Source organism: Leptodactylus fuscus, chromosome 5, assembly GCF_031893055.1.
Source record: "Leptodactylus fuscus isolate aLepFus1 chromosome 5, aLepFus1.hap2, whole genome shotgun sequence".
NCBI lineage: Eukaryota > Metazoa > Chordata > Amphibia > Anura > Leptodactylidae > Leptodactylus > Leptodactylus fuscus.
Window position 1 is genome coordinate 29,741,288 of NC_134269.1, and position 144,179 is coordinate 29,885,466.

At 44.3% G+C, this 144,179-nt stretch overlaps 4 protein-coding genes across 4 annotated transcripts; 3 read left to right on the forward strand and 1 right to left on the reverse strand.

Annotated features, from left to right (window-relative positions):
• Positions 1–12,782: 12,782 nt before the first annotated feature.
• Positions 12,783–15,136, forward strand: LOC142204794 (protein phosphatase 1 regulatory subunit 3C-like). Its single transcript, XM_075276118.1, has 2 exons — positions 12,783–12,888; positions 14,169–15,136. The coding sequence occupies exon 2, from the start codon at positions 14,192–14,194 to the stop codon at positions 14,861–14,863; it is 672 nt and encodes a 223-aa protein (XP_075132219.1). The 5' UTR covers positions 12,783–12,888; positions 14,169–14,191; the 3' UTR covers positions 14,864–15,136.
• Positions 15,137–27,164: 12,028 nt separating this feature from the next.
• GPAT4 (glycerol-3-phosphate acyltransferase 4) lies at positions 27,165–46,691 on the forward strand. Its single transcript, XM_075272707.1, has 13 exons — positions 27,165–27,237; positions 30,243–30,991; positions 31,659–31,728; positions 33,891–34,182; positions 34,269–34,343; positions 35,990–36,079; positions 36,159–36,252; positions 36,335–36,450; positions 39,378–39,433; positions 40,391–40,476; positions 40,560–40,688; positions 45,584–45,663; positions 45,749–46,691. The coding sequence occupies exons 2-13, from the start codon at positions 30,827–30,829 to the stop codon at positions 45,855–45,857; spliced, it is 1,362 nt and encodes a 453-aa protein (XP_075128808.1). The 5' UTR covers positions 27,165–27,237; positions 30,243–30,826; the 3' UTR covers positions 45,858–46,691.
• A 5,754-nt stretch (positions 46,692–52,445) lies between these two features.
• On the forward strand, positions 52,446–91,167 carry LOC142202555 (inositol polyphosphate-5-phosphatase A-like). Its single transcript, XM_075272724.1, has 16 exons — positions 52,446–53,300; positions 63,181–63,222; positions 64,464–64,564; positions 67,783–67,870; positions 81,420–81,483; positions 83,059–83,162; positions 84,640–84,692; positions 88,528–88,647; positions 88,831–88,909; positions 88,992–89,063; positions 89,614–89,688; positions 90,079–90,152; positions 90,236–90,347; positions 90,426–90,494; positions 90,575–90,631; positions 91,103–91,167. Exons 1-15 carry the CDS (start codon positions 53,244–53,246, stop codon positions 90,626–90,628), a joined length of 1,164 nt encoding a protein of 387 aa, XP_075128825.1. The 5' UTR covers positions 52,446–53,243; the 3' UTR covers positions 90,629–90,631; positions 91,103–91,167.
• A 3,832-nt stretch (positions 91,168–94,999) lies between these two features.
• Positions 95,000–98,978, reverse strand: NKX6-3 (NK6 homeobox 3). The gene is made up of 3 exons (XM_075276119.1): positions 98,606–98,978; positions 97,276–97,445; positions 95,000–95,230 (listed from the first exon to the last, which is right to left on the reverse strand). Exons 1-3 carry the CDS (start codon positions 98,976–98,978, stop codon positions 95,000–95,002), a joined length of 774 nt encoding a protein of 257 aa, XP_075132220.1.
• Between the last annotated feature and the right edge of the window lie 45,201 nt (positions 98,979–144,179).

Sequence of the window (144,179 nt, forward strand, 5' to 3'; positions counted from 1 at the left end):
GTTGCATCAGATCCGTCTCTCAGCACTTGGCACATGTTCACACCGGTGTTCTATATGAGGATTTTGCTTTTCTTTTTTGCCCTATTTTCTCTTGTTCTTGCAATAACCACATTTGGATTCCTGATACTAAGCTGGACGATGCACCAGGCACAGACCCGCGTACCGATGAAGGTGCTTTTTTTTAGGGTCCATTCACACGGAGGCAAATGGTGAGGAATTTGGTGTGGAATGCTAGCAGAAAAAGGCTTTTTTTTCAGCACTGAAATTACCAAATTCCTCACCATATTCCTCCATGTGAATGGACTCAGGCTGAGTTCACACAGGGTATATAGGTCAGGATTTTGAGGTGGAATCTGCCTCAAAATCCTGACCCCAAAAAAGGGCTCCTATTAAAATCAATGGGGGCCAGTTGGTTCTTTTTCCGGGAGTGGTCTGTTCCAGCGCGATGCTCATTCTTCAGGCGGACTCGCCTTGCAACATCTGCCTGAGGACACTCCCTCCTGACTAGGCCCATTCATTTGGGCCTAATCCGGAGCAGAGTGCGAGATTGGATGCCACCAGCATCCAGGTGCAGCTACCGTTTTTCGGTCCGGAATCTGAGGCGGCCTCCATTTGGTAGATATTGGCAGTAAGTCATCTCATTGAATTTATAATCACGTCTGTGAACCAGAAAACTTTCTGAGGGAATATCCAATTTTTACATCTGAAGTCTCCCTAGATTTTATAAATAGCGCCCTCTTGTCCATGAGCTATGTCTGGTATTTTGCACCCTTTGCACTCAGGGCTATACTTTCCTCTTAGGTCATCCCATTACTCACCCAAGGTCCAGAAAGTTACTAATCTACATCAGCCATTTATAGCAGGGTCACAGGTCTAGAAGCTCGTAGGCACCCTCTGTGCGCGGGGTTCTCCTCCCCTACCGAGGAACTTGTCCCATTTTATGGAAGCCTGAAAGTGAAACGCTCTATTCATAATTTTTCTGGTTAAAGCCAATGACACTCCATGAAATGGACCAAAACCCTACAGTGTCAGTGTCATGGTCCATCTGATGTCATATTACAGGCGAATATGGAGCTACCACTAGCGGTTTTTCCCAATTCCACACCCAATCTGCAACGTGAAGGAAGCTTTTTCCCACTAGTGGAAAAGTAAAGCGAGCGGACCCCATAGAACTCTATGGGGAAGCTTTTTTCCACGTGGATTCTGATGCGGATTCACCATCAAAATCAGCACCCAAAAACTCTATGTGAATGGACCCTTACAGAATATCTATGGCTCCTTATTAGGGAACAATATGAGCTCAATGTCTCAGGGTCTATTCACACAACATTGATGTGTCCCAGTGTATACAGGTCCTCCCAAACTGGAAAACAATACACAGACATAATCCTCTACCGTCTGCTGCCTCCATTACCTCCCGCTGACTCCCTGTTTGCTGCCATAGTCATTGTCTCCCAGTTATGTACAATACAAACAAGCTTAGGGCAGAGGCTTTTAGGCCATTTGCAAATAAGCTGCAGAAACATCCTTGAAAAACTGATACTGCAGACATGCTAGAGCTTTGTGTCCTCTGTATCCCACCGCTACGATACTAAATACCCCCTAAGGGTGCATTCAGACTACGTAACGCCGGGCGTGTATGAGAGCCGTACACGCCGGCATTACGGCAGACTGCCGAACACTTCCCATTCACTTCAATGGGAGCGCTCGTAACAGCGGCGTTTACGAGCGCTCCCATTGAAGTGAATGGGAAGTGTTCGGCAGTCTGCCGTAATGCCGGCGTGTACGGCTCTCATACACGCCCGGCGTTATGTAGTCTGAATGCACCCTTAGGCTGAAATGTAGGGTTTTGTTTTGCAGATTTTTGCTGCAGTTTTTGAGCCAAAGTCAAGACTGACTTGAAACGGAATGGAAAATATAAAAAAAAAACTCTAAGATTTTTCCCATCTGTTAAATTCACTCCTGGATCAAAAAAGCGCAGCAAAATCTGCAACCAAAAATGTTGTGTTTCTGCAACGTGGGTCCTTAGCCTTGAGGTGCAGGACAATACTACTAAACCCCCATGCTGAAACAATGGCATCTGCTGCTTTCTTCCCACAGACAAAGGGTGCATTCACACTGAGTAAACGCTAGCTTATTTTGTAGAGTAAAATTACACTTGTAAATTTTGCTATCCCATTGACTTCAATGACATTTTACAGGCGTATTTTTTACAGGCGTATTTTTACACTTGTAAAAAAATATCATTGAAGTCAATGGGATAGCAAAATTTACAAGTGTAATTTTACTCTACAAAATAAGCTCGCGTTTACTCAGTGTGAATGCACCCAAAGAGACCATAACCTTCGGGTCTGGTCCCCCGTCTTCTTTGTTTTCAAGCAGCACCCTTGGTCATGGCGGATATGACCAATCTGAGCTGAGCCCTCTTGATGCCTCTGTATGTGAGTCCTTCTCCCCTGTCTTGGGTCTTCAGGCTTCTCAATGATGTCTTCATGATCACCACTCTTGCATCCATCTTGACTTCTTTAGCTCCTCCACCCAAACTTGTTCAATGCAATGGAAATTCACATAACATGACCACAATAACAAGGCAGTTGCATGTTCTCCTCCGTTCCTGGCCAATCTTGAAGCCATACAAATGGTTTCCCAGGGTGTAGAGTAATTATTTGGCTGGTAGGAATTGATCTTGTCACCATGTCATTCTCCACCCTATAGAGAAAGCCCCCTATTTCCCACCCCTACCATAATTCACTGCTCAGTGGTCTATATGTGACAATGGCCTGTGTTGTCAGCTGTCCTGGGAAGCCTGAGGAGCAATGGATCTAGCACATGTATATGTAGGCAGGCGGAGGATCAGACCTACTAACATGGTGCCAAGTCTACTGTAGTAAGCAGGAAAGTCTACTTTGTTATTGCTTCATGTGTTTAGAGATTTGCATAGTGTTTATAAAGCTTTTCAGCCTTGACCATTAGCATTTGGGCCTACAAATGAAGACGGGTCTTTGCTTTGTTGTGACCTATGACCAATACCATGGTGCATTGAACATGAATGGCCGCCCATATGGACCATTTCCCTAATAGTCAGTGATCCCTGTTAATCACTATTGTGTCAGAGTCTTGGCTACAAGCTGAATAAAGCCCTGGAAAAGTGCGTAGATACCGGGACACCATAGCTTACATGACTTTAGCTCTGTATTGTCTCAGTGGATTCCTGCTGCTCGGTACACTGCGACAACTACAATTTTCTTCTTGGAAACCAAGAACGACTCTGAAACTATATAATTAGCCTTTGTGTTAAGTCTCGAGACGCTCAGCCGTTTCCTTAGTCTCTGTTTCCATAAGTGCCTAAGGAAGATAGTCGCCATAGTCAACTCGTTCATTGAGTATAGGTCAGGTTAGAGGATGAGGAACCGACCTAGTGGTGCTGAGATCAGTGGCGGATCCAGGCTTTGCGGGGCCCTGGGCAATTGACTTTGGCGGGGCCCTACTTACCGGGGGGTCTGGGAGTCCCCCCCAGGATTTTTTTTAAAACATTAGCCCAAAAAATGCATTTTTGAGGCGTTTTTTTAACTAGTTAGCTGTGCTTGCACACCTTATAAAACTGACCTTATTTGTGTACTATTAGCTGCATTGGGAGCGTGCACGCAAGGCCAGTGGCATAGAAGCACCACCAAGCCTCGTGTAACCCATACCTCCCTTTTGAAGATAAGAAAGAGGGAGAAAATGTGCGGCGTGCTGTGCGCGCTGCAGCAAACTTGGCTCCGCCCACTTTTATGTTGACTCCGCCCATTCTCATTCATTTTTCATGTGCTCCCACACAGTATAATCCTCCTACAGTCACCCGTAAATGCCATGCCGTTCTCCCCCTTCATCTGCCCCAGTGTCATGCTGTTCTCCCCCCTTCATCTGCCCCAGTGTCATGCCATTCTCCCTCCCCCTCATTTGCCCCAGTGTCATACCGTTCTCTATCCCTTCATCTGCCCCAGTGTCATGCTGTTCTCTCCCCCTTCATCTGCCCCAGTGTCATGCCGTTCTCTCTCCCTTCATCTGCCCCAGTGTCATGCCGTTCTCTCTCCCTTCATCTGCCCCAGTGTCATGCTGTTCTCCCCCCCTTCATCTGCGCCAATGTCATGCTGTTCTCTCCCCCTTCATCTGCCCCAGTGTCATGCCGTTCTCCCCCTCCCCCTTCATCTGCCCCCAGTTTCATGGGCCCCCTATATTATGTTCCATTTTAATGTTTAACACAAAAAAAAAACACACTCTCCTTCCCTCGCTCCCCCGCCGCTCTCTCCGCAGTCTCACTCATACACATATTGTAGGCGAGATGTGACGTCATCACATCGCGGCTACAAATGCCGGAGCGCAGCATTAAAGCAGGAGTTGAACTTTGACAGCTCCTGCTTTAAACGCTTATGTATTCAGCTCATCGCCAATGAGTTAAAATCGGGACATACCTCCCGCCAACCAGGACCATTTTGTTAGGTCCGGGCCGCGCCAAATGCCTGACATTAATAGGCAAAGTAAGTGTAACCCCCCTCCAGCCTGTACCTGTGTGTTCCTTCTTTACTTTCAGTTTGCTGAAGCTTCCTCTTCTCCCTCTCAGGTGTGCAGGATGGCAGGGATCTTCTGTAGAGCGATAAGCTCCGCCTCCTGGGCTCTCCTCACCCTCTCATTGGTTGACAGAGGGCAGCCAGAGAAGGGGGGGTGAGGAGGAGCGTCCTGACAGCGCTGAGTGGAGCTTCCTGGATGAATAGCTGCAGCTCCCTGCGCTGGCTGCTCTACTCTGTTAGCCGCTGCTGCAGTGCTGGGGCCCTCGGCAATTGCCCTGCCGACCGACCCAACCTGCATTTTATTAGGTGCGGGCACTGCCGCCGGGCCCCGCTAGGTGCGGGCCCCCGGGCGGTTGCCCGGCTCGCCCCAGCCCTGGATCCGCCCCTGGCTGAGATATTGGGGCAAAACCTGAATAAGTTCAGCATTCAGGTGTCTGGGCATTTGGGTTCTGTCTATGGGGAGAAACCACGGAGATGCGACATTAAAATCTTCAGAAAACAAAGTTTACTTGGTGAAGATGCCAAAATGCCTGCACCAGCTATATCACATGTCGTACCCATTCCACTATGATACATAGTCAAAAGTGTAGACAGAAGGGTTACCAGACCCTCCTGGGCCCCCCTTACAATATGATATCAATATACTGGTATCTTTGGGCCCTCTCAGACTTTAGGACCCAGGAGCACTTACTAATGCTGCACCCGGGGTCCCTACCTGCCTTGTAGTAGTATGTGGCAGAGGGGCCTTTGTGACCCTCTCATTATGCAGAACATGGTAGTGACTGCTACTACTGCACCCCTTATAGCTATGGCCCTGGCCCCTGGGTGGACCGACTATCCCCTGACTGTAGACGATGGAAGAAAGAATGATTGGGTAGTTGCCCATCAACATACCCGATTCTTTGTTCTCAAGAAATCAGCTTGACAGCCTGCTCCCCTCTGTCTAGAACAAATGGCCAAGCATGCATGTGTATAGTGGGGATGGGAGGAATAGCTGTCAGACCAAGGTGAGGACATTACTCACCAGCATCTGCCCATCATCTCCATTCTCAGGACCATAGAAACGGGGACCCCAGAATAACTGTCTAGTCTACAAGGGAACATGTCATTTACCAAGGGGTGCACTAACTTTTACATATTTTACATTTACACTGAAGAGATCGCTGTGGAAATATGTCTGTGAGGAACATGAAGGATGTTCAGACCATAGACTCACTAAATCCCTCCACTAAGCAATGCAGATGAATTGATCTTCCTATAGATTGTAAGCTCCTGTGTTACAGGGAACGTAATGTTGGCCATATTGTTACCGAGTCACAGACCAAGAAACCTGTGACCATTCTGAAGGGTTTGTACACGGACTGTATACTTATGTCTGTCCACCCTGGTGCCGTCTTGGATGCTAGGACAGCTGCCAGGACCTGACTCTTGTGACGGGTCATCCTATAGAACAATGGGCGACCAGTGCTGACCCTTCCACTGCACTCTGGCGTTATTTACTGACACTTCTATTATGTACACCATTTAGTATTTTTGCGGCAATTACCTTTTATAGCTTTGGTGTAGATGAGCCCCGCTGTGCCTGTAGGACTTGTAGGATCAGGGCTACAGCATTGTTGTGCGGGTGTGCAGCAGAGGATTACATATACACTATGTGATTAAAAGTATCCAGACACCCCCAAAACATATGTTTTTCATATTAGGTGCATTGTGCTGCCCCCTACTGCCAGGTACTCCATATCAGCGACCTTGGTAGACAGACATCGTGAGAGAGCAGAATGGGGCGCTCCGCGGAACTCACGGACTTCAAACGTGGTCAGGTGATTGGGTGCCGCACATCACGCAGGTCAATACCAAACGACGCCTCGCTTGGTGTAAGGAGCGTAAACATTGGACGATTGAACAGTGGAAAAACGTTGTGTGGAGTGACGAATCACGGTACACAATGTGGCGAATCGATGGCAGGGTGTGGGTACGGCGAATGCCCGGTGAACGTCATCTGCCAGCGTGTGTAGTGCCAACAGTAAAATTTGGAGGGGGTGGTGTTATGGTGTGGTCGTGTTTTTCATGGAGGGGGCTTGCACCCCTTGTTGTTTTGCGTGGCACTTTCACAGCACAAGCCCACATAGCTTCCCACTGTTGAAGAGCAATTCGGGGATGGCGATTGCATCTTACAACACGATGGAGCACCTGTTCATACTGCACGGCCTTTGGCGGAGTGGTGACACGACAATAACATCTCTGTAATGGACTGGCCTGCACACAGTCCTGACTTGAATCCTATAGACCACCTTTGGGATATTTTGGAACGCCGACTTCGTGCCAGGCCTCACCGACCTACATCAATACCTCTCCGCAGTGCAGCACTCCGTGAAGAATGGGCTGCCATTCTCCAAGAAACCTTCCAGCTAAAGATGAGCGAGTACTGTTCGGATCAGCTGATCCGAACAGCACGCACACATTGAAATGAATGGAAGCACCTGGTACTTCCGCTTTGACGCCGGCCGGCCGCTTAACCCGCCGCGTGCCGGCTACGTCCATTCATTTCAATGCGCGCGTGCTGTTCGGATCGGCTGATCCGAACAGTACTCGCTCATCTCTACTTCCAGCACCTGATTGAACATATGCCTGTGAGAATGGAAGCCATCATCAAGGGTAAGGGTGGACCAACACCATATTGAATTCCAGCATTACCGATGGAGGGCGCCACCAACTTGTAAGTCATTTTCAGCCAGGTGTCCGAATACTTTTGATCACATAGTGTATGTGTAGTGTAGTCTTATCAGTATGGATGCAAACCCTAAACCGCCACAAGTATGGTAATATATCACTCAGCGCAGCATCCCATTACCCAATTTCCACATGGAATATACTCTCTTTTCCATGTACAGAAGATGTCAAACTTTGGTTTTGCTATAATTCCCAACTTTTAGATAATAGAAAGAGGGAAGAAACCTGCAAATCTAGGAATGATAAGCCATGTCTTTGACCCATCTACTCCCTTTGTGCCCCCGCACAGCACACACATGGTATAATGGCTGAACAACGGAAAAGGTGTTGCTAGTGTGAACATAGCGTAATGGATGTCCATCTGCTTATTGGGACACTTTATGGGGTCACTGTAATCTTGTTGTTAGGGACATTGGGGAAACTTATAAACCCACCAATATCAGCTTACTAGAATAAGTAGGTATTTATGTGGAGTACATTGGACGCACAGATTTTTCTTGCCCCAAAAATGCGAATGAGGCGATGGTTTGGCTGGACATGTTATAGCTCACCCCAGTTTGGCGCAGACGCCATAGGAATTGAAACCAGTCAGGACTTGGCGTGGATTCTCATGAAGGCACAGGGGCGTCGCGTGCACCTAATTTAGTAAGAGGTCAGAGCCTCTAGGAGGGGGGGGGGGGGCAATACTTGACCACAGAGCTTACTATCAAATATATATTTAATGTGAGGCTCTCTGAAGTTTGCATCCCTATTATAGCACAATCTGAGGTGACACATTGGTCCTGCAGGATATCTGAGGTGACACATTGGGGTCCTGCAGGATATCTGAGGTGACACATTGGTCCTGCAGGATATCTGAGGTGACACATTGGTCCTGCAGGATATCTGAGGTGACACATTGGTCCTGCAGGATATCTGAGGTGACACATTGGTCCTGCAGGATATCTGAGGTGACACATTGGTCCTGCAGGATATCTGAGGTGACACATTGGTCCTGCAGGATATCTGAGGTGACACATTGGTCCTGCAGGATATCTGAGGTGACACATTGGGGTCCTGCAGGATATCTGAGGTGACACATTGGTCCTGCAGGATATCTGAGGTGACACATTGGGGTCCTGCAGGATATCTGAGGTGACACATTGGGGTCCTGCAGGATATCTGAGGTGACACATTGGTCCTGCAGGATATCTGAGGTGACACATTGGTCCTGCAGGATATCTGAGGTGACACATTGGGGTCCTGCAGGATATCTGAGGTGACACATTGGTCCTGCAGGATATCTGAGGTGACACATTGGTCCTGAAGGATATCTGAGGTGACACATTGGGGTCCTGCAGGATATCTGAGGTGACACATTGGTCCTGCAGGATATCTGAGGTGACACATTGGTCCTGCAGGATATCTGAGGTGACACATTGGTCCTGCAGGATATCTGAGGTGACACATTGGTCCTGCAGGATATCTGAGGTGACACATTGGGGTCCTGCAGGATATCTGAGGTGACACATTGGTCCTGCAGGATATCTGAGGTGACACATGTTGCTCCTGCAGGATATCTGAGGTGACACATTGGTCCTGCAGGATATCTGAGGTGACACATTGAGCTCCTGCAGGATATCTGAGGTGACACATTGGGGTCCTGCAGGATATCTGAGGTGACACATTGGTCCTGCAGGATATCTGAGGTGACACATTGGGGTCCTGCAGGATATCTGAGGTGACACATTGGGGTCCTGCAGGATATCTGAGGTGACACATTGGTCCTGCAGGATATCTGAGGTGACACATTGGTCCTTCAGGATATCTGAGGTGACACATTGGGGTCCTGCAGGATATCTGAGGTGACACATTGGTCCTGCAGGATATCTGAGGTGACACATTGGTCCTGCAGGATATCTGAGGTGACACATTGGTCCTGCAGGATATCTGAGGTGACACATTGGTCCTGCAGGATATCTGAGGTGACACATTGGTGTCCTGCAGGATATCTGAGGTGACACATTGGGGTCCTGCAGGATATCTGAGGTGACACATTGGGGTCCTGCAGGATATCTGAGGTGACACATTGGTCCTGCAGGATATCTGAGGTGACACATTGGTCCTGCAGGATATCTGAGGTGACACATTGGGGTCCTGCAGGATATCTGAGGTGACACATTGGGGTCCTGCAGGATATCTGAGGTGACACATGTTGCTCCTGCAGGATATCTGAGGTGACACATTGGGGTCCTGCAGGATATCTGAGGTGACACATTGGGGTCCTGCAGGATATCTGAGGTGACACATTGGGGTCCTGCAGGATATCTGAGGTGACACATTGGGGTCCTGCAGGATATCTGAGGTGACACATTGGGGTCCTGCAGGATATCTGAGGTGACACATGTTGCTCCTGCAGGATATCTGAGGTGACACATTGGTCCTGCAGGATATCTGAGGTGACACATTGAGCTCCTGCAGGATATCTGAGGTGACACATTGGGGTCCTGCAGGATATCTGAGGTGACACATGTTGCTCCTGCAGGATATCTGAGGTGACACATTGGGGTCCTGCAGGATATCTGAGGTGACACATGTTGCTCCTGCAGGATATCTGAGGTGACACATTGGTCCTGCAGGATATCTGAGGTGACACATTGGGGTCCTGCAGGATATCTGAGGTGACACATTGGGGTCCTGCAGGATATCTGAGGTGACACATTGGGGTCCTGCAGGATATCTGAGGTGACACATTGGGGTCCTGCAGGATATCTGAGGTGACACATGTTGCTCCTGCAGGATATCTGAGGTGACACATTGGTCCTGCAGGATATCTGAGGTGACACATTGGGGTCCTGCAGGATATCTGAGGTGACACATTGGTCCTGCAGGATATCTGAGGTGACACATTGGGGTCCTGCAGGATATCTGAGGTGACACATTGGGGTCCTGCAGGATATCTGAGGTGACACATTGGTCCTGCAGGATATCTGAGGTGACACATTGGTCCTGCAGGATATCTGAGGTGACACATTGGTCCTGCAGGATATCTGAGGTGACACATTGGTCCTGCAGGATATCTGAGGTGACACATTGGGGTCCTGCAGGATATCTGAGGTGACACATTGGTCCTGCAGGATATCTGAGGTGACACATTGGGGTCCTGCAGGATATCTGAGGTGACACATTGGGGTCCTGCAGGATATCTGAGGTGACACATTGGTCCTGCAGGATATCTGAGGTGACACATTGGTCCTTCAGGATATCTGAGGTGACACATTGGGGTCCTGCAGGATATCTGAGGTGACACATTGGTCCTGCAGGATATCTGAGGTGACACATTGGGGTCCTGCAGGATATCTCAGGTGACACATTGGTCCTGCAGGATATCTGAGGTGACACATTGGTCCTGCAGGATATCTGAGGTGACACATTGGTCCTGCAGGATATCTGAGGTGACACATTGGTGTCCTGCAGGATATCTGAGGTGACACATTGGGGTCCTGCAGGATATCTGAGGTGACACATTGGGGTCCTGCAGGATATCTGAGGTGACACATTGGTCCTGCAGGATATCTGAGGTGACACATTGGTCCTGCAGGATATCTGAGGTGACACATTGGGGTCCTGCAGGATATCTGAGGTGACACATTGGGGTCCTGCAGGATATCTGAGGTGACACATGTTGCTCCTGCAGGATATCTGAGGTGACACATTGGGGTCCTGCAGGATATCTGAGGTGACACATTGGGGTCCTGCAGGATATCTGAGGTGACACATTGGGGTCCTGCAGGATATCTGAGGTGACACATTGGGGTCCTGCAGGATATCTGAGGTGACACATTGGGGTCCTGCAGGATATCTGAGGTGACACATGTTGCTCCTGCAGGATATCTGAGGTGACACATTGGTCCTGCAGGATATCTGAGGTGACACATTGAGCTCCTGCAGGATATCTGAGGTGACACATTGGGGTCCTGCAGGATATCTGAGGTGACACATGTTGCTCCTGCAGGATATCTGAGGTGACACATTGGGGTCCTGCAGGATATCTGAGGTGACACATGTTGCTCCTGCAGGATATCTGAGGTGACACATTGGTCCTGCAGGATATCTGAGGTGACACATTGGTCCTGCAGGATATCTGAGGTGACACATTGGGGTCCTGCAGGATATCTGAGGTGACACATTGGGGTCCTGCAGGATATCTGAGGTGACACATTGGGGTCCTGCAGGATATCTGAGGTGACACATTGGGGTCCTGCAGGATATCTGAGGTGACACATGTTGCTCCTGCAGGATATCTGAGGTGACACATTGGTCCTGCAGGATATCTGAGGTGACACATTGGGGTCCTGCAGGATATCTGAGGTGACACATTGGTCCTGCAGGATATCTGAGGTGACACATTGGGGTCCTGCAGGATATCTGAGGTGACACATTGGGGTCCTGCAGGATATCTGAGGTGACACATTGGGGTCCTGCAGGATATCTGAGGTGACACATAGGGGTCCTGCAGGATATCTGAGGTGACACATTGGTCCTGCAGGATATCTGAGGTGACACATTGGGGTCCTGCAGGATATCTGAGGTGACACATTGGGGTCCTGCAGGATATCTGAGGTGACACATTGGGGTCCTGCAGGATATCTGAGGTGACACATTGGGGTCCTGCAGGATATCTGAGGTGACACATGTTGCTCCTGCAGGATATCTGAGGTGACACATTGGGGTCCTGCAGGATATCTGAGGTGACACATTGGGGTCCTGCAGGATATCTGAGGTGACACATTGGGGTCCTGCAGGATATCTGAGGTGACACATTGGGGTCCTGCAGGATATCTGAGGTGACACATGTTGCTCCTGCAGGATATCTGAGGTGACACATTGGGGTCCTGCAGGATATCTGAGGTGACACATGTTGCTCCTGCAGGATATCTGAGGTGACACATTGGGGTCCTGCAGGATATCTGAGGTGACACATTGGTCCTGCAGGATATCTGAGGTGACACATTGGTCCTGCAGGATATCTGAGGTGACACATTGAGCTCCTGCAGGATATCTGAGGTGACACATTGAGCTCCTGCAGGATATCTGAGGTGACACATTGGGGTCCTGCAGGATATCTGAGGTGACACATTGGGGTCCTGCAGGATATCTGAGGTGACACATGTTGCTCCTGCAGGACTGCTGTCCCTTCCACCTGGTAGCTGAGATTACTGTCCATGCAGCATCACATCAGCCACACACGTGCAAGTCACACTGGTGACACAGGACCGCTGCCAGGGCCAGTAACCCCGCCCACACCGCTTCTCATTGGTTGCTTGAATTATAAGCGCGCTGTGATTGGTTGCAAGACTTTGGATCACATGACACTACACAGAGGGTTTAGCCGGCTCTCTGTAGTACTGGTGTCCAGTTGGCGCAGGGCGCCGGTGGGAGAACGAGGAGGTGTCGCTGATCGGCTCTTCCAAATTCTGGAAGTTCAGTTTTATTCCAAGGTGGCTAGTATTGTGCACCCCCTGCACATCCCTCCCTCCCCCGGCGTACCCCTGTCCACAGGAAGCTGCTCTTCACCGGCTCTGTACAACTCCTGTCCACAAAGACATTCCATCTCCTCCAGCAGTGGGTGAGTAGCCTGCCTGCCTGCATTGTGTCCTATGGTGTCCTTCTCTATTATTCACGTGCTGTCTCCTACATCTGTATCATTTACTGCTTATTGTGTTTAATGCATGTTCACATGTTCAGGTTTTGATCCGTTTTTTGGAGCCAAGAGCGAGACCTCTCCTGGCTTTATGTTTTCTGTCTGTCTCCTATTGTCCAGGCTTGGATTTGGCTTCAAAGACTATACTAGAAAAACCTGATCAGAACCTGTCTGTGTGTCTAACCCTATCCTTGCTGTTGGAGATCTGTACAAGGGTTAGCCTTGTTATCTTGCATTGGGGAAATTTTTGGGATGTCCTAGTTACTAGGACCTACTAGAATCTAAAAATATTGAGTCTATATTTGTGAAGATGGAAGTTGGCCAAAAACCCGTCCTTACATTTTTTTTTTTTTTTCCCCGTTGTATGAAAAGTTGCAGAAACCATGTATTACTTGTATTAGAGGTGGATTTATGTATAATTTCGGTGCAGATTTTTGCAATCTTTCCCCAGTCTTCAGCATGCGATCCCTGAAATATTTGGTTCCTGTCCCCATCTATCTGATGGCAGTATGCAAGTGACTAGCCGGCATGTAGCTTGGTGGATATTACTTATGCACCCCTTTCCCTAACTTAAAGGGGTTATGCTACAAATTTTTTTTTCTAAATTGTGTATTCCAAAAATGGGGGGTGTCTTATTCCCATGCAGAATGCTTCCCCCCCATTCCATGCATTACAATGCAGTGCTGGAAATGGGTGAAGGGCAACACTTTCCTTGAAATGAATGGGGAGGGGGGGGGGGGGTGTTCTGTGACTTCTGTTGCTTTCTCAATGGGAGTAAAACACCCCTGTTCTGTGGAAAAGGGGATTAATCATTTTTGTGGGATAACCCCTTTAAGCCACAAATAGATTGGATGTTTTGATCCACTAGGCAGTGACCCATATTTGCAGTCTGGTGCCTATACGTTGTGTGCTATGTATGGCGGTATTTTCCCTTAGGACAGTTGACTGCTTTTTGAGTACAGGTATGGCATTTATCTAACTTGGTCGGTCCCAGGGGGATTGAATGGAGAGATGGGATACATGCATGACCTCCAATCCATTTCCATTCTTGTAATTGTTGGGACCCCAGTGATCGGCCATGTATTGCCCATCCTGTGGATAGGTAATAAGTTATGGGACATCCTTGCTATCCGCTACAGCCTTGAGAACTTTAAAGTCTGTGTCCTACATGGGTCATTAACATGTCTGTTCATCTTTTGTCCTAGGTCTTCTCACCTCTCCTTTCACAATGCCTGGTGACTTCTCCGTCTGCTTGTGTCTCAGCCCCTCTCCTTCACACCACTTGCGTCTCCCTTCCACCAAGTCACTCCGTCCATGTCTCGTTCCAACACCCCGTCCTCCAGTCCCACGTAAAAAGGGTGTAGTGTTTGCCGATGCCCTTGGACTGGCCCTCACCACAGTACGTCACTTCACTCGTCCACTCTTCGATGAAGATCCGCTGGTGCTCGCCTTGGCTTCACTGAGGGCTCTGCGGCCACTTTCCAACCCCAAGTACACTTTAGACTTCCACCCTCCAACTCAGGACTATTCAAGTTTCCGAGCTAGACTCGCACAACAGCAGGTTTGCCTGGAGCAATGTGCTGTCCAAGGAGCGGCCGTAGCTGGCACGGTGCGCGTACGCAATATTGGGTACGAGAAACGTGTAACCCTTCGGGTCAGCTACGATGACTGGAAAAGTCACTATGACCTTCCATGCTCTTATCTTCGTGATCCCTATGGAGGAGGGGAGACTGACACTTTCTCTTTCCGACTCCCACTCCCGTCAGACACCCAGCAGGCTAAATTCTGTGTTTGCTTCTGGTGCCAAGGCACAGAATACTGGGATAATAATGGCGGGAAGAATTATGTATTGAACAAGGAGACAGAACAACGCAGCTATACACAAATCACCTACTGGTGAACCAAGTCTATTGGAATCCTAAATCTGTGAAGGTGCCGGCCACTGGATCAAAACCTACTGATACAGCCTTCCTTTTGTAGATCAAGAGGCTTCTGGGACGTTGACCAGATATGGTTGTAGAATAGATGCCGGCTACTACTATCACTTGTGTAATGTGGTTGCCAGGCAGTGTTGTACTATTTATATGCTTGTTATCTCCCTTGCTCGGGGGCTTTGGCAACGTCCAGGAATCCAACAAGCCTCTAAAGCAAGGAAGCCTCAACACGCCAGCTATTGCAACTCCCAGCATGTTCACAGAAGTGGATGGAGCATGCTGGGAGTTGTAGTTCTGCAACAGCTGTGGTGCCGAAGATTGCCGACCTCTTCTCTGAACTGATTCGGTACAGCCAGACCCCGATGAACATCCAAGCAAAGCATATATGGGACATTACGACAATGGTGGTGACCAATGCTCTGAAGGCCACATGCAGGCCGGAGTCCTTCACGACCATTGTATAGAATGTAAACGTCTCAATAATTTTGGGGTGTAATGGGTTCTTACCACCTTGTGTTCAATAGGTGGAAGATCTTAGATAGGTTCTAGGTCTTCCGACTTTCTGTAAGATCATGTACTCTGTAATACAAAATGTCTCAGGGTAAGAAGTGTCTTTAATGCTGGTTTTACTGCAGAATCAATAAAAATTTACAATTTTTACAAGTTTTGTTTTTTGCTACTTTTGTACCCATCAAGTTAACAAAGTTCTCATATTGTCCTCTAAAGACTTGAGATACTGGTGGCCTTGTGAATGCAGCTTTAGCAATATTTGACTATCGGTCTACAATGAAACCTTTGAGATTTAGCATGGTCATCTGTAACCTGATCTGAGCAAAGAAACCAACTGGATGGTTAAATCAGGTACTGTCCCAGGGAACGTCCCCTCCCCCACCCTGACATGGCAGTTTATAGGTCTGTGCTGGAATCCCACTAGTTTCTGTAGGCCTTAAGGCGGATGTGTATTCCCAGTTCTTGGGAAGGCTGTTTGCTTTTTTTTTCAGCTGCATACCTATAACCCCAGCCCCCCTTCCCTCTGGTCTACTGCATATGAATGACGGAAGATCCAAGACCGAAAAATGGCCAAACCTAATAAAATTGCTTTAACTTTTATTCCATGTCAGGTTTTGTATGTTAAGAAAAAAAAAGTGACTTGTGGGCCATATTCCCAGTGTGTGAGATAGATCTAGTATAATATATGTATAATATGTGTATAAAATTTTATTTTATTTTTTTCCTGCAGTGCATGGATCAGATTCTCTAAAATGGCAAGTGGTGTGTGCGTTCGGTAGTCCATTTGGGGGAGACCCATGCAGACTCCCCGAACGGATTACCAAACGCAGATGTGAACCGAGGAGAAGGGTTGTGTTCTGTCCTAGAAACCTGATCCGACAGAACACAATGAAACCCGATGGCTGTGTTTCCCATACTGACCACGGCTCATATGAACTGATCTCTTGGTATGGTGGGGTCTGATGCTGTGGGTTTTGTAGACTTGTAGTATTTCATGCACCCTTAGTATTATAAATGGCTATGATGCTGTGAGTTCAGATGAGCTATGGTTGGCCTAGGAAGTGCAGCCATTGTAAAGACGTTTTCAGACTGATCACACAATGGGCTTTAGGCTGAAAGTCTCGGTCCAGCTCTGGAATGAATTGTATCTCTGGGATCTATGGTGCGGTTATCTTGAGTCATATTATCTGAGGACAGGCTGCATTACACATATCTGAAGGAGGCCTAAAAAACAAAAGAGAAGGTGAGATCTTTATACACCAGGCGATCAGTGTGATCATAACTGCCTTGTCTCTAAACCTTACCGTCACTGTCACGTTCAGGACGTCTACAACAAGGAAGTCCTCAAAGAGAGCAGAAATATTAACACTTGTAACAGTAAGAAGATGCGGAAAACTCTAGAAGGACGAATATACATTATCTTGAATGATCTAGTAAGCAAACCACTGGTTGTGGCCGGACAGACCGGCCTCCTAACAATAGATATGGTTCATCAGGATATACGGCTGCGCCATGACCCATCTACCACTCACTGTTTACATACACGGTGCAAATGTTAAGGGGGACACCCATAGACAACCCATTGATATGAAGGGTCAGGGACATTGTGTAATACATAATTTTCCCTGTGGTGTTGCTGAAGGGAAATTGACCAACATACTGCCTTATTTCCCTACAGATTACAGCTGTCCAGGATCCATGCAGGGGGTATACTGTGACCTCTCCCACTCAGACAGCTGTGGGTTATATGGCTGACACCCCATATGCATGCAGGGATGGCAGAGAAGAGATGGCCACTGCAGTGTTATCTCCCTGCCAAATCCTTATCTCTCTTGGCAGTAGTCAGAGGAGAGATGGACTATTAGGCTCAGGGGTGAACCTTCCCCTTTCGCCGCACGAGGCGAACTACAGAAAGCCGCCCCGCCCCCCAGGAGGAGGGGGCGTGGTCGATCGGAGGGGGCGGGGCGGGGCTTAGAGCAGTTCGCAGGCAGAGAGCAGGCATGGAGATGACCTGCTCTCTGCCTGAGCGTGAGGAGAGGCTGCTGGAGCGGCGCTGCTCCAGTGGCCTCCCCAAACCACCGCTCGGTGTTAAGCCAGTCCAGGACAGCTTGTCCTGGACTGGCATAGGGAAGCAAAAATGCCGCCCTCCCTGGCGCCCTGACATAGCGCCGCCTGAAGCGCTTGCTTCAGGTCGCCTCATGGGAGGTGCGGCGCTGATTAGGCTGGTCTTACACGACCGTAATGTAAGTCCACAAATGGTCCACAATTGAGGGTTTTCAATTGCGGACCATTGGCGGACACATTATATTCAGTGCGGCCTCTTACACCACCGGATATTTTATCTGTGGTGTGTCGGGCCGCAACCGAGGTCCGCACTTTATAGAGCAGGTCCGCAAAGACCGTGAATTCACAACACTGCACGGACTCGCCCATAGAACACAGGCATCTGCTGATCAGCAACTTGCGGATCGTAGAATCAATACGGTCATGTAAGACCAGCCTTAATGTGTATGGGCAACAAGGAGCGACTAACTGTTATGTTCTCGTGTTTGGTGGGTTTCCTCTGGGTACTCCAGTTTCCTCACAAACTCCAATGACATACTGATGGGGAATGTAGATTATGGGACAGTGAGTGACAATGTCTGTAAGGCACAGGGCAACATGGTGGCTCAGTGGTTAGCACAGTAGCTTTTTCTGTGGTCCAGACACACAGGGCGGAATTTCTTAAGATTGATGTTTTCAATGCCAGTCGATCTTAAATGGATAATGCCAGTCCAGTTCTCCCATTGGTGCAATATATGCCAGAACTACCAGGAGGTGTTAACATCTTAATAGTTCTGCTGCATCATGGGGCGTTCCCCTGTATCAGTCTGGGCTGGTTAGCTGCTGTCAGGGTCTGGGGTTGCTAGGTTGGGTGGCATAGACACAAAAGTCCAGTTTCTTTAGTCCAAAACAAAGGTAAAGTTTATTTTCACTCAAAAAAGGTAGTGCAGCAAAAAAAAAAAAGGAAACAATACAAAATTAATTCCCTGCCCGGCTAGGCTCTAACTAAACATAGAATAGGTTACCTCACCTAGAATAACAGAGATCCAAAAAAGGCAGTAGAATCATTCAGGACACAGCTCCAAAAATAAGACCTCTCTGTTTGTTCTCCAGCCAAGCTCTGCCCACAGTCTGCTGCTGGAGATGGCTTCTTAAGCTCCCTTGATGAGCAGACTCTCTGCAGCTGAGTTGTTCCAGAACATCCCCAAAGTGTGGACTGGAGGGGGGTGGAATGACAGGTCCCACTACCAACCTACCTGCCATTCCTAAAAATCCAGCTCAATACTGAGCATTTACCAAAATGCTCAGCAGACGAAAGTTGTCTGCTGAGAACAAACATTCCTTCTGGAGTTTTCTCATCTCACCCACCTTAGTAGTCTGGGTGAGATGTACACTCCCTCCATTACCTGACCAGCCATCGGCTTACACTGCCTTGAAGCGTTGGAGTCCTGGGTTCGAATCCGAGCAAGGGCTACATCTGCAAAGAGTTTGTATGTGTTCCCTTGTGCATGGGCTTCCTCCCACATACCAAAAATCATGCAAAAATTACTATCTCACCTAATGATATATGGAAGGCAGTAATTCTATGGTTTGAGCCATTGCCTCCATTATTATCAATAGTAATGTTCCTTCCCTGCATAATGTATTGGTATATACAGATATAGTTCAATAAACCAGAACATTGAATACTTGAAAAATACTGCACAGGATTCTAAAGCTATATTTCTATATACCAATACATTAGGCATGGACAGAAAAAATAATATCAAAATTTGGTAAAGAGGAAAAAAAATTCCCATTGGAAATAATAGAGGCAATATGCTGTATTGAAATAGGATTACATACATACTTCCATATGTATACCGTGTAGTAAAGCTTTCTTTATGGGTGACATATGCTATTGTATGGTGTACAGATACCTACATGAGGACGCTGCATTTTCTATTATATATACTATATATATATATATACACTGTCTTACATAGCTATATGCACTCCACGTGCCGCCATAGGGTACTGTAATCTTTACTGGAAGATGTTTCTTGAGGAGACCCTTTCTGTAATTCAGCATGTACCCATGGGCCCATACAATAATATGGGTGCATTTTATGGACCTGTATGACAGCAGACAATATAGAATTACTAGTGATCAGGTTAACTACAGCTATTGGACATGACGCAGAACCGGTATGCTCAGATATGAACCATTTCTATTAACTTGTCATAGGATTAGATATTTGTCAGTTCCCATTAAAACTTTTTTTTACTCCATTTGTCATGCAAGACCTTCATGGCTTTGTACCTGGAGTCGGATTCTCAGAGGAAAATCTTACCTTCATTAAGGAAAATTGGATAATTTGGCTGAGCTACAAACAGATTTAATCTCATTTTCAGATGGGATGAAGTGTTACCTGGGATTAAGGAGCCAAAGGGCGGGAGCGGGATGAAGGAACGGAGGCCTGGGAATATAGTGGACTGTAGTGTTCACATCTGAGCGATTGTCTTAGGGAGCCTGCACACGGAGTTTACGCTCGCTCATTCTAAACGTAAAACACGTTCAGAGTGAGCGGCGCAAAAATCAGATCCCATTGACCTGAAAGGGATATGCGCGTATCACATTGAAAGCAATAGGGAAAAAAGTCTCCCATTGATTTCACTGGGGAGCGCGCGTATGCCGGCACCCATTCAAGTCAATGGGATCTGTTTTTTACGCCGCTCACTCTGAACGTGTTTTACGTTCAGAATGAGCGAGCGTGTATACTCCGTGTGCAGGCTCCCTTATTGGGTCATATCAGTGGCAAATTGGTCATTGGTTTAACATAAATAAGGATGAAGACACCCAGTGCTTAAATTGGGCTGAAATGTGCCGAAACTCAGTTCTGGTATAATTACAAACTGTCTTTCAGCGTTCTGGTATAAATAAATCAAAACCTCAATAATCAAATGTGTCTGAAGCGGAATGTGAAACATAAAAAACACTGTTACTTACCTCTCCTGAGCTCCAGAAGGCTTCAGGCCTAGTTGGTGAAGTCCCAGATGTCACGTGGGCTGGGGCTTCCGTCCTTATGTGTCGCGATGCAAGCCTCTGCTCACGTGACGTCCCGTACATCATTGAAGATGGCCGACATTTGCGAGGATTGTTCGGGAGCCAGGGAGAAATAAGTAACAGTGTTTTTTAAGCTTGTATTCTCCCTGGGTCTCCAATTATTGTTCATGGGTGTCCACGATGGGGCATAATACTGTGTGCAGGGGCCACTGTGAGGCATGATACTGTGTGCAGGGGCCACTATGGGGGATAATACTGTGTACAGGGGCTACTGTGGGGCATAATACTGTGTGCAGGGGCCACTATTGGGCATAATACTGTGTGCAGGGGCTACTGTGGGGCATAATACTATGTGCAGGGGCCACTATGGGGCATAATACTGTGTGCAGGGGCCACTATGGGGCATAATACTGTGTGCAGGGGCTACTGTGGGGCATAATTCTGTGTGCAGGGGCTACTGTGGGGCATAATACTGTGTGCAGGGACCACTATGGGGCATAATACTGTGTGCAGGGGGCACTATGGGGTATAATACTGTGTGCAGGGGCCACTATGGGACATAATACTGTGTGCAGGGGCCACTATGGGGTATAATACTGTGTGCAGGGGCCACTATGGGACATTATACTGTGTGCAGGGGCCACTATGGGACATTATACTGTGTGCAGGGGCCACTATGGGACATTATACTGTGTGCAGGGGCTTATTGCGCATAATACTGTGTGCAGGGGCCACTGTGGGGTATAATACTGTGTGCAGGGGCCACTATGGGGCATAATACTGTGTGCAGGAGCCACTATGGGGCATAATACTGTGTGCAGGGGCCACTATGGGGCATAATACTGTGTGCAGGGGCCACTATGGGACATAATACTGTGTGCAGGGGTCACTATGGGACATAATACTGTGCGCAGGGGCCACTATGGGGGCATAATACTGTGTGTGGGGGCCACTATGGGGCATAATACTGTGTGCAGGGGCCACTATGGGGACATAATACTGTGTTCAGGGGACAATATGGGGCATAATACTATGTGCAATAGTAGCTTATTACTACATGCACAGACAATATGAAACATTACAAAGTGACAAAGAAATAAACATATCAAACAGTAGGAGCAGGGCCGCCGATAGGGCAGTACTACTGGTACTGGCATCAGGGGCCCGGCCAAATTGAAAAAGGGGGGGCCCGGTTTTGGCCCGCCACCGTGTGCCGGCCCCCTGGCGCCCGTAGCAGTCATTGTGTATGTCCTATTTCAACTCAGATCTGCATCCAGAGGACGCAGATCTGAGTTGAAGACATACGCGGCTGAAGCAAGGAGCTGACACAGGTCAGCTCCTCGCTTCGCCGCTGCCGCCGCTGCTACTGGCTTGTAGACGCGATGTGATCACATCGCGTCTAAAAGCCAGTAGCCGGCGGCAGCGGTGAAGCGAGGAGCTGACACAGGTCAGCTCCTCGCTTCAGCCATCGCGTCTACAAGCCAGTAGCCGGCGGCGAAGCGAGGAGCTGACACAGGTCAGCTCCTTGCTTCGCCGCTGCGCGCCTCTCTCGCTGTCACATATGCGGCTGAAGCGAGGAGTTGACCTGTGTCAGCTCCTCGCTTCGCCGCCTCCGCTACTGGCTTGTAGACGCGATGTGATGACGTCACATCGCGTCTATAACTGTGCGCCAGTGAGAGAGAGGCGCGCAGAGAGCTGTGAGGGAACGAAGGAGAAGGTAAGTCAGTCAGTGTAATGTGGAATGTGAAACTGGGGGCAGAGAGAGGACGGCATGACACTGGGGGCAGAGATGGAGAGGACATGAATATGGGGGCAGAGATGGAGAGGACATGAATATGGGGGCAGAGATGGAGAGGACATGACAATGGGGGCAGAGATGGAGGGGACATGAATATGGGGGCAGAGATGGAGAGGACGACATGACAATGGGGGCAGAGATGGAGGGACATGAATATGGGGCAGAGATGGAGGGGACATGAATATGGGGGCAGAGATGGAGAGGACGGCATGACAATGGGGGCAGAGATGGAGGGACATGAATATGGGGGCAGAGATGGAGGGGACATGAATATGGGGGCAGAGATGGAGGAGACGTGAATATGGGGGCAGAGATGGAGGGGACATGAATATGGGGACAGAGATGGAGGGACATGAATATGGGGACAGAGATGGAGGGACATGAATATGGGGGCAGAGATGGAGGGCATGAATCTTGGGGTAGAGATGGAGGGGACATGAAACTGGGGGCAGAGATGGAGGGGGGGAACATGAAACTGGGGGCAGAAATGGATGGGCGGACATGAATCTGGGGGCAGAGATTGGGTGGGAGACATGAAACTGGGGGCAGATGAAGGGTATATATGAAGCTGGGGGAGAGATAGAGGGGGGACATATAATTTACGGGTGACTGTAGGAGGATTATACTGTCTGCGGGCACATGAAAAATGATTGAGAATGGGTGGAGTCAACATAACGGTGGGTGGGGCTAAATTTGCAGCGGTGCGCAAAGCGCGCCACACATTTTGTCCCTCTTTTGGTTCTTCAACAGTTGGGAGGTATGGGTACAGGGGGCAGTGGAAAGATGTTAGAAGGTGGACGGGGGGGGTTGGGGGAGGGGGATTGTTGGGACATCAGGTGTGCGGCACTGCAGGGAGGGAACTGGGGCAATAATATATAATATATAAGTTTTTAGCTGGAGAACTACAAAGCACACAAGACCTCCAAAGGTATGTGTGCTTTGTATTAATAATGATGTAGGCTGCTATGTTACTAGCATAGCAGCATGTTTGGGGGTGGGACTTTCACTTTAAAGGAGTGTTCACGTTGCGTTTTTGGCCTCCATTGCCGGGATACGTTGGTAACCAGTCACAATCAGCTCCCCACTTATCCCTGCATGGAGAACTGCAGGCCCCCCCTTTTTTTTTAATGGCCAGTTCTTCGTGCAGGGATAAGTTGACAGCTGATTCTGACTGGTTACCAACGTATCCCGGCAAGGGAGGCCAAAAACGCAATGTGAATAAGCCTTGAGAATTTATTAGGAGGGCTCTTACAGATGGTGTTGGCTCTCTATAGGCGCTGTCACACGTAGCAGATTATACCTGCAAATAGAATCTGATGAAGCCTTGTAATGCTGCTAAATAAAGGGAAATGTAATACAGAATTGGTATGTCGCAAAATAAAGTAGTTTTAAAATGGCGGCAGCCGGGGGGGGGGCAGACACTTAGGCTGTATGGGGCCCCAAAATTCCTGATGGCGGCCCTGAGTAGGAGTGTGGGCCTGGGCACAAGAGCTTACATTTTAGGAGGAGGTAAGGAGACAGGGGTCAGAGGGCTTGTTTGCTACTACGATCCAGCTACCTTTTAATGGAAAAGTATAGAGGTCTGAGTGGCAAGAGCAGTGCTCCAGAGAGATGAGTTCCCGCCCCCAGTGCACCAACTGCCTAATTTGCATAAGACTTCAAATTTGTTTTTCTCCAAATCTACAAAAGTGACCTATATAAGAGATGTATCAGTGTGATGTGGTGGTAGATTGCCTTTAATACCTACCAAATACCCCCTCTCAATTTAATGGGAGGATCTTTAGAACTCTACGATTTAGTAATAGGACGATGTGGATACTGTTTTGTACAATTCAGCAAAGCTTTGCACTCTCTGGGCACTATAGGAGGACTATATGGGTCTATATAGGCGTACTGAACATTGTATGAGCACTGTATGGCACTACGAAATCGTCTAGCTGCAGATCTGGGGAACAGCTGTAACTACAGCCGGAGCTCCTACAGAGAAGGCAGGGACGGTTTATGTCTTGGCAGTGTAGTGTGCGGAGGTGGAGAACAATAAGACTTTATCCTTCCTCCTCTGTTCCTCAGATCCTGCCCTCTCCATCTAGAAGTTTCCCTGCACTCCTTGCACTTAGTATCTGTTTATTCACAGATATCGGGCTCGCTCAGACAGCTTCAGTTACACAACCTTTTCCATTAAAAGATAGTATTTGGTAGGTATTAAAGGCAATCTACCACCACATCACACTGATACATCTCTTATATAGGTCACTTTTGTAGATTTGGAGAAAAACAAATTTGAAGTCTTATGCAAATTAGGCAGTTGGTGCACTGGGGGCGGGAACTCATCTCTCTGGAGCACTGCTCTTGCCACTCAGACCTCTATCCTTTCCTGACAGTGCTAACCTGTGGTATAAGGGAGCGTCCACACGACCGTTAGTGTCCAACAACTAGTGTCCGCTGCTAATGTCTGTTCCAAATATTGTGCGGACATTAGCATCGGACACTAGCTGTGTCCATGACATTTTGCATTGATTTAAATGGAGATTGGGTGCGTTCTTTTACTGTCCGTGGGTGTCCTTAACTGTCCGTTCCCAAAGATGTCCGACTTTTCAAACGGACAGCAAAACCCGAGCAGCAGATCCTGGAACCCACCTGCCGGATTATGATGCCAAATTTGTGAAGGGGGCTCTACTGCAGTCAGGGGTACATCTTGGGTTGCCCCACAATGGACGTTTATCACCTATCAACAGGTCAGGCGATGAATGTCAGATCTCTTGGTGTCCCCCTGCTGGTACAGGCTCCCCTCCAGTCTCTAGAAGAGGAGTTTGTATGAAGTCGGAGCATGCACCCTACTGCTCCCCTTCAAGTCTATGGGACTTATTGCCGAGCCCAGCACTAGGGCACTATATTCAGGTGAGCTCATGCCTTTCTGGGTCATATCCTGATATCAGATGGGGTCCTATTACTGACATATAGTCACATACAGTACCCTGTGTCCTCTGTTAGCGTCTAGCAGAGATGTGTATAGGACACTGGGGTCTGTAATCCCATAATGAATACAAGCCATTGATCCCATTATAGGGTTTCCTAGTTATGTAACCGCAGTTTCCGCATGTGGCAACGACAGATCCCTCTTTAATTAACGTCATTAACTACTTATTACGGCTTCATCCTCAGCACCGTTTCCTCTCACCCTGCTTTTTTTCCTTGACATCAATGATGTTTTATCTTGATTATTCTGGATCACACGTAGAAACTTCTTCAGAGGGATCGTGAAGACTAGTGGGAAAAGATTGGCTTTGAGATCAATAGGATCTGACATGACTCCTGTAAAATACAACAGCAGACAACACATATGATGTAAGAAAATGCACACCCGAATAAGGCTAAGTGCATTGGAGACTCCGTCACAATGTCTGCCTGAAATCGGCGGTCTGAAAAGTCCATCTGATGGTCTCCACGTGTAGCCACTCCACCAGTGCTCCAAAGGGCCTGGACAACAGATAGGCCGAGGCTAGTGTGAACCTAGTGGTATAAGACAGCAAGTCCAAAAATTACTTGTCCATAGAATAGATCATCAGTATGTGATTCGCCGGGGCCAAAAACCCGGGATCCCACATAGATCAGCTGTTCCAGTATCCTCCAGGTGACTGAAGCTGTTTTGGTGGACAGGGAGTTCCTATAATCTGCCATCATTCCCTGTAGGCAGGTGCAGAGGGTGCAGTCGCATCGGGGCCCTATAAGCTCTAACATAAGTGCTGCTTCCATCTTCCCCATAAGCCAAGGAAACCCACAGGTTACCATAATCACATTAAGGTTGAATAAACTCCTTAGCAACATAACCATCACTATCAAGAATTCACTGTAAGGGGCCCCAGACAAAAGATTGCACCCAGGCCCACAAGACTTTAATTAGGCCTGGCATCACAGTTCCAGGCTCAAACTACCTAGGTCATCAGTATCTGATCTGGGGGGATTGGAGCGGTGCGGCTCTTGCTGCCCATTTACTATCCGCTTCCAGCACCCAGAGGCTGCTGCAACAGCTGATCAGTGCAGGGTCTGGGTGTCAGACCCTGCAGACTGTTGACCAATCCTATTTGGCATCGGAAAACTCCTTTAGGTTAATTTCATAAAGAGGTTGTCACAGGCGGATTTATGAAGGAGACAGAAAATAACGCAAGTTTTTTTTTCTTTTTAAGCTAAAAAAAAAAAAAAACCTGGAAAAAAATAGCACTTTTTTTGCCTCCCATTTATTTCAATGAGGTTTGCAAGGCGGAATCTGCATGAAGATGGGTCATGACACCAGCAAAATCTGCTGTCACTTTCTAGCGAATCCCATTCACTCATTGCAGAAAAATACGTGCAGCGGAACAACTGCGATTTCTAAAACCTTTTTGTACTTGAAAAAGGGGATGTTATATCTCTGAAACGTGTTGTGTGTTGAGTTGAATACAATTACAATTGGAAAGCGCGGGTCTGCACCTCTCATTTTTTGAAGTACCTTCTTCATCCATTCCTAGGGTTGTAGAATTGCAGGCGGTATACATTGTCCCTCCTGGATTTGTCACTGCACCTCTGTGCTGTGTGAATGTGACCTAAAAGGACTTTATGGACTAACATGCAGTTTTGCAGTGGTTTTCCTCCAAGGCTTGTTCCTCTGTCCAGCACCACAACATATCAGGACATGCTGCAATGTATATTTTAATAAATCTTTTTGTCTCTTTAAAAACGCACCAAGAACTAGTGTGCACACTGCACAACAATTACCACTATGGTAACTCTGCTAGCATGTGATACCCTAATGTGGCCGCCAGATGGCGCCAATGCTCCGGTCACTGCTGCCTTCTCTATCGTTTGCAGGCCGTGCGCGCCCCCTGCCGGTACGTCATGACGTCAGTGGAGAGTCTGTGGAGTGAGGAGTGAGGGAGCGCGCAAGGAGCGAGAGCGGAGACAAGAGGGTGAGAAGCGGGCACCGGGTCCGGAGCTGTGGGGCAGTGTCATGTGGGTGAGACTGGCGGGTGTAGAGGAGGCGGCGGCGGGTGTGTGTCCGGCTCTGGCCGCTGCCCGTGGGGCGCTCTGACAGTGTGTGACGTCAGAGTTCGGCGGCTCTATAGATATCTGTGTTTATAGCCGTACGGCGTGTAGAGGAGTGACGTCACACGTGTTCGGTGTAGAGAGTGACGTAATATGTAGCCGGGTCTGGTCATTGTCAGTGCTGTGCCATGTGTGTCCGTCCTGATCAGACCACTCTCCCGGCAGCCAATAGGAGCGCTGCTCTCATCCTAATCAGCAGCCAGTGGCCTGGAAGTTGTACAGGGGGGCCCTAAGATAAACACTACTGGCACAAGCATGGGGGAGGGGGGCCCTAAGATAAACACTACTGGCACAAGCATGGGGGAGGGGGGCCCTAAGATAAACACTACTGGCACAAGCATGGGGGAGGGGGGCCCTAAGATAAACACTACTGGCACAAGCATGGGGGAGGGGGGCCCTAAGATAAACACTACTGGCACAAGCATGGGGGAGGGGGGCCCTAAGATAAACACTACTGGCACAAGCATGGGGGAGGGGGGCCCTAAGATAAACACTACTGGCACAAGCATGGGGGAGGGGGGCCCTAAGATAAACACTACTGGCACAAGCATGGGGGAGGGGGGCCCTAAGATAAACACTACTGGCACAAGCATGGGGGAGGGGGGCCCTAAGATAAACACTACTGGCACAAGCATGGGGGAGGGGGGCCCTAAGATAAACACTACTGGCACAAGCATGGGGGAGGGGGGCCCTAAGATAAACACTACTGGCACAAGCATGGGGGAGGGGGGCCCTAAGATAAACACTACTGGCGCAAGCATGGGGGAGGGGGGCCCTAAGATAAACACTACTGGCACAAGCATGGGGGAGGGGGGCCCTAAGATAAACACTACTGGCACAACCATGGGGGAGGGGGGCCCTTAGTCACCACCAATACTGTATATTAGATACCTAAGTGTCAGATTGCTGGGACCCCCCAATGAGCAGGAGAAAGGGGAACATATAGTCCCCATATACCCAATGCTTCCGAATTCTCATAGAAGTGTATGGAGAGCCGGGCATGCAGGTGCGTTCACACAAGGATTGGGGGGTGGACTTCGGTTCCCTGATCGCTGGTGGTCTTGCCATTTACCCCTATCCTGGAGATAGGTGTCTGCAGTGACATGGCCCCTTTAAGAGGCCCTATTCTATAGTATTGTGCAATGGCGGTCTGGCTGTTCTCAGCCGGTTAACCCTTTGAGCAGAAGGGGACTGCTCCTTTAATTGTGTCATTGAGTTTCCCAATGGCATGTCTGGGACCCCCCTAGGTAGTCGGCGTGGTGCTGACTGGGCCATGGATCAGGGCTTAAAGGGATTGTCCATCATCTGGGTTTCTATTATTTTGGACCTGTGGGTTCACACCCCAGGCAGTACGAGTGAAAACTACACCTGACCCCCGGGTTGCTCTGCCTGCTCCCGTCTCGCCCCTTTTCACATTTAGTTCCCTTTATATGGTCTGCCATAACTCGGGTAATGGAAGAGGAGGAAGCAGGCAGAGCGAGCCGGGTGTCTGGTGCTGGTCCGATCACGTGACTTGGTGTCAGAACAATCTGGAACCAGCATCAATACAAACCCCACAGAAAGTAAGTCAAATAAGACTCCATGGCCACCCCCTTTAAGGTAATATATGGGGGTCTCCTGACTTTTCCCTGGTGGCAGAAGATGGGGCAGAGAATTGGGCTGATGGATTTTAACATGCCCCAGTCCTCTCCCTATACAGAACATCTGCATGCTCTGCTGAGCCGAGTGTGTATGTTGTGGGAGAACTATCTGCCAGCTGACGGCTATCTATAGTATATGGCCGGCTTAAAGGGATTTTCCAGGTTAATAATAAATGATTCCGCAATGTGGGCACTGCAAGGAATTGGGATAAAACAGTAAAAACTCCCATACCCGCAAGTATAAAGGGTATTTGTGGTGTATTCACAGGGTGAATAGATAGATTTAACAGGGGGGGGGAAGGCCAAGAAAATTGCAGTAAAATCTCAATAGTGAACACTGTGCGTTTTTTTTTTTTTTTTCTGGGGGGGGGGGGGGTGTTGCAGTTTGCTATGAGGGGCCCCAAGTGGCATAAACACTGCGATTGTTCCACAGCGTTTTGCAGCAGCTGCACATTGCAGCGGGCGTGCAGTCCCTCATTGTCCTGAGCCCTCGGCCCCCTATGGATAGGGAATAACTTGCGTTACGACCAATGTAAATATCTCATTCTTAATGAATCCGTCCCTAAGTTCATTGTCTAGTGATGACCCCCATTGTATCCTGCGGCCAATGTAACCTCAGGGACCTCTGTATAATATAACAATTCGGAAACACTGCCTTATGTCGTTCCTCTGTTACTCCTCCTGGAAATTTATAAATAAATTGACAAGTTGGTGACAACTGGCAGACATGATTGCGCCTTTTCGGCATATACAAGGACCCCCTACACACACACTGATAACTCCCGTTTATTAATTTATTCATACGTTTCCAGTGGGAATAACTGAGGAACATCAGAACACAGAGCTTTAATAATGGATACCAAAATAGACACTGAGCAGGTCTACCTTAAAGGGGTTGGAATTATTCTATTCATGGCCTGTCTATAGGGTCAGTGATTAGCAAACAGCCGGCCCCTACACAGATCAGCTGTGACATGTGCTGCCGGGCTGACGTTACCTTGTATTAATGTTATGTGATTTACGTCTATTTAGACACAAACACGTGTGTGGATGGCACAACACATGACAGCGTGACCCTGGCCCGGTACATCCTTACTCATACTTTCCTGCTCCTGACTTTTCCACCCCACCCTCTCCTGCGTTTCTTTGCTTTTCCTCTTTTTCTCCTTTTGACCCTGAGTCTTGGCTGCCATCCTTTAGCCGGCTGTCTATGTCTGTCTCTCCTGCAGGCTGGCACTTGCATCGTACATTCCTGCCCAAGAGGAGGAGGTCAGGGGCACGGCCACCAGCGGCGTATGCCCGACGAGGGGAGGAGTTTGACGCCCCCTCAGAACCTAACCACCAAGAGATGCCTATGCCAGGACGGGCTCACTTAAGACTAGACTGGAGAGCAGACTCTGAATGTGGGCACCGCGGGTATAAGGACTGAACATGGTCGGCGGACATCACAGATGAGTGGACGGGGTATCGCTGTTACAACTGCTACACCAATACATGACCCGGCTGGGGCTAAAGAGGCAAAACGTCTACCTGTGAGCATCACCCGTATGAGAGCTGGAAGTGGGCACTGCCAGGGAAGGACGCTGGTCACCTGCCACCATTGAAAAAAGCCTTGGAGACCCAAACTACAAGCCATTTTTGTAACGTGTCACTGCTGCGACTGGGTATAAGCTGCTGCCCGCTGTTATGGCAGCTCACCATTGTGTTCTGCTGCGTTTTATAGAGAAGTAACAGAACCGTCGGTGCTAACGCGATTCTGGTCTTATCTGGCCGCCACTACCCATCACTGGTCACCTATTCCTGGGCACACACCATGATCTCCCTGCTCCCCTTTGACAGCCTGTTGTGTAACCTCCTGGGCCTCTCGGTTACTCTGTGGATCACCCTCCTGCTGGTCTTCATCATCGTACCAGCAATATTCGGGGTGTCATTTGGCATCCGCCGGCTTTACATGAAAACCTTGATTCGTATTTTCACGGTGAGTTGTGTATCAGGTTTGTAATCCAAATTATCATCATGTCCGCGTTCAGCTTATATATAAAGCTACAAAAGTAACTGTGTAAATACTTTGTATTACTTATCTTGTACTGATCCTTATACTCCAGAGCTGCATTCATAATTCTACTTATACATTGCATTACTTATCTTGTACCGATCCGTATACTCCAGAGCTGCATTCATAATTCTACTCATACATAGTATTACTTATCTTGTACCGATCCGTATACTCCAGAGCTGCATTCATAATTCTGCTTATACTTTACATTACTTATCTTGTACTGATCTTTATACTCCAGAGCTGCATTCATAATTCTCCTTATACATTGCATTACTGATCCTTATACTCCAGAGCTGCGTTCATAATTCTCCTTATAATTGCATTACTTATCTTGTACCGATCCGTATACTCCAGAGCTGCATTCATAATTCTGCTTATACATTACATTACTTATCCTGTACTGATCCGTATACTCCAGAGCTGCATTCATAATTCTGCTTATACATTACATTACTTATCCTGTACTGATCCGTATACTCCAGAGCTGCATTCATAATTCTGCTTATACATTGCATTACTTATTGTACCGATCCTTCCTTACTGTGATACTATGTGTTACTAATGTCGTGTTTGCGTCACATTGCAGTGGGCAACTCTGCGGATTGAGAGGGGAGTGAAGGAAAACAGTCACACGCTGTATAAACCTCTCACCAATGGTAAGTGGCGCTCATACATTGTTGGCATAGCTTTCCTCTGCTACGCTATGTTTCCATGTGCCGGTTCATCGCACCCTGTTTCCATGCACACTATTTCCAGTGACATTGGATCTCATTCTCCTAATTGTTGTCCCTCCTTATTTATACTCTGCTGTACATCTTGTATCTGCCCGTGTTCCTTCTCACCATTCTGAAGTTCTCACATCTGGGCTACTTCCCTTCTCTATGTTCCTAACTATTTTTAGTCTTCTGCGGTAAGTTCCCTTTTTTTATTTGCCAGTCATGCTCTGGTGATGCCAGGTGCCGGCCACGCTCTGATGATGTCAGGTGTCCGGCCACACTCTGGTGACGTCAGGTGTCCGGCCACGCTCTGGTGATGTCAGGTGTCCGGCCACGCTCTGATGATGTCAGGTGTCCGGCCACGCTCTGGTGATGTCAGGTGCCGGCCACGCTCTGGTGATGTCAGGTGCCGGCCACGCTCTGATGATGTCAGGTGTCCGGCCACGCTCTGGTGATGTCAGGTGCCGGCCACGCTCTGGTGATGTCAGGTGCCGGCCACGCTCTGGTGACGTCAGGTGTCCGGCCACGCTCTGGTGACGTCAGGTGTCCGGCCACGCTCTGGTGATGTCAGGTGTCCGGCCACGCTCTGGTGACGTCAGGTGTCCGGCCACGCTCTGGTGACGTCAGGTGTCCGGCCACGCTCTGGTGACGTCAGGTGTCCGGCCACGCTCTGGTGACGTCAGGTGTCCGGCCACGCTCTGGTGACGTCAGGTGTCCGGCCACGCTCTGGTGACGTCAGGTGTCCGGCCACGCTCTGGTGACGTCAGGTGTCCGGCCACGCTCTGATGACGTCAGGTGTCCGGCCACGCTCTGATGATGTCAGGTGTCCGGCCGCGCTCTGGTGATGTCAGGTGCCAGCTAACACCATTGATAAATATTGCAGTATACTGCCCACTAGTGGCCATATAGCCACTAGATTCAGTGTTGTACTGTGCCTAGTCAGCTTTTACAATGTGTATTTTTTTTTTAGCACTTTTGTTCTTATCCCTGGTGGCCTAGAGTAGCGTGTGGGGAAAGGTAAGAGGTGCAGGCCCTATAGAGGGGTTAGTATCTTAATCCCTAGCAAGGTTAGAACCTACATCACTGGTTGTTTAGGGCAAAGATGGAGTAAATATGTGCACAGTTGGTGGTTTGTAGAAGTGAGTGAAGTAATAGCACCTCGCAAATGCTAGGACTAAGGGACTTAGCGTCCCGAAACACGTCAGCGACTTTTAAAACACTGTTATGTCTGTTTTTCCAACTTCTTCACTTTTTGTGTGTATCTATCTATTTTAACTTCGTATGAATTAACAGTTATATTTTATTGAAGCTGGGACGTAGCTCGAATCCTTCCTCTAATCTTCAATGTTGGTATTGTGTGGTCAAAAGTCATAAAGGGGGCTTGTGTCCACCTTTTTGTGGTCTATGGTAGTGAGCGTGGGGAATTGGACTAAAGTTCCTTGATGTTTAGGATAGGGTTTCCCAGCTTTGTGAAATGTAACCTATTCTTAGGAGGGGTCATCAACATCAGATTATTGAGGGTCTTCCACCAAGCACCACTGCTGATCAGCTGTTATTAGCAGCCAGCAGAGCTGAAACCTTACAGTAGATGGGGTCAGAAACTGACGACTCTGTATAGTGGTCATGCCAGGTGATTCCAGGTCCCATTCAATTGAGTGATATGTGACGTGTAGTAATTTGGAACGACCACTACAATTGTACCGAGTCATCTGCTCTCAGCTCCATCCGTGGGTGTCAGTCCCCAGCAATCCGCGCAGTTCTCCCTGTAGCAGGGGGCCGCGCGGTTCTCCCTGTAGCAGGGGGCCGCGCGGTTCTCCCTGTAGCAGGGGGCCGCGCGGTTCTCCCTGTAGCAGGGGGCCGCGCGGTTCTCCCTGTAGCAGGGGGCCACGCGGTTCTCCCTGTAGCAGGGGGCCGCGCGGTTCTGCCTGTAGCAGGGGGCCGCGCGGTTCTCTCTGAGCCTCCAGATACATTCCTATGTGACTGAGGAGAGCCGCTCACCCCATAAGCTGTGGTCTTCACGTTTGCTGCTCCCGTTGCCTGTCCTGCTGGTTAATCACTATTGCATCTTCTCTTGTTTTCTTCTCCTTTTTCACGTCTTACAGGAATCATCGCTAAAGAGAGCACATCCCTGGAGGAGGGGATCTGGGAGCTGCGCGGCAGTGACCGGTCCCTTGACAAGCCGGAGTTCGAGCTGTCGGACATCTTTTATTTCTGTCGACAAGGCATGGAGAGCATCATGGACGATGAGGTGACCAAACGCTTCTCCGGAGAGGAGCTGGAGACTTGGAACCTCTTGACCAGAACCAACTACAATTTCCAGCATATTAGTTTGCGGTTAACCGTACTGTGGGGGCTGGGCATGCTGGTGCGGTATACCTTCCTGCTGCCGCTCAGGTGACTGTGTGATGGGTGCATTGTGGTAAAACAGAATAGTGGTGTGTGCACAGAGAAAGCTGACTGTATCCTGTATCTCCTTGTAGGATCGCTCTGGCTTTCACAGGGGTCGGCCTTTTAGTGTTTGGCACTACATTGGTGGGATACTTACCGAATGGCCAGTAAGTATAATACCGCACTGCTAGCTTACTATTCTACGTAGTCCTGACACATTGCAGTCAGCAGTACAACACACTGTGTAGGGCAGGTCCACATAACCTGGTTGAACATTATCCAGCAAGCAGGCATGAGTGAACCTGGCCTTACATGTCACTGGAATTATTACCCTTCTACCCAGCAGTCAAGAGGAGACTTCTCCTTAAAGGGATCCTATCATGGAATACCCTTTTATCCTGACTAATGCGTTAGGAATAGCTTTAAGGAAGGCTATTCTTCTCCTACCTTTAGATGTCTTCTCCGCGCCACCATTTGGTATAAATCCGGGTTTTCTTTGGTATGCAATGAGTTCTCTCGCAGCACTGGGGGCGGTCCCTAATACTGTGAGATAACTCTCCAGCGCCGCCTCCATCTACTTCTGGAACACCCTCTCCTTGTGTCTTCTTCCATCCTGGGTTTCAATCTTCTAGGCCTCGGGCAGAGCCGAGTGCGCACGTCTGGGCCACAAGAAAATTGCCGCTTGCACAGTAAGCTGGTGTAAGCGGTCATTTTCTTGTAGCCGCTTACACAGTAAGCTGGTATAAGCGGCCATTTTCTTGTGGCCCAGGCATGCACAGTCAGCTCTGTCCGAGGCCTAGAAGATTCAAACCCAAGACACAAGGAGAGGGCGTTCCAGAAGTAGATGGAGGCGGCGCTGGAGAGTTCTCTCACAGTGTTGGGGACCGCCCCCAGTGCTGCGAGAGAACTCATTTGCATACTGAAGAAAACCGGGATTTCTACCGAACGATGACGCGGAGAAGACCTCTAAAGAGAAGAATAGGCTATTCTTAATGCATTAGTCAGAAAAAAGGGTATCCAATGATAGGATCCCTATAATAGTTACCACCAAACCCCCCTTTTATTCTCCTAGTGTTTCTTACAGTCACCTTTAGTTATCATAGTAGACCTCTTTCCAGTAGGCAGAGCAAGCCCCATTCCATATCTTCTAAATTGGCAATGCATGCCCTTGACCGGTAGTTACAGGAGGCCGTCAGTAACACCAGGACTTCCAAAACAGAAATGGCATAGATAGGGGTGTCTTAGCAATTCTTATAGGGGGGGGGAGGCTCCTGCTGCAGCAGTAATATAAGACATACTGTAGATTTAAAGTAAAGGAGGACTTGAAGGTAGGAAGAAGTGCAGTAGACAGGGCTGCAGCTCCACTCCTATTACCCCCGTCCACTGCTATGGATTCCACGCCCAGAGGGAGCTGAATCAGTGGATCTGTGCAGGGTCCAGGTGTCGGACCCCCACAGATCAGATACTGATGACTGCATAGATCTATATACCTATTTTCCACATAGACATGATAAACCTTCACCTCCTGTTCATATCCAGGCCATAGACGGCAGACATTAGTAGTTGATCCTGCAGGGAGTTCATGTCAGTTCGCATTCTCCCGTGAGCTGCGGTCCTTGAAAAAAAAGCAGTCAAGGACGTCATGATAACAGAAGGTATATTGACAAATTGGAGCATGTGCTGAGCTCTTTTATCCGTAGTCCAGTTTAACCCCTCTAAGCCTAGATAAGACCATGCCGCACACTTCCCCGGCTTTCCTCAGTTTTTTAGCAGCGTATTATACTGTCTTTTATGATACATCTTATTCTTTTAGGTTCAAGGAGTTCCTGAGTAAACACGTGCACCTTATGTGTTATCGGATCTGTGTGCGAGCCCTCACTGCAATCATAACATATCATGGCAGGTAAGTCGGCCCCCTCCCTGTCCTGAGCCACTGGTGACCTGCATGACAGCATTGTAATATGTGCTAATCTTCCTCACAGCGAGAACCGGCCGAGGAAGGGGGGCATTTGTGTAGCCAATCACACCTCTCCGATCGATGTCATCATCCTGGCCAGCGATGGATACTACGCTATGGTGAATCTTTGGCTACGTTCGCGTTTGTTGGCTATGACCGTGGCCTTGCTACAGGCTTTATGTTTTCATTTTCTTTTTGTAGGTTGGACAAATTCATGGAGGGTTAATGGGAATCATACAAAGAGCGATGGTCAAGGCCTGTCCACATGTGTGGTTTGAACGTTCAGAAGTCAAAGATCGCCATCTCGTGGCGAAAAGGTGCGGTTTTTGAATAATACTTCCCTTTTTTTTTTTTCTTTTTGGCAAAACTTTCTTCCTTCAAAGTTATATTAAATGGGTTTTACATATTAAAAAAGTTATCCCCTATTGATAGGATAGGAGATCTGGTGGCGATTAACTGCTGGGACACCCACCGACAGGTCTCTGATTCTCTCAGTCTGATGGAGCATCAGATTGGGCGCCACTCAGCTTTCTCCAGTGCTGTGATAGAGAATGAATGGAGCGGCAGAGCACATGCATGGCCTGCCGCTCTTTCAGGATGGGGGAACTAGAGCCCCGTTCTTTGGATCATTTGGGGTCCTAGCGTTTGGACGCCTTCCAAAGCTGAAGTTATTCCCTGTCCCGTCAATACTTTGTACAACCTCTTCAAGCCATGATATTTAGTTACTGCAGATAATCACGCAAGTTGTTAGAATATAAAATCTGACTGTAGTCATGGTGAGTTAGGGTGAAGCAGTAGTCAAAAGCACCTCTGTACTGGCACTAAATAGAGCTGGCAGAGACATGTGACAGTAGTGTTATGTGTGCTCCCCCTAGTGGTGGCTGTAGACAGAGAATTGTTAGTAAATTCTGCTTGTGGATTTGGAGTATGAACGAAATCAAACTCCGATGGCTGAAGATATATCAATTGAACAGTGCAGAATATTTGTGATTTATGTTTTGATATCTGATAGCACAATATGATAGAGGGAGAGAAGCTCTTTTCTGTGATATATAGGTTTATATGAGAGAGGGAGAGAAGCTGAGCTGTGTGATATATAGGTTTATATGATAGAGATGAGAAGCTGAGCTCCGTGATAGGGTTATATGATAGAGGAGAGAAGCTGAGCTCTGTGATATATAGGGTTATATGATAGAGGAGAGAAGCTGAGCTCTGTGATATATAGGGTTATATGATAGAGGAGAGAAGCTGAGCTGTGTGATATATAAGGTTATATGATAGAAGAGAGAAGCTGAGCTCTGTGATATATAGGGTTATATGATAGAGGAGAGAAGCTGAGCTCTGTGATATATAGGGTTATATGATAGAGGAGAGAAGCTGAGCTCTGTGATATATAGGATTATATGATAGAGGAGAGAAGCTGAGCTCTGTGATATATAGGGTTATATGATAGAGGAGAGAAGCTGAGCTCTGTGATATATAGGGTTATATGATAGTGGAGAGAAGCTGAGCTCTGAGATATATAGGGTTATATGATAGAGGAGAGAAGCTGAGCTCTGTGATATATAGGATTATATGGTAGAGGGAGAGAAGCTGAGCTCTGTGATATATAGGATTATATGATAGAGGAGAGAAGCTGAGCTCTGTGATATATAGGGTTATATGATAGAGGAGAGAAGCTGAGCTCTGTGATATATAGGGTTATATGGTAGAGGGAGAGAAGCTGAGCTCTGTGATATATAGGATTATATGATAGAGGAGAGAAGCTGAGCTCTGTGATATATAGGGTTATATGGTAGAGGGAGAGAAGCTGAGCTCTGTGATATATAGGATTATATGATAGAGGAGAGAAGCTGAGCTCTGTGATATATAGGGTTATATGATAGAGGAGAGAAGCTGAGCTCTGTGATATATAGGGTTATAGGATGGAGGAGAGAAGCTGAGCTCTGTGATATATATATAGGGATATATGATAGAGGAGAGAAGCTGAGCTCTGTGATATATAGGGTTATATGATAGAGGAGAGAAGCTGAGCTCTGTGATATATAGGGTTATATGATAGAGGAGAGAAGCTGAGCTTTGTGATATATAGGGTTATATGATAGAGGGAGAGAAGCTGAGCTCTGTGATATATAGGGTTATATGATAGAGGAGAGAAGCTGAGCTCTGTGATATATAGGGTTATATGATAGAGAAGAGAAGCTGAGCTCTGTGATATATAGGGTTATATGATAGAGATGAGAAGCTTAGCTCCGTGATAGGGTTATATGATAGAGGAGAGAAGCTGAGCTCTGTGATATATAGGGTTATATGATAGAGGGAGAGAAGCTGCTCCCTGTGATATATAGGGTTATATGATAGAGGGGAGAAGCTGAGCTCTGTGATATATAGGGTTATATGGTAGAGGGAGAGAAGCTGAGCTGTGTGATATATAAGGTTATATGATAGAAGAGAGAAGCTGAGCTCTGTGATATATAGGGTTATATGATAGAGGAGAGAAGCTGAGCTCTGTGATATATAGGGTTATATGATAGAGGAGAGAAGCTGAGCTCTGTGATATATAGGATTATATGATAGAGGAGAGAAGCTGAGCTCTGTGATATATAGGGTTATATGATAGAGGAGAGAAGCTGAGCTCTGTGATATATAGGTTATATGACAGAGGGAGAGAAGCTGAGCTCTGTGATATATAGGGTTATATGATAGTGGAGAGAAGCTGAGCTCTGAGATATATAGGGTTATATGATAGAGGAGAGAAGCTGAGCTCTGTGATATATAGTGTTATATGATAGTGGAGAGAAGCTGAGCTTTGTGATATATAGGGTTATATGATAGAGGAGAGAAGCTGAGCTCGGTGATATATAGTGTTATATGATAGAGGAGAGAAGCTGAGCTCTGTGATATATAGTGTTATATGATAGTGGAGAGAAGCTGAGCTTTGTGATATATAGGGTTATATGATAGAGGGGAGAAGCTGCGCTCTGTGATATATAGGGTTATATGATAGAGGAGAGAAGCTGCGCTCTGTGATATATAGGGTTAGTCCTGCTTATATCTGTAATATTCCTATTACCCCTCCCACACAGGGCGATTCACTGTGAACGTTCTCCTCCGCTGCCTACCCTAGATGCCTGATAGTCCTTTATGTCCCCACACTGATATGGAGAGCGCTGTTGTTTGTCCCCTTTATATATAAATCTCTGATCTCCCCTTCATGTAGTAACAATCCTATTCCTCTCCTCAGGCTGACAGATCACGTACAGGACAAAAGTAAACTGCCCATCCTCATCTTTCCTGAAGGTAAGAGCGTCCATCTTTAATACTGGCATGTACTTCTTTACAAAGGTGTCCCTCTTCTCAGTACTTGAGTGGGTTGAATCTTCTTTACCCCCATTCTGGATTCTTCTGTTACCTGATATAACTGCACTGGTTAAATGCAACATTTTGGTGCCGGGTAAGACAACCATTAGGTAATGTGAAGTTAGACTAAAGTGTCTGAGTTAGGGCACACAATGAGGACTGCTGAGTATCTGAAGGGACGTTCTGCAACATTTTCCACTGATAAATGACCGTGGCAGAGACCAGCCGCAGTTTCTCTGCCATTCGCAGCGTTGCAATGGTTAAACTGCTGTAAATGCTGAAACTGCAAATCGCCGCCGGTCAGATCAGTGTGTACTCGGCCTAAAAATGTGCCAAATTTATCTTCCAGCGAGAGCCTTTGTTATAAAGCTGGCATGTCTTTAGGCTGCCGGGTGCAAGTTTCACAGTCAGGCGCCCCAATATGTTTGTAATAAATCTGTAAGGGTACGGTTGCTGTAAGTTACTGTGACCCCTTTGCTTTAGTGAATACGAGATTACATAACTCACAGAGGGACGAATATAACTATATGGTAATGGCCGTACAGCCTGGAGGAGATCCAGGAGCAGCAGCTGAATACACATGGTGGTGCAGGGTTGTCGCCCAGTGCGCTCTTGGATTGTTGCCAGGCACATTTTGCAAACTACTTGTTACTCAGAAACCTACTAGAGACAGCTGTGGCATCAGACATCGTGATTTCCGGAGTTTCCCTTTAATCGAAGACGACCCCTGTCATGAAGACAATCACTATCTGGATGAGGGTGTATACACATTGTAGAGTATGTGCGTGCATTACAAGCAGTCATTCCGTGTGGGGATTGTAGTGCCGAGTTTCAGGTCCTTGAAATGTTTGACGTCGCACATCCCCCGTCCTGTTCTGACCGTCTCCTTCCCATCAGGTACCTGCATCAACAACACATCGGTCATGATGTTCAAGAAGGGAAGCTTTGAGATAGGAGCCACCGTGTATCCAGTGGCCATAAAGGTGAGCGCAGGGTTCCTGGGGAAAGCTTTAGTTTATGCTGAGATTTGGGGTGTCCCTCACTTTAGTCTCCCTTTCTTGCACAGTATGACCCTCGCTTTGGCGACGCCTTCTGGAACAGCAGCAAATATGGGATGATCACCTACCTCCTGCGAATGATGACAAGCTGGGCCATAGTGTGCAGTGTCTGGTATCTACCTCCTATGACACGTCAGGTAATAACCTCAGCACGGAGCTACAACTCACAGCTGCCCCCTACAGGTTGCTCAGTCAATTACAGCCGGTGATGTAGAGGATTGTTCTTGGAAATGGAATTATGGAGAAATATCTGGGAATCCATTGAATGTGTGGCTTTCAATCTCCTGTGCATCAATGGATAGGGATAAAGAAGGAATATTAAAGGGATTATCCACCATTTTGATAATGACTAATGTGATATCTGCAAGGTCCTACAGCAAGGCTATTCTGGGACAGTGCCTGGCCTGGTATTGTGTACATGCCTCATTGCTCACTTGCCAGTGGAGGTTTAGATACTGCTGCAGTGTCCCATTGCAGTCTGAAGATAGGCCATCAATATTACAAAGGTGGATTTTTTTTTTCCTTCTAGCACCTAGGCGTGAATGGTACACTTGTATGTTCACTGATGGCTGTAGTATTCACTTTGCATCCTGTTGCAATGTCAGTATTAGAGATGATGTTTATATGGGTTGAGCAGAAGTAGAAACATGTGATTGTATTGTTCCAGGAATGGCACCGCTCATGTCCACAGGTTGTGTATGGGGCTACAACTCATCTCCATTGTGAAGTCTGTAAGGTTTGTTTAAACTAGCCATGCAAGGAGAGAGGTGTCACATGGGCGGCTCCATATTCACCGCAGCTTGATTGACAGGTCTATTGCAATTCGTGTAAAGGGAGAGGCCTGACAATCGTGTTTAGCCAGCATGGAAGCCGCCCTGCAGACACTTCTCCTCTTGACAACTGACAACCCCTGCAATTAGAAGAGCTTTTTTGACTTATATATTCATGTCCTACCCTAGTATAGGTCATCAGTGTGTGATGGATGGGGGGCTGACACCCAGGACCACCATAGATCAGCTTGCTGAAGACTGAGCATAGCACCATGCATATCATAAGGCTGGTCTTACACGACCGTAGTGGTTTTTGCAGTCCGCAATTTGCTGATCAGCAACACTAATTTCACTCTAAAAAGTCATTCCGCAGACGTCCGTGTCCATCCGCACGCGCCCCTGGAGTTCTATGAGACAGTCCGTGATGTCCATGACTTTGCGGTATTCAGTACGGACTCCGGTCACGGCACGACACACCACGGATAAAATATCCGGTGGTGTAAGAGGCCGCACTGAATACAATGTGTCCGCAATTGAGAACCCACATTTGTGGACTTAACTTACGTTCGTGTTTTGATGATCTGTCTTAGGGGGCGTTCACACTACCGTCAGTGTCCGACAGGTAGTGTCTGCTGCTAGTGTCTGTTCAAAATCTCTCACGGACATTAGCAGCGGACACCTACATGTCGGGTTTTGCTGTCCGCTTGAAAAGTCGGACATCTTTACAAACGGACAGCTAAGGACAGGCACGGAGCGTAAAAGAACGCACCTGATCGCCATTTAAATGAATGACAAGTGTCACGGACACAGCTAGTGTCCGCTCCAAATGTCCGTGCCAGATTTTGAACGGACACTAGCAGCGGACACTATCTGTTGGACACTGACGGTAGTGTGAACGCCCCCTTAAAGGGTTTGTACTACTATGGACTCCTATCCACGTGACAGGACATTGGTGTCCAAAAATCCCCCTAAAGCCTCTATGTGAATGGAGTGTCAGTGCCATTATGTAACTGGCGCTCCATGCACTTCTATGGGGCTGCAGGAATAGCTGTAGTTTACATTCATAGAACTGACTTGAGCTCCGGTCACACAAAGTGCACTAGCACTGCATTCACAAAGAGTCCTTAGGGGGACTTCTTTATCCTCCATCCCCCTGATCAGTGGGGAACCGAGCTATCAGACACTTACCCCCCTTCCTGCGGATAGTGGCACCACCCCTTTAAGGATAGAGCATCAGTATGTAAGCCCCAGAAAACTGCTTAGGCTGAGGCCCCACATTGCAAAAATGCAGGGGTTTTTTTTTGTTTTTTTTTTACATATTTTGCATCGTTTTTTTGAGCCAAAGCCAAGAATGACTACAGAAGGAATGAGAAATATATAGAAAGTTCTTATACTTCTACCTTCTGCTTTGGCACAAAAAAAGCAGCAGAATCTGCAACAAAATAAACTGCGATTCTGCAATGTAGGGCCTCGGCCTTGATGTCACAGCCCACAGTCTAGATATAGGCAGATGTCAGAGCAGGGACTATTCCCTACAGTCTATTTGTGAAGTATTCGTTCTGGCCATTGTCTTGGGATTCCCTTCAGATCTTCATTTCTTGAGCGCAGTCCGTGATGTCTTCTGTATCTGCGTATAGAACTAGTCTGGATCTGCTCTAATTCTCCGGCAGCCATTGTCTGGCTCTTACCTTGACGTATTGACAGGGTTAAACAGTTTCCTGCCAGTAGAAGGCCTTGCCACTGACCGCTGATGGCCTTTAGTGCTGTGTTACATCAGCTCCCCGTGTCTTACCCCCTGCTGGCCAGACATTCATATTTCCAGACATGGGTTGTTTACTCGGCTCTGGATCAATATGGAGCAGCCTGAGGATGGGTCGGCTGTTAGACCTCCACTTTATCCTGTAACCCTTTTGGCACGTGATTCAACTAAAGAGTTAATTTGTATATGTATGTATATATCTATCCGTATAGGCAGGATTTCTACACTTGCACAATAATATACGTTTTGCTGGAGCCAGAATCGGCAAGTCTGAGACATCTGGTTAGCGGCTCGTTGCAAAAGCCCATTGCAGACTGTACGGCTTTCATCATAGAGGTCAGCTCTTAGCTCAGCCCGATGGACTGCTCATATTCCTGGCATTGCACTCAGCCCACTTTATCTGCTGCCTATTACATCAGTCGGGTGACTGAGGCCCATGTAAAAGTGCTGACATGATGGTGACAGCCCCGGAGGCAGCATTGCTTACAGAAGGAGCTATTAATACATCAGGGTCACCGGCTGTGACTATTGTGGGCTGTCGTGTGAACTGCATTGTCTTGTGTCCATTAAAAGACTTGCTTTTTAGGGTATCTAAAGAAATAAAAAAAACAACAAAAATTTTCACCAAGCAAACGTTCTGCAAATAGAGATAATGGATATGGTGGTCTATGGCAGGGAGGGCTTTATGTGAATGTTCCTGGTGGTCTATTGAAGTGAAGGGTTAATATCATAATACCTGGTGGTCTAAGGCAGTGAAGGGTTTATGTCAGTAGTCTTGGTAGATAACCACACACCCACCAGGGTAGCACGACGTATGAAAGGACGAGGTCTTCAGTCCCTGTTATCCCCTCTCCTATCGGTCAGAGAACATACTGTACATTTGCTGTTTGATAGTCACATAGAGGAGTAATGTAATACCCCTCTTAACCTCATATGTAATACCCCTCTGAACATAACCAGGAAGTTATTGGTGTTTCCACCCAGATGTTTAACCATCGTCCAGGTCTCCGCTCCAAATGATGACTCTCACCAGTAATGATGGACCTCGGGAACTTAAGAGGTCGCATCCATAATATGTGAGCAATAAAGTGTTACACCAATCTGAAAACGGCCCTAGTCATCTCATTAGTTAGGTATAGAGATATAGCAAATTTTGCTTGTAATCTCTGCAGCAAAGTTGCATGAAGGTGGTTGTATATATGAAATATTAGTTGTGTTTTATATACGGTATGCTGTGCAATCTCAATAAAGTTAGATTTTGGTGTCACAGTTTGCTAGGTGCAGTATAGCTTTTTAACGTATTTGTGAATAACAGAAAAATCCTGCCGCTCTTCTGTATCAGTGTTTTTGGGAGTCTGAGCTCTTGTAGTAGTTGATGTTTGATGTTGATCTACTTGCATGACTCCTGCGGACACTGCGCGGAAAACACATGGACCCCATTATAGTCTATGGGGTCCATGTGCTTTCACTACTCATTTGTCAATGCGTTCGGTATTCCCATGCGGACTCCTCTAACGCATTACTGAACGCAGATGTGAACCAGGCATAATATAATACAGTGCCATTTTGACAATGCTGCAGGTGTCTACTTTCAGAAAATATATAGGTATGAGGGGTTAATATAATTTTCTAATTTCAAAACTGTGAACATTGCCCAGACCACCAGAGGTGCCAAATATCCAGAAACGCCTGGCAGCGAAAAGGTTACTGTCAATATTCCTGGTGGTTTATGACAATGAAGGGTTAATGTCAATAATCTTGGTGGTCTATGACAGTAAAGGGTTAATAGCAATGTTCTCAATGGCCTAGGGCAGCGAAGGGTAAAGTCAGAATCACCAATGGCAAAGAAAGAGTGTAAGTGTCCTCGATGTTCTCCGTACATAGTAAGACCCCACCTGGTTCTCACAATGTATAGCAGTGTGCACTTCCACCTCTTGCGCTGTGTTGGAGCACTGTCCTCACAGTCAGGTCTCTACATAGTGATCCTCTGCTTACTGCAGGGCAGCCAATAGAAGTCACTGTCTGTCCTGCTTGTCAGGAAGGAGCAGAATCTCAGTAGTACAATGCAGTCTAGTTGGGAAGACTTTGTTTCCAGGCAAAGTAAGGACTATTATCAGCTGCCAGAGGGAGAAGACGACTGACTTTACACAGAGTCTGCCAAAGGGACTGCAACTCTTGCTGGAAAACTTTGGATCCTACGATGCAGTAGCTAATTTAGGATTAGCCATGTGGTTGTATCTGGTACTGCAGCTTATACCACATTGCTCTGCTGGTCAGCGGGTACCTGGAATTTGGATCGATGGTCGGAGAGAGTGTGCACCTTTCTATTCATTTCAGTGGGAAGCTGGACCCTCACTGTTCTGCAAGTTATCTCCTATAAATGTTCTCTCATTAAAAACCCCTTTAATGACTTGAGATGAGGTTTTGGTTTTTTTTTTTTTGTTTTTTTTTTACAGATCCTATACTTCTCCCAGTCTCACTTCTGTTTTTGTTGCCCTCACAGGAAAACGAAGATGCGGTCCACTTTGCAAACCGGGTGAAATCTGCAATCGCCCGGCAGGGTGGACTTGTCGATCTACTTTGGTAAGCCTGGATTTTGGTTCTCATCACACGGATGGTCTCGGCTTCTTCATGACAAGTCACCGATCATCTTATTCCTTTCCTACAGGGACGGAGGGCTAAAACGGGAAAAAGTCAAAGACGCTTTCAAAGAGGAGCAACAAAAGCTGTACAGTCGTATCATCTCTGGAAACCAGGAGAACAGAAGTCGCTCGTAAGCCCCAGCATGGGGGAGCCGGCTCTGTTCTGAGCCACCCTGCTGCTCCACACCACAGGAAGAAGACCCTGAGCCGCAGGAATCCAAGCCATGAAGTTAGGGCGGAGGGAACACACAACATGGAGTCAGTCTGGATTCAATCGTCCATGAAGAACTGTTATTGGTAGGAGGAAAAAAAAGGGGCATTTGCTGCACCCACGGGATCAAATGCTCACGGGGCATTAAGAGGGTGGTGACCTCTGAACCACACATCTGTTTCTTGAGCTGTATGACTCTGTTCTATGACAGTTTTTGGCCTGAAGGCCTATTGAATGTTTCAGATCATCAGATGATTTCGTCTCACAAAACCCTTAAAACGAGGGTTATGTTTTCGGTGAGACTTTCCACTGTTACAGGCTGCCACATATACGGAACTGGCACTGCCAACAATGAACAAACCTGATTCATTAGAACTTGCCCAAGGTTACAGGACCTGATCACCTGCAGGAATCAAAGTCAAGCCGACCAGGCTCGGACCTCTTCTTACCACCATGGCTGATGTTTTCCAATACCCAGCTTCTCCTGAGAAAGATGAGCTGTTATTTATAAGTCCTTACCAAGCCTCATCTCTTCACTTTCATCCGAGAAGATGGACCGTGGCTCGCTCCAACAATCCTTTAAGCCAAAAAAAAGTCAGGGGTTAATGATACCAACGTGTATGAAACCCCCTCAGAATCCATAACGAATGAGACACGTGCCTCCCTTTTTATCTGTTACACCCCGTCCTGCATGGGCCCTGGGCCACGTTCCTTGTTTTGTTTTTATAAGGTCAATGAAATAAAATATCTTGGCAAAAAAAAAAAAAAAAATTGTCCCTTTAATGCCGTATCTGCTTCTTCTTCCCCCATAACTCTCTGGATAACCTGATCCCTTTAAAGGGGTTATCCAGAGAGTTCATTCCTCTGGGGGTTTCAGACTGGTTCTGACTCCGGGTCACATGATCAGAACCAGCACCCTGGATCTCTCTGCCGCCTTCCTCCTCTCACAGGTCATATGGGGCCTGGCATACTATAGCATAGGTAGGTAGTGGGTAGGGTAATCCCTGCAGACATATCCACTTGTTAAAGGGGTTTTCCAGCGCCAGGGTGATTTTTCTGCCGATGACCTATTCACAATATAGGTTATCAGTTTCCGATCGATGGGGGTCCAACACCTGACCCCACACCGATCAGCTGTTCCAGCAGAAGCTCTTGCACTGCACACTGGATGGCGCTAGAAGCAGCTTTGTTCCTATTCTAGTAATTGGCGCCCTGTCCACTGTATATTGGTAGTGCTGGGGTAGAGCAAATGTTGCACCTTTAACAGAAATAGGATCAGAGCAGCTTCCAGATCAGATGATTGATCATGTCGACCACCACCGATCAGATATCGATGGCCTATCCTGTCAATGAGTCATTCCGCGGCCAGAAAACACAGGAAGGGGGCATTAAAGAATCCCATATAATTGACGTGTTAAAGGGAATGTATCACCTCTGTAACCGGATATTACTTTTTTTGATATGTTCTTATTTTATGTAGATTTTTATGGCAGCGGCCATCTTGCCTGAGCTGCTGGTAACAACATATAGAGCTATATTTTACAACACCCAGATGGATCGTAGACCTAGTCTGTTCCTTGAGGTCTATGAGAGCGTTTCCTTGGCATGCCCAGTGACCTGTGCAGGGAAAGGGGAGTTCTAGGTGAGCTGTATCCATCTCCTATTGTGAATAGCGGCCCCTATGTCATCCATAGTTAGATGGTACCAGTTATTGTCATCCTGCCTGTGCTGAAAATGAGGTGACTGCTGCAAAGAAATTCCTATGGAACAAATATCAGCCTGATATTGGGTTTAGTGGTCAGAGTAAAAACTACAGATTCATTTTTATTTTTATTTTTTTAAACAATTTTTGACGGCAGGTTCACTTTAAAGAGATTTTTGAGAATTTGCAGCATACCTACAGCTTTGATCCTGAGAGAGGCAAAAACCCCATGTGTTGGATGCAATTACCCCACATTAGGGGCTACTAGAAGTCAGATCATACATGCTGAATAGGAGTAAGTGATGTAGATATAAAATGTAGACCATCTTAAGGTGAACATGGACATAGAACGACATTGTCCGCCATTATCTTATGGACTGGACTGTAAAGGGGTTGCTCATGAGTGAAAAAAAACATGTCTGCCTTTTTCAAGATTATTTCAATGTAGCTGAGCTGCAATACCAGACACAACCTATGAACAGTGGTGGCGCTGTTTCTCCTAAAACACATAAAACATGGACAATTTTATCTTCTGAGGACAGATGCCCAAAAGGGTCATCTTACAAACCTGTATAGACCGAAGCATGGGTTTGTACCGAGCCGTCATATGGCATCCATAGAGGTCAATGGGGCAGATATATTAAACGGTTACCCCTGACAGCCAATCATGTTGCGGCTTTCATTTTTCAAAAGTGCTATTAAAAAGAAAGCTCTGCTGTGATTGGATTTTTTTTTTTAATAGATTAGGTCCGTACTGTACTATTGAGTACAGTTGGTCATGTGGCCAAGTCTGTGCAGGGGATGTATTGGTAACTCCTAGAAGGGCCACATATGTCTGCAGTGATCTAGGACATAGTGGTGATGGACTGGCTATTGTATCCATGCCCAGCAATACGATGAGCGTTCATGTCACTGGCGCCACCTTCACGGCTTGTTTTTCGTTGTTCCCCAGTACGGCTCCAGCTTTTCCAGCCACTGGATTTGCATGTGTGACAAGCAGGAAAAGTATGTATGTGCCCGAAATATTCCTACCCTCCGGATATAGCTGCACGCACAAGTACACGCACGATTTACATGTCAAATATATCCCAACCAGACAAACTGCAGCCAGATATATCATTATATGTACACTTATATATGAGAGAGATTGGGATAGATAGATAGATAGATAGATAGATAGATAGATAGATAGATAGATAGATAGATAGATATGTATTAGATAGATATGAGATAAATATTAGATAGATCGATAGATAGGAAGGAGATAGATAGATAGATAGATAGATAGATAGATAGATAGATAGATAGATAGATAGATAGATAGGAGATAGGATACATAGTAGATAGATAGATAGGAGATAGATAATATATGAGATAGATAGATAATATATGAGATAGATAGGAGATATATATATAATATATGACCTAGATAATATATTAGATAGATAATATATGAGATAGATAGATAGGAGATAGATATGTGATTGATTGATTGATAATATATGAGATGGAGATAGAAGGATACATAGTAGATAGATAGATAGATAGATAGATAGATAGATAGATAGATAGATAGATAGATAGATATGAGATTGAGATAGATAGATGATAGGAGATAGATATGTGATTGATTGATAGATAGATAGATAGATAATATATGAGATAGATAGATAGGAGATAGATATGTGATTGATTGATTGATAATATATGAGATAGATAGATAGATAATATATGAGATAGATAGATAGATAATATATGAGATAGATAGATAGGAGATAGATATGTGATTGATTGATTGATTGATAATATATGAGATAGATAGATAGATAGATAGGAGATAGAAGGATACATAGTAGATAGATAGATAGATAGATATGAGATTGAGATAGATAGATGATAGGAGATAGATATGTGATTGATTGATAGATAGATAGATAGATAGATAGATAGATAGATAGATAGATAGATAATATATGAGATAGATAGATAGATAGATAGATAGATAGATAGGAGATAAATATTAGATAGATATGTGATAGATAGATATAGAGCTATAGATATGAGAGATAAATAGGTATATAAGATAGATAGATATGATATAGGATGATAAGAGATATTTTCCCCACCATATCATATATACACAGTCTATATAACACTATCTCCATATTGGAAGGACTCGTAAATACGGGTCTTGGACAGTTTGCCGCCCTGTATATTACTATAGTAAGGTGCTCCAGGGTCACCTTATACAGTTCGCCCCTGCCAAAAACATACCACACAGTATTCATCAACATACGTACTGTACTGCCATATAGTGGAATACATCTGGAAAGTCTTGAATGTTGTGTGTACACGGCCCAGTTTTCCCAGCCTGAGGAGTGCAGTGGGCCTTCAAGGGGTTAACTTCTTCCTGCTCCTTCAAGGACAGGAAATACAAGCTTACTGGTCTAAGTGAATCTCTGACTCAGAACTCCCCTCATCCTTCTCCAACACCTTTGTCACAAATATCAAAGAAAATGTAGAAAGACCAAGAAGTTTTGTATCTGCTCTTACAGTACATTACGGTACGTATATATACCTCTACGTGGGTGTGGGGGGCACTCATACATACATACATACATGAGAGGAATGTGAAGGTGTTAAATAGAAGTGGAGGCTGGGATGGCTGCCGGCAACTTACTTGTCACTAAGTCTGAAGGAATGTCCAAATTTAGCAATGTCAGCTGAATGTTCTTCCCCATGTCAGATCTGAGAGAGTTGCTTAAAGAGAAACTCCGCGTGTATATGGTTCAGATAATGTAACAAGTATTGTGATGGCACATCATCTAGTGAAGGTAAATACCCCAGTGCTTTTATAGGATATTCCCCACAACAGGATAGCTTCCCTTAGTGCCCCCCACACAGTACAATGCCCCCACACATAGTACAATGCCCCCAAAGAGTGCTCCCATTCTCCCTTCAGTATCCCCACACAGTACAATACCTCCACGAGGGCTCACACACACAGTACAATTCCCTTGTTCAGTGCTACCACACACATAGTATAATGCTCCCAACGAGTGCTCCCCCACACATAGTATAATGCCCCCTTCAGTGCTTCCACACACAGTACAATACCCCCACGAGGGCTCACACACACAGTACAATGCCCCCTTCAGTGCTGCCACACACAGTACAATGCCCCCAACGAGTGCTCACACACACATAGTATAATGCTCCCTTCAGTATCCCCACACAGTACAACACCCCCACGAGGGCTCACACACACAGTACAATGCCCCCTTCAGTGCTCCCACACATAGTACAATGCCCCATTCAGTGCTACCACACAGAGTACAATGCCCCCAACGAGTGCTCCCCCACACATAGTATAATACTCCTTTTAGTGCTCCCACACATAGTACAATGCCCCCTTCAGTGCTACCACACACAGTACAATGCCCCCAACGAGTGCTCCCCCACACATAGTATAATGCTCCTTTCAGTGCTCCCACACATAGTATAATACCCCCAACGAATACTCCCGCACATAGTACAATTCCCCCTTCAGTGTTCCCCACACACATAGTATAATACCCCCAACGAATACTCCCGCACATAGTACAATTCCCCCTTCAGTGTCCCCCACATAATATAATGCCCCTTCAGTGCTCCCACACACAGTACAATGCCCCCTTCTGTGCCCTCACACACAGTGTAATGCCATATGGACCTCAGGGGCACAGCTCTGCCATGGTTATGACATCTAAGAAGATCCATGTACTATATGTTATCATTGACATAATGAAGAAGGTGATAATACTATGTTGCCATTGTTTATTCTGTTACCAGACACTCGGATCTTCTACTTCTTCTACACCATGATCACCTTAAGGAGAATGAGTATTCCTGGTGTCTCAGGGGGTCCTCACTAGCTTCCATTTGAAATTCCATGGTTCTCGGAGCTCTTCTATGTCCAAGAAGAGTTTGAGGAACCTTAACCACCTTGGACCTGCAGCTTCGTCTCGGACTACAAGAAGAGACTCTGGTAGGTTCTCCGTCTGGGTGGAATTGTCCTTCCATGTTTTTGGTTCCTTTGTTGTCTCATCTGGAGTCTTACTTTTATCTTCTAGTCTTGTAGTCTCATGCGTGGTTGTAGGTTGCCATGTTTTCTGTTTTTTTGTTTTTTCCACTTGTGTCTTCTGTTTTTGTCTTGTACTCTTTCTTCTATTTCTTGGGTTCTTTCTGCTCTTGGCTTTCCTACCACTTGTAGTTGGTGATTCTGATCCTCTTGTAGAGCATGTGGTGGAGGTCCCAGGCTTGCTAGCTCTAGTCTGTATGTTTCTGGAGTCTTCTTCTGAAGTCCAGTTTTCTGTGTCTTCTTGAGGCTTCTCATGTGTGTCTGAATCTAGGTTGGTCTTCTTAGAAGGCGACGGGTTATCCAGTGGAAAGCTCACCCTTCTTTTTAGATATGGAACCTGGACTTTAGATGTTTCAGAATTACTTAAAGAATTCTCTTGGTGGCTTTTGTTTTGACTTCTTGTATAAGGTCTTTGTGGTTGAGGCTTTTGGTTTGTGGTGGGAGTCACCGTCATCGTTCGTTGGATGCTAAAGATGTATTTGGTGGTGGGCGTGGTAGACTGTGACACATCATCAGTGCCATCTTTTACAGCCATCTTCACACCAAGCTTTGTCTTACTTGTTCCTTATACAAGATCCAGGAGTGTCTTCAACCAAGGCTACAACAATTCCATCTCGTGATGACATCTCGCTCTTTGTGATGTCACTTGAGTGGGCTCCATTTCTTAGACAACCCAGTGATGATGTTTATAGACAGGTGGCAAGCTCTTGAGGAACTTAGACAGCAGCTGACAGGTTTTGCAATAGCTAAAAGGAAGAGGGTTCGCCGTTGCAAAAGACAGGATGGGTTTGACGAGCAGATGGCGCGCTGTCATACAGCTGGAAAGTGTGTGTCAGACCTGCTTAGTAGGCCTTTACGCTATTACATGGTGTAACCTGACACTGAGGTAACAACAAGGACTGACAAAAGAAGCCCTGGGAGGTTGAGGACGACACAGAGTAGACCGTGACTACATGAGACATGTATGGCGAGAGGGAGGGACAGGTATGTGAGCAGAGAGGCAGGGGCACCTGGACGGTGCGAGGGAGGGGCCCGCCTGACACACCTGAGCCAGGAAGGAGGGAGAAGCCGCACAGATATACACAATCCGATTCTGGGATTTCTGAACATCTGTAAAGCGGGCGGCTAAGTCTGGATTAACGGGATGTCCTGCCTGGGACAGTGACAAGTTAATACCATGCACAGCCAGTCCTGGGCCTCCCGTGCGCCACTTTGCATACTATTTACCTTTGCGCTGTTTTTATAAAGCTCATCCCTGCGCCTCTCCTGACACCTGCTTCTTCCTTTTAGTCTTTGCTCGTGAATCCTTGGTCCCTTGTCCCCTTCCTTCTTTGCCAGCATCTTCTCAGACTTTTCTTCTGGCCTCCTTGCAACCTCCTCGCCCTTATATTGCAGAATTTGGACTCAAAAATTTTAGTCTCACACCCCAAATCGTTTTTGTCCCTGTGCTTCACAGTCTTGGTTTTGCAGTCACTTGTGAGCACTACCATGGACGGTCTGGGAGTCCTGCTCATCACGGCCAATATCGGCTCTATGTGTGATGAGGTGAGTATGAACCATATACATGTATGTCTTACGATTTTCTCTGATTCTGACTCATTTTGCTGACAGACTCCCTGTTAATGAATGAATTTCTGTTTCTTACTATCACATATTTTTAGGTCCAAAGTTCTGTGTTGATAAATTTCATAATAGATCTATATTGCGGTCATATCGTTGTCTTACACAGCGCTCCAATTCCTTGGCATTGGCATAGACTTAAAGTTGTACCTCCAGCTATAAAACAACTTTTTGAAAATGTATAGTGCAAGTGAATGTAAGAAACTTTGTAATATATTTTATTAAAGAAAAATGCTTCTTTCTCCATTTATCATACTGCTTTCTTCCCTCTCCCTTCAGTTAGTCTGGTATGTCTGATAAAAATTGCATCCATTCTGAATGAAGACTGTCAAGTTTCAAGTGCTGGCATCTACTGAGAGGAGAGGGGGGATGTGAAGGCTATTGTACGGAACGAGGATGAGATGCACCCAGTCTACCAGATAGAAAGTGATTTATTGCCTCATGCTCTACAGCAAGAGACTTGTCTTACTAAACGTAGCAGAGCTTGTACAGTTATTTACTAAGGATAGTAGAGCTAGAAGAGTTACTAAATATAGTAGAGCTGGTATCCTGCGTGTGTGTAGGGGAGGGAGGTAAGCAACCTGATAAATGGGGAAAGAAGCATTTTTCTTTAACCTCTTCCAGACTGCCAATAGATTATTTATGTCCGGGCGTTCCCTTTCTTGTTCTGCAAGGACGTATCGGTATGTCCTTGCAGTTTGCACAAAACAATTACCTTCCCTACCATCCCCGATCGCTGTGTACACAGCGCTCAATGAGTGTTGTATATGTGGCTATTTGCACCGCCATGATGCGGCTGCCCTCTGACCCGGCAGTCACGTGTGTGATCCGCCAGGATCAGCGTGGATTAGATCTACCGGGTCCTACAGGATCCAGATCAGCTCTATAGTAACATGGCAGGAGACTGTATTCCTCCTGAAACTGGGGCTAAATGTACCAACCCCCGTTACAGGGGAAGTCAGCCTCCCCCATTAAAAAAAAAAAGTGATCAGATGTCCCCAAAGGTCTATTATGGCCTTATGGGGACATCATGTAAAAAAACAAAAAAAAAATAATATTAGAGTAAAAAAAATAATTTTTTTTTAAAACCCCCTAAAATAATATGCCAATAAAACACCTTTATTACCCGTTCTAGCCCCACCCCCGGACCATACTATAAAAAATAAAAATGACCATAACGGAGATAAAAAACTATTTTAGCGAGTTTTTTTTTTTAGCAGCTCTTAAATGAAAAAAAGGGAAAACCAGATACATTTTCCCTTCTCTTTTGTTTATATTTTTCCCGATATAAATTTTTTTTTCAAAAAACATGTAAAAATAAAAACAACACCGAAAAAAGACGCAGAAATTAGTGGAATAAACCAAATGATGAAATGTTACAGCCCTAAAAACGCATATACAAAAATACCCGAAGATGTGTCTGGTCCTGAACCAAAAATTGGCCTGGTACTGAAGTGGTTAGTAAGATTTATTACAAAGTGTTTTATTTTAACCTGTACTATTCATTCCTAAGAAATTGTTTAATCATTGGAGGAGCCTATAAAGGATATAATGCTGGTTACTGGCAGCCACCACTAGGGGGAGCTCATGATATACTGTCTTATCATTAGGTTTAATGTATAAAGCTCCCTCTAGTGGTGAATGCAGGCAGGCAGCATGTTTTCTCATGGTGGCGGCCAAGGAGACTTGACAGAAACACACATGGACATTGGACTTGGAATCATTATTGATTTACCCGAATGTTGTGACACTAGTCAAAGATTTTCTGGAGATCACAGCGAAACTCTGCAATGTAATTGATATTTGCATATAAATAGGCATGCTGGTGATTTTCCGTTCCATTATGCTAATTAGATGGCAGGTGCTCTGTGGGTGGTCCCATTACTGCCAAGTGCAGGGGGCTAGGCATACCAAATGGTACATGCCACTGTGCCCTCAAGTTGCAGTCCCCATATGGACTGCAGCAGGTTTTCACTTTTTATATTACATCCATTTTGCCCTTCGCCAACCTTCAAGTGAGTGGGACAAAGCTGTAATACCCGTCACATACACTATGTAGTGTATGGATCACTATGAGTCCTGGTGACTGGAGGGTCCTAAAGGCACACTAATATTATAAAGGACATATGGTCTGGCATAGTTCATCTGAATCATGCCGTATTAGAAGACTGGGTCTGCTTTTTTTCCTCTAGAAACAGTGCCACTCTTGTCTATGGGCATTTATTTCAATTGCAATAGATGCAGTACCAAGCACAGCCAATAGACAAAAGTGGTGCTCTTCCATGGATCGGGGAGAAGCAGATCCGTGTTACTTAAATACAGTCCCTTTAAGTATTCTTATTAATCTTACTCATATCGCAGTGATTTTACAGAAATATTACAAGAAAGATGATGCTACATGTTATTCCAGATGTAGAAATTTTACTGTATAATAGAGAGCCCAGACCCCGGCATATCACCCCAGCCCTACAGATAGATAGGTTACTGTCACCAGAACCAGCATATCACCCCAGCCATGCGGATAGATACGTTAGGGTCACCAGAACCAGCATATCACCCCAGCACTGCAGATAGATAGGTTAGTGTCACCAGACCCAGCATATCACCCCAGCCCTGCAGATAGATAGGTTACTGTCACCAGAACCAGCATATCACCCAGCCTTGCATATAGATAGGTTAGTGTCACCAGACCCAGCATATCACCCCAGCCCTGCAGATAGATAGGTTAGTGTCACCAGGACCAGCATATCACCTCAGCCCTGCAGATAGATAGGTTACTGTCACCAGAACCCAGCATATCACCCCAGCACTGCAGATAGATAGGTTAGTGTCACCAGAACCAGCATATCACCCCAGTCCTGCAGATAGATAGGTTACTGTCACCAGAACCCAGCATATCAACCCAGCACTGCAGATAGATAGGTTAGTGTCACCAGAACCAGCATATCACCCCAGCACTGCAGATAGATAGGTTAGTGTCACCAGAACCAGCATATCACCCCAGTCCTGCAGATAGATAGGTTACTGTCACCAGAACCCAGCATATCAACCCAGCACTGCAGATAGATAGGTTAGTGTCACCAGAACCAGCATATCACCCCAGCCCTGCAGATAGATAGGTTAGTGTCACCAGACCCAGTATATCACCCCAGTCCTGCAGATAGATAGGTTACTGTCACCAGAACCCAGCATATCACCCCAGCCCTGCATATAGATAGGTTAGTGTCACCAGAACCAGCATATCACCCCAGTCCTGCAGATAGATAGGTTACTGTCACCAGAACCCAGCATATCAACCCAGCACTGCAGATAGATAGGTTAGTGTCACCAGACCCAGCATATCACCCCAGTCCTGCAGATAGATAGGTTACTGTCACCAGAACCCAGCATATCAACCCAGCACTGCAGATAGATAGGTTAGTGTCACCAGAGCCAGCATATCACCCCAGCCCTGCAGATAGGTTAGTTTCATCGGAACCAGCATATCACCCCAGCCCTGCAGATAGATAGGTTACTGTCACCAGTACCAGCATATCACCCCAGCCCTGCAGATAGATAGGTTAGTGTCACCAGAGCCAGTATATCACCCCATCCCTGCAGATAGATATGTTAGGGTCACCAGAACCAGCATATCACCCCAGCCCTGCAGATAGATAGGTTAGTGTCACCAGAGCCAGTATATCACCCCATCCCTGCAGATAGATATGTTAGGGTCACCAGAACCAGCATATCACCCTAGCCCTGCAGATAGATAGGTTAGGGTCACCAGACCCAGCATATCACCCCAGCCCTGCAGATAGATAGGTTAGGGTCACCAGAACCAGCATATCACCCCAGCCCTGCAGATAGATAGGTTAGTGTCACCAGACCCCAGCATATCACCCCAGCCATGCGGATAGATAGGTTAGGGTCACCAGAACCAGCATATCACCCCAGCACTGCAGATAGATAGGTTAGTGTCACCAGACCCAGCATATCACCCCAGTCCTGCAGATAGATAGGTTACTGTCACCAGAACCCAGCATATCAACCCAGCACTGCAGATAGATAGGTTAGTGTCACCAGAGCCAGCATATCACCCCAGCCCTGCAGATAGATAGGTTAGTGTCACCAGAGCCAGCATATCACCCCAGCCCTGCAGATAGATAGGTTAGTGTCACCAGACCCAGCATATCACCCCAGTCCTGCAGATAGATAGGTTACTGTCACCAGAACCCAGCATATCACCCCAGCACTGCAGATAGATAGGTTAGTGTCACCAGACCCAGTATATCACCCCAGTCCTGCAGATAGATAGGTTACTGTCACCAGAACCCAGCATATCACCCCAGCACTGCAGATAGATAGGTTAGTGTCACCAGACCCAGCATATCACCCCAGTCCTGCAGATAGATAGGTTACTGTCACCAGAACCCAGCATATCACCCCAGCACTGCAGATAGATAGGTTAGTGTCACCAGACCCAGTATATCACCCCAGTCCTGCAGATAGATAGGTTACTGTCACCAGAACCCAGCATATCACCCCAGCACTGCAGATAGATAGGTTAGTGTCACCAGACCCAGCATATCACCCCAGTCCTGCAGATAGATAGGTTACTGTCACCAGAACCCAGCATATCAACCCAGCACTGCAGATAGATAGGTTAGTGTCACCAGAGCCAGCATATCACCCCAGCCCTGCAGATAGGTTAGTTTCATCGGAACCAGCATATCACCCCAGCCCTGCAGATAGATAGGTTACTGTCACCAGTACCAGCATATCACCCCAGCCCTGCAGATAGATAGGTTAGTGTCACCAGAGCCAGTATATCACCCCATCCCTGCAGATAGATATGTTAGGGTCACCAGAACCAGCATATCACCCCAGCCCTGCAGATAGATAGGTTAGTGTCACCAGAGCCAGCATATCACCCCAGCCCTGCAGATAGATATGTTAGGGTCACCAGAACCAGCATATCACCCTAGCCCTGCAGATAGATAGGTTAGGGTCACCAGACCCAGCATATCACCCCAGCCCTGCAGATAGATAGGTTAGGGTCACCAGAACCAGCATATCACCCCAGCCCTGCAGATAGATAGGTTAGTGTCACCAGACCCCAGCATATCACCCCAGCCATGCGGATAGATAGGTTAGGGTCACCAGAACCAGCATATCACCCCAGCACTGCAGATAGATAGGTTAGTGTCACCAGACCCAGCATATCACCCCAGTCCTGCAGATAGATAGGTTACTGTCACCAGAACCCAGCATATCAACCCAGCACTGCAGATAGATAGGTTAGTGTCACCAGAGCCAGCATATCACCCCAGCCCTGCAGATAGATAGGTTAGTGTCACCAGAGCCAGCATATCACCCCAGCCCTGCAGATAGATAGGTTAGTGTCACCAGACCCAGCATATCACCCCAGTCCTGCAGATAGATAGGTTACTGTCACCAGAACCCAGCATATCACCCCAGCACTGCAGATAGATAGGTTAGTGTCACCAGACCCAGCATATCACCCCAGTCCTGCAGATAGATAGGTTACTGTCACCAGAACCCAGCATATCAACCCAGCACTGCAGATAGATAGGTTACTGTCACCAGACCCAGTATATCACCCCAGCCCTGCAGATAGGTTAGTTTCATCGGAACCAGCATATCACCCCAGCCCTGCAGTTAGATAGGTTACTGTCACCAGTACCAGCATATCACCCCAGCCCTGCAGATAGATAGGTTAGTGTCACCAGAGCCAGTATATCACCCCATCCCTGCAGATAGATATGTTAGGGTCACCAGAACCAGCATATCACCCCAGCCCTGCAGATAGATAGGTTAGTGTCACCAGAGCCAGTATATCACCCCATCCCTGCAGATAGATATGTTAGGGTCACCAGAACCAGCATATCACCCCAGCCCTGCAGATAGATAGGTTAGGGTCACCAGAACCAGCATATCACCCCAGCCATGCGGATAGATAGGTTAGGGTCACCAGAACCAGCATATCACCCCAGCCCTGCAGATAGATAGGTTAGTGTCACCAGAGCCAGCATATCACCCCAGCCCTGCAGATAGATAGGTTAGGGTCACCAGACCCAGCATATCACCCCAGCCCTGCAGATAGATAGGTTAGGGTCACCAGAACCAGCATATCACCCCAGCCCTGCAGATAGATAGGTTAGTGTCACCAGACCCCAGCATATCACCCCAGCCATGTGGATAGATAGGTTAGGGTCACCAGAACCAGCATATCACCCCATCCCTGCAGATAGATAGGTTAGTGTCACCAGACCCCAGCATATCACCCCAGCCATGCGGATAGATAGGTTAGTGTCACCAGAACCAGCATATCACCCCAGCCCTGCAGATAGATAGGTTAGTGTCACCAGACCCCAGCATATCACCCCAGCCATGCGGATAGATAGGTTAGGGTCACCAGAACCAGCATATCACCCCAGCCCTGCAGATAGATAGGTTAGTGTCACCAGACCCCAGCATATCACCCCAGCCATGCGGATAGATAGGTTAGTGTCACCAGAACCAGCATATCACCCCAGCCCTGCAGATAGATAGGTTAGTGTCACCAGACCCCAGCATATCACCCCAGCCATGCGGATAGATAGGTTAGTGTCACCAGACCCCAGCATATCACCCCAGCCATGCGGATAGATAGGTTAGTGTCACCAGACCCCAGCATATCACCCCATCCATGCGGATAGATAGGTTAGTGTCACCAGAACCAGCATATCACCCCAGCCCTGCAGATAGATAGGTTAGTGTCACCAGACCCCAGCATATCACCCCAGCCATGCGGATAGATAGGTTAGGGTCACCAGAACCAGCATATCACCCCAGCCCTGCAGATAGATAGGTTAGTGTCACCAGACCCCAGCATATCACCCCAGCCATGCGGATAGATAGGTTAGTGTCACCAGAACCAGCATATCACCCCAGCCCTGCAGATAGATAGGTTAGTGTCACCAGACCCCAGCATATCACCCCAGCCATGCGGATAGATAGGTTAGTGTCACCAGACCCCAGCATATCACCCCAGCCATGCGGATAGATAGGTTAGGGTCACCAGAACCAGCATATCACCCCAGCCATGCAGATAGATAGGTTAGTGTCACCAGAGCCAGTATATCACCCCAGCCCTGCAGATAGATATGTTAGGGTCACCAGAACCAGCATATCACCCCAGCCCTGCAGATAGATAGGTTAGTTTCATCGGAACCAGCATATCACCCCAGTCCTGCAGATAGATAGGTTAGTGTGACAGAACCAGCATATCACCCCAGCCCCGCAGATAGATAGGTTATGGTCACCTGAATGTGTTTTCACCTTGTGTATCGTTGCGTATATTGCCAAGATATCACTGTTTTTGTCAATATGCCCAATGAGCTGTTTGTAGCAATGGTAAAACCCTTATTGTTCCAAAGAGCTCATTTGCATATTGAAAAAGGTTATTACTGCAACAGAGGCAGCAAATCATAAGGGGAACACCTAACAGGTGACAGTAACCTATCTATCTGCAGGGCTGGGGTGATATGCTGGTTCTGGTGACAGTAACCTATCTATCTGCAGGGCTGGGGTGATATGCTGGTTCTGGTGACAGTAACCTATCTATCTGCAGGGCTGGGGTGATATGCTGGTTCTGGTGACAGTAACCTATCTATCTGCAGGACTGGGGTGATATGCTGGTTCTGGTGACAGTAACCTATCTATCTGCAGGGCTAGGGTGATATGCTGGGTCTGGTGATAAGACTTGTTTCTGTACATTTTAGTCCCCACCCCCCTCCTTTCCCCAAAATTTGTCTATATAGGCATAAACAGACATGCAAATAACATGCAAACACGTCTGTCCTACTGTCTTGGCTGGAAAGTAAGGGATGTGCAATGTTTTGTCATAGGATTTATACATGTGAGTGAGACCAGGGGGCCAGGGCATATTAGGATGATGCCCCAGTAATTCGTTATTGATCCCCTCCTCTATTAGTGGCTCCCCCCCTGGTGGACTCGGCCCATCTATGTATCACATAACTTCCCCTGAAGATCACCGGGGATTTCTGAAACCAAATCTGTTTGTTGCTGTGCTGGATTAGTTGTCATGGTGAGATCTGAGGCGTCCTCCATCTTGCTTTGTGGGCCGGCCAGGCTCTATAAAGTCCCAGTAGAAATCATGATCAGACTATTGGACATATTGGATAGAAATAGAGGATTCTCCTGCCTGGCGCTCATCATTTCCTTCACCAAAACGTAGAAATTTACTGACTATTGTAAACGCCAAAATGGCCTCCTATAAGCACTGCCTGCTTCACAGTTGCATGACGGCGGTTGTATTTATTATTAGGTTGCCTTGTTATACACCATATGCTGCACACTCACAAGGCAGTGTCTGGCGGCATAGTAGTGCTTTGCACTATGTGCAGTTTATATGTTTAGCAGCTTTACATGACCTCTGCATGAGCATTATATGAGTACAGGCCCAACAATTGGTGGATCACGGTCTGAAGCCTGACCATGGCCCCCAGCTTTCTGGACCCCTGTCTGCTTGCTCCTGCATAATGACAGTGGTTGGCAAAAGACTGATCTCCTGGCCGCTTATGCTATTGCACTGTTGTATTATAGTACCCGCCGCAGTATTACTGTACTACATCACTAAGGAACAGAAGCCAAGACACCCATTGTCAGGAGCAAGGAGGGAACTTCCCAGAGCCCCTACATCTTCCACTGTGTGGGGAAGGAAGCTTAGTAGAAGCAGTGGTGCGGACCCAAACAGTCAAGACAGGGCTCGTTCACATCTGCGCCTAGGAGTCCGTTCTGCAGGTTTCCGTTTCCTGCACAAAACAGGGCAGGAGACGGAAACCTGCCGGCATGTTTCAATCCCATTCATTTGAATGGGTTTGAAAAGTGTCCGGCCGTGAGCGTTTTATGCTCTCCGCGGCAAAACCATTTTTTTTAAACCGGACACAGAGTCGGACATGCAGTACTCTGTGTCCGGTTTTAAAAAAATGGTTTTGCCGCGGAGAGCATAAAACGCTCACCGCCGCTCACGGCCAGACTTGGCATGACAGGTTTCTGTCTTCTGCATGCAGAAGACGGAAACCTGAGAATGGAGTGCCGAACGCTGGTGTGAACCCAGCGTCAGGGACACAAAAATGTGCTGCAAACTGGTTTATTTAAAAAAAAAAGGAAAATAAATAAACCTTCACTTCAGGCACAAAATGAGAAAAATACAATACAGCCTTAACTTACAAAACAAAATAAAAACCTACTCGTCTGAGCAACTAACTAAACAGAACTGATAACCTAACTATACGTGTGGCTTATTACTAGCCACCGGACTCAGGGTTACAAGACTGAACCGCACACCTCCTTTCGCTCCTATTCACCTTGGACCTTCACCATGTGCACCCAGGTTATGGACATACTAACAGTAGTTTAGTCCCCCTAATGCAGATAAATGTATTTTTTATTTATTTATTATGCTTACTTATATAGCACCATCATATTCCGCAGCGCTTTACAGATATTGTCAGTCACTGTCCCATATAGGGCTCACAATCTACATTCCCTATCAGTATGTCTTTGGTGTATGAGAGGAACCCGGAGTACCCGGAGGAAACCCACACAAACTGTATATATGTGTGTATGTATATATGCTTGGGGTTAGTACTATTTTTTTGTGTCGTAATTTAGGTTTTATTTGCCCTGCAAAAATGTGAAAGCTTTACTGGTCACAAAATAGGTACAAAATATCGAAAACCGCATGGCAGTAACTGGTTAAATATCTGATACTTCATATTTCCCTATTCTTTCCCAGCCTGAAGAAATTGAAAAAAGTTGGCTTCAAGAATTCTATAAGGTAAGACAACGACATGAACCATACAGCTCTATAGACATCTTCATTGGACTTTATCACCATCATCTTGACTAGAGATGAGCGAACACTAAAATGTTCGAGGTTCGAAATTCGATTCGAACAGCCGCTCACTGTTCGAGTGTTCGAATGGGTTTCGAACCCCATTATAGTCTATGGGGAACATAAACTCGTTAAGGGGGAAACCCAAATTCGTGTCTGGAGGGTCACCAAGTCCACTATGACACCCCAGGAAATGATACCAACACCCTGGAATGACACTGGGACAGCAGGGGAAGCATGTCTGGGGGCATAAAAGTCACTTTATTTCATGGAAATCCCTGTCAGTTTGCGATTTTCGCAAGCTAACTTTTCCCCATAGAAATGCATTGGCCAGTGCTGATTGGCCAGAGTACGGAACTCGACCAATCAGCGCTGGCTCTGCTGGAGGAGGCGGAGTCTAAGATCGCTCCACACCAGTCTCCATTCAGGTCCGACCTTAGACTCCGCCTCCTCCGGCAGAGCCAGCGCTGATTGGCCGAAGGCTGGCCAATGCATTCCTATGCGAATGCAGAGACTTAGCAGTGCTGAGTCAGTTTTGCTCAACTACACATCTGATGCACACTCGGCACTGCTACATCAGATGTAGCAATCTGATGTAGCAGAGCCGAGGGTGCACTAGAACCCCTGTGCAAACTCAGTTCACGCTAATAGAATGCATTGGCCAGCGCTGATTGGCCAGAGTACGGAATTCGGCCAATCAGCGCTGGCCAATGCATCCCTATGGGAAAAAGTTTATCTCACAAAAATCACAATTACACACCCGATAGAGCCCCAAAAAGTTATTTTTAATAACATTCCCCCCTAAATAAAGGTTATCCCTAGCTATCCCTGCCTGTACAGCTATCCCTGTCTCATAGTCACAAAGTTCACATTCTCATATGACCCGGATTTGAAATCCACTATTCGTCTAAAATGGAGGTCACCTGATTTCGGCAGCCAATGACTTTTTCCAATTTTTTTCAATGCCCCCAGTGTCGTAGTTCCTGTCCCACCTCCCCTGCGCTGTTATTGGTGCAAAAAAGGCGCCAGGGAAGGTGGGAGGGGAATCGAATTTTGGCGCACTTTACCACGCGGTGTTCGATTCGATTCGAACATGGCGAACACCCTGATATCCGATCGAACATGTGTTCGATAGAACACTGTTCGCTCATCTCTAATCTTGACTTGTCTTCTCATCCTCTCAGACGGTGCAGGACCACCAGCCAGGCTTCATTGCTCTCCATCTACAGGAATTTGGGGGCAAAAATTATCAGGAGAACATGGGATTGGCTGAAAACTTCATCAGGTGATAAAACGGACTATATATGTCCTAGATCCAGCTTGGCCTATGTGCTGCGCTCTGTAGCAATCTTAGAGCAGATACAGTATTAATACTTTTATGGATACATTTTACAAGGATAAATGTTTCTCTATGTAAACCTCACCTTTGTGTATGGCTACCGCCTACAGTGTCTAGCTGAGCTCTGTGATATATAGGGTTATATGATAGAGGAGAGAAGCTGAGCTCTGTGATATATAGGATTATATGATAGAGGGAGAGAAGCTGAGCTCTGTGATATATAGGGTTATATGATAGAGGGAGAGAAGCTGAGCTCTGTGATATATAGGGTTATATGATAGAGGAGAGAAGCTGAGCTGTGTGATATATAGGGTTATATGATAGAGGAGAGAAGCTGAGCTCTGTGCTATATAGGGTTATAGGATAGAGGAGAGAAAAGCTGAGCTCTGTGATGTATAGGGTTATATGATAGAGGAGAGAATCTGAGCTCTGTGATATATAGGGTTATATGATAGAAGAGAGAAGCTGAGCTCTGTGATATATAGGGTTATATGATAGGAGAGAAGCTGAGCGCTGTGATATATAGGGTTATATGATAGAGGAGAGAAGCTGAGCACTGTGATATATAGGGTTATATGATAGAGGAGAGAAGCTGAGCTCTGTGATATATAGGGTTATATGATAGAGGAGAGAAGCTGAGCTCTGTGATATATAGGGTTATATAATAGGAGAGAAGCTGAGCTGTGTGATATATAGGGTTATATAAAAGGAGAGAAGCTGAGCTCTGTAATATATAGGGTTATATGATAGAGGAGAGAAGCTGAGCTCTGTGATATATAGGGTTATATAATAGGAGAGAAGCTGAGCTGTGTGATATGTAGGGTTATATAATAGGAGAGAAGCTGAGCTCTGTAATATATAGGGTTATATGATAGAGGAGAGAAGCTGAGCTCTGTGATATACAGGGTTATATGATAGAGGAGAGAAGCTGAGCTCTGTGATGTATAGGGTTATATGATAGAGGAGAGAAGCTGAGCTCTGTGATATATAGGGTTATGTGATAGAAGAGAGAAGCTGAGCTCTGTGATATATAGGGTTATATGATAGAGGAGAGAAGCTGAGCTCTGTGATATATAGGGTTATATGATAGAGGAGAGAAGCTGAGCTCTGTTATATATAGGGTTATATGGTAGAGGAGAGAAGCTGAGCTCTGTGATATGTATAGGGTTATATAATAGGAGAGAAGCTGAGCTGTATGATACAGAGGGTTATATAATAGGAGAGAAGCTGAGCTCTGTGATATATAGGGTTATAAGATAGAGGAGAGAAGCTGAGCTCTGTGATATATAGGGTTATAGGATAGAGGAGAGAAGCTGAGCTCTGTGATATATAGGGTTATATGATAGAGGAGAGAAGCTGAGCTCTGTGATATATAGGTTATATGATAGAGGAGAGAAGCTGAGCTCGGTGATATATAGTGTTATATGATAGAGGAGAGAAGCTGAGCTCGGTGATATATAGTGTTATATGATAGAGGAGAGAAGCTGAGCTCTGTGATATATAGGGTTATACACTCACCGGCCACTTTATTAGGTACACCTGTCCAACTGCTCGTTAACACTTAATTTCTAATCAGCCAATCACATGGCGGCAACTCAGTGCATTTAGGCATGTAGACATGGTCAAGACAATCTCCTGCAGTTCAAACCGAGCATCAGTATGGGGAAGAAAGGTGATTTGAGTGCCTTTGAACGTGGCATGGTTGTTGGTGCCAGAAGGGCTGGTCTGAGTATTTCAGAAACTGCTGATCTACTGGGATTTTCACGCACAACCATCTCTAGGGTTTACAGAGAATGGTCCGAAAAAGAAAAAACATCCAGTGAGCGGCAGTTCTGTGGGCGGAAATGCGTTGTTGATGCCAGAGGTCAGAGGAGAATGGCCAGACTGGTTCGAGCTGATAGAAAGGCAACAGTGACTCAAATAGCCACCCGTTACAAGCAAGGTAGCCAGAAGAGCATCTCTGAACGCACAGTACGTCGAACTTTGAGGCAGATGGGCTACAGCAGCAGAAGACCACACCGGGTGCCACTCCTTTCAGCTAAGAACAGGAAACTGAGGCTACAATTTGCACAAGCTCATCGAAATTGGACAATTGAAGATTGGAAAAACGTTGCCTGGTCTGATGAGTCTCGATTTCTGCTGCGACATTCGGATGGTAGGGTCAGAATTTGGTGTCAACAACATGAAAGCATGGATCCATCCTGCCTTGTATCAACGGTTCAGGCTGGTGGTGGTGGTGTCATGGTGTGGGGAATATTTTCTTGGCACTCTTTGGGCCCCTTGGTACCAATTGAGCATCGTTGCAACGCCAAAGCCTACCTGAGTATTGTTGCTGACCATGTCCATCCCTTTATGACCACAATGTACCCAACATCTGATGGCGACTTTCAGCAGGATAATGCAATGCCATGTCATAAAGCTGGAATCATCTCAGACTGGTTTCTTGAACATGACAATGAGTTCACTGTACTCCAATGGCCTCCACAGTCACCAGATCTCAATCCAATAGAGCATCTTTGGGATGTGGTGGAACGGGAGATTCGCATCATGGATGTGCAGCCGACAAATTTGCGGCAACTGTGTGATGCCATCATGTCAATATGGACCAAAATCTCTGAGGAATGCTTCCAGCACCTTGTTGTATCTATGCCACGAAGAATTGAGGCAGTTCTGAAGGCAAAAGGGGGTCCAACCCGTTACTAGCATGGTGTACCTAATAAAGTGGCCGGTGAGTGTATGATAGAGGGAGAGAAGCTGAGCTCTGTGATATATAGGGTTATATGATAGAGGAGAGAAGCTGAGCTCTGTGATATATAGGGTTATATGATAGAGAGAAGCTAACCCTATATATCACAGAACTTAGCTTCTCTCTATCTATCATATAACCCTATATATCCCATGTTGTAGCAGTATTTTATAAGATGAACGTTATCCTACAGACTTGTAAGCTTGTCGAGGCTCAGAGGCTCATAGATGGGGGGATGGGTCCCACAAAAGTTTTGCAGTTGAGCCCACTGAATTCTGTACACCCATGAAGTTCTTTCCAATATGAGAGACAAGTAAGTAGAGCGAGGTTACATCCGTTATCCTGAATATGTTCCAGTTATTGTATTATCTGTGTTGTGTATGTGAACAATATACTAAATATGGCTGTGACTTTGCAGGCGGCTGATTCAGAGTGATGAGATGTCTCCGTATAACTGTGTCCAGACCTTCATAGACAAAGACTTCACCCAGGCAGAGCGCTTCACAGTGAGTACTGTCTATAAGAATGTGTCCACGACATTGTCACCCTAGACCAGTGGTCTTCAGCCTGTGGTACGCACACCGCCGCAGGTACATGTACCCCAATCTCCGGGGGCAGATGCAATTGCATGGGTTGTGCTATGGCCAAATCCTAGTGATATCCTTGTACCGTGTTAGAGCAGCTCAGCTCCCTTACAGTGGTGAGAAATGGCCGCTACACAGAGAACAGAGCTGTTTGCTTTTGGCTCTGTACACTGTATAGTTCCTATAGCTTTGACTGCCCATATCAGCTGATCCGTCGGGGGGCCAGATGTCAGAGCCCTACTGATCTGATATTGGTGGCCTAATCCTATAGTCAGCTTTAGAAGTTGTATGCCATTAGAAAAAAAATAGCTGCTTTCTATAGGTGCAGTTCCAGACCCTGCCTATCAGCCAGGGGTGGAGCTCTTTCTGGAAGCAGAAATGTTTTTCTAATATCATACAACAAGCTAGATTAAAGGGAACCTGTCCGGTCTTTATAGACCTGCGGTTTAGTGTCCCACAAAAAAATGAATCCCTTATACCTCCCTGGAGATGAGTTTCATCGGACTCATCTCTGGTTCTCCCAATGCCTGCGCAGTTCTTCAGTCAAGCTAAAGACTTACAGCCGGTGTCACTGCGCATGTGCCGGAGGTCTGGCGCATGTGCACTGAAGCCAACGTGTACTCCGCTAGCTGCAGGAGCTGGGAGAACCAGAGATGAGTCCGATGAAACTCATCTCTAGGGAAGTATAAGGGATTCTTTTTTTTTTAAGAAATCTGGGCCTGGATCACTTTATAACAGGTAATATGGTACACTAAACTCCCAACACCCTGACAAATTCCCTTTAAGAAAAGCAATGAGACCATGCAATACTGCAGAGGACCACATGGTGGCGCACAGAGATTACATTTTCACTTTTTTAGTTTTTTCCCCCATTGCTTGGTTATGTCTCACAACTTCACTACAATCTAAGCTGAATGCTCCATATTCCCATATTGACCCTAAAACTTGGTGAAACGCTACATGTAATCTATGAATGCCGCCATATTAACTGTCACCCAGCTTTCCCTAAAGCAGATATGAAGATATGTAGGATATTAGGGATGGGGATTTTTGCTTATAGGAGTGAATAATCCTTAATGACTCCCTGTAGTTCTAAAGCTCAAATCCTCCCTTTTGATATGATAAATTTCCACGTTATAAAGCGTTTGGGCCAAATTTCACAAATTTCCACTAGGGGGCAGTATTACCTGTTTCTCCATCTCCACTATTATACCTGGTCAGTGACTGATGCCGGATGCTGCTGCCTCTACTAGATCTTGTATATGAGATTTACTGACTGACACCAGGTTCACACTAGCCGTGGTCTCCGTCACTCGGGTTTGCTGCGGGACCCGAACGAAATAGAGACGGATCACTAAAACGGACACGGACACTGGCAGACCCTATTTATTCTAATGGTGTCCGCCGTTGTAAAACAGGTTACATACAGTAAAAGTGCCAGCAGAGCGGGGCATGTCCCCCTGGTATTTGTAGTACGGTACTTACTGTAAGCTACCAGCAGTACTTGTTGTCAGGTCACTCCCAATAGTGCCGGTATTGCAGGCCGCATACAGGTTATGTAGTATAGGGGGGAGATCATGAAGAGTCCAGAGTATAGGTTGACCTAGGCAGTCACGTAACTAGCAAAGACTGGGCCCCCCAGCAAACTTTTGACTTGCGGCCCCCACACAGCATATCGCTGCCTTTCACGGCCCCCACACAGTATAACACCCCATTTACACACACTATAATGTCCCGAAGTGGCATCCAGACAGTATAATGCCCCATAGTGGCCCCTGTACACAGTATTATCCCCCATAGTGGCCCCTGCACACAGTATTATCCCCCATAGTGGCCCCTGCACACAGTATTATGCCCCATAGTGACCCCCTGCACACAGTATTATGCCCCATAGTGACCCCTGTACACAGTATTATGTCCCATAGTCACCCCTGCACACAGTATTATACTCCATAGTGGCCCCTGCACACAGTATTATACTCCATAGTGGCCCCTGCACACAGTATTATACTCCATAGTGGCCCCTGCACACAGTATTATACTCCATAGTGGCCCCTGCACACAGTATTATACTCCATAGTGGCCCCTGCACACAGTATTATACTCCATAGTGGCCCCTGTACACAGTATTATCCCCCATAGTGGCCCCTGCACACAGTATTATGTCCCATAGTGGCCCCTGCACACAGTATTATGCCCCGTAGTGGCCCCTGCACACAGTATTATGCCCCGTAGTGGCCCCTGCACACAGTATTATGCCCCATAGTGGCCCCTGCACACAGTATTATGCCCCATAGTGGCCCCTGCACACAGTATTATCCCCCATAGTGGCCCCTGCACACAGTATTGTACCCCATAGTGGCCCCTGCACACAATATTATGCCCTGTAGTGGCCCCGGCACACAGTATTATTCCCTGTAGTGGCCCCTGCACACAGTATTATGCCCCATAGTGGCCCCTGCACGCACTATTACGCCCCATATTGGCCCCTGCACACAGTGTTATGTCCTATAGTGGCCCCTGCACACAGTATTATCCCCCGTAGTGGCCCCTGCACACAGTATTATGCCCCATAGTGGCCCCTGTAAACATTATTATGCCCCATAGTGGCCCCTGCATGCACTATTATGCCCCATATTGGCCCCTGCACACAGTATTATGCCCTATAGTGGCCCCTGCACACAGTATTGTTCCCCATAGCGGCCCCTGCACAGTGCAGAATCTGTCTGAAATTCACAAATGAAAAAGTCCCATAAGTCTGAATTTTCATCAGGGAGAAAATAACAGATACCCAACGGACCCCATTATAGTCTATGTGATCCCTTAGGATCCCATTGTTGGGGAATAATACAGTGTGCAGGGGCCACTATGTGACATAATACTGTGTGCAGCGGCCACTATGGGACATAATCCTGTGTGCAGGGGCCACTATGGGGCATAATACTGTGTGCAGGGGCCACTATGTGGCATAATACTGTGTGCAGGGGCCACTATGGGGGATAATACTTTGTGCAGGGGCCACTATGGGACATAATACTGTGTGCAGGGGCCACTATGGGACATAATACTGTGTGCAGGGGCCACTATGGGGCATAATATGGTGTTCAGGGGCCACTATGGGGGATAATACTGTGTGCAGGGGTCACTATGGGGTATAATACTGTGTGCAGGAACCACTATGGGGCATAATACTGTGTGCAGGGGCCACTATGGGGCATAATACTGTGTGCAGGGGTCACTATGGGCATAATACTGTGTGCAGGGGCCACTATGGGGCATAATACGGTGTTCAGGGGCCACTATGGGGGATAATACTGTGTGCAGTGGATCTCTTAAAGTGTTTGGCCCAAGCTTTTAAGTTATTCCTTATCCATAGGGTAGGAGATCTGTGGGGGGGGTTCAGCTTCCGGGACCCCCACTGATCATGAGGAGGGGGTTATCGTTCTCCTGTTTTGATGCAATGATGAGTTGAGCATGTGCACTGCTGCTCCGTTCATTTCCTATAAGAGTGCCAGGGATAGCTGAATGCTGTCCTCACGTATCTCTGGAAGAGCCATAGAGAAGAATGGAGTGGCAGTGTACAAGCTCCATCCTATGGATAGAGGATACCTTCAAGTATTTATACCAATGGCCAAGAATTTAAGATTGAGGGGGTCTGACTCCAGCCACCTCTGTCACTGAAAATGATGGACCAAGAAGAATATGCAGAGATCGATGAAAAAATGTGAAGTCATTGAAAAATTTTCATAACTGCACATAAGGGACTGTTTGAGGCATTGAGGTAGAAATGTTCCTTTAAGAAGCAAATTAACCATTAAAAAATACATGCAAAGGTGTCCATAGCCCTTTACAGGCTCCTTCCCGACCTTTCTCCATCTCCCGCAGTATCCAATCACAGCATCTAGGTTTTGGGTGTGAAAGTTGTGAGATTGTGAGCTGGAATGTGACAGTAATGAAGATATACGGCTCTACCTGAGTGATATGAATCCTCCTGGTCATGGTGTCCTTATCGGCTCCAGGTTTTCTCATTACTAACCTGTTAAGTGGCCCTAAGGCCAGATTTCCTTATCTACGGGTAATGAGAATATTGCACATAGCACAGATTACGGGGCATAGCAGTAAGGTAAGATCTGGTACAAATGTCACCTGGAAGAGCGTCATTGTGACCTATCCATGGGTGTAACTTGTAGCTTCTTGGCCCTCACCCATCATGTAGCATTTCTAATAATTATATCGTCATATGATTGACTGTAACAAAATAGGGCTATGTTCACATTTGTGTCAGAGTCTGCACAGTGCAGAATCTGTCTGAAATCACAAATGGAAAAGTCCCATAAGTCTGAATTTTCATCAGGGAGAAAATAACAGATACCCAACGGACCCCATTATAGTCTATAATATGGTGCCATGCAGACAATGCAGAGCATCCCACGGTGCAAACTGAGCCATAGTCGGCCTATCCTATGTCCATGTACAGGATAGAGCTGCCTAGTACAAAAAAATATGTCCAGATTTAGAAAATCATGGCCTATTTCCCCTTAAACAGCACCACATCTGTTTGCAGGTCATGTGTGGTATTGCAACTCAACCCCACTCGCTTAATTTGAGCCGAGCTGTAATACCATATGCAACCATTCGACAGGGGTGGCACTGTTTTTGGCAGATATTGACTTTTTTTTTCTCTACATCCCTTGCCATTGGGAAATAATATGTGGAGCCTTTTCCTCCCATTTCAGGCGCATACTTCAGCGTACAATGACATCGTAAGATGGGATTAATGAGAATTAGATAAATGAATTGACCCTTTTGATTATAAATGCAAATCAATAGTTTGTTTTACTGTACGAGGACCCATGTAATGGATCAGGAATAAACAAAAAATCATTAGAAAGTGTGCGCCAGGCATTGTAAAGAGGACGGGGCCATCACTGATATAAATGGGATCATTGTTTAAGTTATAAGAAAAATCAATGTGTTGCTTTGGAAAGACACAGAGCTCCTCATAAATTAGCAAAAGTGCGCCGTGTCGGGGGAGGAATGGCCACGTCCTTCCCTGCTCAATCGGAACGACTCTCAGCACTCCTCAGATAGACTGCAGGCTACTCGCGTGGCCACACACACACCGTACCTCTATTTTTACCTATATTCATACATTGAACTCATACTGGACGGGATACTTGGAGAATATACACATATACATACACATATACATGCACACACACATATACATGCATACACAGACACACATACACACATATACATGCACACACATACACATGCACACACATATACATAAACACTCACTTATACAATACGCCCCTAAATAAATCTATATCTCTTACCAGTCCTTACAATTAATTAACCCCTCCCCCAATAAATTCAGACCACTAGACCCCACAATTTTATCCAAGACCTCAGATGCCAGGATCAACCTCAAAAAGAATGCGTCGCCAGACCATCAAATTAGTTCTGACCCAAAAACAAGCCCCAAAATTAATCATTTTCAATTCAGACTGCAGACCAGACCACTATCTGAAAGGGGTTGTCCAGGAATTTGGAATTTATGGCCTGTCTGTGACCCCTAAATTAATTCCGACCCCAGAACAAAACCCGAAACTAATCAGATTCAACTCAATCTCCTAAATAAATTTGGACCTCCAAACTAGACCCTTGAAATAATCAGACCCCTAAATTAGTCAGACCTCCAGACTAGATCACTAAATTAATCAGACTTTAGAACAGATTACTAAATGAATGAGACTCCAGCCCAGAAGGTTAATATAATCCAGACCCCAGACTAGACCCCTAAATTACACATACAAAGATGTCTAATTTGGAGTCCAGACAAGACCCCTAAATCAATCAGACCCCCAGACTAGACCGCTAAATTGCACATGCACAGATGTCTAAAATAATTCAGAGCCCAGACAAGACCCCTAAATTAGACATCAGACCCCTAGACTAGATCCCAGACCAAACCCCTAAAAGAGTCAGACTCCCAGAGTAGACCCCTAGACTAGATCCTAAATTTATCAGACCCCAGCCCAGACCGCTAACTTAGTCATACTCCAAGACTAGACCCCTAAATTCATCAGACTCCAGACGAAATCCTTAAATTAGTGGGACCACCAGACTAGACCCTTAAATTAGTCAGACCCCCAGGCTAGACCCATAAGTTAGTCAGACCCCCAGACTAGACCCCTAAATTAGTCAGACCCCTAACTTAGGAAGACTGCAAGACTAGACCCCTAAATTAGTCAGACCCCCCAGATTAGACCCCTAAATTAATTAGACTCCAGAACAAATCCTTAAATTAGTGGGACTACCAGACTAGATCACTAAATTAATCAGAAGACAGACTCGATTCCAAAATGTATCATACTCCAGCCCAGAAGGTTAAATTAATCCAGACCCCAGACTAGACCCCTAAATTACACAGATGTCTAAAATAATTCATGACCCCCAGACCAAGGAATCTCCCCGGGTAAAAGCACAACATGGATATCAGAGAGTCCCAGCTCAGGAGACAAAACCAATCCACACACCTTCCATCTTTCCATCCTTCCATCCTTCCATCCTTCCATCCTCCCATCCTTCCATCCTTCCATCCTCCCATCTTTCCATCCTTCCATCCTCCCATCCTCCCATCCTTCCATCCTCCCATCCTTCCATCCTCCCATCCTCCCATCCTTCCATCCTCCCATCTTCCCATCCTCTCATCTTTCCATCCTTCCATCCTCCCATCTTTCCATCCTTCCATCCTCCCATCCTTCCATCCTTCCATCCTTCCATCCTCTCATCCTTCCATCCTCCCATCCTTCCATCCTCTCATCCTTCCATCCTTCCATCCTCCCATCCTCCCATCTTCCCATCCTCTCATCTTTCCATCCTTCCATCCTCCCATCTTTCCATCCTTCCATCCTCCCATCCTTCCATCCTCTCATCCTTCCATCCTTCCATCCTCCCATCCTTCCATCCTCCCATCCTCCCATCCTTCCATCCTCCCATCCTTCCATCCTCCCATCCTCCCATCCTTCCATCCTCCCATCCTCCCATCCTTCCATCCTTCCCAGGCCATCAGCAGACAGGAACTCTCCACTTATATGATTATATTTTTGACATTTTTTTTTTGAGGGGCGGGGGGGGGGGGGGTATTTCAGTTGTAAAACTAATATTTCATTTTTCAGTTGCTACACAGTTACTGTAGGCAGAATAGGCTTCTGATAGTGCTGGATGGGGCAGCCAGAATTTTCTTAATTTTTTTTTATGTTTTTGTATATGTCTCTATGTATAGATTTGACTAGCAGTAAGAAATGTATTGTCAAAGAATTTTGAAAGCAAAAAACTTTCCGCTTGTTTCTTGTTGAAATTCTGCAGTAAAAACAACAGCTGTAACATTACAAAGGTGAAGTAAAAAAAATCTCATAAAACAGTCCCAAAACTGCTAAATATGAATAGGCTTTTCTGTCACTGACAAGGCAAAATACTTGCCGGCTACTTCACCAAACAAGGATTCATCTCTGTCTTAAAGTCCTTCTAGTTTAAGAAGCCCGGTGCCCAGACACACAATCCCTCTTTATGATTTCATACTTTAGTTCTCTGGGGAAAACCACTGGTGACAAAACACAGTCATTATATTCATCCTGCGGTGCTGAACAGCGCTCAGAGTCATATACCAGCCTCACGTAGCCTGCAGAGAACTGCAACCTCCTAGAAACTCCTTGAAGTTAGCAATTTAAAGAAGACCTTTCACCACCTCCAACAAGTCCAGTTCTTTAGATTTAATAGGCTCCACTCCAATGATTCTGGCACAGTTGGAATTTTTTCTCTAACCTCCACCATTCCTGAGCAATCAATGCTGATAGTTTTGGTGCCTGATATGCTAGTTAGGCTCTGTACTGTCAGGAGGGCGGGGTCAGGGAGGAGCAGACAAGGCTGCTCTGACATTGGCTGCCTCTGATTGGTGCTCTGAATCACACCCCCTGCCTGACACCGCCCTTCTGACATTACAGAATTTAAATAACACATCAGGCACCAAAACTACCTGCGCTTGTTGCTCAGGAATGGTGGGGGCTAGAGAGAGAATTCCAACTGCGCTGGAATCAGTGAAGTGGAGACTATTAAAAAATGCTAAGAACCAGAATGGGTGGTGGTGGTAAAAGGTCCTCTTTAAGGGGGCTGCTCACATGTCAGATAGTGAAGAGGGTTTTGAAGCAGTCTTATGCCCCAGTTCCCTTACCAGTTTTTAGCCTAGAAATGGGGGGTGGTTCCAGTCAAGAGGGGGCGTGGCCACAAAATTTTGATTACTGGGCTTCAGACATAAGTTTGCATGGCGTGCCAAAATGACAAGTCCATGCTAATGCCATGGGTATCCTGAAAAAGAAGCATCCGCCACTGAGTCCTAATGAAGACAATGGGGGACAGATTCCAACCAAGGTAGGCGAAGGCTAAGATCATGCAGCAGAATTTGTAGAAAGTCTGCTTTAGAGATTCTGAAACTGATTTTTTCCGCTTGTTCAAATCTGCATTGACTCCATGCCAGCCAGGCAACATTTTTCCGGTTCTCAGGCCTCCCATTAAAATGAATCTGATTCAAAATTGTACCCAAATTCCTCTGTGTGAACAATCCTAACCCAAGCCCAATACATATTAGGACTGTCAGCTAAACTTCACTACCTGTTGTGCACGGGGGTATCCCAACTCTCTGACAGCAGACTGCGGGGAACAGAAGAGTAGAACATGTTGGATTCAATATGCCCAATCTCATTGTTCTCAGCGGAGATAAGCCACTTTCTGGGCAGCTGCTAGTTTTGGCTAGTATGGGGCTAGATGCTTAATTTCTACTGTATACACATCTAGCGAAACGCGTCACAGTGCAAAGTTCTCTATGTGAACCCTGGTTGTGTCCGGACATTTTATAGAAACCAAACATTTATATTTTCATCTAATTCACATTGTCCTTGCAAATGTCTAGACGCCTCTTGTAAGCTGGTTGTAAACCCAAGCCTGCCATGTCCCTGTGTTGTGCCGGTCCTGTCACCTCTATCTATACCACTAATGCCAGCCTTGTATGTTTTTTTCCTGCCTTGTTTTATAGATATATCCATCCTACCTCCTATCTTATTGATTCCATGCCTGCCCATACACCTTCTGCCTGCTCTGTGCTTCCTTTCTAGACACCTCCTGCCTGCTCTGAACTTGTTTTCTGCACAGGTCCTGCCTGCGCTGTTCTCCATTTTCTGCAGCTTGCCCTGCCTCCCCTGTCCTTGCTTTCTACATAGCTACTACCTCCCCTGTCCTTGCTTTCTGCACATCTCCTGCCTTTCCATTCTGCACAGATCCCATCTGTTTCATCATACTTCTTATCTACACAATCCCTTCTCCACATCCGCTTCTCTCATTCTATCTGGGTACTTCTTGCACATCCACCTTGACCCTTTATTCTGCAGGGATTCCGCCTGTTCTGTCTTCTGTACCGGTTCCTCGCTGTTTGAAGGCATCTCTCCTTGCAGATGGGGCTTAGACCACTAAGGTCACTTGTTCCTACTTTATGGCTTACGCTGGTTTTATGATCATTAGGCCTAGTGTTTGTTTTTTTGGCACACACCAGTCAGTACTACAGTGTGTGTATTTGTGTCTTATCAGCGGTTATATTTTATTGCTCTACTACCGTATGTATAAATGTTTTGCATATAACTCGGTTTGGTCACATTTCACACGTAGGTTTCCCACTCAACATTCTTAGACTTTTTTTCCCCCATCGTATTATTTCAAAGGCTGCATGCATAAAATAATACTGCCAAATGGCTTAAATAGGATCTCTGTACAGTACCGAAATGTAGTGTTTGCACATAATACTTTTTTCCACTATATACTGTATGTTCAGTGTCCATATAATGTCACCATACAGTGTGTCAATAATTGCGCATACAGTTTTATTGAATAATACCTCTATACAGATGCTATATAAAACTACCATAGAGTGCCATAAATAATACTCCCATACAGTGTCAACATAATATCACTAGTTGTTATCAGACTCCATATTAGAATAATACCGTGCATCATAGTGTGTCACCTAGCCAGTTTGGCTTTGAGTTCCCTTTACCCCTATAGAGTGATCTGGACTTGCAGGGGACCACGAGGTCACTACCTCTAGTCCTGGTGTAGGTTACAGCTGACCTGGGGGGTTATAGGCTCTATTGCATAACATTAAGGTATCAGACAGATGGGTAGACATGTATAGGGTAAGGTCAGGGCTGGTGGAGTAGGTTCACAGTCAACAGATAATTTTAATACAATGTATTTATCAAAAACCCATAAGAAATGAGGACCCTCGATATTGTCCCGTTTGTCACCCCTATGAACAAATATTCCCAACTCTGAGGCCCACAAGATAAGTCCTCGGGGACCAAATTTGTGACAGCGACTACATTAACCCATCCATATGTATGGACTTGTAGCCAACGCTTATAACGTCTAGTCACATGTAGGAGACCGCCATGGCAGATAATGACCCGTCATATAAACTTAGTGACCCCCTTAAGTTAGTGAAGTTGTGGTATGTGAGAGCGAGAGGCAGGGGTCACATTTATCTCCCCTCCTGTCTTCCATAGTTAATAAATTTAGCTCTAGATTAAAAGTATTGATCGTGTCAGCGGCGTGATAAATACCGTGAGGGAGGGAAATAAAAAGAGGTGTGAGGAGTATGAGGTGTGTGAGTAAACACTGTGCGAGATATGGACAGGAGCGGATAGATAGTATATATGGAAGAGGGCAGTTACAAAACGTGTCGGGTATACAGAACTATAGGCGTCAGAGGTATACACATGTAAAAAGTTGCATACAGAACATAAGGTCTATGACAATGTTGGATTTGGTTCCTTATAGAGGATATTGAACGTCTATATAGAGCATATGCTCGACCGCTTGTTAGCATTGTATATAGGGGACGTCCCCTATATAATGTAATAGGGTATTTGTGAATCATCCCATAAAGAAATAGACCATAGACATAAGTGATGGGCTCTAAAGTTACCTCCATATTGGATTGTCTTCTGCTGGTTTTGGAGCCCTGTTGTAGCCGAGGGTCCTCTGGTAATATGGCAGACCGGTCAGGGCGCCATAATGCTGACACTTAACTAAACTCATACTGTACAAGTGTATCAGAAAGTTGTAGAACTTTCCATGTAGGGTTCAGACTTATATAACTGGGATATCTCTATACGGCGGAGGGAATAGTCCCTTAATGTGGCATAGGGATAGGGAACGGTACTCACTAGCAGGATATGCTCTTAGGTGCACTACGTCTACCTATATACAGGGCATAAATAAATCATATATATATAGTAGTGAGTCTTATTTGTCACAAGATGGAAGTCAGACGGTGAGAAGTAATATTGTATCCTGAACTATGTAAAGGACTGTTATATGATATAGGTCATAAAGCTTATATAGCAGTCAGTCAGCCTCCTCGTATTACTCTGTCTGCAAATGTACATGTATATACAGTATAGCTGGACTGGATAGAATATATATATAAATATATATATATATATATATATATATATATATATATATATATATATATATATATATATGCGCCCAAGTCAGACGGAATGAGTCTGGGTCAGATATACAAAAAAAAAATAAAAAAATACAAAACTGTATATAGGAGACTGTTCTGATTTCTCCTAGAACTGTCTCTTCTATGTGAGACATGTCTCATCTCTTTACAGCCAGCTGCTAGACTGCTATCATCTCCACATTCACCTGTCTCTTCTAGATTTGACTGGTCTCTTCTCTACAGTCATCTGTCTCTTCTATATTAGACTTCTTGTCTCCTCTATAATAGACTGCTCTCATTGTCTCCTCAGTCCACTGTCTGTTCTATACCATACTGGTCTCCCTCACTAAGCTGTCTCTCCTGTAGAGTCACCTGTCTCTTCTATATTAGACTGGTGTCCTCTCCCTAGTCAACTGCTCCATATATATTAGACTGCTCCCCATCTCTCCACAGTCCACTGTCTCTTCTATAATAAACTGCTCTTCTTCTCTCCATATTAACCCGTCTCTTATATATTAGACTGCTCTCCCTCTCTCCTCACTCAGCTGTCTCTCCGGTATCATCTTCTCTCATAATCTCCACTGTCCACTATCTCTTTTATATTAGACTGTTCTCCCTCTCTCTCCACTTAGCTGTCTCTTATATATTAGACTGCTCTCCTTCTCTCCATATTAACCTGTCTCTTTTGTATTATACTGCTCTCTCTCTCTCCCCAGTCAGCTGCCTCTTGTATATTAGACTGCTTTCGCTCTCAGCTGTCTCTCCTGTACCAGCCGGCTCTCCTAGTCTCCACAGTCCACTGTCTCTCCATCACCAGTCCGCTCCCTTTCTCTCCCCAGGCAGCGCTGTCTCTTTCTTCTCACTCCTGGATATTAACGCTCTTTTGATAGGCTATTATTTGGTACTCTATATTTTTGCGACTCTCTCGTGCGAGACTCTGATTTATGAACATGTCTGTGAATCCCAGCACCCCCTCCTATAGCACCATTCTGTTAACCCCTCACTTGCCAGCAAGGTGCTACACCTGTCCGTATACTCCGTCTCTTACCACGGGCCTGCAGGCCGAGGCGGCACAACATTTGGCATTTATGGTACTCTGCTATATATTATATATCTGGTGGCGTCATATACAAGCCTATAGTCCATGACCAGGCTCTTATCACAATATATGACTTTACATAGGACTGCAGGTAAGCCGACTGCATTATATTAACTCCTAATGTACATGTAATGCAGGCGCCGATGAAAGAGCACACTCAGCTCTGCTATATCTGTAGATTCTCTCCAGACATCTGATGATCTCCCATGACATACTAGTAGTATACGGACCATTAGCGTTATACCAGGCTTATCTCTAGAGGTGCCATAGTATACTATTACGGTTATGGTGGACAGGGCTGCGCTACATCCACATAGGACAATGGCGGCCGGGCATAGGATAGGATAATGTATGGTCCTATAGAAGGTAAGAATAGAGAAGATTGGATGGGCTGGCATCACTTCTACTTCCCTTCCTTAAATTCGCATTCTGTGTGCTTCTTATGGTCCATCTCCCCCACCTCCTCCTCTGCCAGCTCCCCCTCCCCTGGCTGTCTCTGTGGTATCCCTCTCTGACATAGCTCCAGACAGCTGTTAAACGACTTAATCTCTTAAAAATAGTTTTAATTTTCTGCCTCCTATTGATCGCCGGCTCCCAATTAATCAGCCGAGTGGAGCCGCGAGGGTAGGAGGGTCCAGGGTGCCCCCTAGGGCCGACTGGGGGTTGGTGAATTCACCTATGCACTTGTCCATGCCAAAGACTGCTAGGAGACCCATGGGTTCCAACTTGATTAACCCCTACCATACTGACATCCCAAAAATATTACCATATTAACCATTTCTCTTCCCTGTATGTTTGTTTGGCAGGCTCTGGCTTCTGTCTACTTCATACACGAGTCTCTGCGTAGTGTGCAGATCTATGATTTTCAAGGTAAGAAAGATGGATTTATATATAGAGGACGTAAAGTGTTTTCTATACAGAGATCCTTATATTAATAGTTATGTTAGATACATGCCGGCTAGGTACGTGCCAGTCTCTTTATAATAACACCAGTGCTGATATTAGGTATGTGCCAGTCTCTTTATAGTAATACTGGTGTGGGTATTAGATACGTGCTAGTCTTTTTATAATAATACTGATATGTTATAATAAAGATACTGGCAAGTTTCTAATATCAGCACTAGTATTATTATAAAGCGACTGGCACATATGTAACCTCAGCACTAGTATTATTATGAAGCGACTGGCACATATGTAACCTCAGAACTAGTATTATTATAAAGCGACTGGCACATACGTAACCTCATCACTAGTATTATTATAAAGTGACTGGCACATATCTAACCTCAGCACTAGTATTATTATAAAGCGACTGGCACATATGTAACCTCATCACTAGTATTATTATGAAGCGACTGGCACATATGTAACCTCAGAACTAGTATTATTATAAAGCGACTGGCACATACGTAACCTCATCACTAGTATTATTATAAAGTGACTGGCACATATCTAACCTCAGCACTAGTATTATTATAAAGCGACTGGCACATATGTAACCTCATCACTAGTATTATTATGAAGCGACTGGTACATATCTAACCTCAGCACTAGTATTATTATAAAGCGACTGGCACATATCTAATCTCAGCATTAGTATTATTATAAAGAGACTGGCACATATCTAACCTCAACACTAGTATTATTATGAAGCGACTGGCACATATCTAACCTCAGCACTAGTATTATTATAAAGCGACTGGCACATATCTAACCTCAACACTGTATTAATATAAAGTGACTGGCACATATCTAACCTCAGCACTAGTAGTATTATAAAGAGACTGGCACATATCTAACCTCAGCATTAGTATTATTATAAAGTGACTGGCACATATCTAACCTCATCACTAGTATTATTATGAAGTGACTGGCACATATCTAACCTCATCACTAGTATTATTATAAAGAGACTGGCACGTATCTAGAATCAGCAGCAGTATCACTCTAAAGAGACTGTCAGGTATCTAACCTTAGCACCGGTAGTATTATAAAGAGACTGGCAGGTATCCAACCTCAGTACTGATGTTATTATAAAGACTATGTTGACTGCTCCATATACATGGTGTGTCTTTCAGCAAAATCCAACTTGTCTACTGGCCTCACACCAGACTCTCAAAAACCACGTACCTCAGGCCAGTACAAACCCAGAACCTCCCCCTAGACCAGACTGCCCCCCCTCCCCAGACCTCCCCTGCTTAGATATCCCAATCTAGACGTGCCTGTATACAGACCCTAGACCAGGATGTCCTGTTATAGACCCTAGTTTGGGGATGAAGGCCACCATCTACTCCTGACCTGTCGTGGTATGGTAGGTGGACTGATATACTCACTGTTATGGTCTTGCCCATACCTGACACTTCAATATCTGATTTTTTTGTTATTTAAACGTATTTATGGATTTTGAGTCACCAATGTCTTTTCCACTGTCATCTTATCCCTCAGAAAAAAACTTTATGTCCGTTTCGGGCCATACAATGTGGATGGGATCACTCGAGGATTGTCCCACAGTACACAAGGAGAGATTCCCCCAAGACTTCTGGCAGGAGGTACATACATCAGTATTACTGGTACATCTCTTAGGGTATGTTCACACGGAGGAATCCTTTCCAAAAACAGGCCCAATTCTACCTCCCAATTGTGTGCGTCCTGTTTGATCTTGCCCCAGTTTTCACCACAGAAGCCACGATATTTGGCCGGCCTCAAATCTATTGTCTTACATTGTATGAGGCTACTCACACCTGCAAACCTTACCAGAAACCCAAGATTCAGCCTGAGCTTTCTGCTGTGGGTCCCATATGACCAGTTTTTGGAGGAGACCCCTCTCCAAATTCTCCCCAGAGAACATATCCTTAGCAAAGGGGCAGTATTATCCATGGTGTCCAACCACAACTGAAGTGCCATGGCCCATGGGCATCGACATCTGTTGTTCTAATTCTGTCACCTCCAATGGAGCTAGTAATTGAGTTGTCCAATATTAACAAAAAACATGGCTGCCCTCTTCCAAAAAATAACACCTGGGGTGTGGTATTATAGTTCTGCCCTGTTCACTTTGACAGAGCTGAGCTGCAGTACTAGACACAACCTATAGACAGGAGTAGCGCTAGTTTCGGGAAAAGAGCAGCCATGTTTTCTAATCCTGGACAAGTCCTTAAATTTGCTGAGCTCCCAGGTTCACAGTTCCAGGCCGATGTTAATGGTTAAACTGTTTGTTATGGGGTGGCGTGGTAGGATTTCCCCAGGATGCCGAGTCAGCCCATAGTAGGGTACGCCAGGGGCGTGACTACCGTAGAAGCAGCGGAGGCGGCTGCCACAGGGCCTGGGCCATTAGGGGGCCCGGTGACAGCCACTACCGCTGCGGCTTTATGTAGATGACATAGACTTTACCTTCTAAGTATTGCATAGAAGGTAATTGATTTAACTGTAGGTTTTTGGGTTCCTCTTTCACATTTTTGGAGAAAAGTCCCATGTAGGTTGGTCTTTTTTGGGAACAAAACTATAGTGGAGGTATCCGGACAACCATATGGCATTCCATATTGGATGTGGTCATGTGAAGGAGTCCTAAATGTGAGACCCTAAACCAGTTGACTGTAAAAAAGTATTCTTATTTAGTCTCTCCATATGTCCTCTCCATACACATTGGACACATGTAAAGTATCCCTTTTCCTAACATGAATATGCTTCATCTCTTACATCCCTTACATATTACAAATAATGTTTAACATGGCCATATGGTCAGGTTTATACCTTTTTGATAGAAGAACCCTCACACAGATAAGCCGATGACATGTTGTACCAATGCTGGGACCACCAGTGATCAGCTGTAATGAGCATGACATTCTGAATTTAATATCCAGTCTCCCTGCAGCACCTCCACAGGAGAAAAGAAGTAGTACACATTGTTTATTGAAATCAATAAGCCAAGTCCTCCAAAGCCATCTATTGCGAACTTTCTCTAATAGGGTATAGAAGATGGGTCTCCTTAACCAGGCTACCCCTATAATAACCTCCTATTTTTATCCACAGTTTGCATGGACTCGCAAGGGATTCATGAAGACAAGATGGCTAGTAAATGGCCGGTTAGTACAATTCAGTCTCCTAATATCAACCTTGTGCTAATGGCTGTGCCACACGCTTGTGTAACACGTGCAGGTAATAGCAGCCAAGTCTTCCCTGGTCGAAGGCTCCACGCAGTGTGATTGTTCTCTAGTTTGACAATCACTATGATAAATTTGTTTGCGTTTGACTCATATCTCCAATAATGAGCAACCCTTGATCCCAATACTTCCCGAGCTTGATCTACTGCAGACTTGTGGCTTGCTGCAGTCTACAAGTCTGTGCGTCCTTCTTTCTCGCTTCGATATAGCCTTATAAGCTCTATCTATCTATCTATCTATCTATCTATCTATCTATCTATCACATATCTATCTATCTATCTATCTATCTATCACATATCTATCTATCTATCTATCTATCTATCTATCTATCTATCACATATCTATCTATCTATCTATCTATCTATCTATCTATCTATCTATCACATATCTATCTATCTATCTATCTATCTATCACATATCTATCTATCTATCTATCTATCTATCTATCTATCTATCTATCTATCTCCTATCTATCTATCTATCTATCTATCTATCTATCTATCTATATCTATCTATCTATATATCACATATCTATCATCTATCTATCTATCTATCTATCTATCTATCTATCTCCTATCTATCTATCTATCTATCTATCTATCTATCTCCTATCTATCTATCTATCTATCTATCTATCTATCTATCTATATATCACATATCTATCTATCTATCTATCTATCACATATCTATCTATCTATCTATCTATCTATCTATCTATCTATCTATCTATCACATATCTATCTATTTATCTATCTATCTATCACATATCTATCTATCTATCTATCACATATCTATCTATCTATCTATCTATCTATCTCCTATCTATCTATCTATCTATCTATCTATCTATCTATCACATATCTATCATCTATCTATCTATCTATCTATCTATCTATCTCCTATCTATCTATCTATCTATCTATCTATCTATCTATCTATATATCACATATCTATCTATCTATCACATATCTATCTATCTATCTATCTATCTATCTATCACATATCTATCTATCTATCTATCTATCTATCTATCTATCTATCACATATCTATCTATCTATCTATCTATCTATCTCCTATCTATCTATCTATCTATCTATCTATCTATCTATCACATATCTATCTATCTATCTATCTATCTATCTCCTATCTATCTATCTATCTATCTATCTATCTATGTATCTATCTATCACATATCTATCTATCTATCTATCTATCTATCTATCTATGTCATATCTATCTATCTATCTATCTATCTCATATCTATCTATCTATCTATCTATCTATCTATCTATCTATCTATCATCTATCTATCTATCTATCTATCTATCATCTATCTATCTCCTATCTATCTATCTATCTATCTATCTCATATCTATCTATCTATCACATATCTATCTATCTATCTATCTATCTATCTATCTATCACATATCTATCTATCTATCTATCTATCTATCTATCTATCATCTATCTATCTATCTATCACATATCTATCTATCTATCTATCACATATCTATCTATCTATCTATCTATCTATCTATCTATCTATCTCCTATCTATCTATCTATCTATCTATCTATCTATCTATCTATCTATCCAGGGCCGGCTCCAGGTTTTTATGGGCCCTTGGGCGACACCTCCTTGTAAAGGAGGTGGGGGAGTCATAGCCATACCTCCCAATCTTTTAAAGAGTAGAAAGAGGGGCAAAATGTGCGGCGCGCTCTGCGCGCCGCTGCAAATTTAGCTCCACCCACTTTTATGTTGATTCCACCCATTCTCATTCATTTATTATGTGCTCCCACAAAGTATAATCCTCCTACAGTCACCTGTAAATTATATGCCCCCCCTCCATCTCTCCTCCAGTTTCATATACACCCTTCCTCTGCCCCCAGTTTCATGTCCCCCCCTCCATCTCTGTCCCCAGTTTCATCACGTTCTCCCGCTTCATCTGCCCACAGTTTCATGTCCCCTGTCTCTGCCCCAGTGTCATGCCGTTCCCCCCCTCCCCTTCATTTGCCCCTTCAGTTTCATTGGGCCCCCTCAATCTCTGTCCCCAGTTCCATGCCGTTCTCTCCCCACCCCCTCCATCTGCCCCAGTGTCATGCTGTTCTCCCCCCCTCCATCTGCCCCAGTGTCATGCCGTTCCCCCCCTCCCCTTCATTTGCCCCCCAGTTTCATGGGCCCCCTTCATTATGTTTCACCTTAATATGTAATACAAACTAACACTTACAATCACCTTCTATCACTCACCTTCCATTGTTCCCCCGATGCTCCTCTCTCCAGTCACATACGCGATGCAGGAGCTGTGAGATCAGCTCCTGCTTAGCTCCGGCCCGGCTTGCGTGTGTAAGCGTGATGTGATGACGTCATCACGCCTACACACGCAAGCCGGGCCGGAGCTTTAAAGCAGGAGCTGATCTCACAGCTCCTGCATCGCGTATGTATTCCAGCTCATCGGCGGACGGACGCCGATGAACTGAAATTGTGACAGGCAAGTGCCGGGGGGCCCCCAGAGGCTCTGTGGGCCCCGGCACTTGCCCGACTATGCCGTGCGCTGACGCCGGCCCTGTATCTATCTATCTATCTATCTATCTATCTATCTCATCTGTCTATCACATATCTATCTATCTATCTATCTATCTATCTATCTATCACATATCTATCTATCTATCTATCTATCTATCTATCTCCTATCTATCTATCTATCTATCTATCTCTCTCATATCTATCTATCTATCTATCTATCTATCTATCTATCTATCTATCACCTATCTATCTATCTATCTATCTATCACATATCTATCTATCTATCTATCTATCTATCTATCTCCTATCTATCTATCTATCTATCTATCTATCTATCTATCTATCTATCTATCAATCACATATCTATCTATCTATCAATCACATATCTATCTATCTATCTATCTATCTCCTATCTATCTCATATCTTTACTTTACTTTACTTTACTTTACTTTTGGTAGAGTTGGAAGGGACCTCAAGGGCCATCGGGTCCAACCCCCTGCGAGTGCAGGTTTTCCTAAATCATCCCAGCATATGTTTATCCAGATTCCGCTTGAAGATTTCCATTGATGGAGCGCCCACCACCTCCCGTGGCAGCCTATTCCACTCTCTCACTACCCTCACTGTCAGAAAGTTTTTCCTAATGTCTAATCTGTATCTCTTTCCCTTTAGTTTCATCCCATTGCTAAAGGGAAAGAGATACAGATTTGACATTAGGAAAAACTTTCTGACAGTGAGGGTAGTGAGAGAGTCTATCTATCTATCTATCTATCTATCTATCTATCTATCTCCTATCTATCTATCTATCTATCTATCTATCTATCTATCTATCTATCTCCTATCTATCTATCTATCTATCTATCTATCATCTATCTATCTATCTATTTATCTATCTCCTATCTATCTATCTATCTATCTATCTATCTATCTATCTATCATCTATCTATCTATCTATCTATCTATCTATCTCCTATCTATCTATCTATCTATCTATCTATCTATCTATCTATCTATTTATCTATCTCCTATCTATCTATCTATCTATCTATCTATCATCTATCTATCTATCTATCTATCTATCTCCTATCTATCTATCTATCTATCTATCTATCTATCTATCTATCTATCTATCTCATCTGTCTATCTATCATCCAAGCAACATAGCCCTATTCCCTCACATCTTGATACTTTTTTATTGGGGGCCTGTCAAACAAATGTGTCCTCTATATTTAAGGATGTTCGATCTTGTGAACCTTCACCTCTTCCATGATGCCTCAAACCTGGTGTCAAGTGACTGCTCCCCATCTGTATACAGCGCCAACCGTAGAAGAGGTCTATACCACGTTCTATCAAGGTACCGATCAATGCCCAATGTGGGACTCATTTATGTATATTGGCCTGAATTTACTGTAATGTTCCCCTCAAGTATAAAGAACGCCTTCATACTGAATATAAAGTAACATGATACTATTGGTTTCTCGTTTCCTATACCCTTATCATCTTTCGTGGCTATATGTCACTTTTTTATGTTCCACAGGTTAAAAGATGACAGTAACACGCCATTTTTCCTGTTTGGGGATTTTAACTTTCGATTGGACTTGAAAAGTCTCATCCAGGTTAGAGGATCGTTGATTGAAATGTCGGACATTTTAGGGCACTAGTTTATACCATGTACTGAGTATGATCCTATACCTACAGGCCCAAGGCTGGTCCTCAAGTGGCACCAAAGGCACAGATGGGCAGACTACTGTGTACGAACAGGATGGAGAGGTAGAATTGTCCTAAGGTTCTAATGCTCCAACTTCCCTCCTATGTCCTTCTGCATCCATCCATCTATCTATCTATCTATCATCTATCTATCTATCTATCTATCTATCTATCTATCTATCTATCTATCTATCTATCCATCCATCTATCTATCTATCTATCTATCTATCTATCATCTATCTATCTATCTATCTATCTTCTATCATCTATCTATCTATCTATCTATCTATCTCATATCTATCTATCTATCTATCTATCTATCTATCTATCTATCTATCTATCTCATATCTATCTATCTATCTATCTCCTATCTATCTATCTATCTATCTATCTATCTCATATCTATCTCCTATCTATCTATCTATCTATCTATCTATCTATCTCCTATCTATCTATCTATCTATCTATCTATCTATCTATCATCTATCTATCTTCTATCTATCTATCTATCTATCTATCTATCTATCTATCTATCTAATCATATCCTATCTATCTTCTATCCATCTCTCCTCATCTTTCATTTGGTATCACCTCTCTTTCTCTCTCGCTTTAGGTTCAGCTTATCATGAAATGTAAAAGGTTTGAACATCAAAATGCAAAGGTTTTTCTGGATGAAAATGTGCACATGGTGAGAAGTCTTCCATCTTGTCTCTATATTTTTGTTGCCCATTGCTGGGACCATGTCATCACTGTACAAACCCACCCATCAGTAAGATCTACGAGTTTATTTGTAGATCACTCTATAAGAAATAGAACCTAATGACACATGACTGACTTTAAAGTCATCTCCAGATGGTGTCCAGATCTGCTGGACCATTGGGTCCATTGTTGTGTCAGAGCCTGAGCCCCTGGTGGATCTTCTGTTACTCTGGTGGACCAGTCTAACCCTTTATGTTCAATATGCTGAAAAACCAGTCTGTCCATTTGACCAAATCTATACAAAATGGCTTCTATTGCTCATGGACCACAAATGGACGATCACATGAGGTTAGCTTCATCTGGTTTCTTTTGTTTGTAGCTGCTCAGATTTGACCATGAACCTGTCTCCTTCTTGGATGAACTGACTGAGGTCCAGATCTCCTTTCCACCCACGTAAGAAAAGTTTCTTCAGTATGGCTGACTATGATGTTGGACAGTTTTCTATACGTATTTTTGCTTTTTTTTAATATTCCCAGGTATCCATTCAGTGAAAACACCACCAAGCCTTCAGAGTTTATGGGTACACGATGCCCCGCGTGGTGTGACCGGGTCTTCATGTCTCACACAGCCAGAGCCTTATTGCAGAAGGTAAGTCCTGGTCACCATTGGACTTTATTCCTCCATCTTCCTATCATCTCTTCCTTTCGTTCTTCTCATCTTCCGCAGGGTTATCACCGAGAGGCTTGTGTACGATATGGGAGGATTGGGGGGGATGTCTGTATGGGGGATCACAAGGTAAGATAGAATAAATATTCTTACCTGCAAATTTACATTGCAAGACTCACTCCCTGACAGGTCTTTCTTTCTATGTCTAGCCCGTGTTCCTCTACTTTGAAATGGAGACCAAACATGACCATCCAAAAAACTGACCGGTAAGCCAATATTTCCTCATGGAATCATGTGCCTTATAGACGGCAGGAGTACCAGATTTGTTGGGATTGTCCTTATTTTGTAAGGACAATGGTGGCAAATTTGGTGGATGATTCAGTTGGGGAGATGGTGTCACAAGCGGATTTTTTTAGACATTGGCCTTTATCTTTTGGACTGGTCCAATGGGTATTACTCACCTCGCGCCTCACCCCTCTTTAAAAATCAGGGATCCTAAATGCTCTGAGCACTGAGGCCTTGAAGAAGAGAAGAGGTGAGGAGTTCTAGAGGTCTAGTTTGGGATCTGATTTATGGGGTCTGTGGCTGTTTATGGGGTTTAGTATGGGGCCTGAATTTTGGACCTACATGAAGCTCCTGGGCCACAAGGCAAAATCTGTGGTGTATGAGGCCTTAGTGAAATACAGTATATACCATTGTGTGTATTCCCTCGCCTTGTCATATCTTTCTCCCCACAGGTCGACCATGACTCCCTGACATCCTGGTGACAGAAGGGTCTTCTGGGAGGGGGATCTGTTTACTAGATATTTTTGTCTTTTCACTTATTTAATATTATTTTATTTAAAATACAAGTAACATAATCCTCTTGCTATTATTATGTGTGATTTATTCATGGTGATCTATGTATTTACGTATAGTTCCAGGCTTTACAGACATGGTCAGTCACCGTCCCATATTGGGCTCACAATATAAATTCCATATCAATATGTCATTGGAGTGCCCAGAGGAAAACACGGGAAGAACATACAAACTACATGCTGTGCTTGGTCAAAGTTGAAACCAGAGTGATAACCACTGAGGCTCCAGGTGCTGCCCCCTATCTTTCTGACCTGGTAGCACTGGCCTAACTAAACCCAGTAGTCAGGGGGGCACACAGGTCTCCCTCAACCCACATGATTTCTATATTGTGACCAGGTTATTGTCTCATACATGTAGTGTCCCTGCCTGATAACCTGTCCACAATAAGGACACCATGGCGGAGTTTCTGACAAGTCCCAGACTATAGAAAGTTCCTGCATTTATGGTCATATCTATTGGTCACCGATCAATACAACAGATGTCACCACTATGATGGTCGGAGAAAATGTTTAATATTCTGCAAAAATTTTAGCTACTTATATTTGCCAAAATGTTTCACTTTTAATTGTCCACAAATCTACATAACGTTTAAGTTTCCTTATCCTGAATTTAGTTTCCATTTGGTATTGTGCATATTCACTTGAATGAGACCAAGTCAATGGGGTCTGCCAGGCTCCGTGTGTATCTGCTGTCATAGTGGTCCACCTCTCTGTGGTTTGGGTCCTCTGACGGAACCGAATGATGTGTAACTGGTGCTAATATGAACCTAGCGAAATCTGGACTTCAGTTGAAAACCATTGGCTCTGGAAAAAATGCTGCATGTTCTAGAATATAATATAATTTAATGGAATAGAATAGAATAGAATATATATCCATCAGTATAGTTGCAGCAGATTTGCAGCCCATTCTTTGCTATTTCTTCTCCCCTTATCCATGGATCATTTGTTGGGCTCCGGCCAAGTTGCGGTGTTCCTCATATATTCCTTTATATGACTATATGGACCCCTCCAAAATCTAGAATTCCTTGTACACATCAGATCTATAGAAGGAGCTGTATGCACGCCCCAATAATATCACACTACACCAGACTGCACATAGGTTGCGGCAGCAGATAGGACTTTTGTCACATGTAGAGGAAGTAGAGAAGATTACATGACATTTATTTCATGGGTTATCTCATAATGACTCTGATTCTCGCTCCACTTCTGATATATGGACTTCTCAGGCAGTCAGTAAGCTCACGGCGCCATTGTATTACTGACAGCTATGTGTACATGTACTTAAGACCCCGAGTCAGCAAGTCATGGAAGGACCTCCCTGCTTGGATAGAGGTGAGTATATCCCTGCTTGGATAGTGGTGATTATATCCCTGCTTGGATAGAGGTGAGTATATCCCTGCTTGGATAGTGGTGATTATATCATGCAATGCACTCAGATATCATTTTGAGTGTCATCCAAGTCGCTGTAAGCTCAGCCCCACATTGGCGTGACACTTGGTCATGTGCATTGGACCCAAGGCTTACAGTATACCCGGTGTACATATTCATTTACACCATATTACATTGATGGGGGGGCTGTCTGGGAGCCTGCTGGGCATTGATCACACTGCGTCTGGCCCTGCGCCACTGTGCAGCGACCGCCGCGGAGAGCTGAGAATGCCCAGACTGGAAGATTAACCCTTACAATGTAAGAAAATGAATATAAATATCCTTTGGTGCAGGGTTTTGATCCATGAAGACCCCAGTACTGGCATCTGACACCATTCTGCCGAAATTCATCCCTGCCAGCTCTGCAATACCAAAACATTTTCTAGTATACTGTGATGCATAGTAACATATAACACACATCACATGTGCAGGGCCATTGTTATTCTGTAGGGGGTAGACTTGTAATATCCTGAATTAGGAGTAGATCGAAGGTAAGGTTGTCTGGTTTAGAAAACCCCTTTCAAGTTGAGTTACTAGGTGGAGGTCCCCTATTTAGGATCTTCATCTAGCAGCCATAGTATAGGGAGCCCTTACCATCACATTGGAGGACCTGGTATATCAGTGCATTACAAGGAACGCCCATTGATTTACATAAGATCTGTGTAATACTCCATGTCTCCTGTGGGGGAGCTGTAACGAAACTGAACAATCAATGCCGGGTTCTCCACTGATAGATCGAGTCTCGACTGTGAAACTAGGCCAGGAACCCATACTATAATCCTCAGAGTCCGTTGCCCCACAGTGTCCAGGCCGGTAACTCAGGACTCCGTCGTGTGAAGTTGGCCCAGAATTGATCTCATCATCAGGGATCCATCTGGACTAATCACACAAAACATTAAAATTCTGCAGTGACTTTCCCATCCAGCAGGAAGCTGAGGTATGGAGAGCTGTATGGAAGGTCTGGATTTTTCGGTCAATTCAGTGGAGGGTTGAAACTATAAACTGATGGCCGTATGTAGTCGGTGAAACAACCAGAGTCTATATGGTTCCTTCCATATAGTTGCATCTAAAGCAGCTGTGTTGTGAAAGGACCCATCAAACAGCTCAATGTATCTCAGCTTCCTTGATGGATATTGTAGGTAGAAGCCTTTGTAGGACTGGATATGGTAATTTCTCTGTAGTCACGAGAGTGTAAATGTACTTGTGTCATAGTGACTGCGGACCCACACCAGTGTAATGCACACCTTCCCTATCAAGGTCAACCTCATTTAGATAAATGACCTCTCTCCTGGTTCCTCCACTCCCTCGCACGCCCTCAGGAGGTACGCCCTCACCCCCCTCATTACTTACTTGGAACAGGATAACAAAACATGCCTACTTCTTCCAAAAACAGCACCACACCTGTTCACAGGTGGTCTGTGGTATTGCAGCCAAACCCCATTCACTTAAAAGTAGCTAAGCTGCAATACCAGAGACAACCCACAACAGGTGTGGCGCTGTTTCTGTAAGATTTAGTAATCGTGGGCGACCAATTTACACGCACAAAAACAAAGGAACTTGTGCACGTTTAATGATCATTTTGGATACACATGGCGATACAGGAGTTGGATTTGTCCCATACATCAGAGAACATATGACAACGTTGAATTTTTCTTTAACGGATTATTATATGTACAGTCCCCGAAGAGAAGGATGGATATTACCATACTGTGGAAGGGTCCGGTCTATAGGATTAGAAAGACATGGCGGCTTTCTTCCAGAAACAGCGCCACACCAGTCTATAGGGAGTTAATCGGACTGAGCTGCAATACCACACATGGCCTGTGGAGAGGTGTGGCGCTGTTTTTGGAAAAAAGTAGTCATGTTTTTCTAATCCTATACAAACCCTTTAAGCATTGAGGTTGACCTGGCCCCGATGGTAATAATTTTCCTCCAGAATTGGCTTCTTTCGATCTCCCCCGGGTTACGAGTCTTTAGAAAGCTATGAGATATACTTTATATAAGCCGATAAATACAAGTTCCATAGGCTGCATTCATGGATAGTCTATCATGAGGAGTCTTCGACCGCAATGCAGCAAGTCCAGGTTGCAGAGATATCGGGGCCCGCAGTTTGGAAGCTGCAGCGAATGTTGGAAATCTGATGAGGATTGTTGGCACACCAGTCATCGGGGTGAAGCTGATCAGTTTATTTTCCATGGCATTGTCCACATTTTTGACATTGAAGAACAGCGATTGAGGTCCAGTTTTCCAGAACATGCGTGTCGCAGTGTGTTTTCTAGCACATGGTTGATACAGATATCTTTTGGGTTGTAAAGTTTGTTTTGCCCCCCGAATGCTTTATCCACTCCGTCACAGGTTATGAGGGGCCAGGCTGAGGACAGAGAAGGCTGCCCGGTGTTTCCTCAGTAGCAGGCGGATCTTCTCATCATCAGAGTCAGGATCTAATGGTTTGGTATATTCATCATCTTCATTCTCAGAGGGTGTTAAGTCCCCAGGGGCCCGAGAACTAAGGGAAGGTGGCCCTGAGGGGTCAACCGAGCTCTTCTTACGCCACTTAGTGCGGCGGTTCTGAAACCAGACCTAGGGAACAGTACAAATATGTTATTGTTCTTCACCTATCTATCTATCTATCTATCTATCTATCTGTCTGTCTGTCTGTCTGTCTGTCTGTCTGTCTGTCTGTCTGTCTATCATCTATCTATCTGTCTATCATCTATCTATCTATCTCATATCTATCTATCTATCTATCTATCTCATGTCTATCTATCTATCTATCTATCTATCTATCTATCTATCTGACAATGGGAAATAAACACTGTAGAAGATGGCTCTAAAAAGATAAGCTGTGATTGCATGCATGTAATAGGCGAATATTAGACTTAATCTATTATCTATCTATCTATCTATCTATCTATCTATCTATCTGTCTGTCTGTCTGTCTGTCTGTCTGTCTGTCTGTCTATCATCTATCTATCTGTCTATCATCTATCTATCTATCTATCTATCTATCTATCTATCTATCTCATATCTATCTATCTATCTATCTCATGTCTATCTATCTATCTATCTATCTATCTATCTATCTATCTATCTATCTATCTATCTATCTATCTATTTATCTATCATCTATCTATTATCTATCTCCTATCTATCTATCTATCTATCTATCTATCTATCTATCTATCTATCTATCTATCTATCTCCTGTCTATCTATCTATCTATCTATCTATCTATCTATCTATCTGACAATGGGAAATAAACACTGTAGAAGATGGCTCTAAAAAGATAAGCCGCGATTGCATGCATGTAATAGGCAAATATTAGACTTAATCTATTATCTATCTATCTATCTATCTATCTATCTATCTATCTATCTATCTATCTATCTATCTATCTATCTATCTATCTATCCATCCATCCATCCATCCATCCATCCATCCATCCATCCATCCATCTATCTATCTATCTATCTATCTATCTATCTATCTATCTATCTATCTATCTGACAATGGGAAATAAACACTGTAGAAGATGGCTCTAAAAAGATAAGCCGTGATTGCATGCATGTAATAGGCGAATATTAGACTTAATCTATTATCTATCTATCTATCTATCTATCTATCTATCTATCTATCTATCTATCTATCTATCTATCTATCTATCTATCTATCCATCCATCCATCCATCCATCCATCCATCCATCCATCCATCCATCCATCTATCTATCTATCTATCTATCTATCTATCTATCTATCTATGTCCTATCTATCTATCTATCTATCTATCTATCTATCTATCTATCTATCTATCTATCTATCTATCTATCCTTTTATCTTTTATATCTAGCTATAAATTATTTGTCTACCTATTTATTATTTATATTTCTATATATCTGTGACTGTAATATCTATAATCTATGTAATATCTATCTACTGCACATTTGGCTAATAAAGTATGCCACTTTTTTCTACTATAACCTTTTGCAGTGCTGCCTTTTTTTCAGATGTTTTTGTTATCTGGCGATCTATACCCTGGATCTAGCTATCTACAGTCCATCTTTCTATCTTTGAATCAAATATCTATCATCTCTTTAATACCTATCTATCTATCTATCTATCTATCTCCTATCTATCTATCTATCTATCTATCTATCTCCTATCTATCTATCTATCTATCTATCTCCTATCTATCTATCTATCTATCTATCTATCTATCTATCTAACTCCTATCTCTCTCTCTCTCTCTCTCTCTATATATATATATATATATATCCCTGTTTTTCACCCCTCCCTGCTCTTCTTCTCTCTGTATCTCTCTGTCCGCCTTTCTTTTTCTCTCGCTATCTCTCTTTAGCTTTATCTATTTCTTTCTCCTTATCTCTCCATCTGTCTTTCTCTCTCTTTAGCTATCGCTCTCTATGGAACATTCTAATATTTTTGCACTCACCACTAGAGGGCTCTGCTAATTTTCGTGAACATTACAAGCAAAAATATGTATAATGGTAATGGTAACAATATTTATAATGTTGCAGATAATACGTCACTGGCCGTATCTTCTATATGTGTATATGTAATGAGCATGCATCATGGTGGTAATAAGTAGTATATATGATAGAAGAACTCACCTTGACTTGGGACTCGCTCATGCCAAGGCTAAAGGCCAGTCTTGCCCTTTCTGGCCCAGCAAGATACTTTGTTTGCTCAAAGGTCTTCTCCAAGGCAAAGATCTGGTGGCCTGTGAAGGTTGGTCGGGTGTGTTTTTTCCTTGTGGATACATCCGTGCTGCCTGCAGGACCTGAAGACGAGTAAAAAGACACTTAAATTGATGTCTGTAAATTCTAGAACATGTCGGGGACAAGCACCGTACAGTATGCAGGACACTCAAGTCTACCTATGGAGTGAAGTCACCAAGATACTGGTGGCTATCCTAGTGTCATGGGTCTATGTTAATTTTTAATGTTTTACTCTCTACATTTTGATTAATTATGGAAATTTCTAATCTGAAATGGGTAAGAATCTCACAAAACAATGTCAGACATGAACGTAAGAGTTCCATACAAGGTGATCCTTTATCACACGAGGACAGTAGTCCATACCCTGGTGCCGCTTCTTATCTGAAGCTAGATTTCATCCAAACACATATGGTAAGCGTACTGTATCCAATGTCAGCCTGGGATTGTCAACATTTCACCGGAAACCTGCACTAATCTTACTGTGTTCTTTGGTCTCGGATTAAATTATATGACAAATATAGGACGATAAACATTAAGAGCATATAGAACGAAGGCTGAACCTTCTCACATGATCCCCGGTGACAAATATAATGTATAATGGACATTTAGACCCTTTACATGATTTGCAGATTCCATTAAAACAATTGGACCTACCAATATTTTTGGACATTATAAAGTGTGGCTAGCTCTTATTATGTTTCCTATTATATTTTGGTTCTTCCTGGATGTCTACGTGTTTCTGTGCTTTGTACCTCCTCTAAAAATCGAAGTGTTCTCCTAATATCACAATATCGGGGGTCCAGAAAATTGGGGAGGATGGGGATTTATTTGGAAGGGACCTCATGTAGAAATTTTAATCATTGGTTACATAGTAGATGAGGTTGAATGAAGACTCCATCAAGTCCAACCTATAACCCTATCCTACAATCTAGAGGAAGGCAAGGAACATGAGTCGTCCCAACTCCACTCTGGCAATCGGTATAAAACCCTGGATAAACTGTCCTTACCTTGTCTTTGGTGGTCCATCAGAATTAAAGAGTTAAAATTTATTTTGCTACCTATTTCGAGGACCTTGCCCAAAAACCCTTTGAGTGAATCTTAACTAGCCGTCGGACCTCAATTGTTCAATTGGTGGTGCTAGGTATTAATACAGCATTCAACTAACTTTATTTATATATGGTACTCCCCTTGTGTTGTCCCCGTAGATTTCACGAGTACTCACCATTGCTCAATGTCCTGTTGCTCGTTCTCCATTCCTGCCCAATGTCAGTCCATCCGCCTTGGTTCTGACTGCTATAGGGGTTTCCAGTTTTGGCCATGACACTCCCTTGCTCCCCAAAACAAGCACTGGTAGCTGAAGCTCTTCCATATCCCGGCACTGTGGGGTAGGTTGGCAACATCCCACCATGAGGAGCTGGTAGTGGTCGGCTGAGAATGTCTGAGATGCCGTGTGGGGTCCCGGAAGGGATGTGGCATCCAAGTACCGTGCTACTCAGCTTGTGAAAAGTTGTGTGGGCAGAAAACTGGCAACCAGAGGGGGCTTTGATTTCGGAATAAGGAGGCAACATGAAGGCTCCAGGATGGTGGGTCTCCATGATGCTAAATTATTTTAACTCAGTTGTTCTCCTAATATGGTACCAGCGAAACTTCTGGGGGAATTTTCACCATGGGTTAAACCCATGAAAAGGTGGTGGAACTTTGTCCTAAATTCTGATGGCTGTCCGTTGAGTGGGAGTCAGATGGCTAAACCTCTCAGAAAGTCTAATTTCCAGATGTCTAATCTACTGTCTCATATTCTCTTTCTGGCTTCTTATCTCTGTCGAGGTTACTACTCTATTGTAAAGTCTTCTCCGCGGCTCTTAGTTGCACTCTTCGTCTTCTTCTTGCTCTCTCTTCTACACTCTCCCTCTCTGTAATCCCCCTGGTTCTCTGTCTCACCTTGTTCTCTCTCCCTGCCCGGCTGTGTGTTCCTCACTATCTCTCACTCCGTCACTGTCTCTTTCAAACTCTCATTTCTCACTTTCTCGCTCCTTCTGTGCGCTCTCTCTTTTTCTTCCCCCCTCTGTCTTATTCTCTCCCCCTATTGCCTTCCACTCCATCTCATTCCTTCTGCAATCATCATTTCTTTTCTTCACTTTCCTTTCTTTCGATTTCTCCACCTAGATTCCCCCAAGCTCGCCCTTCGTCTCGGCAAAAAATGGCTGTCTCATATCTTATTGTAGAACTTCCCCTGTAATACAGCGGCTCCTTCGACTTCACCCTCGATAGCGCCACTCTTATGGTCGTCTTCTTCCCCTTGTCTATGTCTTATTCCCTGATCTCCAGTCCCAACAACTTTCTGTCTTATAGTCCTGGTAAGGATAGTGTTCAGGTGCGTTGTATTTCACATTGGCTCACCTCCCCCCCTTAGTCATTCCACGTAGTTATTGGCCGACGTGATGGGTGATGGCCAACGATTGGCCGCTCCCCACAGCCTTCGCACCCTGCCGGACGTCCCTAGATAAATGGAACTTTAAGATAGGGAATTAATGAGTTTGATTTTTCCACTGAGATGTTTGTCCACAATCTGCCTATCCCCTCTCCTACACAATGGGATTTATGCTTAGTAAATAGATTACAGGACACAATCCCGGATCTTTGCTCAATCCATCCATGTTATCTTTAATATTATTTTCGGTATATATTTCTATATTACTACGGGTGGGTTCGAGGATGTGGTATACCCATACTGTATCTATCTGCTGTTGATACGTCTTACGTAGAATGATCGGAGTTTCCACTCCGAGACTCCTATTATCTCCCGGACTAGTACCCATATCTCGCTCAATTAAGATACGACCATTGCTGATAAGATGTAATAAGTAGCATAAAAGACAAAGATAATGTGTCAGCCCTGGAAACTGGAAGAAATGAAGGAGTTCCCACTTAGGTTTAGGGTTTGGGTTAATAAAGCCGGCCATACACATTGGATGAATGTGGGCCAAATGAGCCAATCTTGAAGGGATTGGATGATCATCTTATGTGCATGAAATTGTCTCTCTTGGTGGTAGATGTCCAGGCAAAGATGGAACGGGCATGACGGAGTACAACGTTCTCTCAAGGGAGATCAATGGCTGCCAGTTTCTTGCTATTGAGAACACTCACGGCCCGATGGAGGGATGGAAGGAATAGCTCTTGGATGAACGTTAATCATGTTTGTAAGCCCAAGGTCTTATGCACATGGCAGACCATATAGTTGCCAATTGTCCCAAATTTTCCAGGGTAGTCCCTCAATTTTGGCAAGCCCTGGCAAGTAACGAAGGATTATGAAGATAATCTTGTTTCCCTTAGTCCTAACAGCGGCACAATATGGGGAAGTCTTGTGCTGCTGTAGGACGACAGGGAAGAGCAGTTCCAACTGGAAACACATGAGTGGGTGATCCCATGGTGGATGGGGGAGATTTTGAGGGATCAGCTGGAACATTAACATCCCTATTTCACCAATTTCAAAGTTGGTAAGAATACTGACCATTCCATGGTATTCTCCACCATATTTATCGCCAGAATTTATTCTCTGTAATATAGTTTCTATACTTCTAGGAAAGAATATCTCTGTAAAATGGCATCAAATGGAGTAAGCCTCTATACGAACTTGGAGGCTTTCAGAGGTACGATAGAGCCCCAGTCTATGGGTTCCATATTGTGACTGTTCAACTTGTTGGTCGAATTGAACCTTAATACACAAAATATCTGCCGTGGTGTCAGACAGAACTTTAGTGCCATGAATAGCCAAGTTGTGGATTCTTATCTATTGTCCATTGCTTCTGCTCAGGTTTTTCCATGGTGGTGAGACCTCCCAAAAATAACCATAATGAAAGGGCAGCACTCTAACTACCCTTCACAGTATATGTGAGAGTGGCTAGGGTCGGTAGGGCAGCTCCGTTCACTTGAGTGCACCCTAGATTATGCTGAGTCACATTCGCTGTCCTGCCCATTGTTAGAACTTTACGTTTTTTTCAATTTTTTTTTACCACATTACATGGCATCTACTGTATATTTATTACCCTTGGGTCTCGGCCAACCCCCTTAACATCATTTAAATTCCACATATTAGCAAAGCACTATTCTCATGTCAGATATTTTTGGCATATCCACATTATACGCAAGCAATGTCTGATAGATTTAGGATTCCATCCCCGGGACCCGCACCTATCTTCAAAACAGAATTCCCATCCCCCTGTCCTACCTAGTCCCAGAGCAAGAATATGAAGTCTCTGTATGAGGACTGCAGATGGCGGCTTTACGTATATGGCCTGCCCGCCCTGCAGATATGACCAGGGCTATAGATTAGTCACAGTCAAAACAAAGCATGTCCTGCTATAAAAGACCCATGTGACATTTCCTTCTGTCCCTCCAGTCCTATTGATCTTGTAAGTAAAGCGTCATGTATCTGACTGAGCCAGGTTATACAGTATATGGAGCTGTATACACTCCATGTGCGGGTACTCATAATGGAGAATATATCCCTAATACAGCATCTGATATGGAAGAAGAAGAACCCTAAATATGCCAGGCCCTGACTTCTTTCTGGCATGGGTAATGTTAAATCCCCACTCCGGTCCATCGTGACCTTTGATTATTTAAAAATTGGCAAATGGGGAGCAGAAATATCAAAATGGCGCTTTTTGGTGTGAATATGGGTAGTGTGCCAAAGATGTGCCACTTATGGCATAGTTACCATAGTAAACTCCCCCTAATTGATTCTGCCCTAGTTTTATTGGTGGCCATGTGGCTACTGGTAGCAGCATGAGGTGGTACTTTCCCTGGAGCAGATTGAGGTTGCACAGGTTGTTCAGCTCCTCCAGGATGGCACAGCCATATGTTTCGTCTCAAGAAGGTTTGTTGTCTTCCAGCGCAGTCTCAAGAGCGTAGAGAAAACACCATGGCACGAGGAGAGATGGACATGGCCATAGAAGAGCAACAAAACAGCTTTTTCGTGCAAAAAGGAACAGGAGGGACACTGGCAAACCTCTCAAACATGGTCTCCCGCATGCTACTAGTGTGCGTGTCTGACTGGTTAGGAACAGAGTTCATAACGTTGGCACAAGGGCTCTCAACATCTTGTAGAGGGAGCCCAGCACCATGTAGCTGGGTTGGCATTTGCCAGAGAATATGTAGGTTTACAATGGACGCCCATACGCTTCACAAATAAGAACAGGTTCACACTGAGCACATGCGACAGACATGAAATAGTCTGAAGACGCCATGGTGAACATCATCCGCCATGACTGGTTTGAAGATGGTTGAGTGATGATCTGGAATATACTTGGAAGGTGGTAATAACCTCCACATGATAGCTTGTTAGGTACCAGGATGAATTCCTGAGAGCCGCTGTCAGGCCTTACGTTGGTGCAGGGGGTCCTTGGTTCCTCTTAGTTTAGGCAGTACCCAGCCTTATGTAGCCTGCGTCTGTAGGTAGTTTATAGATAACAAAGGCATTAATATCATTGATTGGCCCAGCTGAAAACCTTTGGGACATTACAAAATAGTACGTGATGGCGCCAAGTAACCCCCCTGATGCCCTGATGCAAGTCTGGGAAGAGATCCCCAAGGATACTATGTCATCGGGTGCATGCCCAGATATTGTTGGCACGTGGGGACCATACACACTACTGAATCACTTCTATTTGTATTTATACACGTGTAGGACGACATGGAAGGTCCACACGATGTCCTTTACATGGCGGTACCGTGTCTGTACCATCTGACTGTGGGACCAATGACCTGAGCAGAGCAATCTATAATGATACCAGTTTGTATCACTAGACCCACAGACAGGATGGCATCTGTGGCCACAATATGGTTTGTATAACATGGACAACTGAGGCATGGTTCACATCTGGGCACTGCTCTGTGACATTTGGGTTCACTGGGGGACCTGAAAGATAGAGAGCTGGACCACTAAAACAGCGCATGTCCATGGACCCCATAATGGGTGTCTGCCATTTTTATTCTTAAAATAGCAGAGAGAAAAGTTGGTTTCTGCAGCAGAGTCTACAATGGAGAAACACCCCAGAATGGCCAGAAGCTCCCGGAGACTCTGGGGAAGATGGGAACCTAGCCTAAGGAGAGCCATGTCCACGGAGGCCTAGGGAGCGATACGTGAGAACTATAGATCATGGAGGGGGATATGGAAAAACGGAGTGTGTCTACATTACTGGGGAGTCATAATACCCACATGTGACATCATTAAGATTACATTCTTCTTATTCTGTCATGTCACAGTGTACATATAGATGTTTTTGTGTTTGCAGTATCCCAGTGCTATGATTTCATAGTGGTCATTATAATAGTTCTATGACATCACTGTGTGTATTATCCCTGTACTGTGACATCACTGTGTGTATTATCCCTGTACTGTGACATCACTGTGTGTATTATCCCTGTACTGTGACATCACTGTGTGTATTATCCCTGTACTGTGACATCACTGTGTGTATTATCGCTGTACTGTGAGATCACTGTGTGTATTATCCCTGCACTGTGACATCACTGTGTGTATTATCCCTGTACTGTGAGATCACTGTGTGTATTATCGCTGTACTGTGAGATCACTGTGTGTATTATCCCTGTACTGTGACATCACTGTACTGTGACATCACTGTGTGTATTATCCCTGTACTGTGACATCACTGTGTATTATCTCTGTACTGTGAGATCACTGTGTGTATTATCGCTGTACTGTGAGATCACTGTGTGTATTATCCCTGTACTGTGACATCACTGTGTGTATTATCCCTGTACTGTGACATCACTGTGTGTATTATCCCTGTACTGTGAGATCACTGTGTGTATTATCCCTGTACTGTGACATCACTGTGTGTATTATCCTGTACTGGGACATCACTGTGTGTATTATCCCTGTACTGTGACATCACTGTGTATTATCTCTGTACTGTGAGATCACTGTGTGTATTATCCCTGTACTGTGAGATCACTGTGTGTATTATCCCTGTACTGTGACATCACTGTGTGTATTATCTCTGTACTGTGACATCACTGTGTGTATTATCTCTGTACTGTGACATCACTGTGTGTATTATCCTGTACTGGGACATCACTGTGTGTATTATCCTGTACTGTGACATCACTGTGTGTATTATCGCTGTACTGTGAGATCACTGTGTGTATTATCCCTGTACTGTGACATCACCGTGTGTATTATCCCTGTACTGTGACATCACTGTGTGTATTATCTCTGTACTGTGACATCACTGTGTGTATTATCTCTGTACTGTGACATCACTGTGTGTATTAACGCTGCACTGTGAGATCACTGTGTGTATTATCTCTGTACTGTGACATCACTGTGTGTATTATCTCTGTACTGTGACATCACTGTGTGTATTATCCCTGTACTGTGACATCACTGTGTGTATTATCTATGTACTGTGACATCACTGTGTGTATTATCTCTGTACTGTGACATCACTGTATTATCCCTGTACTGTGACATCACTGTGTGTATTATCTCTGTACTGTGACATCACTGTATTATCCCTGTACTGTGACATCACTGTGTGTATTATCTCTGTACTGTGACATCACTGTGTGTATTATCACTGTACTGTGAGATCACTGTGTGTATTATCTCTGTACTGTGACATCACTGTATTATCCCTGTACTGTGACATCACTGTGTGTATTATCCCTGTACTGTGACATCACTGTGTGTATTATCTCTGTACTGTGACATCACTGTGTGTATTATCCCTGTACTGTGACATCACTGGGTGTATTATCCCTGTACTGTGACATCACTGTGTGTATTATCTCTGTACTGTGACATCACTGTGTGTATTATCCTGTACTGTGACATCACTGTGTGTATTATCTCTGTACTGCGACATCACTGTGTGTATTATCCCTGTACTGTGACATCACTGTGTGTATTATCCCTGTACTGTGACATCACTGTGTGTATTATCCCTGTACTGTGACATCACTGTGTATTATCTCTGTACTGTGACATCACTGTGTGTACTATCCCTGTACTGTGACATCACTGTGTGTATTATCCCTGTACTGTGACATCACTGTGTGTATTATCCCTGTACTGTGACATCACTGTGTGTATTATCCCTGTACTGTGAGATCACTGTGTGTATTATCGCTGTACTGTGAGATCACTGTGTGTATTATCTCTGTACTGTGACATCACTGTGTGTATTATCCTGTACTGGGACATCACTGTGTGTATTATCGCTGTACTGTGAGATCACTGTGTGTATTATCCCTGTACTGTGACATCACTGTGTGTATTATCCCTGTACTGTGACATCACTGTGTGTATTATCCCTGTACTGTGAGATCACTGTGTGTATTATCCCTGTACTGTGACATCACTGTGTGTATTATCCTGTACTGGGACATCACTGTGTGTATTATCCCTGTACTGTGACATCACTGTGTATTATCTCTGTACTGTGACATCACTGTGTGTATTATCTCTGTACTGTGACATCACTGTGTGTATTATCTCTGTACTGTGACATCACTGTGTGTATTATCCCTGTACTGTGACATCACTGTGTGTATTATCTCTGTACTGTGACATCACTGTGTGTATTATCTCTGTACTGTGACATCACTGTGTGTATTATCCTGTACTGGGACATCACTGTGTGTATTATCCTGTACTGTGACATCACTGTGTGTATTATCGCTGTACTGTGAGATCACTGTGTGTATTATCCCTGTACTGTGACATCACCGTGTGTATTATCCCTGTACTGTGACATCACTGTGTGTATTATCTCTGTACTGTGACATCACTGTGTGTATTATCTCTGTACTGTGACATCACTGTGTGTATTAACGCTGTACTGTGAGATCACTGTGTGTATTATCTCTGTACTGTGACATCACTGTGTGTATTATCTCTGTACTGTGACATCACTGTGTGTATTATCCCTGTACTGTGACATCACTGTGTGTATTATCTATGTACTGTGAGATCACTGTGTGTATTATCGCTGTACTGTGAGATCACTGTGTGTATTATCTCTGTACTGTGACATCACTGTATTATCCCTGTACTGTGACATCACTGTGTGTATTATCTCTGTACTGTGACATCACTGTATTATCCCTGTACTGTGACATCACTGTGTGTATTATCTCTGTACTGTGACATCACTGTGTGTATTATCACTGTACTGTGAGATCACTGTGTGTATTATCTCTGTACTGTGACATCACTGTATTATCCCTGTACTGTGACATCACTGTGTGTATTATCCCTGTACTGTGACATCACTGTGTGTATTATCTCTGTACTGTGACATCACTGTGTGTATTATCCCTGTACTGTGACATCACTGGGTGTATTATCCCTGTACTGTGACATCACTGTGTGTATTATCTCTGTACTGTGACATCACTGTGTGTATTATCCTGTACTGTGACATCACTGTGTGTATTATCTCTGTACTGTGACATCACTGTGTGTATTATCCCTGTACTGTGACATCACTGTGTGTATTATCCCTGTACTGTGACATCACTGTGTGTATTATCCTGTACTGTGACATCACTGTGTATTATCTCTGTACTGTGACATCACTGTGTGTATTATCCCTGTACTGTGACATCACTGTGTATTATCTCTGTACTGTGACATCACTGTGTGTACTATCCCTGTACTGTGACATCACTGTGTGTATTATCCCTGTACTGTGACATCACTGTGTGTATTATCCCTGTACTGTGACATCACTGTGTGTATTATCCCTGTACTGTGACATCACTGTGTGTATTATCTCCGTACTGTGACATCACTGTGTGTATTATCTCTGTACTGTCACATCACTGTGTGTATTATCCTGTACTGTGACATCACTGTGTGTATTATCTCTGTACTGTGACATCACTGTGTGTATTATCCCTGTACTGTGACATCACTGTGTGTACTATCCCTGTACTGTCACATCACTGTGTGTATTATCCTGTACTGTGACATCACTGTGTGTACTATCCCTGTACTGTCACATCACTGTGTGTATTATCCTGTACTGTCACATCACTGTGTGTATTATCCCTGTACTGTGACATCACTGTGTGTATTATCCCTGTACTGTGACATCACTGTGTGTATTATCCCTGTATTGTGACATCACTGTTTGTATTATTCCTGTACTGTGACATCACTGTGTGTATTATCTGTACTGTCACATCACTGTGTGTATTATCTCTGTACTGTCACATCACTGTGTGTATTATCCCTGTACAGTCACATCACTGTGTGTATTATCCCTGTACTGTGACATCACTGTGTATTATCCCTGTACTGTGACATCACTGTGTGTACTATCTCTGTACTGTGACATCACTGTGTGTATTATCCTGTACTGTGACATCACTGTGTGTATTATCTCTGTACTGTGACATCACTGTGTGTATTATCTCTGTACTGTGACATCACTGTGTGTATTATCCCTGTACTGTGACATCACTGTGTGTATTATCCCTGTACTGTGACATCACTGTGTGTATTATCCTGTACTGTCACATCACTGTGTGTATTATCCCTGTACTGTGACATCACTGTGTATTATCCCTGTACTGTGACATCACTGTGTGTACTATCTCTGTACTGTGACATCACTGTGTGTATTATCCTGTACTGTGACATTACTGTGTGTATTATCCCTGTACTGTGACATCACTGTGTGTATTATCCCTGTACTGTGACATCACTGTGTGTATTATCCCTGTACTGTGACATCACTGTGTGTATTATCCCTGTACTGTGACATCACTGTGTGTATTATCCCTGTACTGTCACATCACTGTGTGTATTATCCCTGTACTGTGACATCACTGTGTGTATTATCCCTGTATTGTGACATCACTGTTTGTATTATTCCTGTACTGTGACATCACTGTGTGTATTATCTGTACTGTGACATCACTGTGTGTATTATCCCTGTACTGTGACATCCCTGTGTGTACTATCCCTGTACTGTGACATCACTGTGTGTATTATCTCTGTACTGTGACATCACTGTGTGTATTATCTCTGTACTGTGACATCACTGTGTGTATTATCCCTGTACTGTGACATCACTGTGTGTATTATCCTGTACTGTGACATCACTGTGTGTATTATCCTGTACTGTGACATCACTGCGTGTATTATCCTGTACTGTGACATCACTGTGTGTATTATCCCTGTACTGTGACATCACTGTGTGTATTATCTCTGTACTGTGACATCACTGTGTGTATTATCCCTGTACTGTGACATCACTGTATTATCTCTGTTCTGTGACATCACTGTCTGTATTATCCCTGTACTGTGACATCACTGTGTGTACTATCCCTGTACTGTGACAACACTGTGTGTATTATCTCTGTACTGTGACATCACTGTGTGTATTATCCCTGTACTGTGACTTCACTGTGTGTATTATCTCTGTTCTGTGACATCAATGTGTGTATTATCCCTGTACTGTGACATCACTGTGTGTATTATCTCTGTACTGTGACATCACTGTGTGTATTATCCCTGTACTGTGACATCACTGTGTGTATTATCTCTGTACTGTGACATCACCGTGTGTATTATCCCTGTACTGTGACATCACCGTGTGTATTATCTCTGTACTGTGACATCACTGTGTGTATTATCCCTGTACTGTGACATCACTGTGTGTATTATCCCTGTACTGTGACATCACTGTGTGTATTATCTCTGTACTGTGACATCACTGTGTGTATTATCTCTGTACTGTCACATCACTGTGTGTACTATCTCTGTACTGTGACATCACTGTGTGTATTATCCCTGTACTGTGACATCACTGTGTGTATTATCCCTGTACTGTGACATCACTGTGTGTATTATCCCTGTACTGTGACATCACTGTGTGTATTATCCCTGTACTGTGACATCACTGTGTGTATTATCCCTGTACTGTGACATCACTGTGTGTATTATCCCTGTACTGTGACATCACTGTGTGTATTATCCCTGTACTGTGACATCACTGTGTGTATTATCCCTGTACTGTGACATCACTGTGTGTATTATCCCTGTACTGTGACATCACTGTGTGTATTATCCCTGTACTGTGACATCACTGTGTGTATTATCTCTGTACTGTGACATCACTGTGTGTATTATCCCTGTACTGTGACATCACTGTGTGTATTATCCCTGTACTGTGACATCACTGTGTGTATTATCCCTGTACTGTGACATCACTGTGTGTATTATCCCTGTACTGTGACATCAATGTGTGTATTATCCTGTACTGTGACATCACCGTGTGTATTATCTCTGTACTGTGACATCACCGTGTGTATTATCCCTGTACTGTGACATCACCGTGTGTATTATCTCTGTACTGTGACATCACCGTGTGTATTATCCCTGTACTGTGACATCACTGTTTGTATTATCCCTGTACTGTGACATCACTGTGTGTATTATCCCTGTACTCTGACATCACTGTGTGTATTATCCCTGTACTGTGACATCACTGTGTGTATTATCCTGTACTGTGACATCACTGTGTGTATTATCTCTGTACTGTGACATCACTGTGTGTATTATCTCTGTACTGTGACATCACTGTGTGTATTATCCCTGTACTGTGACATCACTGTGTGTATTATCCTGTACTGTGACATCACTGTGTGTATTATCTCTGTACTGTGACATCACTGTGTGTATTATCCCCGTACTGTGACATCACTGTGTGTATTATCTCTGTACTGTGACATCACTGTGTGTATTATCCCTGTACTGTGACATCACTGTGTGTATTATCCCTGTACTGTGACATCACTGTGTGTATTATCTCTGTACTGTGACATCACTGTGTGTATTATCTCTGTACTGTGACATCACTGTGTGTATTATCTCTGTACTGTGACATCACTGTGTGTATTATCCTGTACTGTGACATCACTGTGTGTATTATCCCTGTACTGTGACATCACTGTGTGTATTATCCCTGTACTGTGACATCACTGTGTGTATTATCCCTGTACTGTGACATCACTGTGTGTATTATCCCTGTACTGTGACATCAATGTGTGTATTATCCTGTACTGTGACATCACCGTGTGTATTATCTCTGTACTGTGACATCACCGTGTGTATTATCCCTGTACTGTGACATCACCGTGTGTATTATCTCTGTACTGTGACATCACCGTGTGTATTATCCCTGTACTGTGACATCACTGTGTGTATTATCCCTGTACTGTGACATCACTGTGTGTATTATCCCTGTACTCTGACATCACTGTGTGTATTATCCCTGTACTGTGACATCACTGTGTGTATTATCCTGTACTGTGACATCACTGTGTGTATTATCTCTGTACTGTGACATCACTGTGTGTATTATCTCTGTACTGTGACATCACTGTGTGTATTATCCCTGTACTGTGACATCACTGTGTGTATTATCCTGTACTGTGACATCACTGTGTGTATTATCTCTGTACTGTGACATCACTGTGTGTATTATCCCCGTACTGTGACATCACTGTGTGTATTATCTCTGTACTGTGACATCACTGTGTGTATTATCCCTGTACTGTGACATCACTGTGTGTATTATCCCTGTACTGTGACATCACTGTGTGTATTATCTCTGTACTGTGACATCACTGTGTGTATTATCTCTGTACTGTGACATCACTGTGTGTATTATCTCTGTACTGTGACATCACTGTGTGTATTATCTCTGTACTGTGACATCACTGTGTGTATTATCCCTGTACTGTGACATCACTGTGTGTATTATCCTGTACTGTGACATCACTGTGTGTATTATCTCTGTACTGTGACATCACTGTGTGTATTATCCCCGTACTGTGACATCACTGTGTGTATTATCTCTGTACTGTGACATCACTGTGTGTATTATCCCTGTACTGTGACATCACTGTGTGTATTATCTCTGTACTGTCACATCACTGTGTGTATTATCCCTGTACTGTCACATCACTGTGTGTATTATCCCTGTACTGTGACATCACTGTGTGTATTATCCTGTACTGTGACATCACTGTGTGTATTATCTCTGTACTGTGACATCACTGTGTGTATTATCCCCGTACTGTGACATCACTGTGTGTATTATCTCTGTACTGTGACATCACTGTGTGTATTATCCCTGTACTGTGACATCACTGTGTGTATTATCTCTGTACTGTCACATCACTGTGTGTATTATCCCTGTACTGTCACATCACTGTGTGTATTATCCCTGTACTGTGACATCACTGTGTATTATCCCTGTACTGTGACATCACTGTGTGTATTATCTCTGTACTGTCACATTACTGTGTGTATTATCTCTGTACTGTGACATCACTGTGTGTATTATCCCTGTACTGTGACATCACTGTGTGTATTATCTCTGTACTGTGACATCACTGTGTGTATTATCTCTGTACTGTGACATCACTGTGTGTATTATCCCTGTACTGTGACATCACTGTGTGTATTATCCCTGTACTGTCACATCACTGTGTGTATTATCCCTGTACTGTGACATCACTGTGTGTATTATCCTGTACTGTGACATCACTGTGTGTATTATCTCTGTACTGTGACATCACTGTGTGTATTATCCCCGTACTGTGACATCACTGTGTGTATTATCTCTCTACTGTGACATCACTGTGTGTATTATCCCTGTACTGTGACATCACTGTGTGTATTATCTCTGTACTGTCACATCACTGTGTGTATTATCCCTGTACTGTCACATCACTGTGTGTATTATCCCTGTACTGTGACATCACTGTGTATTATCCCTGTACTGTGACATCACTGTGTGTATTATCCCTGTACTGTGACATCACTGTGTGTATTATCCCTGTATTGTGACATCACTGTGTGTATTATCTCTGTACTGTGACATCACTGTGTGTATTATCCCTCTACTGTGACATCACTGTGTGTATTATCTCTGTACTGTCACATCACTGTGTGTATTATCCCTGTACAGTCACATCACTGTGTGTATTATCCCTGTACTGTGACATCACTGTGTATTATCCCTGTACTGTGACATCACTGTGTGTATTATCTCTGTACTGTGACATCACTGTGTGTATTACCTCTGTACTGTCACATCACTGTGTGTATTATCCCTGTACTGTCACATCACTGTGTGTATTATCCTGTACTGTGACATCACTGTGTGTATTATACCTGTACTGTGACATCACTGTGTGTATTATCCCTGTACTGTGACATCACTGTGTGTATTATCCCTGTATTGTGACATCACTGTTTGTATTATTCCTGTACTGTGACATCACTGTGTGTATTATCTGTACTGTGACATCACTGTGTGTATTATCTCTGTACTGTCACATCACTGTGTGTATTATCCCTGTACAGTCACATCACTGTGTGTATTATCCCTGTACTCTGACATCACTGTGTATTATCCCTGTACTGTGACATCATTGTGTGTACTATCTTTGTACTGTGACATCACTGTGTGTATCATCCTGTACTGTGACATCACTGTGTGTATTATCCCTGTACTGTGACATCACTGTGTGTATTATCCCTGTACTGTGACATCACTTTGTGTATTATCCCTGTACTGTGACATCACTGTGTGTATTATCCCTGTACTGTGACATCACTGTGTGTATTATCCCTGTACTGTGACATCACTGTGTGTATTATCCCTGTACTTTGACATCACTGTGTGTATTATCCCTGTACTGTGACATCACTGTGTGTATTATCTCTGTACTGTGACATCACTGTGTGTATTATCCTGTACTGTGACATCACTGTGTGTACTATCTCTGTACTGTGACATCCCTGTGTGTACTATCCCTGTACTGTGACATCACTGTGTGTATTATCCCTGTACTGTGACATCACTGTGTGTATTCTCCCTGTACTGTGACATCACTGTGTGTATTATCCCTGTACTGTGACATCACTGTGTGTATTATCCCTGTACTGTGACATCACTGTGTATTATTCTGTACTGTGACATCACTGTGTGTATTATCTCTGTACTGTGACATCACTGTGTGTATTATCCTGTACTGTGACATCACTGTGTGTATTATCTCTGTACTGTGACATCACTGTGTGTATTATCCCTGTACTGTGACATCACTGTGTGTACTATCTCTGTACTGTGACATCACTGTGTGTATTATCCCTGTACTGTGACATCACTGTGTGTACTATCCCTGTACTGTGACATCACTGTGTGTACTATCTCTGTACTGTGACATCACTGTGTGTATTATACTGTACTGTGAGATCACTGTGTGTATTATCCCTGTACTGTGACATCACTGTGTGTATTATCTCTGTACTGTGACATAACTGTGTGTATTATCCCTGTACTGTGACATCACTGTGTGTACTATCTCTGTACTGTGACATCACTGTGTGTATTATCCCTGTACTGTGACATCACTGTGTGTACTATCCCTGTACTGTGACATCACTGTGTGTACTATCTCTGTACTGTGACATCACTGTGTGTATTATCCTGTACTGTGAGATCACTGTGTGTATTATCCCTGTACTGTGACATCACTGTGTGTATTATCCCTGTACTGTGACATCACTCTGTGTATTATCCCTGTACTGTGACATCACTGTGTGTATTATCTCTGTACTGTGACATCACTGTGTGTATTATCTCTGTACTGTGACATCACTGTGTGTATTATCCCTGTACTGTGACATCACTGTGTGTATTATCCCTGTACTGTGACATCACTGTGTGTATTATCCCTGTACTGTGACATCACTCTGTGTATTATCCCTGTACTGTGACATCACTGTGTGTACTATCTCTGTACTGTGACATCCCTGTGTGTACTATCCCTGTACTGTGACATCACTGTGTGTATTATCCCTGTACTGTGACATCACTGTGTGTATTCTCCCTGTACTGTGACATCACTGTGTGTATTCTCCCTGTACTGTGACATCACTGTGTGTATTATCCCTGTACTGTGACATCACTGTGTGTATTATCCCTGTACTGTGACATCACTGTGTATTATTCTGTACTGTGACATCACTGTGTGTATTATCTCTGTACTGTGACATCACTGTGTGTATTATCCTGTACTGTGACATCACTGTGTGTATTATCTCTGTACTGTGACATCACTGTGTGTATTATCCCTGTACTGTGACATCACTGTGTGTACTATCTCTGTACTGTGACATCACTGTGTGTATTATCCCTGTACTGTGACATCACTGTGTGTACTATCCCTGTACTGTGACATCACTGTGTGTACTATCTCTGTACTGTGACATCACTGTGTGTATTATCCTGTACTGTGAGATCACTGTGTGTATTATCCCTGTACTGTGACATCACTGTGTGTATTATCTCTGTACTGTGACATAACTGTGTGTATTATCCCTGTACTGTGACATCACTGTGTGTACTATCTCTGTACTGTGACATCACTGTGTGTATTATCCCTGTACTGTGACATCACTGTGTGTACTATCCCTGTACTGTGACATCACTGTGTGTACTATCTCTGTACTGTGACATCACTGTGTGTATTATCCTGTACTGTGAGATCACTGTGTGTATTATCCCTGTACTGTGACATCACTGTGTGTTTTATCTCTGTACTGTGACATAACTGTGTGTATTATCCCTGTACTGTGACATCACTGTGTGTATTATCCCTGTACTGTGACATCACTGTGTGTATTATCCCTGTACTGTGACATCACTGTGTGTATTATCCCTGTACTGTGACATCACTGTGTGTATTATCCCTGTACTGTGACATCACTGTGTGTATTATCCCTGTACTGTGACATCACTCTGTGTATTATCCCTGTACTGTGACATCACTGTGTGTATTATCCCTGTACTGTGACATCACTCTGTGTATTATCCCTGTACTGTGACATCACTGTGTGTATTATCCCTGTACTCTGACATCACTGTGTGTATTATCTCTGTACTGTGACATCACTGTGTGTATTATCCCTGTACTGTGACATCACTGTGTGTATTATCCCTGTACTGTGACATCACTGTGTGTATTATCCCTGTACTGTGACATCACTGTGTGTATTATCCCTGTACTGTGACATCACTGTGTGTATTATCCTGTACTGTGACATCACCGTGTGTATTATCTCTGTACTGTGACATCACCGTGTGTATTATCCCTGTACTGTGACATCACTGTGTGTATTATCCCTGTACTGTGACATCACTGTGTGTATTATCCCTGTACTGTGACATCACTGTGTGTATTATCCCTGTACTCTGACATCACTGTGTGTATTATCCCTGTACTGTGACATCACCGTGTGTATTATCTCTGTACTGTGACATCACTGTGTGTATTATCCCTGTACTGTGACATCACTGTGTGTATTATCCCTGTACTGTGACATCACTGTGTGTATTATCCCTGTACTCTGACATCACTGTGTGTATTATCCCTGTACTGTGACATCACTGTGTGTATTATCCTGTACTGTGACATCACTGTGTGTATTATCTCTGTACTGTGACATCACTGTGTGTATTATCTCTGTACTGTGACATCATTGTGTGTATTATCCCTGTACTGTGACATCACTGTGTGTATTATCCCTGTACTGTGACATCACTGTGTGTATTATCTCTGTACTGTGACATCACTGTGTGTATTATCCCTGTACTTTGACATCACTGTGTGTATTATCCCTGTACTGTGACATCACTGTGTGTATTATCTCTGTACTGTGACATCACTGTGTGTATTATCCTGTACTGTGACATCACTGTGTGTACTATCTCTGTACTGTGACATCCCTGTGTGTACTATCCCTGTACTGTGACATCACTGTGTGTACTATCCCTGTACTGTGACATCACTGTGTGTATTCTCCCTGTACTGTGACATCACTGTGTGTATTATCCCTGTACTGTGACATCACTGTGTGTATTCTCCCTGTACTGTGACATCACTGTGTGTATTATCCCTGTACTGTGACATCACTGTGTGTATTATCCCTGTACTGTGACATCACTGTATGTATTCTCCCTGTACTGTGACATCACTGTGTGTATTATCCCTGTACTGTGACATCACTGTGTGTATTATCCCTGTACTGTGACATCACTGTGTATTATTCTGTACTGTGACATCACTGTGTGTATTATCTCTGTACTGTGACATCACTGTGTGTATTATCCTGTACTGTGACATCACTGTGTGTATTATCTCTGTACTGTGACATCACTGTGTGTATTATCCCTGTACTGTGACATCACTGTGTGTACTATCTCTGTACTGTGACATCACTGTGTGTATTATCCCTGTACTGTGACATCACTGTGTGTACTATCCCTGTACTGTGACATCACTGTGTGTACTATCTCTGTACTGTGACATCACTGTGTGTATTATCCTGTACTGTGACATCACTGTGTGTATTATCCCTGTACTGTGACATCACTGTGTGTATTATCCCTGTACTGTGACATCACTGTGTGTATTATCCCTGTACTGTGACATCACTGTGTGTATTATCCCTGTACTGTGACATCACTGTGTGTATTATCCCTGTACTGTGACATCACTGTTTGTATTATCCCTGTACTTTGACATCACTGTGTGTATTATCCCTGTACTGTGACATCACTGTGTGTATTCTCCCTGTACTGTGACATCACTGTGTGTATTATCCCTGTACTGTGACATCACTGTGTGTATTCTCCCTGTACTGTGACATCACTGTGTGTATTATCCCTGTACTGTGACATCACTGTGTGTATTCTCCCTGTACTGTGACATCACTGTGTGTATTCTCCCTGTACTGTGACATCACTGTGTGTATTATCCCTGTACTGTGACATCACTGTGTGTATTCTCCCTGTACTGTGACATCACTGTGTATTATTCTGTACTGTGACATCACTGTGTGTATTATCTCTGTACTGTGACATCACTGTGTGTATTATCCTGTACTGTGACATCACTGTGTGTATTATCTCTGTACTGTGACATCACTGTGTGTATTATCCCTGTACTGTGACATCACTGTGTGTACTATCTCTGTACTGTGACATCACTGTGAGTATTATCCCTGTACTGTGACATCACTGTGTGTACTATCCCTGTACTGTGACATCACTGTGTGTACTATCTCTGTACTGTGACATCACTGTGTGTATTATCCTGTACTGTGAGATCACTGTGTGTATTATCCCTGTACTGTGACATCACTGTGTGTACTATCTCTGTACTGTGACATCACTGTGTGTATTATCCCTGTACTGTGACATCACTGTGTGTACTATCCCTGTACTGTGACATCACTGTGTGTACTATCTCTGTACTGTGACATCACTGTGTGTATTATCCTGTACTGTGAGATCACTGTGTGTATTTTCCCTGTACTGTGACATCACTGTGTGTATTATCTCTGTACTGTGACATAACTGTGTGTATTATCCCTGTACTGTGACATCACTGTGTGTATTATCCCTGTACTGTGACATCACTGTGTGTATTATCCCTGTACTGTGACATCACTGTGTGTATTATCCCTGTACTGTGACATCACTGTGTGTATTATCCCTGTACTGTGACATCACTGTGTGTATTATCCCTGTACTGTGACATCACTCTGTGTATTATCCCTGTACTGTGACATCACTGTGTGTATTATCCCTGTACTGTGACATCACTCTGTGTATTATCCCTGTACTCTGACATCACTGTGTGTATTATCTCTGTACTGTGACATCACTGTGTGTATTATCCCTGTACTGTGACATCACTTTGTGTATTATCCCTGTACTTTGACATCACTGTGTGTATTATCCTGTACTGTGACATCACTGTGTGTATTATCTCTGTTCTGTGACAACACTGTGTGTATTATCTTCGTACTGTGACATCACTGTGTGTATTATCCCTGTACTGTGACATCACTTTATGTATTATCCCTGTACTTTGACATCACTGTGTGTATTATCCCTGTACTGTGACATCACTGTGTGTATTATCCCTGTACTGTGACATCACTGTGTGTATTATCCCTGTACTGTGACATCACTGTGTGTATTATCCCTGTACTGTGACATCACTGTGTGTATTATCCCTGTACTGTGACATCACTGTGTGTATTATCCTGTACTGTGACATCACTGTGTGTATTATCCCTGTACTGTGACATCACTGTGTGTATTATCCCTGTACTGTGACATCACTGTGTGTATTATCCCTGTACTGTGACATCACTGTGTGTGCTATCCCTGTACTGTGACATCACTGTGTGTACTATCCCTATACTGTGACATCACTGTGTGTATTATCCTGTACTGTGACATCACTGTGTGTATTATCCATGTACTGTGACATCACTGTGTGTATTATCCTGTACTGTGACATAACTGTGTGTATTATCCTGTACTGTGACATCACTGTGTGTATTATCTCTGTTCTGTGACATCACTGTGTTTATTATCTCTGTACTGTGACATCACTGTGTGTATTCTCCCTGTACTGTGACATCACTGTGTGTATTATCCTGTACTGTGACATCACCGTGTGTATTATCTCTGTACTGTGACATCACCGTGTGTATTATCTCTGTACTGTGACATCACCGTGTGTATTATCCCTGTACTGTGACATCACTCTGTGTATTATCCCTGTACCGTGACATCACTGTATGTATTATCCTGTACTGTGACATCACTGTGTGTATTATCTCTATACTGTGACATCACTGTATGTATTATCCTGTACTGTGACATCACTGTGTGTATTATCTCTGTACTGTGACATCACTGTGTGTATTATCCCTGTACTGTGACATCACTGTGTGTATTATCCCTGTACTGTGACATCACTGTGTGTACTATCCCTGTACTGTGACATCACTGTGTGTACTATCCCTGTACTGTGACATCACTGTGTGTATTATCCTGTACTGTGACATCACTGTGTGTATTATCCCTGTACTGTGACATCACTGTGTGTATTATCCTGTACTGTGACATCACTGTGTGTATTATCTCTGTTCTGTGACATCACTGTGTGTATTATCCCTGTACTGTGACATCACTGTGTGTATTCTCCCTGTACTGTGACATCACTGTGTGTATTCTCCCTGTACTGTGACATCACTGTGTGTATTATCCCTGTACTGTGACATCACTGTGTATTATCCTGTACTGTGACCTCACTGTGTGTATTATCCTGTACTGTGACATCACTGTGTGTATTATCTCTGTACTGTGACATCACTGTGTGTATTATCCCTGTACTGTGACATCACTGTGTGTATTATCCCTGTACTGTGACATCACTGTGTGTACTATCCCTGTACTGTGACATCACTGTGTGTACTATCCCTGTACTGTGACATCACTGTGTGTATTATCCTGTACTGTGACATCACTGTGTGTATTATCCCTGTACTGTGACATCACTGTGTGTATTATCCTGTACTGTGACATCACTGTGTGTATTATCTCTGTTCTGTGACATCACTGTGTGTATTATCCCTGTACTGTGACATCACTGTGTGTATTCTCCCTGTACTGTGAAATCACTGTGTGTATTATCCCTATACTGTGACATCACTGTGTATTATCCCTGTACTGTGACATAACTGTGTGTATTATCTCTGTTCTGTGACATCACTGTCTGTATTATCCCTGTACTGTGACATCACTGTGTGTACTATCCCTGTACTGTGACATCACTGTGTGTATTATCTCTGTACTGTGACATCACTGTGTGTATTATCCCTGTACTGTGACATCACTGTCTGTATTATCTCTGTTCTGTGACATCACTGTGTGTATTATCTCTGTACTGTGACATCACTGTGTGTATTATCCTGTACTGTGACATCACTGTGTGTATTATCCCTGTACTGTGACATCACTGTGTGTATTATCCCTGTACTGTGACATCACTGTGTGTATTATCGCTGTACTGTGACATCACTGTGTGTATTATCCTGTACTGTGACATCACTGTGTGTATTATCCCTGTACTGTGACATCACTGTGTGTATTATCCCTGTACTGTGACATCACTGTGTGTATTATCCCTGTACTGTGACATCACTGTGTGTATTATCCCTGTACTGTGACATCACTGTGTGTATTATCCCTGTACTGTGACATCACTGTGTGTATTATCCCTGTACTGTGACATCACTGTGTGTATTATCCCTGTACTGTGACATCACTGTGTGTATTATCCCTGTACTGTGACATCACTGTGTGTATTATCTCTGTACTGTGACATCACTGTGTGTATTATCCTGTACTGTGACATCACTGTGTGTACTATCTCTGTACTGTGACATCACTGTGTGTACTATCCCTGTACTGTGACATCACTGTGTGTATTATCCTGTACTGTGACATCACTGTGTGTATTATCCCTGTACTGTGACATCACTGTGTGTATTATCCTGTACTGTGACATCACTGTGTGTATTATCCCTGTACTGTGACATCACTCTGTGTATTATCCCTGTACTGGGACATCACTGTGTGTATTCTCCCTGTACTGTGACATCACTGTGTGTATTATCCCTGTACTGTGACATCACTGTGTGTATTCTCCCTGTACTGTGACATCACTGTGTGTATTCTCCCTGTACTGTGACATCACTGTGTGTATTATCCCTGTACTGTGACATCACTGTGTGTATTCTCCCTGTACTGTGACATCACTGTGTGTATTATCCCTGTACTGTGACATCACTGTGTGTATTCTCCCTGTACTGTGACATCACTGTGTGTATTATCCCTTTACTGTGACATCACTGTGTGTATTATCTCTGTACTGTGACATCACTGTGTGTATTATCCTGTACTGTGACATCACTGTGTGTATTATCTCTGTACTGTGACATCACTGTGTGTATTATCCCTGTACTGTGACATCACTGTGTGTACTATCTCTGTTCTGTGACATCAATGTGTGTATTATCCCTGTACTGTGACATCACTGTGTGTATTATCCCTGTACTGTGACATCACTGTGTGTATTATCTCTGTACTGTGACATCACTGTGTGTATTATCCCTTTACTGTGACATCACTGTGTGTACTATCTCTGTTCTGTGACATCAATGTGTGTATTATCCCTGTACTGTGACATCACTGTGTGTATTATCCCTGTACTGTGACATCACTGTGTGTACTATCTCTGTACTGTGACATCACTGTGTGTATTATCCCTGTACTGTGACATCACTGTGTATTATTCTGTACTGTGACATCACTGTGTGTATTATCTCTGTACTGTGACATCACTGTGTGTATTATCCTGTACTGTGACATCACTGTGTGTATTATCTCTGTACTGTGACATCACTGTGTGTATTATCCCTGTACTGTGACATCACTGTGTGTACTATCTCTGTACTGTGACATCACTGTGTGTATTATCCCTGTACTGTGACATCACTGTGTGTACTATCCCTGTACTGTGACATCACTGTGTGTACTATCTCTGTACTGTGACATCACTGTGTGTATTATCCTGTACTGTGAGATCACTGTGTGTATTATCCCTGTACTGTGACATCACTGTGTGTATTATCTCTGTACTGTGACATAACTGTGTGTATTATCCCTGTACTGTGACATCACTGTGTGTACTATCTCTGTACTGTGACATCACTGTGTGTATTATCCCTGTACTGTGACATCACTGTGTGTACTATCCCTGTACTGTGACATCACTGTGTGTACTATCTCTGTACTGTGACATCACTGTGTGTATTATCCTGTACTGTGAGATCACTGTGTGTATTATCCCTGTACTGTGACATCACTGTGTGTTTTATCTCTGTACTGTGACATAACTGTGTGTATTATCCCTGTACTGTGACATCACTGTGTGTATTATCCCTGTACTGTGACATCACTGTGTGTATTATCCCTGTACTGTGACATCACTGTGTGTATTATCCCTGTACTGTGACATCACTGTGTGTATTATCCCTGTACTGTGACATCACTGTGTGTATTATCCCTGTACTGTGACATCACTCTGTGTATTATCCCTGTACTGTGACATCACTGTGTGTATTATCCCTGTACTGTGACATCACTCTGTGTATTATCCCTGTACTGTGACATCACTGTGTGTATTATCCCTGTACTCTGACATCACTGTGTGTATTATCTCTGTACTGTGACATCACTGTGTGTATTATCCCTGTACTGTGACATCACTGTGTGTATTATCCCTGTACTGTGACATCACTGTGTGTATTATCCCTGTACTGTGACATCACTGTGTGTATTATCCTGTACTGTGACATCACCGTGTGTATTATCTCTGTACTGTGACATCACCGTGTGTATTATCCCTGTACTGTGACATCACTGTGTGTATTATCCCTGTACTGTGACATCACTGTGTGTATTATCCCTGTACTGTGACATCACTGTGTGTATTATCCCTGTACTCTGACATCACTGTGTGTATTATCCCTGTACTGTGACATCACCGTGTGTATTATCTCTGTACTGTGACATCACTGTGTGTATTATCCCTGTACTGTGACATCACTGTGTGTATTATCCCTGTACTGTGACATCACTGTGTGTATTATCCCTGTACTCTGACATCACTGTGTGTATTATCCCTGTACTGTGACATCACTGTGTGTATTATCCTGTACTGTGACATCACTGTGTGTATTATCTCTGTACTGTGACATCACTGTGTGTATTATCTCTGTACTGTGACATCACTGTGTGTATTATCCCTGTACTGTGACATCACTGTGTGTATTATCCCTGTACTGTGACATCACTGTGTGTGTTATCTCTGTACTGTGACATCACTGTGTGTATTATCCTGTACTGTGACATCACTGTGTGTACTATCTCTGTACTGTGACATCCCTGTGTGTACTATCCCTGTACTGTGACATCACTGTGTGTACTATCCCTGTACTGTGACATCACTGTGTGTATTCTCCCTGTACTGTGACATCACTGTGTGTATTATCCCTGTACTGTGACATCACTGTGTGTATTCTCCCTGTACTGTGACATCACTGTGTGTATTATCCCTGTACTGTGACATCACTGTGTGTATTATCCCTGTACTGTGACATCACTGTGTGTATTCTCCCTGTACTGTGACATCACTGTGTGTATTATCCCTGTACTGTGACATCACTGTGTGTATTATCCCTGTACTGTGACATCACTGTGTATTATTCTGTACTGTGACATCACTGTGTGTATTATCTCTGTACTGTGACATCACTGTGTGTATTATCCTGTACTGTGACATCACTGTGTGTATTATCTCTGTACTGTGACATCACTGTGTGTATTATCCCTGTACTGTGACATCACTGTGTGTACTATCTCTGTACTGTGACATCACTGTGTGTATTATCCCTGTACTGTGACATCACTGTGTGTACTATCCCTGTACTGTGACATCACTGTGTGTACTATCTCTGTACTGTGACATCACTGTGTGTATTATCCTGTACTGTGACATCACTGTGTGTATTATCCCTGTACTGTGACATCACTGTGTGTATTATCCCTGTACTGTGACATCACTGTGTGTATTATCCCTGTACTGTGACATCACTGTGTGTATTATCCCTGTACTGTGACATCACTGTGTGTATTATCCCTGTACTGTGACATCACTGTGTGTATTATCCCTGTACTTTGACATCACTGTGTGTATTATCCCTGTACTGTGACATCACTGTGTGTATTATCTCTGTACTGTGACATCACTGTGTGTATTATCCTGTACTGTGACATCACTGTGTGTACTATCTCTGTACTGTGACATCCCTGTGTGTACTATCCCTGTACTGTGACATCACTGTGTGTACTATCCCTGTACTGTGACATCACTGTGTGTATTCTCCCTGTACTGTGACATCACTGTGTGTATTATCCCTGTACTGTGACATCACTGTGTGTATTCTCCCTGTACTGTGACATCACTGTGTGTATTATCCCTGTACTGTGACATCACTGTGTGTATTATCCCTGTACTGTGACATCACTGTGTGTATTCTCCCTGTACTGTGACATCACTGTGTGTATTATCCCTGTACTGTGACATCACTGTGTGTATTATCCCTGTACTGTGACATCACTGTGTATTATTCTGTACTGTGACATCACTGTGTGTATTATCTCTGTACTGTGACATCACTGTGTGTATTATCCTGTACTGTGACATCACTGTGTGTATTATCTCTGTACTGTGACATCACTGTGTGTATTATCCCTGTACTGTGACATCACTGTGTGTACTATCTCTGTACTGTGACATCACTGTGAGTATTATCCCTGTACTGTGACATCACTGTGTGTACTATCTCTGTACTGTGACATCACTGTGTGTATTATCCTGTACTGTGAGATCACTGTGTGTATTATCCCTGTACTGTGACATCACTGTGTGTATTATCTCTGTACTGTGACATAACTGTGTGTATTATCCCTGTACTGTGACATCACTGTGTGTACTATCTCTGTACTGTGACATCACTGTGTGTATTATCCCTGTACTGTGACATCACTGTGTGTACTATCCCTGTACTGTGACATCACTGTGTGTACTATCTCTGTACTGTGACATCACTGTGTGTATTATCCTGTACTGTGAGATCACTGTGTGTATTATCCCTGTACTGTGACATCACTGTGTGTATTATCTCTGTACTGTGACATAACTGTGTGTATTATCCCTGTACTGTGACATCACTGTGTGTATTATCCCTGTACTGTGACATCACTGTGTGTATTATCCCTGTACTGTGACATCACTGTGTGTATTATCCCTGTACTGTGACATCACTGTGTGTATTATCCCTGTACTGTGACATCACTGTGTGTATTATCCCTGTACTGTGACATCACTCTGTGTATTATCCCTGTACTGTGACATCACTGTGTGTATTATCCCTGTACTGTGACATCACTCTGTGTATTATCCCTGTACTCTGACATCACTGTGTGTATTATCTCTGTACTGTGACATCACTGTGTGTATTATCCCTGTACTGTGACATCACTGTGTGTATTATCCCTGTACTGTGAAATCACTGTGTGTATTATCCCTGTACTGTGACATCACTGTGTGTATTATCCCTGTACTTTGACATCACTGTGTGTATTATCTCTGTACTTTGACATCACTGTGTGTATTATCCTGTACTGTGACATCACTGTGTGTATTATCTCTGTTCTGTGACATCACTGTGTGTATTATCCCTGTACTTTGACATCACTGTGTGTATTATCCTGTACTGTGACATCACTGTGTGTATTATCTCTGTTCTGTGACATCACTGTGTGTATTATCTTCGTACTGTGACATCACTGTGTGTATTATCCCTGTACTGTGACATCACTTTATGTATTATCCCTGTACTTTGACATCACTGTGTGTATTATCCCTGTACTGTGACATCACTGTGTGTATTATCCCTGTACTGTGACATCACTGTGTGTATTATCCCTGTACTGTGACATCACTGTGTGTATTATCCCTGTACTGTGACATCACTGTGTGTATTATCCCTGTACTGTGACATCACTGTGTGTATTATCCCTGTACTGTGACATCACTGTGTGTATTATCCCTGTACTGTGACATCACTGTGTGTATTATCCCTGTACTGTGACATCACTGTGTGTATTATCCCTGTACTGTGACATCACTGTGTGTATTATCCCTGTCCTGTGACATCACTGTGTGTATTATCCTGTACTGTGACATCACTGTGTGTATTATCCCTGTACTGTGACATCACTGTGTGTATTATCCCTGTACTGTGACATCACTGTGTGTGCTATCCCTGTACTGTGACATCACTGTGTGTACTATCCCTATACTGTGACATCACTGTGTGTATTATCCTGTACTGTGACATCACTGTGTGTATTATCCATGTACTGTGACATCACTGTGTGTATTATCCTGTACTGTGACATAACTGTGTGTATTATCCTGTACTGTGACATCACTGTGTGTATTATCTCTGTTCTGTGACATCACTGTGTTTATTATCTCTGTACTGTGACATCACTGTGTGTATTCTCCCTGTACTGTGACATCACTGTGTGTATTATCCCTGTACTGTGACATCACTGTGTGTATTATCCTGTTCTGTGACATCATTGTGTGTATTCTCCCTGTACTGTGACATCACTGTGTGTATTATCCTGTACTGTGACATCACCGTGTGTATTATCTCTGTACTGTGACATCACCGTGTGTATTATCTCTGTACTGTGACATCACCGTGTGTATTATCCCTGTACTGTGACATCACTCTGTGTATTATCCCTGTACCGTGACATCACTGTATGTATTATCCTGTACTGTGACATCACTGTGTGTATTATCTCTATACTGTGACATCACTGTATGTATTATCCTGTACTGTGACATCACTGTGTGTATTATCTCTGTACTGTGACATCACTGTGTGTATTATCCCTGTACTGTGACATCACTGTGTGTATTATCCCTGTACTGTGACATCACTGTGTGTACTATCCCTGTACTGTGACATCACTGTGTGTACTATCCCTGTACTGTGACATCACTGTGTGTATTATCCTGTACTGTGACATCACTGTGTGTATTATCCCTGTACTGTGACATCACTGTGTGTATTATCCTGTACTGTGACATCACTGTGTGTATTATCTCTGTTCTGTGACATCACTGTGTGTATTATCCCTGTACTGTGACATCACTGTGTGTATTCTCCCTGTACTGTGACATCACTGTGTGTATTCTCCCTGTACTGTGACATCACTGTGTGTATTATCCCTGTACTGTGACATCACTGTGTATTATCCTGTACTGTGACCTCACTGTGTGTATTATCCTGTACTGTGACATCACTGTGTGTATTATCTCTGTACTGTGACATCACTGTGTGTATTATCCCTGTACTGTGACATCACTGTGTGTATTATCCCTGTACTGTGACATCACTGTGTGTACTATCCCTGTACTGTGACATCACTGTGTGTACTATCCCTGTACTGTGACATCACTGTGTGTATTATCCTGTACTGTGACATCACTGTGTGTATTATCCCTGTACTGTGACATCACTGTGTGTATTATCCTGTACTTTGACATCACTGTGTGTATTATCTCTGTTCTGTGACATCACTGTGTGTATTATCCCTGTACTGTGACATCACTGTGTGTATTCTCCCTGTACTGTGAAATCACTGTGTGTATTATCCCTATACTGTGACATCACTGTGTATTATCCCTGTACTGTGACATCACTGTGTGTATTATCTCTGTTCTGTGACATCACTGTCTGTATTATCCCTGTACTGTGACATCACTGTGTGTACTATCCCTGTACTGTGACATCACTGTGTGTATTATCTCTGTACTGTGACATCACTGTGTGTATTATCCCTGTACTGTGACATCACTGTCTGTATTATCTCTGTTCTGTGACATCACTGTGTGTATTATCTCTGTACTGTGACATCACTGTGTGTATTATCCTGTACTGTGACATCACTGTGTGTATTATCCCTGTACTGTGACATCACTGTGTGTATGATCCCTGTACTGTGACATCACTGTGTGTATTATCGCTGTACTGTGACATCACTGTGTGTATTATCCTGTACTGTGACATCACTGTGTGTATTATCCCTGTACTGTGACATCACTGTGTGTATTATCCCTGTACTGTGACATCACTGTGTGTATTATCCTGTACTGTGACATCACCGTGTGTATTATCTCTGTACTGTGACATCACTGTGTGTATTATCCTGTACTGTGACATCACTGTGTGTATTATCCCTGTACTGTGACATCACTGTGTGTATTATCCCTGTACTGTGACATCACTGTGTGTATTATCGCTGTACTGTGACATCACTGTGTGTATTATCCTGTACTGTGACATCACTGTGTGTATTATCCCTGTACTGTGACATCACTGTGTGTATTATCCCTGTACTGTGACATCACTGTGTGTATTATCCCTGTACTGTGACATCACTGTGTGTATTATCCCTGTACTGTGACATCACTGTGTGTATGATCCCTGTACTGTGACATCACTGTGTGTATTATCCCTGTACTGTGACATCACTGTGTGTATTATCCCTGTACTGTGACATCACTGTGTGTATTATCCCTGTACTGTGACATCACTGTGTGTATTATCTCTGTACTGTGACATCACTGTGTGTATTATCCTGTACTGTGACATCACTGTGTGTACTATCTCTGTACTGTGACATCACTGTGTGTACTATCCCTGTACTGTGACATCACTGTGTGTATTATCCTGTACTGTGACATCACTGTGTGTATTATCCCTGTACTGTGACATCACTGTGTGTATTATCCTGTACTGTGACATCACTGTGTGTATTATCCCTGTACTGTGACATCACTGTGTGTATTCTCCCTGTACTGTGACATCACTGTGTGTATTATCCCTGTACTGTGACATCACTGTGTGTATTCTCCCTGTACTGTGACATCACTGTGTGTATTCTCCCTGTACTGTGACATCACTGTGTGTATTATCCCTGTACTGTGACATCACTGTGTGTATTCTCCCTGTACTGTGACATCACTGTGTGTATTATCCCTGTACTGTGACATCACTGTGTGTATTCTCCCTGTACTGTGACATCACTGTGTGTATTATCCCTTTACTGTGACATCACTGTGTGTATTATCTCTGTACTGTGACATCACTGTGTGTATTATCCTGTACTGTGACATCACTGTGTGTATTATCTCTGTACTGTGACATCACTGTGTGTATTATCCCTGTACTGTGACATCACTGTGTGTACTATCTCTGTTCTGTGACATCAATGTGTGTATTATCCCTGTACTGTGACATCACTGTGTGTATTATCCCTGTACTGTGACATCACTGTGTGTATTATCTCTGTACTGTGACATCACTGTGTGTATTATCCCTTTACTGTGACATCACTGTGTGTACTATCTCTGTTCTGTGACATCAATGTGTGTATTATCCCTGTACTGTGACATCACTGTGTGTATTATCCCTGTACTGTGACATCACTGTGTGTACTATCTCTGTACTGTGACATCACTGTGTGTATTATCCCTGTACTGTGACATCACTGTGTGTACTATCCCTGTACTGTGACATCACTGTGTGTATTATCTCTGTACTGTGACATCACTGTGTGTATTATCCTGTACTGTGACATCACTGTGTGTATTATCCCTGTACTGTGACATCACTGTGTGTATTATCCCTGTACTGTGACATCACTGTGTGTATTATCTCTGTACTGTGACATCACTGTGTGTATTATCCCTGTACTGTGACATCACTGTGTGTATTATCCCTGTACTTTGACATCACTGTGTGTATTATCCCTGTACTGTGACATCACTGTGTGTATTATCTCTGTACTGTGACATCACTGTGTGTATTATCCTGTACTGTGACATCACTGTGTGTACTATCTCTGTACTGTGACATCCCTGTGTGTACTATCCCTGTACTGTGACATCACTGTGTGTACTATCCCTGTACTGTGACATCACTGTGTGTATTCTCCCTGTACTGTGACATCACTGTGTGTATTATCCCTGTACTGTGACATCACTGTGTGTATTCTCCCTGTACTGTGACATCACTGTGTGTACTATCCCTGTACTGTGACATCACTGTGTGTATTATCCCTGTACTGTGACATCACTGTGTGTATTCTCCCTGTACTGTGACATCACTGTGTGTATTATCCCTGTACTGTGACATCACTGTGTGTATTATCCCTGTACTGTGACATCACTGTGTATTATTTTGTACTGTGACATCACTGTGTGTATTATCTCTGTACTGTGACATCACTGTGTGTATTATCCTGTACTGTGACATCACTGTGTGTATTATCTCTGTACTGTGACATCACTGTGTGTATTATCCCTGTACTGTGACATCACTGTGTGTACTATCTCTGTACTGTGACATCACTGTGTGTATTATCCCTGTACTGTGACATCACTGTGTGTACTATCCCTGTACTGTGACATCACTGTGTGTACTATCTCTGTACTGTGACATCACTGTGTGTATTATCCTGTACTGTGAGATCACTGTGTGTATTATCCCTGTACTGTGACATCACTGTGTGTATTATCTCTGTACTGTGACATAACTGTGTGTATTATCCCTGTACTGTGACATCACTGTGTGTACTATCTCTGTACTGTGACATCACTGTGTGTATTATCCCTGTACTGTGACATCACTGTGTGTACTATCCCTGTACTGTGACATCACTGTGTGTACTATCTCTGTACTGTGACATCACTGTGTGTATTATCCTGTACTGTGAGATCACTGTGTGTATTATCCCTGTACTGTGACATCACTGTGTGTTTTATCTCTGTACTGTGACATAACTGTGTGTATTATCCCTGTACTGTGACATCACTGTGTGTATTATCCCTGTACTGTGACATCACTGTGTGTATTCTCCCTGTACTGTGACATCACTGTGTGTATTATCCTGTACTGTGACATCACTGTGTGTATTATCCCTGTACTGTGACATCACTGTGTGTATTATCCCTGTACTGTGACATCACTCTGTGTATTATCCCTGTACTGTGACATCACTGTGTGTATTATCCCTGTACTGTGAGATCACTGTGTGTATTATCCCTGTACGTGACATCACTGTGTGTATTATCCCTGTACTGTGAGATCACTGTGTGTATTATCCCTGTACTGTGACATCACTGTGTGTATTATCCCTGTACTGTGACATCACTGTGTGTATTATCCCTGTACTGTGACATCACTGTGTGTATTATCCCTGTACTGTGACATCACTGTGTGTATTATCCCTGTACTGTGACATCACTCTGTGTATTATCCCTTTACTGTGACATCACTGTGTGTACTATCTCTGTACTGTGACATCCCTGTGTGTACTATCCCTGTACTGTGACATCACTGTGTGTATTATCCCTGTACTGTGACATCACTGTGTGTATTCTCCCTGTACTGTGACATCACTGTGTGTACTATCCCTGTACTGTGACATCACTGTGTGTATTATCCCTGTACTGTGACATCACTGTGTGTATTCTCCCTGTACTGTGACATCACTGTGTGTATTCTCCCTGTACTGTGACATCACTGTGTGTATTATCCCTGTACTGTGACATCACTGTGTATTATTCTGTACTGTGACATCACTGTGTGTATTATCTCTGTACTGTGACATCACTGTGTGTATTATCTCTGTACTGTGACATCACTGTGTGTATTATCTCTGTACTGTGACATCACTGTGTGTACTATCTCTGTACTGTGACATCCCTGTGTGTACTATCCCTGTACTGTGACATCACTGTGTGTATTATCCTGTACTGTAACATCACTGTGTGTATTATCTCTGTACTGTGACATCACTGTGTGTATTATCTCTGTACTGTGACATCACTGTGTGTATTATCCTGTACTGTGAGATCACTGTGTGTATTATCCCTGTACTGTGACATCACTGTGTGTATTATCCCTGTACTGTGACATAACTGTGTGTATTATCCCTGTACTGTGACATCACTGTGTGTACTATCCCTGTACTGTGACATCACTGTGTGTACTATCCCTGTACTGTGACATCACTGTGTGTACTATCCCTGTACTGTGACATCACTGTGTGTATTATCCTGTACTGTGACCTCACTGTGTGTATTATCTCTGTACTGTGACATCACCGTGTGTATTATCCCTGTACTGTGACATCACCGTGTGTATTATCCCTGTACTGTGACATCACCGTGTGTATTATCCCTGTACTGTGACATCACCGTGTGTATTATCCTGTACTGTGACATCACCGTGTGTATTATCTCTGTACTGTGACATCACCGTGTGTATTATCCCTGTACTGTGACATCACCGTGTGTATTATCCCTGTACTGTGACATCACCGTGTGTATTATCCCTGTACTGTGACATCACTGTGTATTATTCTGTACTGTGACATCACTGTGTGTATTATCTCTGTACTGTGACATCACTGTGTGTATTATCCTGTACTGTGACATCACTGTGTGTATTATCTCTGTACTGTGACATCACTGTGTGTATTATCCCTGTACTGTGACATCACTGTGTGTACTATCTCTGTACTGTGACATCACTGTGAGTATTATCCCTGTACTGTGACATCACTGTGTGTATGTCACGGAGCAAAAGGTATACGTCTTCCTCCGGATGGTCTTTTGAATCAACACGGACGCAAGAGGTCGGGAGACAACAGCAATTTATTGTAATCCACAAAGTTAGTAGCCGGCAGCGGTCACATCAACCGTAATAACAATAAGTCCACAGAAGTCACAATCCAATGATAACTTTGGTTCCTTGGTCCTGTAACTATATCCTGGCTCTCTGCAGAGCTGTGCACAGGCCGGCTAACACATACTAACTGCAGCTACAACTATATACTAAAACTGTTACACCTATATCTGTGGGTGGGAAGGGCTGAGTCACAGATCCTTCCCCCCTCACCTATACCAAGGAGAGCAGACTCCCTGTCTACTATGGACAATGCACCATCCAACATCTTCTTGGAGACACGGATCAGATTATCTCCACCCATTGTCCTCACTGGTCCTCACTAGTTAGAGGTATTTGCATACAATGTGCTAACACACTAGACCCTAATCAGCCAACTACACATTGATGTATATAACAGGTTAGAGAATACATTCCACATGAAATATATATTACACATTGCCTATAGTATAGACTCTAACCATCCCGTGACAACCCCTCCCCCTGTCAAAACATGTGCATGACACAATTGGCCTACACAGGTAAATTGGGGAATGCACATCAGTCTCTATAGCTCATATTTCCTCCTGCCGGGATAACCCATCTGTGTTCTGGTGTTGGTTCCCTCGGCGGTACTGAATGGTAAAGTTGTAGGGTTGAAGGGCTGGCATCTGTCAGAAAATCCGGTGGATCCATGTTGGCTTCTCCCTGAGCTTGGCTTCGGGTCACTGCTCCCACAAAGTGGCACTGTAGATTTCCAACATCGTTGCCTAACAGAACATCGGCCGGCAGCCCGCTCATCACACCAATTGTGCATCGTTTTGGTCCATAACCATAGTCGAGTTCCACGGTAGCTTTAGGAATACGTCTTTGAGTACCCCCTGCCAACTTGATAGAAATGCCAGGGCCCTCCTCTAGGGCCTCGGGTCGCACAACTCGGGGGTCCGCTACCGTTAGGAAAGCTCCCGAGTCCCGGAATCCAACAACTGTTCGGCCATCCAGTAGGACCTCCTGCAAGTGCTTCCTCTGAAGGTTTGCGGGATGTGTGGCGGAAGGCTGAATCCCATAGACCCCTGGAGGTGGAACAGATGTGTCCTTGATGGAGTCATCTGGAAATGGGGCCAAACTTTCTGTCCTAGGAGTGGTTCCCAGGTAGTGAATAGGCCGGGATGCCACGGTGGCCCGTGCCCCCATGTTAGCAGGGCAACTAGCTTGCAAATGTCCAGGCCGCCTGTGAAGCATGGGATTTTTCAAAAAAACAATCAGGTCTTGAATGATGAAAAGAATCCAAGGAGTTTATTTCAGGAAGTCCAGTTTTAACAAAAAATAATAATTCTTCAGAAAATCTCCATAATGTATACAACAAACACCTTGTACCTCAGGCTGCTGTAGTCTCACAAACTATCCATCATGTGAACTTCACCAACACATACCCAGCTTTCTGGGAATTGGAATCATTTTATACCTTAGACATTTCCCATAATACTCTGCAGTTTTCCCTATAAAACCCTGGAGTTGCTGCAGACTTGCCTCTTATAAGATCAGGGGAGACACACCCAGTGCAACTCCACTCATGCAGGTAAATATGCAAAAACACTTTATAAATCCATGTTAATGTGAACAGTTCCTTAGTGTTAGTATAGGGTTCCCAGATGGTAAGACAAGAAATAGTAGGAAAATAGAGCATTAGGTGGCCAGCCTACTGAGGAAAGAAAGAAATAAGAAGCAGTAATAGAACATTCACACAGAGATATTACCAGATCTGGGGACTTATGTACCACCACTAAGGTTACAAAGAAGAAATCACATGGAAACATAACACAAAATAGTTTACCTCTTCACATTCCTCCCCCCTTAAGAAGAAGCTTGTCCTTCTTCAGACAGCTTTCACTTCAGCACCATACCTGGACAAATGATTGGCATTTTGGTGCTTGGACCCTGACCGATGTTGTATCTCAAATTTAAATGGCTGTAATGCTAGATACCATCTAGTTATTCTGGCATTTTTGTCCTTCATGGTATGAATCCAAGTGAGGGGTGATGATCCGTCACTAAAGTAAACTCTCTTCCTAATAAATAATAGTGTAATGCCTCCAATGCCCACTTTATCGCCAGCCCTTCCTTCTCGATTGTAGAATACTTTTGTTCACGGGGAAAAAGTTTCCTACTTAAATAAAGAATAGGGTGTTCCTCACCATTAATCTCTTGACTCAGGACTGCCCCAAGTCCCACCTCAGATGCATCCGTCTGTACAATAAATGGTTTGTCAAAGTTTGGGCTTTGTAAGACTGGTTCTTTACACAAAATTTCTTTTATTTGTTCAAAAGCTGAATCACATTCTGTTGTCCATATCACGTCCTCTCTACTGTTCTTTTTAGTTAGGTCGGTTAAGGGAGCAACGATAGTAGCAAAGTTTGGAATAAAACGTCTATAATAGCCAACAAGACCTAAAAAGGATCTGACCTCTTTCTTTGTGGCTGGAATAGTCGCAGATTGAATGGCTTGTACTTTGGATATCTCTGGCCTTACTTTACCACTACCCACAATAAACCCAAGGTACTTTGTTTCTTGGAATCCCAAAGCACATTTACGTGGATTAATTGTAAATCCTGCTTTCCCAATTTCAGTTATCACCTTTTCCAAGTGATACAAGTGCTCTTCCCATGATTTGCTAAAGATTACCACATCATCTAAATAAGCAGCACTGTACTCCGTATGATCCTTCAAGAGTAAGTCCATGGCTCTTTGAAACGTGGCTGGAGCACCATGAAGACCAAATGGCATGTTTCTGAACTGATACAAACCATTAGGCATCACAAAGGCAGTTTTTTCTTTTGATTTCTCATCAAGTGGAATTTGCCAGTACCCCTTACATAAATCTAGGGTAGAAATATATTCTGCACACCCCAATCTATCTATGAGCTCATCAATACGCGGCATTGGGTAATTGTCAAAACTAGGTATAGCATTAATTTTACGAAAATCTATGCAAAATCTTATTGTCCCATCTTTTTTCCCAATCATCACTACAGGTGATGACCAAGGACTTTTAGAGGGTTCAATAACTCCCAATTTAAGCATTTCTTGAACCTCATTTTCAGCCTTACCCTTTAATTTTTCAGGTATACGATAAGGTCTCTGTCTGATAGGTGGATGATCTCCAGTATTTATTGTATGAGAAACTAACGATACACGGCCAGGCTTACTTCCAAAAATATATGAACTGGACCCTATAATCTTCCTCAAGTCACAATGTTGCTCTTTAGATAACTTTGGATTCCATGTTACCTCTGACCAGTGAGCACAATTTTTCAACAAATCATAGATTTCTTCAGACATATCCTGTGAAGACTCTGAGACAATATTACAGGTAGTGTTATCTTTAGGACCAACCTCTGGTTCAATCCAACGTTTCAATAAATTTACATGGTAAACCTTATTTTTTTGTTTTTTATCTGGGGTTTCAATTTCAAAGTCAACAGGACCTGTTTGTCTAACCACTTTATATGGCCCTTGCCATCTGGCCAACAACTTATTCTCACTGCTGGGAAGTAAGAGAAGAACCTTATCCCCAACTTTAATTGATTTATTTTTGGCATGTTGATCATACCATTTCTTTTGGTAAACTTTTGCCTTGTGGACATTATCATGAGCTACCTTAATCAATTTCATTAATCTTTCTCTCATTTCCAATACATGTTCCACCACATTCTTCTGATGACCATCTTTACCTTCCCATACCTCTTTAATAACATCCAAGAGTCCCCTGGGTCGTCTCCCATATAACAATTCAAAAGGGCTAAACCCTGTAGACTCTTGTGGAACCTCACGATAGGCAAATAATAGAAAGGGCAACCATTTGTCCCACAGTTTTGGATCGTTATGTGCAAATTTCCTAAGCATGTTTTTCAAGGTTTGGTTATACCGTTCAGTCAACCCATCAGTTTGTGGATGATAAGGGGTAGTCCTGAGAGGCTGTATACCAAGAAGCTTATAAACTTCTAACAGAAAGGAAGATGTAAAGTTACTCCCCTGATCAGTAAGGATTTGCTTAGGTAATCCAACCCTGCTAAACACCTTCAAAATTTCCTCTGCAACTCTTTTAGCAGTAACTGTGCGCATAGGTATGGCTTCAGGATACTTGGTACAGTAATCAACAATTGTAAGAATGAAACGGTTACCTTTGGAACTTCTTTCTAGTGGACCGATAATATCCATACCCACAGTATTAAATGGTTCATCAATTATTGGTAAGGGTATAAGCTCTGCTTTGGGAGGAGCTGAAGCAGCGTACTGACATATTGGGCAACTACGACAGTAAGTAGTGATCTCATCATAAACTCCAGGCCAATAGAACCGATAGAGTACTCTGGCCAAAGTTCTTTTATAACCCAAATGTCCAGCAACAGGAACATCATGCGCTAATTTTAAAATTTCTGATTTAAACCTCTTTGGCACAACTAACTGTTGCACTCGTTCTCCTGTTTTTGGGTGACTACACACTCTATATAAAATATTGTTTTCAACCAGATAATAGGGTGTAACAAGCTGCTTACCACTTTCTGCAACCATTTTACTGTTAGTTAAACCTTGTTCATACAATGCATATAAGTCAATGTCCTGTTTTTGTTCAAATGCAATATCAGTGTCCCACAAGTCAGCATTTTTATACTTGCCATCCAGGGAAACTCTTCTCCTAGAGACATCCTGCTGTCCTGGAACTCTCAGAGACTTTGATGATGGCGGCTCCATGATGTCCTCATGGAATGGGAAAATGTCCTCCAAAGTCTCACCTCTCTTGTGTGCCTTTGCTTTAGCCCTGGTAGTCACAGCAGACAGCTGGCTTTTCCCCATTAGCAAATCTTTGAATCCGGGTGTGGTTCTTCCAAGGATCACTGGTACTTGTAGTTCTGGAACAACAACTACTGGCATGGTAAAACATTTCTCATCCAACTGCAGGTCAATATTTGATGTGGAGTATTTTTTTGTATCTCCATGAACACAAGTAATTGGCACTTTGGGAGAGTCCATCTTCTGAGTTATTAGGTTCTCCTTTACCAAGCTTAATTTACTGCCAGAATCAAGCAAAGCATCCACGTTCTGTCCATTAACTTGGATTGGCAGCATGAAGTCACTGCTAGCAAAAAACAATCCAGACTTTGTGCCCTTAGAGCTTTTCCTGGGGCAAAATTTAGCTATGTGTCCCTTTTCTTGGCAAATATAGCACATTTTTTCACTGGTGACAGTTTTTAATGGACTTCTGGCTTCTTGACCTCTCCCTCCAGAGAAAGTTCTGAATGGTTTGGCTGGGCCAGTTGCAGACCTGCTTAAGTCTCTCTTTGCTAGGATAAAGTCCTCTGCCAAAGAAATAGCTTTGTCAGCATTTTTGGGCCGATGTTTTTTAACCCAAGCAAGAACATCAGCTGGAAGAATTTGTAGAAACTGTTCAAGTATGATCGCTTCACTAATCTGCTCAGTCGTCTTGTTTCATCCATTTCATGTATAAGTCTTGCAGGCGAGTAAAGACTTCTCTTGGACCATCAGTGTAGCTGTACTTGAGTTCTCTGAACCTCTGTCTATAGGTTTCCTCACTGATGTCATATCGCCTTAGAATAGTCTCTTTAACCAAGTCATAGTTATTTGCATCATTCATGTTCATGTGGCTATATGCCAGTTGGGCTTGTCCAGTAAGATATGGCGCCAGTCTTACAACCCACTGTTCCTTAGGCCACTGACAGGTATGTGCAATTCTTTCAAATGTGGATAAATAGGCTTCAATATCATCTTCTGGAGAAAGTTTAGTCATGCGAGGGTCTTTCCAAGCAACAGGCGGTCTCAGGGTTTGAAACAGCTCCCTCCAGCGTTCATCCTGACGTCGCAATTCCTCGCAATTTCTCCTGGCTTCCTCCATTTGCCTTTTTTCTGCATTGATCTGCTGCACAGTTAACCATTTCATAAGGTCAGCAATGCTCTCTGGTAAAGTCTTTTCAGAAGGCTCAGCAACACTTGGAGTTAATGGAGCAGCTGTGGCTCCTTGCACTTCTGCATCCTCCTCTAGCAGTGCTCTCTGTCTGACACCTTGACTTTCCATATTCACCAGTTTCCTTGCAACAGTTCGCTTTGCCGACTTAGTTGGTGGCTTTGCATTAATACGCCAGGAACGTGTCTTGTACATAACTCCCTTGTTTCTTTAGGCTTGAGTACTTACAGCAATACTCCAAAAATCATCCCGTTTCTGACACCATATGTGAAGCATGGGATTTTTCAAAAAAACAATCAGGTCTTGAATGATGAAAAGAATCCAAGGAGTTTATTTCAGGAAGTCCAGTTTTAACAAAAAATAATAATTCTTCAGAAAATCTCCATAATGTATACAACAAACACCTTGTACCTCAGGCTGCTGTAGTCTCACAAACTATCCATCATGTGAACTTCACCAACACATACCCAGCTTTCTGGGAATTGGAATCATTTTATACCTTAGACATTTCCCATAATACTCTGCAGTTTTCCCTATAAAACCCTGGAGTTGCTGCAGACTTGCCTCTTATAAGATCAGGGGAGACACACCCAGTGCAACTCCACTCATGCAGGTAAATATGCAAAAACACTTTATAAATCCATGTTAATGTGAACAGTTCCTTAGTGTTAGTATAGGGTTCCCAGATGGTAAGACAAGAAATAGTAGGAAAATAGAGCATTAGGTGGCCAGCCTACTGAGGAAAGAAAGAAATAAGAAGCAGTAATAGAACATTCACACAGAGATATTACCAGATCTGGGGACTTATGTACCACCACTAAGGTTACAAAGAAGAAATCACATGGAAACATAACACAAAATAGTTTACCTCTTCACACCGCCCGCACCCAAAACATCTGCGCTCTAGCATTCTTCCAGTGGGTCGTTGTCTAGGGACAGGGTTGTTCATAGCTGGAGGCCGATGGGCTGGGGCAGGGGTAGAGGGGGAATTGTAATCCTGAGGCCGGACACGAAAGGTGGGTGGCTGGCTGAAGGGTGTCTGGCGGACTGTGGTAGTTTTCCGCTCCTCTGCAAACAACCTCTTCCACTGCGGCTTGATGGTCAGGCCCTCATCTGCAAGAGAAGCAGCTTGCTCAACTGTGGCTGGGTTCCTTTCCAGCACCCACTCACGGATCTCAGCGGGGCACTGGGAAAAGAACTGTTCCTTAAGTATGACTTGGAGGATCTTATCGACTGTGACAGCCTCCTCTCCTTCTAGCCAGCGCTTGCAGGCTTGCTTCAACTTGTGGGAGAACATGTGGAAGGAGCTTCCCCCATTGTAAGACAAAGAGCGGAACTGAACTCGGTAGGTCTCTGGAGTGACGGCATAATACTTCTGCACCGCTCTTTTAATGGCCTCATAGTCCCGCTGATCACTAGGGTCCATGGCTCTGAGAGCTTCCGCAGCCCCATCTCGTAGGTGCCCCACCAGATACCGGACCCAATCCTTCTCTGGGACTTCCATCAGGTGGCACTGGTGTTCGAAGTCCTGAAAATATCCATCAACATCCCCAGCCGCTTCCTCAAAGGTCTTGAAGTGTTTATGGGAGACATATGGTGGTTCTCTCACTGTTGGGCTGGGGGTCGACGTTTGATTATAATTCCGCGTAGTTATCTCAGCCATTCGCATTTCATGCGCCATTCTTTCCTTTTCATGCGCCATTCTCTGTTCCTCCTTCTCCGTTTCCTGAGCCCTCTGTAATGCTCTACTCCTTTGCTCTGCAGTTGCTTCTAGCCCCAGCACTGCCAATTCCTCCTCATACAAAACAACCCATCTGCTCTTTTGGGTCTGTACCTGCCACTCCTGTATCTCTCCAGTCTCCTGGGGGCAGCCCTCCTCATGGTTGCTTTGCAGGGTCATCTCCTCCAGTGCCTCGATCAGTTGCTCTTTCGTTCTTCCCTGGTAACTCAGGTTTAGTTCCCGGGCCCTTACTTGTAGACTTGCCATAGTCCAGTTCCTGTATTCTGAGGTTGTGGCTCCATTAATCGCTGAGCTGTTGTAGTCCATCTCGCTGTCCGCTGTTGATCCCACCGCTGCCAACCAGTTGTCACGGAGCAAAAGGTATACGTCTTCCTCCGGATGGTCTTTTGAATCAACACGGACGCAAGAGGTCGGGAGACAACAGCAATTTATTGTAATCCACAAAGTTAGTAGCCGGCAGCGGTCACATCAACCGTAATAACAATAAGTCCACAGAAGTCACAATCCAATGATAACTTTGGTTCCTTGGTCCTGTAACTATATCCTGGCTCTCTGCAGAGCTGTGCACAGGCCGGCTAACACATACTAACTGCAGCTACAACTATATACTAAAACTGTTACACCTATATCTGTGGGTGGGAAGGGCTGAGTCACAGATCCTTCCCCCCTCACCTATACCAAGGAGAGCAGACTCCCTGTCTACTATGGACAATGCACCATCCAACATCTTCTTGGAGACACTGATCAGATTATCTCCACCCATTGTCCTCACTGGTCCTCACTAGTTAGAGGTATTTGCATACAATGTGCTAACACACTAGACCCTAATCAGCCAACTACACATTGATGTATATAACAGGTTAGAGAATACATTCCACATGAAATATATATTACACATTGCCTATAGTATAGACTCTAACCATCCCGTGACAGTGTACTATCCCTGTACTGTGAAATCACTGTGTGTACTATCTCTGTACTGTGACATCACTGTGTGTATTATCCTGTACTGTGAGATCACTGTGTGTATTATCCCTGTACTGTGACATCACTGTGTGTATTATCTCTGTACTGTGACATAACTGTGTGTATTATCCCTGTACTGTGACATCACTGTGTGTATTATCCCTGTACTGTGACATCACTGTGTGTATTATCCCTGTACTGTGACATCACTGTGTGTATTATCCCTGTACTGTGACATCACTGTGTGTATTATCCCTGTACTGTGACATCACTGTGTGTATTATCCCTGTACTGTGACATCACTCTGTGTATTATCCCTGTACTGTGACATCACTGTGTGTATTATCCCTGTACTGTGACATCACTCTGTGTATTATCCCTGTACTCTGACATCACTGTGTGTATTATCTCTGTACTGTGACATCACTGTGTGTATTATCCCTGTACTGTGACATCACTGTGTGTATTATCCCTGTACTGTGACATCACTGTGTGTATTATCCCTGTACTTTGACATCACTGTGTGTATTATCCTGTACTGTGACATCACTGTGTGTATTATCTCTGTTCTGTGACATCACTGTGTGTATTATCTTCGTACTGTGACATCACTGTGTGTATTATCCCTGTACTGTGACATCACTTTATGTATTATCCCTGTACTTTGACATCACTGTGTGTATTATCCCTGTACTGTGACATCACTGTGTGTATTATCCCTGTACTGTGACATCACTGTGTGTATTATCCCTGTACTGTGACATCACTGTGTGTATTATCCCTGTACTGTGACATCACTGTGTGTATTATCCCTGTACTGTGACATCACTGTGTGTATTATCCCTGTACTGTGACATCACTGTGTGTATTATCCCTGTACTGTGACATCACTGTGTGTATTATCCCTGTACTGTGACATCACTGTGTGTATTATCCCTGTACTGTGACATCACTGTGTGTATTATCCCTGTACTGTGACATCACTGTGTGTATTATCCTGTACTGTGACATCACTGTGTGTATTATCCCTGTACTGTGACATCACTGTGTGTATTATCCCTGTACTGTGACATCACTGTGTGTGCTATCCCTGTACTGTGACATCACTGTGTGTACTATCCCTATACTGTGACATCACTGTGTGTATTATCCTGTACTGTGACATCACTGTGTGTATTATCCATGTACTGTGACATCACTGTGTGTATTATCCTGTACTGTGACATAACTGTGTGTATTATCCTGTACTGTGACATCACTGTGTGTATTATCTCTGTTCTGTGACATCACTGTGTTTATTATCTCTGTACTGTGACATCACTGTGTGTATTCTCCCTGTACTGTGACATCACTGTGTGTATTATCCCTGTACTGTGACATCACTGTGTGTATTATCCTGTTCTGTGACATCACTGTGTGTATTCTCCCTGTACTGTGACATCACTGTGTGTATTATCCTGTACTGTGACATCACCGTGTGTATTATCTCTGTACTGTGACATAACCGTGTGTATTATCTCTGTACTGTGACATCACCGTGTGTATTATCCCTGTACTGTGACATCACTCTGTGTATTATCCCTGTACCGTGACATCACTGTATGTATTATCCTGTACTGTGACATCACTGTGTGTATTATCTCTATACTGTGACATCACTGTATGTATTATCCTGTACTGTGACATCACTGTGTGTATTATCTCTGTACTGTGACATCACTGTGTGTATTATCCCTGTACTGTGACATCACTGTGTGTATTATCCCTGTACTGTGACATCACTGTGTGTACTATCCCTGTACTGTGACATCACTGTGTGTACTATCCCTGTACTGTGACATCACTGTGTGTATTATCCTGTACTGTGACATCACTGTGTGTATTATCCCTGTACTGTGACATCACTGTGTGTATTATCCTGTACTGTGACATCACTGTGTGTATTCTCCCTGTACTGTGACATCACTGTGTGTATTATCCCTGTACTGTGACATCACTGTGTATTATCCTGTACTGTGACCTCACTGTGTGTATTATCCTGTACTGTGACATCACTGTGTGTATTATCTCTGTACTGTGACATCACTGTGTGTATTATCCCTGTACTGTGACATCACTGTGTGTATTATCCCTGTACTGTGACATCACTGTGTGTACTATCCCTGTACTGTGACATCACTGTGTGTACTATCCCTGTACTGTGACATCACTGTGTGTATTATCCTGTACTGTGACATCACTGTGTGTATTATCCCTGTACTGTGTCATCACTGTGTGTATTATCCTGTACTGTGACATCACTGTGTGTATTATCTCTGTTCTGTGACATCACTGTGTGTATTATCCCTGTACTGTAACATCACTGTGTGTATTCTCCCTGTACTGTGAAATCACTGTGTGTATTATCCCTATACTGTGACATCACTGTGTATTATCCCTGTACTGTGACATCACTGTGTGTATTATCTCTGTTCTGTGACATCACTGTCTGTATTATCCCTGTACTGTGACATCACTGTGTGTACTATCCCTGTACTGTGACATCACTGTGTGTATTATCTCTGTACTGTGACATCACTGTGTGTATTATCCCTGTACTGTGACATCACTGTCTGTATTATCTCTGTTCTGTGACATCACTGTGTGTATTATCTCTGTACTGTGACATCACTGTGTGTATTATCCTGTACTGTGACATCACTGTGTATTATCCCTGTACTGTGACATCACTGTGTGTATTATCCCTG

Excerpts from the sequence above, each read along its gene's own strand:
- LOC142204794 (XM_075276118.1), top strand. The coding sequence starts at position 14,192 with ATGCCTGGTGACTTCTCCGTCTGCTTGTGTCTCAGCCCCTCTCCTTCA.
- GPAT4 (XM_075272707.1), top strand. The coding sequence starts at position 30,827 with ATGATCTCCCTGCTCCCCTTTGACAGCCTGTTGTGTAACCTCCTGGGC. Across the intron at positions 34,183-34,268 it reads ACCTTCCTGCTGCCGCTCAG|GATCGCTCTGGCTTTCACAG; the intron begins GTGACTGTGTGA and ends ATCTCCTTGTAG. Across the intron at positions 40,477-40,559 it reads TGTATCCAGTGGCCATAAAG|TATGACCCTCGCTTTGGCGA; the intron begins GTGAGCGCAGGG and ends TTTCTTGCACAG.
- LOC142202555 (XM_075272724.1), top strand. The coding sequence starts at position 53,244 with ATGGACGGTCTGGGAGTCCTGCTCATCACGGCCAATATCGGCTCTATG. Across the intron at positions 84,693-88,527 it reads AGATGGCTAGTAAATGGCCG|GATGTTCGATCTTGTGAACC; the intron begins GTTAGTACAATT and ends TCTATATTTAAG. Across the intron at positions 90,348-90,425 it reads CCAGAGCCTTATTGCAGAAG|GGTTATCACCGAGAGGCTTG; the intron begins GTAAGTCCTGGT and ends CATCTTCCGCAG.
- NKX6-3 (XM_075276119.1), bottom strand. The coding sequence starts at position 98,978 with ATGGAGACCCACCATCCTGGAGCCTTCATGTTGCCTCCTTATTCCGAA. Across the intron at positions 97,446-98,605 it reads CAACAGGACATTGAGCAATG|GTCCTGCAGGCAGCACGGAT; the intron begins GTGAGTACTCGT and ends ACTCGTCTTCAG. Across the intron at positions 95,231-97,275 it reads TGAGCGAGTCCCAAGTCAAG|GTCTGGTTTCAGAACCGCCG; the intron begins GTGAGTTCTTCT and ends ACTGTTCCCTAG.